Source organism: Somniosus microcephalus, chromosome 4 (genome assembly GCF_052327205.1).
Source record: "Somniosus microcephalus isolate GS21.2 chromosome 4, FLI_Smic_1.0, whole genome shotgun sequence".
Taxonomy (NCBI): Eukaryota; Metazoa; Chordata; class Chondrichthyes; order Squaliformes; family Somniosidae; genus Somniosus; species Somniosus microcephalus.
This window is the reverse complement of record NC_140990.1, coordinates 4,770,695-4,914,083: the sequence shown is the minus strand read 5'-3', so window position 1 is coordinate 4,914,083 and position 143,389 is coordinate 4,770,695. Positions and strand designations below refer to the sequence as shown.

The 143,389-nt window shown below is 55.0% G+C and overlaps 1 protein-coding gene and 1 gene segment (V, D, J or C); one reads left to right on the top strand and one right to left on the bottom strand.

The window, feature by feature from the left end:
- The first annotated feature begins 55,856 nt into the window (after positions 1-55,856).
- On the top strand, positions 55,857-108,263 carry LOC147118204 (Ig gamma-2A chain C region-like). The segment is given in 8 exon segments: positions 55,857-56,148; positions 63,679-64,059; positions 74,752-75,069; positions 76,025-76,345; positions 78,602-78,919; positions 84,980-85,117; positions 89,119-89,200; positions 107,777-108,263. Coding segments are annotated over 8 exon segments (1,647 nt in total).
- Positions 108,264-139,517: 31,254 nt separating this feature from the next.
- The window catches only part of mettl3 (methyltransferase like 3), a 17,168-nt gene continuing 13,296 nt past the window's right edge, over positions 139,518-143,389 (bottom strand). Inside the window, exons 3-7 of the mRNA XM_085984298.1 lie at positions 141,218-141,256; positions 141,019-141,127; positions 140,726-140,791; positions 140,311-140,423; positions 139,518-139,838 (exon numbers count right to left, since the gene is read on the bottom strand). Coding sequence (XP_085840424.1) covers positions 139,727-139,838; positions 140,311-140,423; positions 140,726-140,791; positions 141,019-141,127; positions 141,218-141,256 — 439 coding nt within the window. The 3' untranslated portion in view covers positions 139,518-139,726. The remainder of the gene's footprint in view (positions 139,839-140,310; positions 140,424-140,725; positions 140,792-141,018; positions 141,128-141,217; positions 141,257-143,389) is intronic.

Here is a 143,389-nt window from a genome sequence, read left to right as displayed (position 1 = left end):
CAAGCGCGGGAAAAGCCGCCAAGCGCGGGAAGCCGCCATTTTGAAAAAAATTAAAATAAAATAAAATAAAATAATCATCATATATCCGAAGGGAAGGAAACTCAACAAGAATGCCAAAAACGGGTAACATCACTGCTTTTGATAGCGATGTGGAAGGTTGGGCCACTTATGTGGAACGCATCGAAGTTTACTGTACAACGAATGAGGTACCGGAGGATAAGAAAGCACTAACCCTATTAAACTCAATGGGTGCGAAGACATACGGGTTATTAAGGAACCTTGTAACACCAGATAAACCGGTAGGGAAGAGTTTCGCGGATATTGTTACTGTCCTGCAAGAGCATTTAAACCCACGCCGCTGCTGATAGCGGAACGATTTAAATTCTACAAAAGAATTCAACTTAAAGAAGAAAGCAACGCTGAATTCTTAACCGAACTGCGCAAGTTATCAAAGTACTGTCAGTTCGGTACAGGACTAGCAGACGCACTGAGAGATAAGTTTGTGTGTGGGCTCCTAAGGGAAGGTATCCAGAAGCGACTGCTAGAGGAAAAGGATCTTACGCTGGACAAAGCTTTCAGCATTGCAGCATCGCACGAGGCAGCAGCATGGGGCGCTGCAGAGATACAGCAAAGACCATTGGAATTCAGTACCAATGAAATGGCATTGGGCGCAGTAAAGTGCTATCGTTGCGGAAGGACAACGCATGACCAGAACCAGTGCTGGTTCAACGATAAAGAATGCAGGCAATGTGGCAAACTTGGTCACATAGCGAGAGTATGCCGGTCAGGAAAGAAGACCAGCAGCAAAAAGTCACCGCAGGAGAAGTACAAAAAAGTACACAAGGTGACAGAGAACAGTTTGGATGAACAGAAGATGGATTCAGACTCCAGCAATAAGGAACTGGGTTGTCTAAAAATACATAATGTGGGTAACGCAGCAGACCACCAAACTATCTGGGTCATGCTTCGGATAGCAGGAGTCCAAGTGAAGATGGAATTGGACACTGGATCGGCATGGACGGTCATGAATAAGCAAGATTACAAAAGGTTATTCTCGCACATTCCCCTGAGGGATACGGAGATTGTATTGAAAACATACACGGGGCAAATAGTATACCCCAAAGGAAAGATAAAAGTAAATGTGGTCTACAATGGTAAAGAAAGTCAGGGAATGGACTTGTATGTGTTACCTGAGGGAGGTCCACCACTACTGGGACGGGAATGGATCCGGAGAATAAATGTGGACTGGCATTCCATACAAGCACTGACTGTAGATGCCTGTAAAGAGGACGACGTCAAACCTAAACGACTGTCCAAAATATTGGACGATGCTAAGGAGGTGTTCCAACAGGGACTGGGAACACTGAAAGGAATTACGGCAAACATCAAGGTTGAAGAACATGCAAACCCAAAATTTTTCAAAGCCAGACCGGTACCTTATGCGATACGACCTGCTGTGGAAGCAGAGCTGGAAGGGCTAGAACGTTCAGGAGTGCTGTCCAAGGTGGACTGGAGCAAATGGGCCACACCCATTGTTCCTGTCATGAAGCGTTCGTTGAGCAACAAGCTGGGGGAACCTGGGAAGGTTCGCATCTGTGGCGATTTCAAGATCACTGTTAATCCGGTTCTTCACACAGGGCAATATCCGCTTCCGCGGATTGAAGATATCTTCGCTTCGCTGTCTGGCGGGAAACACTTCACCAAGATAGACCTGGTGCAGGCGCACCTACAGATGGAAGTTGATGAAGCGTCACGCCAGTGTCTCACGATCGACACACATAAGGGCTTATATCGGTATAATAGACTGGTTTTTGGAGTGGCATCGGCTCCAGCGATTTGGCAAAGGGCCATGGAGCAGGTATTGCAGGGAATTCCAGGCACACAATGCTACCTGGATGACATCCTGATTACAGGAGATGATGATAAGGATCACCTCGCGAATTTGGAGCAGGTGCTCACCAGATTGAAAGAATATGGGCTCAGAGTTAATCGCCAGAAATGTGAGTTCTTTCAAAAGCGAATCTCGTACTGCGGCCAAGTCATTGACCAGGAGGGGCTCCATAAGTCATCTGACAAGATCGAAGCTGTTGTGAAAGCTCCCGCTCCGGAAAATGTATCCCAGTTGAGGTCGTTCCTTGGGTTGGTTAACTATTACCACAAGTTTCTTCCAAATTTATCCACAGTGTTACACCCGCTGAACACTCTTTTGCAAATGGGAATACCATGGAAGTGGAGCAATGATTGTAAGCGGGCTTTTCAAAAGACCAAGGCATTGATCACCTCTAAGGAAGTGTTGGCTCACTTTAACCCAACACTGCCTATTCGTTTAGCTTGTGATGCTTCTCCATATGGTATCGGGGCAGTGCTCTCACATAAGTTTCCAAATGGCTTGGAAAGGCCAGTCGCTTTCACTTCCAGATCATTGACCTCCGCAGAGCGCAACTATGCTCAGATAGATAGGGAGGCTTTCAGCCTCGTGTGGGGAGTTAAGAAATTTAACCATTACCTGCAAGGCCAAAAGTTTACGCTGCTGACAGATCACCAGCCGTTGGTTTCCATTTTTAACCCTAAGAAGGGTGTTCCGGTAATGACGGCGCAGAGGCTTCAGAGATGGTCCCTTTTCCTAGGGGCACATCAGTATGATATCGAATTCAAAGGTACAAAGCAACATGGCAATGCTGATGGGCTGTCGCGCCTGCCACTACCTACAGCGGAAGAGGCACCGGCAGTTGACCCTGTCGAGATATTTCACTCAACCATCATCGAATGCTTACCAGTCACCAATGCAGGTATTGAGAGAGAGACCCGAAACGACCCGACACTGTCTCGGGTCTACGGCTTGACAGTGAAGGGATGGCCAGCACATGGCGAACCACTGTTACCAGCATTCTCAGCCAGACGAGAACAGCTATCCGTATGTCAAGGAACATTGATGTATGGAACAAGGGTGATTATTCCTCCTAAATTAAGGGAGAGAGTTCTGAAGGAATTGCACGAAGGTCATCTGGGGGGAGTCAAGATGAAAAGCCTTGCTAGGGCTTATGTGTGGTGGCCAGGTATCGACAGACAAATAGAGGATCTGACTAAAAGCTGCTCAGGGTGCCAAAAAGTTCAAAACGCACCTCCAATTGCACCGCTGCATCTGTGGGAATGGCCTTCAACCCCATGGCAACGTGTGCATATCGACTTTGCAGGTCCATTCAAGGATTCCATGTTTTTGATAGCAGTAGACGCACATTCTAAATGGCCAGGAGTGATTAAGATGTCGACCACTACCTCGGAGAAGACGATCGCAGTTCTAAGAACCATATTTGCAAGGAATGGGTTGCCGGAACAAATATGTTCAGACAACGGACCACAGTTCGTGTCAGAAGAATTCCAGAAATTCATGAAAAAGAATGGGGTGAAACACTATACATCTGCCCCATGTCATCTGGCTACAAATGGGTTGGCCGAGAGATTTGTACAAACGTTCAAAAAGGCGATAAAGGCCATGAGCGAAGACCATATTCCACTACAACACAAGGTGGACAATTTCCTGATAACATATCGAAACGCCACGCATTCAGTGACAAATCAAAGCCCTGCCATAATGTTCTATAACAGGAGGTTGCGGTCCCGGTTGGATTTGTTTAAACCCAATGTGCATAGGGAAGTCGAAAACAAGCAATTCCAGCACGTAAATAACAAGGCCACTCGGAGTTTCGAAATAGGACAACCAGTGTTGGCCAGGGACTATAGGAATGATAAATGGCAATCCGGAACAATTCGTGCCGGACAAGGACCCTTGATGTACACGGTAGACGTTGGAGAGAACGTAATACGACGTCATGCTGACCAACTTGTGGAATCGAGAACAAGGGTCGACCCCATGTCTACGACAGAGACACCAGTTGAAGAAGTTATTGAGCCTCTAGCATCTACCTCAGACTCGAACGTACATGATGATGTTCAATCCATAGGAGATCAAATGGATGAGTCACCCCAGCAACGAGAACCAGAGACCCCTGAAAGGCGTTATCCGGCCCGGATCAGGAGGCCTCCTCAGAGACTGAATCTTTGAACAGTTTTATGTGAAAGTTGTATATATGTTATCCATGTAATGTTTAATTTGGGGTGTACACTGTTAAGCTAAAAGGGGAGGAATTGTAGTGTATGTAACCTGTACCACCTTAAGAGGATACCTTAAGGTGATGGACTACTTTTTGATGGCTCCTGTACATTGTAGTACCGGTGGTGACCACACCGGTATATAAACCCTGTGGAGCAAAGTGTATCCCAGTTCAGCCCTGACCCTCAATCACTAAAGACCTGTTTAATTATTTCTGTAGTCTGTGTCCAGTTATTCAGCATAACTACATTTGAAAACACAGACTCAACAACTCCGTGGACCCCCTGTAAATACTGACACACTCCCGTGGACCCCCTGTAAATTCTGATACACTCCTGGGGAACCCCTGTAAATACTGACACACTCCCGGGGACTCCCTGTAAATACTGACACACTCCCGGGGATCCCCTTTAAATACTGACACACTCCCAGGGACCCCCTGTAAATCCTGTTACACTCCCGGGGACCCCCTATAAATACTGACACACACCCGGGGACTTCCTGTAAATACTGACACACTCCCGGAGATCCCCTGTAAATACTGACACACTCCCGGGGACCCCCTGTAAATACTGACACACCCCTGTGGACCCCCTGTAAATACTGACACACTCCCGTGGACCCCCTGTAAATACTGACACACTCCCGTGGACCCCCTGCAGATACTGACACACTCCCGGGGACTCCCTGTAAATACTGACACACTCCCGGGGACACCTGTAAATACTGACACACTCCCGGGGACCCCCTGTAAATACTGACACACTCCCGGGGACTCCCTGTAAAAACTGACACACTCCTGGGCACCCCCTGTAAATACTGACACACTCCCAGGGAACGCCCTGTATATATTGACACACTCCCGGGGACCCCCTGTAAATACTGACACACTCCCGGGGAACGCCCTGTATATATTGACACACTCTCGGGGACCCCTGTAAATACTGACACATTCCAGCGCACAACCTGTAAATATTGACACACTCCCGGGGACCCCCTGTAAATACTGACACACACCCAGGGACCCCCTGTAATTACTGACACACTCCCGGTGACTCCCTGTAAATACTGACACACTCCCAGGGACCCCCCGTAAATACTGACACACACCCAGGGACCCCCTGTAAATACTGACACACTCCCCGGGGACAATATGTAAATACTGACACACTCCCCGGGGAACCCTTGTAAATATTGACACCCTCCCCGAGGAGCCCCTGTAAATACAGACACACTCCCGTGGACCCCCTGTAAATACTGACACACTCCCGGGCACTCACTGAAAATACTGACACACTCCCGGGGACACCATGTAAACAGTGACACACTCCCGGGGACCCCCTGTATATACTGACACACTCCTGGGGACCCCCTGTAAATACTGACACACTCCCGGGGACCCCCTGTAAATACTGACACACTCCCGGGGACCCCCTGTATATACTGACACACTCCTGGGGACCCCCTGTAAATACTGACACAATCCCGGGGACCCCTGTAAATACAGACAAACTCCCGGGGACCTCCTGTAAATACTGACACACTCCCGTGGACCCCCTGTAAATACTGACACACTCCCGGGGACCCCGTGTAAATACTGACACAATCCCGTGGACCCCTGTAAATACTGACACACTCCCGGGGACCCCCTGTAAATACTGACACACTCCCGGGGACCCCCTGTAAATACTGACACACTCCCGGGGACCCCCTGTAAATACTGACACACTCCCGGGGACCCCTGTAAATACTGACACACTCCCGGGGACCCCCTGTAAATACTGACACACTCCCGGGGACACCCTGTAAATATTGACACACTCCCGTGACCTCCTGTAAATACTGACACACTCCCGTGACCCCCTGTAAATACTGACACACTCCTGGGGACCCCCTGTAAATACTGACACACTCCCGGGGACCCCCTGTAAATACTGACACACTCCCGTGACCTCCTGTAAATACTGACACACTCCTGTGGGCCCCCTGTAAATACTGACACACTCACGGGGACCCCCTGTAAATACTGACACACTCCCGGGGAGCCCCTGTATATACTGACACACTCCCGGGGACCCCCTGTAAATACTGACACACTCCCGGGGACCCCCTGTAAATACTGACACACTCCCGGGGTCCCCTTGTAAATACTGACACACTCCCGGGGACCCCCTGTAAATACTGACACACTCCCGGGGACCCCCTGTAAATACTGACACACTCCCGGGGTCCCCTTGTAAATACTGACACACTCCCCAGGACCCCTGTAAATACTGACACACTCCCGGGGACCCCTGTAAATACTGACACACTCCCGGGGACACCCTGTAAATATTGAAACACGCCCGGGGACCCCCTGTAAATACTGACACACTCCCGGGGACCCCTGTAAATACTGACACACTCCCGTGACCCCCTGTAAATACTGACACACTCCTGGGGACAACCTGTAAATACTGACACACTCCCGGGGACCCCCTGTAAATACTGACACACTCCCGTGACCTCCTGTAAATACTGACACACTCCTGTGGGCCCCCTGTAAATACTGACACACTCACGGGGACCCCCTGTAAATACTGACACACTCCCGGGGAGCCCCTGTATATACTGACACACTCCCGGGGACCCCCTGTAAATACTGACACACTCCCGGGGACCCCCTGTAAATACTGACACACTCCCGGGGTCCCCTTGTAAATACTGACACACTCCCGGGGACCCCCTGTAAATACTGACACACTCCCGGGGACCCCCTGTAAATACTGACACACTCCCGGGGTCCCCTTGTAAATACTGACACACTCCCCAGGACCCCTGTAAATACTGACACACTCCCGGGGACCCCTGTAAATACTGACACACTCCCGGGGACACCCTGTAAATATTGAAACACGCCCGGGGACCCCCTGTAAATACTGACACACTCCCGGGGACCCCTGTAAATACTAACACACTCCCGGGGACTCCCTGTAAATACTGACTCTCTCATGGACCCCTTGTAAATACTGACAACTAATTTTTAAGTACGTCTCGTGCTGTTCCCGAAAGGCGCTTTTACATTCCTCATACATCTTCTTTCATGTGGTCGTGACAAAGCAAATCGAATGTCAATATCTAAGTCAGATATCCAGGCAAAAGCTTCTGGTGTAACAGCTTGGATATCTTGTAGGCTGCCTGTTAATTTCCTCTGTGGGCAGTATTATGTCCGTGTATAATTGAGGCACGGACGGCAGGAGTTGATTATAACAAGTCTTTACTGAATGGAGACAACCTGGGACTGAAACTACAGAAGGCTGCTAGTGCCTTTTATACAGGGGTGGTCACTGCCGGTACTGCAGTCTGAGACCAGTTATTCCCTTAAAGGTACATACACAACAATTCCTCCCCTTTTAGATAAACAGTACATAACATTCATTTAACAACTAAATAATAACTAATTATAATTACAATTACGGTTGCTAGATACATTGGTTGAGGTTAAGCAATTATAAGTTCAGTCTTTGAGGAGGCTTCCTGATTCTGTCTGGATAACGCCTCTTTGGGGTATCAGGTTCTTCTGGTAAGGTTGAGTCTGGATCAAAGTTGTTGTTTGGTTCGTCTGCTTCCAACATCACCGATTCTGCAGTAGATGCAATTGGTACTTCAGTTTCATCGCCAGGTGTATCAGATCGTGGTGTGGAGTTGACGTTTTCCAGTGACTCTAGAATCTGGTCAGCATGGCGTCTTACAATGCTCTCTCCAACGTCCACGGTATACATTAGAGGTCCTTGCTGTGTACAGATCGTTCCTGGCTGCCATTTCTCTGTGCGGTAGTCCCGGGCCAAAACTGGTTGACCTATCTTAAAACTCCTGGTCGGCCTTTCATTCATATTCTGAAACTGCCTGTTCTCCACATCTCTTCGGACGTTTGGCTTAATCAAATCCAAGCGGCATCGTAGTCTTCGATTGAAGAGCATCGTGGCTGGAGTTTGGTTGGTAACCGCATGTGTCGCATTCCAGTAGGCAAACAAGAAGTTATCCACCTTGTGTTGTAGGGGTATATCTTCATTAGACATTGCCTTGATAGCCTTCTTGAATGTTTGAACAAACCTCTCGGCCAATCCATTAGTGGCTGGATGATATGGGGTAGATGTGTAATGCTTAACACCGTTGTTCTTTAAGAACCTCCGGAACTCTTCAGACACAAACTGTGGTCCATTGTCAGAGCAAATCTGTTCAGGCAGCCCATTCCTGGCGAATATGGTTCGTAAGACTGTGATAGTTTTTTCTGTGGTGGTTGAGGACATTTTTATTACCTCTGGCCACTTTGAATGTGCATCCACCGCAATTAAAAACATCGAGTCCATAAAGGGACCAGCAAAATCAATGTGCACCCTTTGCCATGGAGATGAGGGCCACTCCCATGGGTGTAGAGGAGCTTGTGGTGGGGCGTTTTGGACCTTCTGGCATCCTGTACAGCTCTTGGTCATCTCTTCGATTTCTCTATCGATTCCCAGCCACCACACAAATGCTCTGGCTAAGTTCTTCATTTTTACCCCACCCAGATGACCCTCATGAAGCTCATTGAGCACTCTATCCGTCAATTTGGGTGGAATTACTACTCTGGATCCACACATCAAGGTCCCTCTGCACACTGACAGCTGTTCTCTTCTCGGCGAGAATGCTGGCAGCAGTGGTTCGCCATGTGCTGGCCATCCCTTCACCGTTAAATCATAGACCCAGGAGAGTGTCGGGTCATTTCGTGTTTCCTTTTCTATGTTTGCATTCGTCACAGGGAGACATTCGACTATAGTCGAGTGGAATAACTCCACTGGATCCACTGCCAGTTCTTCTTCCACCGTCGGCAATGGTAGGCGCGACAATCCATCAGCATTCCCATGCTGTTTAGTTCCCTTGTACTCGATGTCATATTGGTGTGCCCCTAGGAAAAGGGACCACCTCTGCAGCCGCTGTGCCGTCATTATCGGTACGCCCTTCTGAGGGTTGAAAATGGAGACGAGAGATTGATGATCAGTTAGTAGAGTAAATTTCTGACCGTGCAGGTAGTGATTGAACTTCTTCACCCCGCACACCAGGCTGAGGGCCTCTCTGTCAATCTGGGCGTAGTTACGCTCGGCTGAAGTTAACGAGCGTGACGCAAAAGCTATCGGCCTCTCTGAACCATCAAGGAATTTATGTGACAGTACCGCCCCAATGCCGTAGGGAGACGCATCACACGCCAGTCTTATCGGTAGTGATGGGTTGCAGTGAGCCAATACTTCTCTTGAAGTGATTAGGTCCTTACTCTTCTGAAAGGCCCGCTTACATTCATTGCTCCATTTCCATGCTACTCCCGTTCGTAGTAGGGTGTTCAGTGGATGCAGAATTGTGGACAATTTCGGCAAAAACTTATGGTAGTAATTCACCAATCCGAGGAATGACCTCAGTTGCGACACATTTTCAGGCGCCGGAGCCATAATTACCGCTTCAATTTTGTCAGGGGACTTATGTAACCCCTCTTCATCAATCACGTGGCCACAATACGATATCTGTTTCTTTAAAAACTCGCACTTGGGGCGGTTGGCTCGTAGCCCATGTTCACGTAGTCTAGTGAGCACCTGCTCTAGGTTGGCAAGGTGTTCACTGTCATCTTCACCTGTCACTAGGATGTCGTCTAAGTAACACTGAGTCCCTGGAATCCCTTGCAGGACTTGTTCCATCGCTCTTTGCCATATCGCCAGAGCTGATGCTGCTCCGAATACCAGTCGATTATACTGGTAAAGACCTTTGTGAGTGTTTATCGTGAAATACTTCCTAGAGGATTCTTCAACCTCCATCTGCAAATATGCTTGTGCTAGGTCAATTTTTGTAAAACGCTTCCCTCCAGATAGTGAGGCGAAAATATCTTCTATCCTTGGAAGAGGATATTGTACTGTGTGAAGGACTGGGTTCACCGTCACCTTGAAGTCCCCACAGATGCGAACCTTTCTTGGCTCCTCAGACTTATTGTTTAACATTTTCTTCATGACAGGAACGATGGGTGTCGCCCACTCGCTCCAGTCTACCTTAGATAACACGCCTGCATTCTCCAGCTCTGCCTCGACGGCTGGGCGAATTGCATATGGTACCGGTCTTGCTTTGAAAAACTTGTGAATTGCATTCTCCTCTATTTTTATCGAGGGGGTTACGCCTTTAAGAGTTCCCAGTTCTTGTTGAAATACCTCTTTGGCGTCAACTAAGATTGTTGACAATCGTCCAGGAGTGACGTCGTCATCCTTTTTACCAGCCATAGTCAGTGCCTGAATGGAGTGGCAGTCTAAACTTATCTTTCTGATCCATTCACGTCCCAATAACGGTGGTCCACCATCTTGTAGAATGTAGAGATACAATTTCCGTATTTTCTTGCCGTTGTATTCGACAGGCACCCTTATTTTTCCTCTGGAGTATACTTTTTGCCCCGTATACGTCCTCAAGACAATGGATGTCTCTCTCAAGGGTATGTGCGAGAATAGCCGCTCGTAGTCTCGTCGATTCATGACGGTTAGAGCTGATCCTGTATCCAATTCCATTTTGACTTGGGACCCTGCTATCGTGAGGGTGACCCAAATGGTTCGGTGATCCTCTTTTGCGATTACGTTGTGAAGTTTGAGACAGCTTAGTCTCTTGCTCCCGGATTCACTATCGCTCATCTGGTCTTCGGAACTACTGTCCGTCATCTTTTGTACTTTCCTGTACGGTTCCTTAGTAGCCTTTTTGTTGTCGTTGGTCTTCTTCCCAGACCTGCAAACTCGTGCAATGTGTCCCATCTTTCCGCATTGCCTGCATATTTTGTCCTTGGACCAGCAGTCCTTCTGGTCATGGTTTGTTCTGCCGCAGCGATAACATTTTGCAAATCCCCGTGTCATTTCATGGGTGCCGTATTCCTGTGGCTTTTGTTGTATTTCCGCAGCTCCCCTTGCTGCTGCTTCGTACGATACTGCCACGCTGAAAGCCTTACCTAGCGTCAGCTCTTTCTCTGAGAGTAACCTCTTCTGGGTTCCTTCACTCAGGAGTCCACAGACAAATTTGTCCCGTAAGGTATCTGCCAGTCCTGCTCCGAACTGGCAGTGCTTTGATAGCTTGCGTAGTTCCGTAAGGTAATCAGCATTGCTCTCATTTTTATGCTGATTTCTCCTGTGGAATTTAAATCTTTCTGCTATCAGCAGCGGTGCAGGGTTTAGGTGTTCCTGTAGGATAGCAAAAATTTCGTTAAAACTCTTCGCCTTCGGTTTGGCTGGAGTAATCAGGTCCCGCAATAGGCTGTACGTTCTTGCGCCCATTAAATTTAGCAATACCGATGCCTTTTTCTCATCGGCTATTTCGTTTGCCTCGCAATATACCTCGACTCTTTCCACATACGTGGTCCAGTCTTCTATTGCATTATCAAACGCAGTGATACAGCCAGTCTTCGGCATCTTGGAAATCTAAAATGGCACCTCCCGCGCTTTGCCTTCTTCCCCGCTGGATTAAGATGGCGCCTCCCGCGCTTTGCCTTCTTCCCCGCTGTTGCTAGCGCTGCTTTCCATGGTTACCGTTGTAACTGCAGCTCCTCGCGGCTTTCTGCGCGTTTAATTTTTTTATTTTATTATTTTCCCGTCGTCGGAACAACCCTGCGGGACTCTTGCCTCCCTCTTCTCGGGTCTGTACGCTGCCCGGCTTCGTAGCACCGGCCGCGCCCTGTGTGCTCCACCCTCTCTCTCTCTTCCCGACAACGCTGCTCGGCCCCGTTGCAAGCCACCCGCTCGAGTTCTAGACCGCCGCAGCCCAGGAAGGATCAGTGTACGACCTGCCACCAGCCCGATTAGCTGAAGCACCGTCGACAGGAACCAAGCCCCACTCTCGACAGCCTCTCCTGCAAATCTTCAACTCCGCTGACTCAGGGGCGGATGCCCACGGCCGACGCCCGTTTCTACTGTTTCTTTCTTCTTTCTGGCCTCGACCTCTGCTCACTTCGCTTCAGGGATGGATCCCATGAGGCGGTGCAGACTGCAGGTAAGTTCGTATCTGCTCGTCACCAATATTATGTCCGTGTGTAATTGAGACACGGACGGCAGGAGTTGATTATAACAAGTCTTTACTGAATGGAGACAACCTGGAACTGAAACTACAGAAGGCTGCTAGTGCCTTTTATACAGGGGTGGTCACTGCCGGTACTGCAGTCTGAGACCAGTTATTCCCTTAAAGGTACATACACAACAGGCAGTGCTCAATGATCTGCTCCAGGGTCTGATCAGGAGCAGGGAGAGGCTACTTCAATCGACCATCTATGGAGATGGTGGCAGTCAGGCCCGGTCCCCTGGCTTGATGGTAATGGCAGAGTGAGGGATACGCAGGCCCACGCACACACAGATTGTGGTGGAATACAATTCTGCTGCTGCTGATGGTCCACAGCGTCTGTCAGAGGGGCACTACCGAGGGGGCGCTGCACGGTCCGAGGGGCAGTGCTGAGGGAGCGCCGCACTGTCGGAGGGGCAGTACTGAGGGAGTGCTGCACTGTCCGAGGGGCAGTACCGAGGGGGCGCTGCACTGTCGGAGGGGCACTACTGAGGGAGCACCGCATTGCCGAGAGGCAGTTCTGAGGGAGTGCTGCACTGTCGGAGGGGCAGTACTGAGGGAGCGCCGCACTGTCGGAGGGGCAGTACTGAGGGAGAGCTGCACTGTCGGAGGGGCAGTACTGGGGGAGCACCGCACTGTCGGAGGGGCAGTACTGAGGGAGCGCTGCACTGTCGGAGGGGCAGTACTGAGGGAGCGCCGCACTGTCCGAGAGGCAGTGCTGAGGGAGCACTGCACTGTCGGAGGGGCAGTACTGAGGGAGCGCTGCACTGTCCGAGTGGCAGTACTGAGGCAGCGCTGCACTGTCAGAGGGGCAGTACTGAGGGAGCGCCGCACTGTCGGAGGGGCAGTACTGAGGGAGGGCCGCACTGTCGGAGGGGCAGTACTGAGGGAGCGCCGCACTGTCGGAGGGGCAGTACTGAGGGAGCGCCGCACTGTCGGAGGGGCAGTACTGAGGGGGCGCCGCACTGTCCGAGGGCCACTACTGAGGGAGCACCGCATTGTCCGTGAGGCAGTTCTGAGGGAGTGCTGCACTGTCGGAGGGGCAGTACTGAGGGAGAGCTGCACTGTCGGAGGGGCAGTACTGGGGGAGCACCGCACTGTCGGAGGGGCAGTACTGAGGGAGCGCCGCACTGTCGGAGGGGCAGTACTGAGGTAGAGCTGCACTGTCCGAGGGGCAATACTGAGGGAGTGCTGCACTGTCGGAGGGGCAGTACTGAGGTAGAGCTGCACTGTCCGAGTGGCAGTACTGAGGCAGCGCTGCACTGTCAGAGGGGCAGTACTGAGGGAGGGCCGCACTGTCGGAGGGGCAGCACTGAGGGAGTGCCGCACTGTCGGAGGGGCAGTACTGAGGGGGCGCCGCACTGTCGGAGGGGCAGTACTTTGGGAGCGCCGCACTGTCGGAGGGGCATTACTGAGGGAGCGCCGCACTGTCCGAGGGGCAGTACTGAGGGAGCGCTGCACTGTCAGAGGGGCAGTACTGAGGGAGCGCTGCACTGTCGAGCGTCAGTACTGAGGGAGCACCGCACTGTCCGAGGGGCAGTACTGAGGGAGCGCTGCACTGTCAGAGGGGCAGTACTGAGGGAGCGCTGCACTGTTGGAGGGGCAGTACTGAGGGAGCACTGCACTGTCAGCGGGGCAGTACTGAGGGAGCGCCGCACTGTCGGAGTGGCAGTACAGAGGGAGCGCTGCACTGTGGGAAGGTCAGTAATGAGCGAGCACCGCAATCTCGGAGTGGCAGTACTGAGGGAGCGCTGCACTGCCGGAGGGGCAGTACTGAGGGAGCGCTACACTGTCGAGGGTCAGTACTGAGGGGACACTGCACTGTAGGTACAACATGAGTTAGATACAGAGCAAAGCTCCCTCTACACTGTCCCATCAAGCACTCCCAGGTCAAGTACAGCACGGGTTAGATACAGAGTAAAGCTCCCTCTACATTGTCCCATCAAACACTCCCAAGGCAGGTACAGCACGGGTTAGATACAGAGTAAAGCTCCCTCTACACTGTCCCATCAAACACTCCCAGGGCAGGTACAGCACGGGTTAGATACAGAGTAAAGCTCCCTCTACACTGTCCCTTCAAACACTCCCAGGGCAGGTACAGCACGGGTTAGATACAGAGTAAAGCTCCCTCTACACTGTCCCATCAAACACTCCCAGGGCAGGTAGAGCACGGGTTAGATACAGAGTAAAGCTCCCTCTACACTGTCCCATCAAACACTCCCAGGGCAGGTACAACATGGGTTAGATACAGAGTAAAGCTCCCTCTATGCTGTCCCATCAAACACTCCCAGGGCAGGTACAGCATGGGTTAGATACAGAGTAAAGCTCCCTCTACATTGTCCCATCAAACACTCCCAGGGCAGGTACAGCACGGGTTAGATACAGAGTAAAGCTGCCTCTACACTGTCCCATCAAACACTCCCAGGGCAGGTACAGCACCGGGTTAGATACAGAGTAAAGCTCCCTCTACACTGCCCCATCAAACACTCCCAGGGCAGGTACAGCACGGGTTAGATACAGAGTAAAGCTCCCTCTACACTGTCCCATCAAACACTCCCAGGGCAGGTACAGCACGGGTTAGATACAGAGTAAAGCTCCCTCTACACTGTCCCATCAAACACTCCCAGGGCAGGTACAGCACGGGTTAGATACAGAATAAAGCTCCCTTTACACTGTCTCATCAAACACTCCCAGGGCAGGTACAGCACGGGTTAGATACAGAGTAAAGCTCCCTCTACACTGCCCCATCAAACACTCACAGGGCAGGTACAGCATGGGTTAGATACAGAGTAAAGCTCCCTCTACACTGTCCCATCAAACACTCCCAGGGCAGGTACAGCACGGGTTAGATACAGAGTAAAGCTCCCTCTACACTGTCCCATCAAACACTCCCAGGGCAGGTACAGCACGGGTTAGATACAGAGTAAAGCTCCCTCTACACTGCCCCATCAAACACTCCCAGGGCAGGTACAGCACGGGTTAGATACAGAGTAAAGCTCCCTCTACACTGTCACATCAAACACTCTCAGGGCAGGTACAGCACGGGTTAGATACAGAGTAAAGCTCCCTGTACACTGTCCCATCAAACACTCCCAGGGCAGGTGTAAAGTCTGTGTGTTCTAGTTGTAATTAATAACACACAGGCTACAAGCTTAAAGTTCAACAGGTCTTTACTGGTTGGAGGTCAGGACGATCTGCAATACATCTTACTACACAGTGCTTATATACCGGTGGTCACCACCGGTATTACGTATACAGCAGCCAGAGAAAGTAGTCCATCTCTTAAGGTGGAACAGGTTACATACACAACAATCCTCCCTTTTTAGCTTAATAGTCATATCCCCATTTAACATAACACCATAACATATATACATATATAACTTCAGGTATAAACAGTTCAAAGGTTCAGTCTCTCAGGAGGCCTTCTGATTCGGTCTGGATAACGCCTTTCAGTGGTCTCTGATTCTTGTTGCTGAGGTGACTGCTTGTTGGTTCCCTATGTATTGGACGTCATCATCAGGCACAGTCCCTGCCGAGGTAGATGCTTCAGGTTCATTAACGTCTTCCACAGTTGTCTCTGTCGCAACCATGGGTTCGACCCTTGCTCTCGATTCTACCAGTTGATCCACATGACGCCTTATCACATTGTTACCAATATCTACTTTGTACATCAGAGGTCCTTGTCTGGCCCGAATTGTTCCGGGCTGCCATTTTTCGTTTCCATAGCCCCTTGCCAACACTGGTTGTCCTACTTCGAAACTTCGCGTGGACTTGTTATTAATATGCCGGAACTGTTTGTTTTCCACTTCCCTCCGCACATTTGGTTTTAACAAGTCCAACCTGGACCGCAACCTCCTGTTATAAAACATCATGGCAGGACTTTGGTTAGTCACTGCATGAGCGGCGTTTCGATATGCCATTAGGAAATTGTCCACCTTGTGCTGTAGCGGAATCTGATCATCGTTCATGGCCTTTATTGCCTTTTTGAATGTTTGGACAAATCTCTCGGCCAACCCGTTTGTCGCCGGGTGATATGGGGCAGAGGTATAATGTTTCACCCCATTCTTCTTTAAGAACTTTTGGAATTCTTCCGACACGAACTGTGGTCCGTTGTCCGAACAGATCTGTTCTGGCAATCCGTTCCTTGCGAATATTGTTCTTAACACCGCAATTGTCTTTTCTGAAGTAGTGGTATTCATCTTGATCACTTCTGGCCATTTGGAATGTGCATCCACCGCAATTAGGAACATGGAGTCCATGAATGGACCAGCAAAGTCAATATGTACGCGTTGCCATGGGGCTGAAGGCCATTCCCATGGGTGTAGTGGTGCGATCGGAGGTGCATTTTGCACTTTTTGGCACCCAGCGCAGCTTTTCGTCAACTCCTCTATCTGTTGGTCAATACCCGGCCACCATACATAAGCCCTAGCAAGACTTTTCATCTTAACTCCCCCCAGATGACCTTCATGCAGTTCTTTTAGAACTCTTTCCCTTAACTTGGGAGGAATAATCACTCTTGTCCCGTACATCAAAGTACCATGGCAGACGGACAGCTGGTCTCGCCGTGCCGAGAATGCCGGTAACAGAGGATCACCACGTGTTGGCCATCCTTTCACTGTCACCTCGTAGACTCTGGACAGTGTCGGGTCGTTCCTGGTTTCCCTTTCAATACTTGCATTGGTGACTGGTAAACACTCGATGATGGTCGAATGAAATAACTCAACAGGGTCAACTTTCGTCGTTTCTTCTTCTTCAGGTAGTGGCAGGCGCGACAGCCCATCAGCATTGCCATGCTGCTTCGTACCTTTGAATTCTATTTGATATTGATGTGCCCCTAGGAAAAGGGACCATCTCTGGAGACGCTGTGCTGTCATCACTGAAACACCCTTCTTCGGGTTAAAAATGGATACCAACGGCTGACGGTCTGTCAGAAGTGTGAATTTTTGGCCCTGCAGGTAATGATTAAACTTCTTCACTCCCCATACAAGGCTGAGAGCCTCCCTATCGATCTGTGCATAGTTGCGCTCAGCGGAGGTCAATGATCTGGATGCAAACGCGACTGGCCTTTCCGTGCCATTTGGCAACTTGTGTGAGAGTACTGCCCCAATACCATATGGGGAAGCATCACAAGCCAACCGAATAGGCAGTGTCGGGTTGAAGTGAGCCAACACTTCCTCTGAGGTGATCAGTTCTTTGCTTTTGCGAAATGCCTTCTTACAGTTTTCGCTCCATTCCCATGGTACCCCCTTCTGTAAAAGAGCGTTTAGCGGGTGCAGTACCGTGGATAGATTTGGTGGAAATTTATGGTAATAGTTAATCAATCCTAGAAACGACCTCAATTGAGAGACATTATCCGGAGCGGGAGCCTTTACAACTGCCTCTATCTTGTCAGGAGACTTATGAAGCCCCTCCCGATCAATGACATGACCACAGTACGAGATCCGCTTCTGGAAGAACTCGCATTTCTGCCGATTAACTCTAAGTCCATACTCTTTCAGTCTGTTGAGCACCAGTTCCAAGTTTGCGAGGTGTTCTTCATCACCATCACCTGTAATCAGAATATCGTCCAGGTAACATTGTGTGCCTGGAATTCCCTGTAATACCTGCTCCATGGCCCTCTGCCAAATTGCTGGAGCCGATGCCACTCCAAAAACCAGTCTATTGTACCGGTACAAACCTCGATGCGTGTTGATCGTGAGGTATTGGCGTGACTCTTCTTCAACCTCCAGATGCAAGTACACCTGCGCCAGGTCTATCTTGGTGAAGTGTTTCCCTCCAGACAATGAAGCAAAAATATCCTCAATCCGCGGAAGCGGATACTGCACCGTGTGAAGCACCGGATTAACGGTGATTTTGAAATCTCCACAGATGCGAACCTTCCCTGGTTCTCCTGGCTTGTTGCTCGAAGGACGTTTCATAACGGGAACAATGGGCGTAGCCCACTCACTCCAATCTACCTTAGACAGTACACCTGAACGTTCTAGCGCTTCCAGTTCCGCTTCTACAGTAGGTCGTATTGCATAGGGTACCGGTCTGGCTTTAAAAAATTTTGGTTGTGCATGTTCATCAATCTTGATGTTTGCCGTAATTCCTCTCAGTGTTCCCAGTCCCTGCTGGAACACCTCTTTAGCATCATCCAATATTCTGGACAATCGTTTAGGTTTGACATCTGTTTCCCCGGAATCTACCGTTAGTGCCTTCAAGGAGTGCCAGTCCATATTCATTTTCCTAATCCACTCCCGTCCCAGTAGTGGTGGACCTCCTTCAGGTAGCACATATAAGTCCATTACTTGGCTTTCTTCGCCCTTGTGGACCACTTTTACCTCTATCTTTCCGACGGGGTACACTCTTTGCCCCGTGTAGGTTTTCAATATAATCTCCGTATCCCGTAGGGGAATATGTTGGAATCACCTTTTGTAATCTTTCTTATTCATGACCGTCAATGCCGATCCAGTGTCCAATTCCATCTTTACTTGGACTCCTGCTATCTGAAGGGTGACCCAAATTGTCTGGAGATCTGCATCCTTACCAACGTTGTGTACTCTTAAGCTACCCAGTTCATTACTGCTAGCGTCTGAATCTGACTTCTGTTCGGTCGAACTGTTCTTTGTCACCTTGTGTACCTTTATGTATTTTCCTTGCGGTGACTTTTTGTTGCTGGTCTTCTTTCCTGACCGGCATACTTTAGCTATGTGGCCAAGCCTGCCACACGTTCTGCATTCTTGGTTTTTAAACCAACACTGGTTCTGATTGTGCGTTGTCTTTCCGCAACGATAACATTTTACAGTACTCAAACCCAATTTATTTGTACTGAGTTCCGGTGACCGTAGCTGCATTACTGCCGTGCCTCTCGCTGCGGCTTCGTGTGCTGCTGCCATAGTGACCGCTTTCTCAAGCGTCAGCTCATTCTCCTCGAGCAATCGCTTTTGTGTATCTTCTTTTAATAAACCACACACAAATTTATCTCGTAGCGCCTCTGTCAATCTCGTTCCGAATTGACAGTACTTTGCTAGCTTACGCAATTCCATTAAATATTCAGCATTGCTTTCATCCTTCAGCTGCCTTCTGCTGTAAAATTTAAATCGTTCCGCTAGCATCAGCGGCGTGGGGTTTAGGTGATTTTTCAGGACAGTAACAATCTCCTCGAACGTCTTATCCGCCGGTTCATCTGGTGATACAAGGTGTTTCAATTGCCCGTATGTCTTCGCACCCATTAAGTTTAATAATGTGAGTGCTTTCTCTGCATCTGGGATTTTATTTGCTTTACAATAATTTTGTATGCGTTCTACATACATAGCCCAATCTTCAATGTCGCTATCAAAGGTATTAATGTTCCCATGTTTAGGCATCGTTGCAATTTAATTTCTTTTTATTTTTATCCAAGATGGCGGCTTCCGCGCTCTTGTCTTCGTCCTCCGCCTACAAAATGGCGGTTTTCCCGCGCTTGGCGGTCTTCACCCTTCCCCCGACGCTGTCTCCGCTTCACCACGGCTCTCGCGCCTTCAGTTGCCCCCAGACGCTGCACCTTTTTAGCCCGAATGCGGCCCGGCCCTTATCACCAGCCGCGATCAATGCCCCCGCGCTGCGCCTTTCGGCCCGAATGCGGCCCGGCCCTTATCTCCGGTCGCGATCGATCTCACCGCCCTTATTCCTCCGTCTTCCTTCCCCGTCTGTACAGCCAACGTGGCCGATTTTCTGGTCGCGTCGCTGCCCGGCTGACCCACTACCGAGGTAGAAAGAAGATAGCTGACAGCCGCTGATGGAGGCTTCGAGTTCAGGGTGTCTTCTGCACTCTGGTTTCTCGATGTCTGCCGCGCGACGTGTCTTCCAGCAGGGTGATGAGGGTGGAAACCTCTCTTCGACGTCCGTTCAGTGGACGAAGCCGCCGTGGATATAACTGCCGCAGGGTAAGAATCTGACTCGTCGCCACTGTAAAGTCTGTGTGTTCTAGTTGTAATTAATAACACACAGGCTACAAGCTTAAAGTTCAACAGGTCTTTACTGGTTGGAGGTCAGGACGATCTGCAATACATCTTACTACACAGTGCTTATATACCGGTGGTCACCACCGGTATTACGTATACAGCAGCCAGAGAAAGTAGTACATCTCTTAAGGTGGAACAGGCTTAAGTTCTCTTAAGGTGGAACAGGTTACATACACCACAGCAGGTATAGCACGGGGTTAGATACAGAGTAAAGCTCACTCTACACTGTCCCATCAAACACTCCCAGGGCAGGTACAGCACTGGTTAGATACATAGAAACATAGAAGATAGGAGCAGGAGTAGGCCATTCGGCCCCTCGAGCCTGCTCCGCCATTCAATGAGATCATGGCTGATCATCCAAACTCAGTACCCTGTCCCTGCCTTCTCCCCATATCCCAGATCCCTTTAGCCTTAAGAAATATATCTATCTCCTTCTTGAATATATTTAATGAATTAGCCTCCACTGCCTTCTGTGGTAGAGAATTCCACAGGTTCACCACTCTCTGGGTGAAGAAATTCCTCCTCATCTCTGTCCTAAATGGCTTACCCCTTATCCTTAGACTGTGACCCCTGGTTCTGGACTCCCCGACCATCGGGAACATCCTTCCTGCATCTCGTCTGTCTAGTCCTGTTAGAATTTTATAAGTTTCAATGAGATCCCCTCTCACTCTTCTAAACTCCAGTGAGTATAAGCCCAATCGACCCAATCTCTCCTCATACGTCATTCCTGCCATCCCAGGTATCAAACCCTCTCGCTATGACGGCCAACATACCATTTGCCTTCTTAACCGCCTGCTGCACCTGCATGCTTACCTTCAGCAACTGGTGCACAAGGACACCCAGGTCTCGTTGCACTTCCCCTTCGACCAATCTATTACCATTCAGGTAATAATCTGCCTTCCTGTTTTTGCCACCGAAGTGGATAATGTTGTGTATGTACCTTTAAGGGAATAACTGGTCTTAGACTGCAGTACCGGCAGTGACCACCCCTGTATAAAAGGCCCTAGCAGGTTTCTGTAGTTTCAGTTCAAGCTGCCTCTTGTTCAGTAAAGTACCTGTTAAACTGTTCTCCCAAAGTCCGTGTATTATTGAGGCGCGGACTTTACAGTGGCGACGAGTAAGTTCGAACTCACCTGCAGTGTGGCATCATCTCACGGGGATCTCGCGTGAAAGGAAGGTCCTGGAAGGTCGTAGTCTGAGCAACGGGCGTCGACCGAGGGCAACCGCCCAAAGAATCCATCGGTGTTTGGAGAATTGCGGGAGAGACTGTGGTTCCAGTGAATCGTGCTGGTAGCAGGTAGCGCGCTGACCCTTCCGGACTGCGGCGGGCTCAAGCTCGATCGAGCGGCTCTACAAATCGGGCCGCGCAGCGTCACCGGGAAAAGAAAACAAGAGAGGGTGGAGCGCACAGGGCACGGTCGGTGCTCGAGAACAGGACAGCGGAGAGAAACTAAACCGGGGGGAAGGAAAGCGAGACGCGCCGAAGCTGCGGGTCGCCGCCATTACCCCGTAGAACGCTAGGAGCAGCGTGGCAGTAAGGGGAAGAAGCAAAAGCGCGGGAGGCACCATTTTATTCCATTGGGGAAGAAGCAACAGCGCGGGAGGCGCCATTTTAAATCGCCCAAGATGCCGAAAAGTGGCAGTATCACTGCTTTCGACAACGAGGTAGAAGACTGGGCCACGTATGTGGAAAGAATTGAAGTGTACTGCAAGGCAAATGAGGTGGCTGATGGAAAGAGGGCGCCGGTATTATTAAATCTGATGGGTGCGAGTACATACGGCCTATTGCGGAATTTAATTACCCCAGCTAAACCAATGGAGAAAAGTTTTGAGGAGATTGTTCATATCTTACAGGAACATCTAAGCCCTACACCACTGCTGATAGCAGAAAGATTCAAGTTCCATAAAAGAAACCAGCATAAAGATGAGAGCAATGCTGACTATCTTACGGAACTACGCAAGTTATCGAAGCACTGCCAGTTCGGAGCAGGACTAACAGACACCTTACGGGATATACTTGAACATATTAGCATCGGGAGGGAGGAGGTACTAGCGGTTTTAGCAGGCCAAAAAGTGGATAAATCCCCAGGCCCGGACGAGATGTATCCCAGGCTGTTGTGTGAGGCAAGGGAGGAGATTGCAGGGGCTCTGACACAAATTTTCAGAACCTCTCTGGCCACAGGGGATGTACCAGAGGACTGGAGAACAGATAACGTAGTACCATTATTCAAGAAGGGTAGCAGGGATAAACCAGGGAATTACAGGCCAGTGAGCCTAACATCTGTGGTAGGGAAATTATTGGAAAAAATTCTGAGGGACAAAATTAGTCTCCACTTGGAGAGGCAAGGATTAATCGGGGATAGTCAGCATGGCTTTGTCAAGGGTAAATCATGTCTGACAAATCTGAATGAATTTTTCGAGGGGGTGACTAGGTGTGTGGATGAGGGAAATGCTGTGGATGTGGTTTACATGGACTTCAGTAAAGCTTTTGACAAAGTCCCGCATAGGAGACTGGTCAAGAAGGTAAGAGCCCATGGGATCCAGGGTGCCTTGGCGCGTTGGATCCTAAACTGGCTGAGTGGCAGGAGGCAGAGGGTGATGGTCGAAGGTTGCTTTTGTGACTGGAAGCCTGTGTCTAGTGGGGTACCTCAGGGATCGGTGCTGGGTCCCTTGCTGTTTGTGATCTACATAAATGATTTGGATGAGAATGTAAAAGGTATGATCAGTAAGTTCGCAGATGACATGAAAATTGGTGGGGTGGTAAATTGTGAGGAGGAAAGCCTCAGGCTACAGGAAGATATGAACGAGTTGGTCAGATGGGCGGAAAAGTGGCAAATGGAATTTAACCCTGAAAAGTGCGAGGTGATGCATTTTGGACGGACAAATAAGGCAAGGGAGTACACAATGAGTGGTAGGACCCTAGGAAGTACAGAGGGTCAGAGGGACCTTGGTGTGCATGTACATAGATCCCTGAAGGCAGTGGAACAGGTAGATAAGGTGGTTAAAAAGGCATATGGGATACTTGCCTTCATTAGCCGAGGCATAGAATATAAGAGCAGGGAGGTTATGATGGAGCTGTACAAAACGCTGGTGAGGCCACAGCTGGAGTACTGTGTGCAGTTCTGGTTGCCTCACTATAGGAAGGATGTGATTGCTTTAGAGAGGGTGCAGAGAAGATTCACCAGGATGTTACCTGGGATGGAGCGCCTCAGCTATGAAGAAAGACTAAACAGGCTGGGGTTGTTTTCCTTGGAGCAAAGAAGGCTGAGGGGGGACCTGATTGAGGTGTACAAAATGATGAGGGGCATAGATAGGGTAGATAAAGAGGAACTTTTCCCCTTAGTAGGGGGGTCAATAACAAGGGGGCATAGATTCAAGGTAAGGGGCAGAAGATTTAGAGGGGATTTGAGGAGGAACTTTTTCACCCAGAGGGTGGTTGGAGTCTGGAACTCTCTGCCTGAAAGGGTGGTAGAGGCAGGAACCCTCACAACATTCAAAAAGCATTTGGATGAGCACTTGAAATGCCATTGCATACAAGGCTATGGACCAAATGCTGGAAAATGGGATTAGACTGGACAGGGGTGGATGGACGGCGCGGACAGGGATTGATGGACGGCGCAGACACGATGGGCCGAAGGGCCTCTTTCTGTGCTGTAAAACTCTATGACTCTATAAGTTTGTCTGGGGGCTCCAGAGTGAAGGAACCCAGAACCGACTACTTTCAAAAAAGGACCTGACGCTAGAACAGGCTTTCAGCGTGGCAGTATCCTACGAAGCAGCAGCACGGGGAGCTGCGGAAATACAACAGAAACCACAAGAATACAGCACTAACGAAATGGCGTATGGAGCCGAAAAGTGCTATCGCTGCGGCAGAACAACCCATGAGCAGAAGGACTGCTGGTTTAAAGACAAAATATGCAGGCAATGCGGGAAAATGGGACATATAGCAAGAGTCTGCAGGTCGGGAAAGAAGACCAACACGACAAGAACTACTAAGGAACAGTACAGGAAAGTAAAGAAACTGACAGACAGTAGTTCAGAAGGTCAGGAGAGTGATAAGGACTCCGGGAGCAGGCGACTAAGTTGTTTAAAGTTACACAATGTGATCGCAAAAGAAGATCACCGAACCATTTGGGTCACCCTCATGATAGCAGGGTCCCCAGTGAAGATGGAATTGGACACAGGATCAGCCCTAACTGTCATGAATCGACGAGACTATGAGCGGCTATTCTCACACATACCCTTAAAGGACACGTCCATTGTATTGAAGACATACACGGGGCAAAAGGTCTACCCCAGAGGTAAAATAAGGGTGCCAGTTGAATATAACGGAAAGGAAACACAGAAACTATACATGTATATACTACGAGATGGAGGACCACCATTATTGGGACGTGAATGGATCCGAAGACTGCAATTGGATTGGCATTCCATTTTGGCACTAACTGTGACTGACAAAAAAGATGATGATGTCGCACCTGGACGTCTGTCACAAATTCTATCTGACGCGGAAGAGGTGTTCCAACAAGGACTTGGGACTCTAAAAGGAGTAAAGGCAACCATAAAGATTGAGGATAACGCAACCCCAAAATTTTTCAAGGCCAGACCGGTGCCATACACGATACGTCCAGCTGTGGAAGCTGAACTGGAGAGTCTGGAGCATTCGGGGGTGCTGTCTAAGGTGGACTGGAGCGAGTGGGACACACCCATCGTTCCTGTAATGGAGAAAGCAGTGAGCAGCACGCCTGGGGAGCCAAGGAAGGTTTGCATCTGTGGGGACTTCAAGGTGACTGTGAACCCAGTCCTGCTTCCGCGGATAGAAGATATTTTCGCCTCACTATCTGGAGGGAAACGTTTTACAAAGATTGACCTGGCTCAAGCGTATCTACAAATGGAGGTGGAAGAAGCATCTCGGAAATACCTCACGATAAACACTCACAAAGGCCTTTACCAGTACAATCGACTGGTATTCGGGGTAGCATCGGCCCCGGCTATGTGGCAGAGGGCAATGGAACAAGTCCTGCAAGGGATCCCGGGGACCCAGTGTTATTTGGACGACATCCTGGTTACGGGCGAAAATGACAATGAACACCTTGCTAACCTGGAACAGGTGCTCACGAGATTGCAGGAATATGGGCTACGAGCCAACCGCCCCAAATGCGAGTTCTTCAGGAGACAAATCTCGTATTGTGGCCACATGATTGATGAGGAAGGGTTGCATAAGTCGCCGGACAAGATTGAGGCTGTAGTCAAGGCTCCAGCACCAGAAAATGTGTCGCAACTGAGGTCGTTCCTCGGGTTGGTGAACTACTACCATAAGTTCTTGCCGAATTTATCGACAATTCTGCACCCACTGAACGCCCTCCTTCAAACTGGTGTAACATGGAAATGGAGTGATGAGTGTAAGCGTGCCTTTCAGGAATGTAAATGCCAAATCACTTCAAAAGAAGTATTGGCCCACTACAACCCAACACTACCGATTCGGTTGGCATGTGATGCGTCACCTTACGGCATTGGAGCGGTGCTGTCACACTGATATACCTATCAATTCATTCCATGAAAAGCGACGAGTTAAGATAGTAACTATAGGTTTTTATTGGCTAAATAACAGAGCCCACCCTCGTGGGTGATCGGTTCCAACAAGGAAGAATACTAGCCAATCAGTCACCTTTATACCTGGGCAAGCAGGCGGAGCCATGGGCGGAGTCAGCTGAGGTATGCCTAGGTATAACAGCGTGCGTGGCAAGAGGTAACCTTGTGTAGTGATAACAACAGTGTAAACAGTGGTAACAATAGTGAACGGTTGTGAACGATAACAGTGGTTTACCACATTCACCCCTTGTTTAAAATTGAGTCCGGCGGGGTGAAGTGTACTACCAGTTCGTGTATGTCAGTCTATCAGGAGGCCTCGTAAGCCTTTCTGATCGGCGCAGCAGCGGCGGCGGTGGTGCAGTATCCGATGCTAGTGCTGGTGTCTGCGTGGTCGACGAAGGCTCCTGGGGTTCCGGCATGCCGCCTACAGGAGCTGGATTTGGGGGAGTGGTGGGGGATAACGGTGGTATCTCAGGGGTGCCCGAGGGTGCGAGGTCTCGCAAGGAGACTGTGTCCTCCCGCTCGTCTGGGTATGCCACATAGGCATACTGGGGGTTGGCGTGCAGGAGGTTCACCCTCTCGACCAGGGGGTCCATTTTATGGGTCCTCACGTGCTTCCGCAGCAGGACGGGCCCCGGAGAAGTCAGCCATGTTGGTAGCGAGGTTCCCGTAGTCGACTTCCTGGGGAAAACAAACATTTGCTCATGAGGGATGGCGTTAATGGCAGTGCAAAGCAGTGACCGGATGGAGTGGAGCGCTGCCGGGAGGACTTCCTGCCAGCGAGAGGTTGGGAGGCCCTTAGACTTTAGGGCTAAGAGGACGGCCTTCCAAACTGTCGCGTTCTCTCTTTCCACCTGGCCGTTCCCCCGGGAGTTGTAGCTGGTGGTCCTGCTCGCAGCAATACCTCTCGCGAGCAGGAACTGGCGAAGTTCCTCGCTCATGAAGGATGAGCCCCGGTCGCTATGTATATAGTTCGGGAACCCGAACAAGGCGAAGAGGTCGTTCAGGCATTTGATGACCGTGGTACTGGTCATGTCTGAGCAGGGGATGGCAAAGGGGAAATGGGAGTACTCGTCAATAATGTTGAGGAAGTACACATTACGGTCAGAGGACGGGAGGGGCCCCTTAAAATCGATGCTCAAGCGCTCGAAGGGGCGGGTGGCCTTGATCAGGCTTGCTCTGTCCGGCCTATAGAAATGCGATTTGCATTCGGCACAGGCTTGGCAGTTCCTGGTCATGGTCCTGACCTCCTCGATGGAGTAGGGCAGGTTGCGGGCCTTAATGAAATGGCAGAATCTGGTGACCCCGGGGTGGCAGAGGTCGTTGTGGAGGGTCCGCAGTCTATCAACTTGCACGTTGGCGCATGTACCTCGTGATAGAGCATCTGGGGGCGCGTTGAGTTTACCAGGCCGGTACAAGATATCGTACTCATAGGTGGAGAGCTCGATTCTCCACCTCAAGATCTTGTCGTTCTTGATTTTGCCCCTCAGCTTGTTATTAAACATAAAAGCAACCGAACGCTGGTCGGTGAGGAGGATAAATCGTTTGCCTGCCAGGTAATGCCTCCAGCGTCGTACCGCTTCTGGTGTCAGGGGGAAGGAGGTGGACTTCATGAGGGGTCTGGCTTTGTCCGCATAATTGGGCACCCATTGGGCATAGTAGGCGAAGAGCCCCAGGGTTCTCTTCAGTGCCTTTGGACAGTGGGGAAGGGGAAGCTCCATGAGGGGGCGCATTCTTTCGGGGTCGGGGCCGATGACTCCGTTCTCTACTACGCAGCTGAGGATGGCAAGGCGCGAGGTGTTAAATATACATTTCTCCTTATTGTAAGTGAGATTCAGCCGTTGGGCCGTACGGAGGAATTTCTCCAGATTAACATCATGGTCCTGCTGGTCGTGGCCGCAGATGGTGACGTTATCTAGATAAGGAAACGTGGCCTGCAGCGCGTTCTGGTCAACCATCCGGTCCATCTCCCTTTGGAAGACCGAAACCCCGTTGGTGACGCCGAAGGGAACCCTAAGGAAGTGGTAGAGGCGGCCATTCGCCTCGAAGGCGGTATACTGGCGGTCCTCAGGGCGGATAGGGAGCTGGTGATAGGCCGACTTAAGGTCGATGGTGGAGAATACCCGGTACTGTGCAATCTGGTTGACGATATCAGATATGCGGGGAAGGGGGTATGCGTCCAGCTGGGTGTACCGGTTTATGGTTTGGCTGTAGTCGATGACCAGGCGGTGTTTATTGCCGGTCTTAACGACTACGACCTGGGCACGCCAGGGGCTGTTGCTCCCCTCGATGATGCCCTCCTTCAGGAGTCGCTGCACCTCAGAGCTAATAAAAGCTCTGTCCCCGGCGCTGTACCGCCTGCTCTTGGTAGCGACGGGTTTACAGTCGCGGGTGAGGTTAGCGAACAAGGAGGGGGGCGGAACTTTGAGAGTGGAGAGGCCGCAAGTGGTACGCGGCGGGCGGTTTAAAAACTGCTGGTTGTAGACTGTGAGTGGGGGGAGGGATCCACCGTATGCCAAAATGACACTTTGAAGGTGGCATTGGAAATCCAGCCCTAGTAGGACAGCAGCGCAGAGCTGGGGCAGGACGAGAAGTTTAAAGTTTTTATATTCCGTGCCCCTAACCGACAGGGTCACCACACAGTAGCCGCTGACGTCTGTTGAATGGGACTTCGACGCCATCGAGGTCCGATGGCGCATTGGCCGGACAGTGAGGGAGTAGCAGCGCACCGTGTCTGGGTGAATAAAACTCTCCGTGCTCCCGCTGTCGAACAGGCAGGTCGTGGCGTGGCCGTTTACTTCGATGTCCATCATGGACCTGGACAGATGATGCGGGAGAGCTTGGTCAAGCGTGACGGAGGCCAGTGTATGGCTGAGTGAGCTGCTGTAGTCGGCAGGTGAGGCGGTGGTCGGGTCTGGAGACAAAATGGCGGCCGAGTGCGGTGAACAAAATGGCGGCGCCCATGACGCGGATCCCCACGAGGTCGAAGTTGGACAAAATGGCGGAGAAGATGGCCACCCCCACGACTCACATGAGGCACTGCTGGCGTCTGTGGCCTTGATCAAAGATGGCCGCCCCCACGACTCACGAGAGGCACTGCTGGCGTCTGTGGCTTTCCCCCTGCAGGCATTTGCGAAGTGGCCTTTTTTTCCGCATCTGGAGCAGGTCGCGTTCCTTGCAGGGCAGCGCGCCCTTTGATGTCTCGCCTGGCCACAGAAATAGCAGCTGGCGGCCCGATCGCGGGGCTCCGCTGCCGCAGCAGGTCCCGAGGGTGGCGGTCCCGATTGATTCCGGGACACCGACGCCGTAGTAGGTCCCAGGGGCGGCGGTGCGAGGGGTATTGCGGCCGAAGTCGGGCCCGAGTCCCAGGGTCGCGCAGCACTGTACCCGGAGTACGCCTCGAGGTCCCGATGGGCCACTTCCAGGGAGTGAGCGAGGGCTGTAGCTGCTTTCAAGCTGAGGTCCTTTGATTCGAGCAGTCTTTGCCGTGAGTAGTCGGACCGAAGGCCTTTCACGAAGGCATCACGGATATTTCTTTCAGCATGTTGTGCAGCCGTTACAGCTTTAAAGTCACAGTCCCTGCCGAGTGTTTGTAGCGCCTGTAAAAATTCATCTACAGACTCTCCTGGCTGTTGCGAGCGGGACCTTAGGAGATGTCTGGCATACATTGAATTTACTGGGCTCCGGTACTGCTCTTTTAGCAGGTCGAGGGCCTCCTCGTATGTAGCAAGGTCCCGGATGAGTGCAAATACTTTAGGGCTCACCTGGGCGGTCAGAACTCGTAGTTTAGATTCCGAAGGCACGCCGGAGGCTCCCAGGTAGGATTCAAAGCAGCTCAGCCAGTGATCGAAGTCGAGGGCTGAATTCGCTGCCTGTGGATTTAGATCCAGGTACGGCGGTTGGAGGGCTCGCAGCCAAGTCGGCTGCTGGGGCTGTTGTAGCTGGCCGTTTGGCTGGTCGTTTGGTTGCTCCAGTCCATTCATTTCAAAATTTAGCCAATAAAATTGATATACCTATCAATTCATTCCATGAAAAGCGACGAGTTAAGATAGTAACTATAGGTTTTTATTGGCTAAATAACAGAGCCCACCCTCGTGGGTGATCGGTTCCAACAAGGAAGAATACTAGCCAAGCAGTCACCTTTATACCTGGGCAAGCAGGCGGAGCCATGGGCGGAGTCAGCTGAGGTATGCCTAGGTATAACAGCGTGCGTGGCAAGAGGTAACCTTGTGTAGTGATAACAACAGTGTAAACAGTGATAACAACAGTGTAACAATAGTGAACGGTTGTGAACGATAACAGTGGTTTACCACACACACAAATTCCGTGACGGTTCAGAGAGGCCAATAGCCTTTGCATCGCGCTCGCTAACCTCAGCCGAGCGTAACTACGCCCAGATTGACAGGGAGGCCCTCAGCCTGGTGTGGGGGGTGAAGAAGTTCAATCACTATCTGCACGGGCAGAAATTCACCCTACTGACTGATCATCAACCCCTGGTCTCAATTTTTAACTTAAAGAAGGGCGTTCCGGTGATGACGGCGCAACGGCTGCAAAGATGGTCACTTTTTCTAGGGGCACATCAGTATGACATAGAGTACAAAGGTACGAAACAACATGGAAACGCTGATGGGCTGTCGCGCCTACCGTTGCCTACGGCGGAAGAAGCACCTGCAGTGGACCCGGTGGAGATATTCCATGCGACCATAGTCGAATGTTTGCCTGTTACAAACGCAAGTATTGAGAAGGAAACCCGAAATGACCCGACACTCTCTCGGGTCTATGATTTGACGGTGAAGGGATAGCCAGCATATGGCGACTCACTGTTGCCAGCATTCTCGCCAAGGAGGGAACAGCTGTCAGTGTGCCGGGGAACCTTGATGTGTGGATCCCGAGTGGTAATTCCACCCAAGTTGAGAGATAGAGTACTCAATGAGCTTCACGAGGGTCATCTGGGAGGGGTAAAAATGAAGCGCCTAGCCAGGGCGTTTGTGTGGTGGCCGGGAATCGATAAAGAAATCGAGGATATGACCAAGAGATGCACAGGATGCCAGAAGGTCCAAAACGCTCCACCACAGGCCCCGCTACATCCATGGGAGTGGCCCTCATCTCCATGGCAATGGGTACACATTGATTTCGCTGGGCCATTTATGGACTCAATGTTTCTAATCGCTGTGGACGCCCATTCGAAATGGCCAGAGGTCATTAAAATGTCCTCCACCACCACGGAGTAAACTATTGCAGTCCTAAGGACCATCTTCGCCAGGAATGGGTTGCCAGAACAGATCTGTTCCGACAATGGCCCACAGTTTGTGTCTGAGGATTTCCGGAGGTTCCTGAAGAATAATGGGGTGAAACATTACACATCTGCCCCATATCATCCAGCCACAAATGGATTGGCTGAGAGGTTTGTTCAGACCTTTAAAAAGGCCATAAAGGCAATGTATAATGACGACATACCACTGCAACACAAGGTGGATAACTTCCTGTTTGCTTACCGGAATGCGACACATGCAGTAACCAACCAAACTCCAGCCGTACTGTTTTTCAACCGGAGACTAAGATGTCGCTTGGATTTGCTCAAACCAAACATAAGACGAGATGTTGAGGATAAGCAGTTCCAGCACATAAATGAGAAGCCAACCAGGAGCTTCAAGATAGGGCAACCAGTCTTGGCCCACGACTACCGAACAGAAAAATGGCAGCCAGGCACGATATGCACACAGCAGGGACCACTAGTGTACACAGTGGACGTTGGAGAGAGCATCGTGAGACGCCATGCTGACCAGATTCTAGAGTCACAGGAACAAGCCAAACCTGTACCACAAGCATGTGCACCTGGTAATGAGCCCGAAGTACAGATTGCGTCTACCTCAGAAGCAGGGGTATTGGAAGCTGACGAACCAACCAATGACAATGAGCCAGAATTGACTCCACCGCCAGAACAGGATACTCGAGAAAGGCGCTATCCAGTCAGGATCAGGAAGCCTCCTCAAAGACTGAACTTATAAATGACTATTTCAGTTGATGTATATATTACTGAGAAAATTGTAATTGTAATTAGTTATTATTTAGTTGTTAAATGAATGTTATGTACTGTTTATCTAAAAGGGGAGGAATTGTTGTGTATGTACCTTTAAGGGAATAACTGGTCTTAGACTGCAGTACCGGCAGTGACCACCCCTGTATAAAAGGCCCTAGCAGGCTTCTGTAGTTTCAGTTTCAAGCTGCCTCTTGTTCAGTAAAGTACCTGTTAAACTGTTCTCCCGAAGTCCGTGAATTATTGAGGCGCGGACTTTACAGATAACCTCGCATTTATCCACATTATAGTGCATTTGCCATACATCTGCCCAATCACCCAACCTGTCCAAATCATACTGGAGTTTCTCTGCATCCTCCTCACAGCACACACGCCCACCCAGCTTTGTGTCGTCTGCAAACTTGGAGATATTACATCTAGTTCCCTCGTCTGGATCATTAATATATATTGTCCTAGCACCGATCCCTGTGGTACCCCACTAGTCACTGCCTGCCACTCGGAAAAAGACCCGTCTATTCCAACTCTTTGCTTTCTGTCTACCAACCAGTTCTCTGTCCAAGACAGTACCTTACCCCCAATCCCATGTGCCTTAACTTTATACACTAATCTCTTATGCAGGACCTTATCAAAAGCCTTCTGAAAGTCCAAATACACCACATCCACTGGTTCTGCCTTATCTATTTTACCAGTTACATCCTCAAAAAATTCCAGTAGATTAGTCAAGCACGATTTACCTTTTATAAATCCATGTTGACTTTGTCCGATCCTGTCATTGTTTTCCAAGTGCTCTGCTATTACATCTTTTATACTGGATTTTCCCCACTACCGACGTCAGACTTACCGGTCTGTAATTCCCCGTTTTCTCTCTACCACCTTTTTTAAATAGTGGGGTTACATTAGCTACCCTCCAGTCCATGGGAACTGTGCCCGAGTCTATGGAACTCTGAGAGCCAGGACTGTTGGGGTTCCCTCCCTCCGACCTCTAACCTGGCTCTACTCCCTCGGACGCTGACCGACTACAGTCTATGGGCGGGTCGCCGAGTCTCTGTGTGATGCTGGGAATGAACGGCCATTGTTCTAGGACGAGGCCCCCTATAGTCTCCCCCCTCCAGTCCGATGGTTTGAACAGCGCGCCAAACTGACCGAGGGAGGGATGGCCATTCAGAGTAGACTGAGGGTCAGTGGACTGGGGGTGGGGGGCAACTGGACAGAGCAGAGGAGAGGGTCAGTGGACTGGGGGTCGGAGGGACTGGGGGTCGGCGGGACTGGGGGTCGGCGGGACTGGGGGTCGGCGGGAATGGGGGTCGGCGGGACTGGGGGTCGGCGGGACTGGGGGTCGGCGGGACTGGGGGTCGGCGGGACTGGGGGTCGGCGGGAATGGGGTTCGGCGGGAATAGGGGTCGGAGGGAATGGGGGTCGGAGGGAATGGGGGTCGGAGGGAATGGGGGTCGGCGGGAATGAGGGTCAGAGGGAGTGAGAGTCAGAGGGTCAGAGGGACTGAGGGACTGAGGGACTGAGGGTCAGAGGGTCAGAGGGTCAGAGGGTCAGAGGGTCAGTGGGACTGAGGGTCAGAGGGTCAGAGGGACTGAGGGTCAGAGGGTCAGAGGGTCAGAGGGACTGAGGGTCAGAGGGTCAGAGGGACTGAGGGTCAGAGGGTCAGAGGGACTGAGGGTCAGAGGGACTGAGGGACTGAGGGACTGAGGGTCAGTGGGACTGAGGGTCAGAGGGACTGAGGGTCAGAGGGACTGAGGGTCAGAGGGTCAGAGGGACTGAGGGTCAGAGGGTCAGAGGGACTGAGGGTCAGAGGGACTGAGGGACTGAGGGACTGAGGGACTGAGGGTCAGTGGGACTGAGGGTCAGAGGGACTGAGGGTCAGAGGGACTGAGGGTCAGAGGGTCAGAGGGTCAGAGGGTCAGAGGGACTGAGGGTCAGTGGGACTGAGGGTCAGAGGGTCAGAGGGACTGAGGGTCAGTGGGACTGAGGGACTGAGGGACTGAGGGACTGAGGGTCAGAGGGTCAGAGGGTCAGAGGGTCAGAGGGTCAGAGGGTCAGAGGGACTGAGGGACTGAGGGACTGAGGGTCAGAGGGTCAGAGGGACTGAGGGTCAGAGGGTCAGAGGGACTGAGGGACTGAGGGTCAGAGGGACTGAGGGTCAGTGGGACTGAGGGTCAGAGGGTCAGAGGGTCAGAGGGTCAGAGGGTCAGAGGGTCAGAGGGTCAGAGGGACTGAGGGACTGAGGGTCAGAGGGACTGAGGGTCAGAGGGACTGAGGGACTGAGGGACTGAGGGACTGAGGGTCAGAGGGACTGAGGGTCAGAGGGTCAGAGGGTCAGAGGGACTGAGGGTCAGAGGGACTGAGGGTCAGAGGGACTGAGGGTCAGAGGGTCAGAGGGTCAGAGGGACTGAGGGACTGAGGGACTGAGGGACTGAGGGTCAGAGGGACTGAGGGTCAGAGGGTCAGAGGGACTGAGGGACTGAGGGACTGAGGGACTGAGGGACTGAGGGACTGAGGGTCAGAGGGACTGAGGGTCAGAGGGTCAGAGGGTCAGAGGGTCAGAGGGACTGAGGGTCAGAGGGACTGAGGGTCAGAGGGACTGAGGGTCAGTGGGACTGAGGGTCAGAGGGTCAGAGGGACTGAGGGTCAGTGGGACTGAGGGACTGAGGGTCAGAGGGTCAGAGGGTCAGAGGGACTGAGGGACTGAGGGACTGAGGGACTGAGGGACTGAGGGACTGAGGGTCAGAGGGTCAGAGGGACTGAGGGTCAGAGGGTCAGAGGGACTGAGGGACTGAGGGACTGAGGGTCAGAGGGACTGAGGGTCAGTGGGACTGAGGGTCAGAGGGTCAGAGGGACTGAGGGTCAGAGGGTCAGAGGGTCAGAGGGTCAGAGGGACTGAGGGACTGAGGGACTGAGGGTCAGAGGGTCAGAGGGACTGAGGGTCAGAGGGTCAGAGGGACTGAGGGACTGAGGGACTGAGGGACTGAGGGTCAGAGGGACTGAGGGTCAGAGGGTCAGAGGGTCAGAGGGACTGAGGGACTGAGGGACTGAGGGTCAGAGGGTCAGAGGGACTGAGGGACTGAGGGACTGAGGGACTGAGGGTCAGAGGGTCAGAGGGACTGAGGGTCAGAGGGTCAGAGGGTCAGAGGGACTGAGGGACTGAGGGTCAGAGGGACTGAGGGTCAGAGGGTCAGAGGGACTGAGGGACTGAGGGACTGAGGGTCAGAGGGACTGAGGGTCAGAGGGACTGAGGGTCAGAGGGACTGAGGGACTGAGGGACTGAGGGTCAGAGGGTCAGAGGGACTGAGGGACTGAGGGTCAGAGGGACTGAGGGTCAGTGGGACTGAGGGTCAGAGGGTCAGAGGGACTGAGGGACTGAGGGACTGAGGGTCAGCAGGACTGAGTGTCAGTGGACTGGGGGTCAGAGGGACTGAGGGTCAGAGGGAATGGGGGTCAGAGGGATTGAGGGTCAGAGGGACTGAGGGTCAGAGGGAGTGAGGGTCAGAGGGAGTGAGGGTCAGAGGGAGTGAGGGTCAGAGGGAGTGAGGGTCAGTGGGACTGAGGGTCAGTGGGACTGAGGGTCAGTGGGACTGAGGGTCAGAGGGACTGAGGGTCAGAGGGACTGAGGGTCGGTGGGACTGAGGGTCAGTGGGACTGAGGGTCAGAGGGACTGAGGGTCAGTGGGACTGAGGGTCAGTGGGACTGAGGGTCAGAGGGTCTGAGGGTCAGAGGGTCAGTGGGACTGAGGGTCAGTGGGACTGAGGGTCAGAGGGAGTGAGGGTCAGAGGGAGTGAGGGTCAGAGGGTCTGAGGGTCAGAGGGACTGAGGGTCAGTGGGACTGAGGGTCAGTGGGACTGAGGGTCAGAGGGAGTGAGGGTCAGAGGGAGTGAGGGTCAGAGGGAGTGAGGGTCAGAGGGAGGTAGGGTCAGTGGGACTGAGGGTCAGTGGGACTAAGGGTCAGAGGGACTGAGGGTCAGAGGGAGGTAGGGTCAGTGGGACTGAGGGTCAGTGGGACTGAGGGTCAGAGGGTCAGAGGGTCTGAGGGTCAGAGGGACTGAGGGTCAGAGGGACTGAGGGTCAGTGGGACTGAGGGTCAGAGGGTCAGAGGGACTGAGGGTCAGTGGGACTGAGGGTCAGAGGGTCAGAGGGTCAGAGGGACTGAGGGTCAGAGGGTCAGAGGGACTGAGGGTCAGAGGGTCAGAGGGACTGAGGGACTGAGGGACTGAGGGTCAGAGGGACTGAGGGTCAGAGGGTCAGAGGGACTGAGGGTCAGAGGGACTGAGGGTCAGAGGGTCAGAGGGACTGAGGGACTGAGGGTCAGAGGGTCAGAGGGTCAGAGGGTCAGAGGGACTGAGGGTCAGAGGGTCAGAGGGTCAGAGGGACTGAGGGACTGAGGGACTGAGGGACTGAGGGACTGAGGGTCAGAGGGACTGAGGGTCAGAGGGACTGAGGGTCAGAGGGTCAGAGGGACTGAGGGACTGAGGGACTGAGGGTCAGAGGCACTGAGGGTCAGAGGGTCAGAGGGACTGAGGGTCAGAGGGACTGAGGGTCAGAGGGTCAGAGGGACTGAGGGACTGAGGGACTGAGGGTCAGAGGGTCAAAGGGTCAGAGGGTCAGAGGGACTGAGGGTCAGAGGGTCAGAGGGTCAGAGGGTCAGAGGGACTGAGGGACTGAGGGACTGAGGGACTGAGGGACTGAGGGACTGAGGGTCAGAGGGACTGAGGGTCAGAGGGACTGAGGGTCAGAGGGACTGAGGGTCAGAGGGACTGAGGGTCAGAGGGTCAGAGGGTCAGAGGGACTGAGGGACTGAGGGTCAGAGGGACTGAGGGTCAGAGGGACTGAGGGTCAGAGGGTCAGAGGGTCAGAGGGACTGAGGGACTGAGGGTCAGAGGGACTGAGGGTCAGAGGGTCAGAGGGACTGAGGGTCAGAGGGACTGAGGGTCAGAGGGTCAGAGGGACTGAGGGACTGAGGGACTGAGGGTCAGAGGGTCAGAGGGACTGAGGGTCAGAGGGTCAGAGGGTCAGAGGGACTGAGGGACTGAGGGACTGAGGGACTGAGGGTCAGAGGGACTGAGGGTCAGAGGGACTGAGGGTCAGAGGGTCAGAGGGTCAGAGGGACTGAGGGACTGAGGGTCAGAGGGACTGAGGGTCAGAGGGTCAGAGGGACTGAGGGACTGAGGGACTGAGGGTCAGAGGGACTGAGGGTCAGAGGGTCAGAGGGACTGAGGGACTGAGGGACTGAGGGTCAGAGGGACTGAGGGTCAGAGGGACTGAGGGACTGAGGGACTGAGGGACTGAGGGACTGAGGGACTGAGGGTCAGAGGGACTGAGGGTCAGAGGGACTGAGGGTCAGAGGGTCAGAGGGACTGAGGGACTGAGGGACTGAGGGTCAGAGGGACTGAGGGACTGAGGGTCAGTGGGACTGAGGGTCAGAGGGTCAGAGGGACTGAGGGTCAGCAGGACTGAGTGTCAGTGGACTGGGGGTCAGAGGGACTGAGGGTCAGAGGGAATGGGGGTCAGAGGGATTGAGGGTCAGAGGGACTGAGGGTCAGAGGGAGTGAGGGTCAGAGGGAGTGAGGGTCAGTGGGACTGAGGGTCAGTGGGACTGAGGGTCAGAGGGACTGAGGGTCAGAGGGACTGAGGGTCGGTGGGACTGAGGGTCAGTGGGACTGAGGGTCAGAGGGACTGAGGGTCAGTGGGACTGAGGGTCAGAGGGTCTGAGGGTCAGAGGGACTGAGGGTCAGTGGGACTGAAGGTCAGAGGGCCTGAGGGTCAGTGGGACTGAGGGTCAGAGGGTCTGACGGTCAGTGGGACTGAGGGTCAGAGGGTCTGAGGGTCAGAGGGACTGAGGGTCAGTGGGACTGAAGGTCAGAGGGCCTGAGGGTCAGTGGGAATGAGGGTCAGTGGGACTGAGGGTCAGAGGGAGTGAGGGTCAGAGGGAGTGAGGGTCAGAGGGAGTGAGGGTCAGAGGGAGTGAGGGTCAGAGGGTCTGAGGGTCAGAGGGTCAGAGGGACTGAGGGTCAGTGGGACTGAGGGTCAGTGGGACTGAGGGTCAGAGGGAGTGAGGGTCAGAGGGAGTGAGGGTCAGAGGGAGTGAGGGTCAGAGGGAGTGAGGGTCAGTGGGACTGAGGGTCAGTGGGACTGAGGGTCAGTGGGACTGAGGGTCAGTGGGACTGAGGGTCGGAGGGACTGAGGGTCAGAGGGAGGTAGGGTCAGTGGGACTGAGGGTCAGTGGGACTAAGGGTCAGAGGGACTGAGGGTCAGAGGGAGTGAGGGTCAGTGGGACTGAGGGTCAGAGGGTCTGAGGGTCAGAGGGACTGAGGGTCAGAGGGACTGAGGGTCAGAGGGACTGAGGGTCAGAGGGACTGAGGGTCAGAGGGACTGAGGGTCAGAGGGACTGAGGGTCAGTGGGACTGAGGGTCAGAGGGACTGAGGGTCAGAGGGAGTGAGGGTCAGAGGGAGTGAGGGTCAGAGGGAGTGAGGGTCAGAGGGACTGAGGGTCAGAGGGAGTGAGGGTCAGAGGGAGTGAGGGTCAGAGGGAGTGAGGGTCAGAGGGAGTGAGGGTCAGAGGGAGTGAGGGTCAGAGGGAGTGAGGGTCAGAGGGAGTGAGGGTCAGAGGGAGTGAGGGTCAGAGGGAGTGAGGGTCAGAGGGAGTGAGGGTCAGAGGGAGTGAGGGTCAGAGGGAGTGAGGGTCAGTGGGACTGAGGGTCAGTGGGACTGAGGGTCAGTGGGACTGAGGGTCAGAGGGACTGAGGGTCGGAGGGACTGAGGGTCAGAGGGAGGTAGGGTCAGTGGGACTGAGGGTCAGTGGGACTGAGGGTCAGAGGGACTGAGGGTCAGTGGGACTGAGGGTCAGAGGGTCTGAGGGTCAGAGGGTCAGAGGGTCAGAGGGTCAGAGGGTCAGAGGGACTGAGGGTCAGTGGGACTGAGGGTCAGAGGGAGGTAGGGTCAGTGGGACTGAGGGTCAGTGGGACTGAGGGTCAGAGGGAGGTAGGGTCAGTGGGACTGAGGGTCAGTGGGACTGAGGGTCAGAGGGAGGTAGGGTCAGAGGGACTGAGGGTCAGTGGGACTGAGGGTCAGAGGGACTGAGGGTCAGTGGGACTGAGGGTCAGTGGGACTGAGGGTCAGAGGGAGTGAGGGTCAGTGGGACTGAGGGTCAGTGGGACTGAGGGTCAGAGGGACTGAGGGTCGGAGGGACTGAGGGTCAGAGGGAGGTAGGGTCAGTGGGACTGAGGGTCAGTGGGACTGAGGGTCAGTGGGACTGAGGGTCAGTGGGACTGAGGGTCAGAGGGTCTGAGGGTCAGAGGGAGTGAGGGTCAGAGGGACTGAGGGTCAGTGGGACTGAGGGTCAGAGGGACTGAGGGTCAGTGGGACTGAGGGTCAGAGGGACTGAGGGTCAGAGGGACTGAGGGTCAGAGGGACTGAGGGTCAGTGGGACTGAGGGTCAGTGGGACTGAGGGTCAGAGGGACTGAGGGTCAGTGGGGCTGGGGGTCAGTGGGACTGAGGGTCAGTGGGACTGAGGGTCAGAGGGACTGAGGGTCAGTGGGACTGAGGGTCAGTGGGACTGAGGGTCAGAGGGACTGAGGGTCAGAGGGACTGAGGGTCAGAGGGACTGTGGGTCAGAGGGACTGAGGGCCAGAGGGAGGTAGGGTCAGTGGGACTGAGGGTCAGAGGGACTGAGGGTCAGTGGGACTGAGGGTCAGAGGGACTGAGGGACTGAGGGTCAGAGGGAGGTAGGGTCAGTGGGACTGAGGGTCAGTGGGACTGAGGGTCAGAGGGAGGTAGGGTCAGTGGGACTGAGGGTCAGAGGGTCTGAGGGTCAGTGGGACTGAGGGTCAGTGGGACTGAGGGTCAGTGGGACTGAGGGTCAGTGGGACTGAGGGTCAGTGGGACTGAGGGTCAGAGGGAGTGAGGGTCAGAGGGAGTGAGGGTCAGAGGGAGTGAGGGTCAGAGGGAGTGAGGGTCAGTGGGACTGAGGGTCAGTGGGACTGAGGGTCAGAGGGACTGAGCGTCGGAGGGACTGAGGGTCAGAGGGAGGTAGGGTCAGTGGGACTGAGGGTCAGTGGGACTGAGGGTCAGAGGGAGTGAGGGTCAGAGGGAGTGAGGGTCAGAGGGACTGAGGGTCAGTGGGACTGAGGGTCAGAGGGACTGAGGGTCAGAGGGACTGAGGGTCAGAGGGACTGAGGGTCAGTGGGACTGAGGGTCAGTGGGACTGAGGGTCAGAGGGACTGAGGGTCAGTGGGACTGAGGGTCAGTGGGACTGAGGGTCAGAGGGACTGAGGGTCAGAGGGACTGAGGGTCAGTGGGGCTGGGGGTCAGTGGGACTGAGGGTCAGTGGGACTGAGGGTCAGTGGGACTGAGGGTCAGAGGGACTGAGGGTCAGAGGGACTGAGGGCCAGAGGGAGGTAGGGTCAGTGGGACTGAGGGTCAGAGGGACTGAGGGTCAGTGGGACTGAGGGTCAGAGGGACTGAGGGACTGAGGTTCAGAGGGAGGTAGGGTCAGTGGGACTGAGGGTCAGTGGGACTGAGGGTCAGAGGGAGGTAGGGTCAGTGGGACTGAGGGTCAGAGGGATTGAGGGTCAGTGGGATTGAGGGTCAGAGGGACTGAGGGTCAGTGGGACTGAGGGTCAGAGGGACTGAGGGTCAGTGGGACTGAGGGTCAGTGGGACTGAGGGTCAGAGGGAGTGAGGGTCAGAGGGAGGTAGGGTCAGAGGGACTGAGGGAGTGAGGGTCAAAGGGAGTGAGGGTCAGAGGGACTGAGGGTCAGAGGGAGTGAGGGTCAGTGGGACTGAGGGTCAGAGGGAGAGAGGGTCAGTGGGAGGTAGGGTCGGTGGGACTGAGGGTCAGAGGGAGTGAGGGTCAGAGGGACTGAGAGTCAGAGGGACTGAGAGTCAGAGGGACTGAGGGTCAGAGGAAGGTAGGGTCAGTGGGACTGAGGGTCAGAGGGACTGAGGGTCAGAGGGAGTGAGGGTCAGAGGGAGTGAGGGTCAGAGGGAGTGAGGGTCAGAGGGAGTGAGGGTCAGAGGGAGTGAGGGTCAGAGGGAGTGAGGGTCAGAGGGAGAGAGGGTCAGAGGGAGAGAGGGTCAGAGGGAGTGATGGTCAGAGGGACTGAGGGTCAGAAGGAGGTAGGGTCAGTGGGACTGAGGGTCAGAGGGAGTGAGGGTCAGAGGGACTGAGGGTCAGAGGGAGGTAGGGTCAGTGGGACTGAGGGTCAGAGGGAGGTAGGGTCAGTGGGACTGAGGGTCAGAGTGACTGAGGGTCAGAGGGAGGTAGGGTCAGTGGGACTGAGGGTCAGAGGGAGGTAGGGTCAGTGGGACTGAGGGTCAGAGGGAGTGAGGGTCAGAGGGACTGAGGGTCAGAGGGAGGTAGGGTCAGAGGGAGGTAGTGTCAGTGGGACTGAGGGTCAGAGGGAGGTAGGGTCAGTGGGACTGAGGGTCTGTGGTCTGAGGGGCGGGCAGGGTCCGCTCCCCTTGCCCAGTGCCCTCCGATGTGCCCAGCCTCATTCTCCAGCCTCAGGACCTCTGGCTAATGAGGGAAGTCCCTCAGTCTGTCAATCACACACAGGACACGGTGTCAGGGACTGGTGACCAATAAATGAAGAGGAATGCTTTGCTTTGAACAGCATTATCTCACTCAGCCAATAAAAACTCTCGTGCCCTTTCGATTTATTTTGGTCTCCGTCGTTTGTGAATCACTTCCCTCTTTGAGCAACAGTGAAACTTCTGGTGATTTCCGGAATCTTCCCTCTCACGGGACAGCTGATGTAAACAGAGCGAGAGGGAGACGGACTGACAGTGATCGGAGGAGCCCCTCCATCACCTCGATTACCCCTGCGGCCGCTCTCAGCGAGCTGGTCAGTGACTGACCGTGGGCACTGGCTTCACAGGAGATCCTGGGGACTGAATTGAGGCCCTCCCTCGGCCATGGAGCGGGCGAGGGCTCTGAGAGCCAGGACTGATGGGGGGTCCCTCCCTCCGACCTCTAACCTGACTCTCCTCCCTCAGACGCTGACCGACTGCAGTCCATGGGCAGCTCGCCGAGTCTCTGTGCAATGCTGGGGATGAACGGCCAATGTTCTAGGACGAGGTTCCCCCTCATAGTCTCCCCCGTCCGGTCCGATGGTTTGAACAGCGCGCCAAACTGACCGAGGGATGGATGGTCATTCAGAGTGGACTGAGGGTCAGCGGACTGGGGTTGGAGGGCAACTGGACAGAGCAGAGGAGAGGGTTAGCGGACTGGGGTTGGAGGGCAACTGGACAGAGCAGAGGAGAGGGTTAGCGGACTGGGGTTGGAGGGCAACTGGACAGAGCAGAGGAGAGGGTCAGCGGACTGGGTGGCAACAGGACTGAAGGGCAACCGGACCAAGGGGCAACTGGACTGAGGGTCAACAGAATCGGTGGCAACTGGACTGAGGAGAGGAGAACGTTATTGGGACTGAGGGTCAGTGGGACTGAGGGTCAGAGGGTCAGAGGGACTGAGGGACTGAGGGACTACTGAGGGACTGAGGGACTACTGAGGGACTGAGGGACTACTGAGGGACTGAGGGTCAGTGCAACTGAGGGTCAGAGGGACTGAGGGTCAGAGGGACTGAGGGTCAGAGGGAGTGAGGGTCAGAGGGACTGAGGGTCAGAGGGACTGAGGGTAAGTGGGACTGAGGGTCAGAGGGACTGAGGGTCAGAGGGTCAGAGGGTCAGAGGGACTGAGGGACTGAGGGACTGAGGGTCAGAGGGTCAGAGGGTCAGAGGGACTGAGGGTCAGAGGGTCAAAGGGACTGAGGGTCAGAGGGTCAGAGGGTCAGAGGGTCAGAGGGACTGAGGGTCAGAGGGTCAGAGGGTCAGAGGGACTGAGGGTCAGAGGGTCAAAGGGACTGAGGGTCAGAGGGTCAGAGGGTCAGAGGGACTGAGGGTCAGAGGGTCAGAGGGTCAGAGGGTCAGAGGGACTGAGGGTCAGAGGGTCAGAGGGTCTGAGGGACTGAGGGTCTGTGGGGCTGAGGGTCTGTGGGGCTGAGGGTCAGTGGGGCTGAGGGTCAGAGGGACTGAGGGTCAGAGTGACTGAGGGTCAGTGGGAGGTAGGGTCAGCGGGACTGAGGGTCGGAGGGAGTGTGGGTCAGTAGGAGGTAGGGTCAGTGGGACTGAGGGTCAGTGGGACTGAGGGTCGGAGGGAGTGTGGGTCAGTGGGAGGTAGGGTCAGTGGGACTGAGGGTCAGTGGGAGGTAGGGTCAGTGGGACTGAGGGTCAGTGGGACTGAGGGTCAGTGGGAGTGAGGGTCAGTGGGACTGAGGGTCAGTGGGACTGAGGGTCAGAGGGACTGAGGGTCAGAGGGACTGAGGGTCAGTGGGACTGAGAGTCAGTGGGACTGAGGGTCGGAGGGAGTGTGGGTCAGTGGGAGGTAGGGTCAGTGGGACTGAGGGTCAGAGGGACTGAGGGTCAGAGGGACTGAGGGTCAGTGGGACTGAGGGTCAGTGGGACTGAGGGTCAGAGGGACTGAGGGTCAGAGGGACTGAGGGTCAGAGGGTCAGAGGGACTGTGGGTCAGAGGGACTGAGGGCCAGAGGGAGGTAGGGTCAGTGGGACTGAGGGTCAGAGGGACTGAGGGTCAGTGGGACTGAGGGTCAGTGGGACTGAGGGTCAGAGGGACTGAGGGACTGAGGGACTGAGGGACTGAGGGACTGAGGGTCAGAGGGAGGTAGGGTCAGTGGGACTGAGGGTCAGAGGGTCTGAGGGTCAGAGGGACTGAGGGTCAGTGGGACTGAGGGTCAGTGGGACTGAGGGTCAGTGGGACTGAGGGTCAGTGGGACTGAGGGTCAGTGGGACTGAGGGTCAGAGGGAGTGAGGGTCAGAGGGAGTGAGGGTCAGAGGGAGTGAGGGTCAGAGGGAGTGAGGGTCAGTGGGACTGAGGGTCAGTGGGACTGAGGGTCAGAGGGACTGAGCGTCGGAGGGACTGAGGGTCAGAGGGAGGTAGGGTCAGTGGGACTGAGGGTCAGTGGGACTGAGGGTCAGAGGGAGTGAGGGTCAGAGGGAGTGAGGGTCAGAGGGAGTGAGGGTCAGAGGGACTGAGGGTCAGTGGGACTGAGGGTCAGAGGGACTGAGGGTCAGAGGGACTGAGGGTCAGTGGGACTGAGGGTCAGTGGGACTGAGGGTCAGAGGGACTGAGGGTCAGTGGGACTGAGGGTCAGTGGGACTGAGGGTCAGAGGGACTGAGGGTCAGAGGGACTGAGGGTCAGAGGGACTGAGGGTCAGAGGGACTGAGGGTCAGTGGGACTGAGGGTCAGTGGGACTGAGGGTCAGAGGGACTGAGGGTCAGTGGGGCTGGGGGTCAGTGGGACTGAGGGTCAGTGGGACTGAGGGTCAGAGGGACTGAGGGTCAGTGGGACTGAGGGTCAGTGGGACTGAGGGTCAGAGGGACTGAGGGTCAGAGGGACTGAGGGTCAGAGGGACTGTGGGTCAGAGGGACTGAGGGCCAGAGGGAGGTAGGGTCAGTGGGACTGAGGGTCAGAGGGACTGAGGGACTGAGGGTCAGAGGGAGGTAGGGTCAGTGGGACTGAGGGTCAGTGGGACTGAGGGTCAGAGGGAGGTAGGGTCAGTGGGACTGAGGGTCAGAGGGTCTGAGGGTCAGTGGGACTGAGGGTCAGTGGGACTGAGGGTCAGTGGGACTGAGGGTCAGTGGGACTGAGGGTCAGAGGGAGTGAGGGTCAGAGGGAGTGAGGGTCAGAGGGAGTGAGGGTCAGAGGGAGTGAGGGTCAGTGGGACTGAGGGTCAGTGGGACTGAGGGTCAGAGGGACTGAGCGTCGGAGGGACTGAGGGTCAGAGGGAGGTAGGGTCAGTGGGACTGAGGGTCAGTGGGACTGAGGGTCAGAGGGAGTGAGGGTCAGAGGGAGTGAGGGTCAGAGGGACTGAGGGTCAGTGGGACTGAGGGTCAGAGGGACTGAGGGTCAGAGGGACTGAGGGTCAGAGGGACTGAGGGTCAGTGGGACTGAGGGTCAGTGGGACTGAGGGTCAGAGGGACTGAGGGTCAGTGGGACTGAGGGTCAGTGGGACTGAGGGTCAGAGGGACTGAGGGTCAGAGGGACTGAGGGTCAGTGGGGCTGGGGGTCAGTGGGACTGAGGGTCAGTGGGACTGAGGGTCAGTGGGACTGAGGGTCAGAGGGACTGAGGGTCAGAGGGACTGAGGGCCAGAGGGAGGTAGGGTCAGTGGGACTGAGGGTCAGAGGGACTGAGGGTCAGTGGGACTGAGGGTCAGAGGGACTGAGGGACTGAGGTTCAGAGGGAGGTAGGGTCAGTGGGACAGAGGGTCAGTGGGACTGAGGGTCAGAGGGAGGTAGGGTCAGTGGGACTGAGGGTCAGAGGGATTGAGGGTCAGTGGGATTGAGGGTCAGAGGGACTGAGGGTCAGTGGGACTGAGGGTCAGTGGGACTGAGGGTCAGAGGGACTGAGGGTCAGTGGGACTGAGGGTCAGTGGGACTGAGGGTCAGAGGGAGTGAGGGTCAGAGGGAGGTAGGGTCAGAGGGACTGAGGGTCAGAGGGAGTGAGGGTCAGAGGGAGTGAGGGTCAAAGGGAGTGAGGGTCAGAGGGACTGAGGGTCAGAGGGAGTGAGGGTCAGTGGGACTGAGGGTCAGAGGGAGAGAGGGTCAGTGGGAGGTAGGGTCGGTGGGACTGAGGGTCAGAGGGAGTGAGGGTCAGAGGGACTGAGAGTCAGAGGGACTGAGAGTCAGAGGGACTGAGGGTCAGAGGAAGGTAGGGTCAGTGGGACTGAGGGTCAGAGGGACTGAGGGTCAGAGGGAGTGAGGGTCAGAGGGAGTGAGGGTCAGAGGGAGTGAGGGTCAGAGGGAGTGAGGGTCAGAGGGAGTGAGGGTCAGAGGGAGTGAGGGTCAGAGGGAGTGAGGGTCAGAGGGAGAGAGGGTCAGAGGGAGAGAGGGTCAGAGGGAGAGAGGGTCAGAGGGAGTGATGGTCAGAGGGACTGAGGGTCAGAAGGAGGTAGGGTCAGTGGGACTGAGGGTCAGAGGGAGTGAGGGTCAGAGGGACTGAGGGTCAGAGGGAGGTAGGGTCAGTGGGACTGAGGGTCAGAGGGAGGTAGGGTCAGTGGGACTGAGGGTCAGAGTGACTGAGGGTCAGAGGGAGGTAGGGTCAGTGGGACTGAGGGTCAGAGGGAGGTAGGGTCAGTGGGACTGAGGGTCAGAGGGAGTGAGGGTCAGAGGGACTGAGGGTCAGAGGGAGGTAGGGTCAGAGGGAGGTAGTGTCAGTGGGACTGAGGGTCAGAGGGAGGTAGGGTCAGTGGGACTGAGGGTCTGTGGTCTGAGGGGCGGGCAGGGTCCGCTCCCCTTGCCCAGTGCCCTCCGATGTGCCCAGCCTCATTCTCCAGCCTCAGGACCTCTGGCTAATGAGGGAAGTCCCTCAGTCTGTCAATCACACACAGGACACGGTGTCAGGGACTGGTGACCAATAAATGAAGAGGAATGCTTTGCTTTGAACAGCATTATCTCACTCAGCCAATAAAAACTCTCGTGCCCTTTCGATTTATTTTGGTCTCCGTCGTTTGTGAATCACTTCCCTCTTTGAGCAACAGTGAAACTTCTGGTGATTTCCGGAATCTTCCCTCTCACGGGACAGCTGATGTAAACAGAGCGAGAGGGAGACGGACTGACAGTGATCGGAGGAGCCCCTCCATCACCTCGATTACCCCTGCGGCCGCTCTCAGCGAGCTGGTCAGTGACTGACCGTGGGCACTGGCTTCACAGGAGATCCTGGGGACTGAATTGAGGCCCTCCCTCGGACATGGAGCGGGCGAGGGCTCTGAGAGCCAGGACTGATGGGGGGTCCCTCCCTCCGACCTCTAACCTGACTCTCCTCCCTCAGACGCTGACCGACTGCAGTCCATGGGCAGCTCGCCGAGTCTCTGTGCAATGCTGGGGATGAACGGCCAATGTTCTAGGACGAGGTTCCCCCTCATAGTCTCCCCCGTCCGGTCCGATGGTTTGAACAGCGCGCCAAACTGACCGAGGGATGGATGGTCATTCAGAGTGGACTGAGGGTCAGCGGACTGGGGTTGGAGGGCAACTGGACAGAGCAGAGGAGAGGGTTAGCGGACTGGGGTTGGAGGGCAACTGGACAGAGCAGAGGAGAGGGTTAGCGGACTGGGGTTGGAGGGCAACTGGACAGAGCAGAGGAGAGGGTCAGCGGACTGGGTGGCAACAGGACTGAAGGGCAACCGGACCAAGGGGCAACTGGACTGAGGGTCAACAGAATCGGTGGCAACTGGACTGAGGAGAGGAGAACGTTATTGGGACTGAGGGTCAGTGGGACTGAGGGTCAGAGGGTCAGAGGGACTGAGGGACTGAGGGACTGAGGGACTGAGGGACTACTGAGGGACTACTGAGGGACTACTGAGGGACTACTGAGGGACTACTGAGGGACTACTGAGGGACTGAGGGACTACTGAGGGACTGAGGGACTACTGAGGGACTGAGGGTCAGTGCAACTGAGGGTCAGAGGGACTGAGGGTCAGAGGGACTGAGGGTCAGAGGGACTGAGGGTCAGAGGGAGTGAGGGTCAGAGGGACTGAGGGTCAGAGGGACTGAGGGTAAGTGGGACTGAGGGTCAGAGGGACTGAGGGTCAGAGGGTCAGAGGGACTGAGGGACTGAGGGTCAGAGGGTCAGAGGGTCAGAGGGTCAGAGGGACTGAGGGTCAGAGGGTCAAAGGGACTGAGGGTCAGAGGGTCAGAGGGTCAGAGGGTCAGAGGGACTGAGGGTCAGAGGGTCAGAGGGTCAGAGGGTCAGAGGGACTGAGGGTCAGAGGGTCAGAGGGTCTGAGGGACTGAGGGACTGAGGGTCTGTGGGGCTGAGGGTCTGTGGGGCTGAGGGTCAGTGGGGCTGAGGGTCAGAGGGACTGAGGGTCAGAGTGACTGAGGGTCAGTGGGAGGTAGGGTCAGCGGGACTGAGGGTCGGAGGGAGTGTGGGTCAGTAGGAGGTAGGGTCAGTGGGACTGAGGGTCAGTGGGACTGAGGGTCGGAGGGAGTGTGGGTCAGTGGGAGGTAGGGTCAGTGGGACTGAGGGTCAGTGGGAGGTAGGGTCAGTGGGACTGAGGGTCAGTGGGACTGAGGGTCAGTGGGAGTGAGGGTCAGTGGGACTGAGGGTCAGTGGGACTGAGGGTCAGAGGGACTGAGGGTCAGAGGGACTGAGGGTCAGTGGGACTGAGAGTCAGTGGGACTGAGGGTCGGAGGGAGTGTGGGTCAGTGGGAGGTAGGGTCAGTGGGACTGAGGGTCAGAGGGACTGAGGGTCAGAGGGACTGAGGGTCAGTGGGACTGAGGGTCAGTGGGACTGAGGGTCAGAGGGACTGAGGGTCAGAGGGACTGAGGGTCAGAGGGACTGAGGGTCAGAGGGACTGTGGGTCAGAGGGACTGAGGGCCAGAGGGAGGTAGGGTCAGTGGCACTGAGGGTCAGAGGGACTGAGGGTCAGTGGGACTGAGGGTCAGTGGGACTGAGGGTCAGAGGGACTGAGGGACTGAGGGACTGAGGGACTGAGGGTCAGAGGGAGGTAGGGTCAGTGGGACTGAGGGTCAGAGGGTCTGAGGGTCAGAGGGACTGAGGGTCAGTGGGACTGAGGGTCAGTGGGACTGAGGGTCAGTGGGACTGAGGGTCAGTGGGACTGAGGGTCAGAGGGAGTGAGGGTCAGAGGGAGTGAGGGTCAGAGGGAGTGAGGGTCAGAGGGAGTGAGGGTCAGAGGGAGTGAGGGTCAGTGGGACTGAGGGTCAGTGGGACTGAGGGTCAGAGGGACTGAGCGTCGGAGGGACTGAGGGTCAGAGGGAGGTAGGGTCAGTGGGACTGAGGGTCAGTGGGACTGAGGGTCAGAGGGAGTGAGGGTCAGAGGGAGTGAGGGTCAGAGGGAGTGAGGGTCAGAGGGACTGAGGGTCAGTGGGACTGAGGGTCAGAGGGACTGAGGGTCAGAGGGACTGAGGGTCACTGGGACTGAGGGTCAGTGGGACTGAGGGTCAGAGGGACTGAGGGTCAGTGGGACTGAGGGTCAGTGGGACTGAGGGTCAGTGGGACTGAGGGTCAGAGGGACTGAGGGTCAGAGGGACTGAGGGTCAGAGGGACTGAGGGTCAGTGGGGCTGGGGGTCAGTGGGACTGAGGGTCAGTGGGACTGAGGGTCAGAGGGACTGAGGGTCAGAGGGACTGAGGGCCAGAGGGAGGTAGGGTCAGTGGGACTGAGGGTCAGAGGGACTGAGGGTCAGTGGGACTGAGGGTCAGAGGGACTGAGGGACTGAGGTTCAGAGGGAGGTAGGGTCAGTGGGACTGAGGGTCAGTGGGACTGAGGGTCAGAGGGAGGTAGGGTCAGTGGGACTGAGGGTCAGAGGGATTGAGGGTCAGTGGGATTGAGGGTCAGAGGGACTGAGGGTCAGTGGGACTGAGGGTCAGAGGGACTGAGGGTCAGAGGGACTGAGGGTCAGTGGGACTGAGGGTCAGAGGGAGTGAGGGTCAGAGGGAGGTAGGGTCAGAGGGACTGAGGGTCAGAGGGAGTGAGGGTCAGAGGGAGTGAGGGTCAAAGGGAGTGAGGGTCAGAGGGACTGAGGGTCAGAGGGAGTGAGGGTCAGTGGGACTGAGGGTCAGAGGGAGAGAGGGTCAGTGGGAGGTAGGGTCGGTGGGACTGAGGGTCAGAGGGAGTGAGGGTCAGAGGGACTGAGAGTCAGAGGGACTGAGAGTCAGAGGGACTGAGGGTCAGAGGAAGGTAGGGTCAGTGGGACTGAGGGTCAGAGGGACTGAGGGTCAGAGGGAGTGAGGGTCAGAGGGAGTGAGGGTCAGAGGGAGTGAGGGTCAGAGGGAGTGAGGGTCAGAGGGAGTGAGGGTCAGAGGGAGAGAGGGTCAGAGGGAGTGATGGTCAGAGGGACTGAGGGTCAGAAGGAGGTAGGGTCAGTGGGACTGAGGGTCAGAGGGAGTGAGGGTCAGAGGGACTGAGGGTCAGAGGGAGGTAGGGTCAGTGGGACTGAGGGTCAGAGGGAGGTAGGGTCAGTGGGACTGAGGGTCAGAGTGACTGAGGGTCAGAGGGAGGTAGGGTCAGTGGGACTGAGGGTCAGAGGGAGGTAGGGTCAGTGGGACTGAGGGTCAGAGGGAGTGAGGGTCAGAGGGACTGAGGGTCAGAGGGAGGTAGGGTCAGAGGGAGGTAGTGTCAGTGGGACTGAGGGTCAGAGGGAGGTAGGGTCAGTGGGACTGAGGGTCTGTGGTCTGAGGGGCGGTCAGGGTCCGCTCCCCTTGCCCAGTGCCCTCCGCTGTGCCCAGCCTCATTCTCCAGCCTCAGGACCTCTGGCTAATGAGGGAAGTCCCTCAGTCTGTCAATCACACACAGGACACGGTGTCAGGGACTGGTGACCAATGAATGAAGAGGAATGCTTTGCTTTGAACAGCATTATCTCACTCAGCCAATAAAAACTCTCGTGCCCTTTCGATTTATTTTGGTCTCCGTCGTTTGTGAATCACTTCCCTCTTTGAGCAACAGTGAAACTTCTGGTGATTTCCGGAATCTTCCCTCTCACGGGACAGCTGATGTAAACAGAGCGAGAGGGAGACGGACTGACAGTGATCGGAGGAGCCCCTCCATCACCTCGATTACCCCTGCGGCCGCTCTCAGCGAGCTGGTCAGTGACTGACCGTGGGCACTGGCTTCACAGGAGATCCTGGGGACTGAATTGAGGCCCTCCCTCGGCCATGGAGCGGGCGAGGGCTCTGAGAGCCAGGACTGATGGGGGGTCCCTCCCTCCGACCTCTAACCTGACTCTCCTCCCTCAGACGCTGACCGACTGCAGTCCATGGGCAGCTCGCCGAGTCTCTGTGCAATGCTGGGGATGAACGGCCAATGTTCTAGGACGAGGTTCCCCCTCATAGTCTCCCCCGTCCGGTCCGATGGTTTGAACAGCGCGCCAAACTGACCGAGGGATGGATGGTCATTCAGAGTGGACTGAGGGTCAGCGGACTGGGGTTGGAGGGCAACTGGACAGAGCAGAGGAGAGGGTTAGCGGACTGGGGTTGGAGGGCAACTGGACAGAGCAGAGGAGAGGGTTAGCGGACTGGGGTTGGAGGGCAACTGGACAGAGCAGAGGAGAGGGTCAGCGGACTGGGTGGCAACAGGACTGAAGGGCAACCGGACCAAGGGGCAACTGGACTGAGGGTCAACAGAATCGGTGGCAACTGGACTGAGGAGAGGAGAACGTTATTGGGACTGAGGGTCAGTGGGACTGAGGGTCAGAGGGTCAGAGGGTCAGAGGGACTGAGGGACTGAGGGACTGAGGGACTACTGAGGGACTACTGAGGGACTACTGAGGGACTACTGAGGGACTACTGAGGGACTACTGAGGGACTGAGGGACTACTGAGGGACTGAGGGACTACTGAGGGACTGAGGGTCAGTGCAACTGAGGGTCAGAGGGACTGAGGGTCAGAGGGACTGAGGGTCAGAGGGAGTGAGGGTCAGAGGGAGTGAGGGTCAGAGGGACTGAGGGTCAGAGGGACTGAGGGTAAGTGGGACTGAGGGTCAGAGGGACTGAGGGTCAGAGGGTCAGAGGGACTGAGGGACTGAGGGTCAGAGGGTCAGAGGGTCAGAGGGTCAGAGGGACTGAGGGTCAGAGGGTCAGAGGGTCAGAGGGTCAAAGGGTCAGAGGGTCAGAGGGTCAGAGGGACTGAGGGTCAGAGGGTCAGAGGGTCAGAGGGACTGAGGGTCAGAGGGTCAGAGGGTCAGAGGGTCAGAGGGTCAGAGGGTCTGAGGGACTGAGGGACTGAGGGTCTGTGGGGCTGAGGGTCTGTGGGGCTGAGGGTCAGTGGGGCTGAGGGTCAGAGGGACTGAGGGTCAGAGTGACTGAGGGTCAGTGGGAGGTAGGGTCAGCGGGACTGAGGGTCGGAGGGAGTGTGGGTCAGTAGGAGGTAGGGTCAGTGGGACTGAGGGTCAGTGGGACTGAGGGTCGGAGGGAGTGTGGGTCAGTGGGAGGTAGGGTCAGTGGGACTGAGGGTCAGTGGGAGGTAGGGTCAGTGGGACTGAGGGTCAGTGGGACTGAGGGTCAGTGGGAGTGAGGGTCAGTGGGACTGAGGGTCAGTGGGACTGAGGGTCAGAGGGACTGAGGGTCAGAGGGACTGAGGGTCAGTGGGACTGAGAGTCAGTGGGACTGAGGGTCGGAGGGAGTGTGGGTCAGTGGGAGGTAGGGTCAGTGGGACTGAGGGTCAGAGGGACTGAGGGTCAGAGGGACTGAGGGTCAGTGGGACTGAGGGTCAGTGGGACTGAGGGTCAGAGGGACTGAGGGTCAGAGGGACTGAGGGTCAGAGGGACTGTGGGTCAGAGGGACTGAGGGCCAGAGGGAGGTAGGGTCAGTGGGACTGAGGGTCAGAGGGACTGAGGGTCAGTGGGACTGAGGGTCAGTGGGACTGAGGGTCAGAGGGACTGAGGGCCAGAGGGAGGTAGGGTCAGTGGGACTGAGGGTCAGAGGGACTGAGGGTCAGTGGGACTGAGGGTCAGTGGGACTGAGGGTCAGAGGGACTGAGGGACTGAGGGTCAGAGGGAGGTAGGGTCAGTGGGACTGAGGGTCAGAGGGTCTGAGGGTCAGAGGGACTGAGGGTCAGTGGGACTGAGGGTCAGTGGGACTGAGGGTCAGTGGGACTGAGGGTCAGTGGGACTGAGGGTCAGAGGGAGTGAGGGTCAGAGGGAGTGAGGGTCAGAGGGAGTGAGGGTCAGAGGGAGTGAGGGTCAGTGGGACTGAGGGTCAGAGGGACTGAGGGTCAGTGGGACTGAGGGTCAGTGGGACTGAGGGTCAGTGGGACTGAGGGTCAGAGGGAGTGAGGGTCAGAGGGAGTGAGGGTCAGAGGGAGTGAGGGTCAGAGGGAGTGAGGGTCAGTGGGACTGAGGGTCAGTGGGACTGAGGGTCAGAGGGACTGAGCGTCGGAGGGACTGAGGGTCAGAGGGAGGTAGGGTCAGTGGGACTGAGGGTCAGTGGGACTGAGGGTCAGAGGGAGTGAGGGTCAGAGGGAGTGAGGGTCAGAGGGAGTGAGGGTCAGAGGGACTGAGGGTCAGTGGGACTGAGGGTCAGAGGGACTGAGGGTCAGAGGGACTGAGGGTCAGTGGGACTGAGGGTCAGTGGGACTGAGGGTCAGAGGGACTGAGGGTCAGTGGGACTGAGGGTCAGTGGGACTGAGGGTCAGAGGGACTGAGGGTCAGAGGGACTGAGGGTCAGAGGGACTGAGGGTCAGTGGGGCTGGGGGTCAGTGGGACTGAGGGTCAGTGGGACTGAGGGTCAGTGGGACTGAGGGTCAGAGGGACTGAGGGTCAGAGGGACTGAGGGCCAGAGGGAGGTAGGGTCAGTGGGACTGAGGGTCAGAGGGACTGAGGGTCAGTGGGACTGAGGGTCAGAGGGACTGAGGGACTGAGGTTCAGAGGGAGGTAGGGTCAGTGGGACTGAGGGTCAGTGGGACTGAGGGTCAGAGGGAGGTAGGGTCAGTGGGACTGAGGGTCAGAGGGATTGAGGGTCAGTGGGATTGAGGGTCAGAGGGACTGAGGGTCAGTGGGACTGAGGGTCAGAGGGACTGAGGGTCAGAGGGACTGAGGGTCAGTGGGACTGAGGGTCAGTGGGACTGAGGGTCAGTGGGACTGAGGGTCAGAGGGAGTGAGGGTCAGAGGGAGGTAGGGTCAGAGGGACTGAGGGTCAGAGGGAGTGAGGGTCAGAGGGAGTGAGGGTCAAAGGGAGTGAGGGTCAGAGGGACTGAGGGTCAGAGGGAGTGAGGGTCAGTGGGACTGAGGGTCAGAGGGAGAGAGGGTCAGTGGGAGGTAGGGTCGGTGGGACTGAGGGTCAGAGGGAGTGAGGGTCAGAGGGACTGAGAGTCAGAGGGACTGAGAGTCAGAGGGACTGAGGGTCAGAGGAAGGTAGGGTCAGTGGGACTGAGGGTCAGAGGGACTGAGGGTCAGAGGGAGTGAGGGTCAGAGGGAGTGAGGGTCAGAGGGAGTGAGGGTCAGAGGGAGTGAGGGTCAGAGGGAGTGAGGGTCAGAGGGAGAGAGGGTCAGAGGGAGTGATGGTCAGAGGGACTGAGGGTCAGAAGGAGGTAGGGTCAGTGGGACTGAGGGTCAGAGGGAGTGAGGGTCAGAGGGACTGAGGGTCAGAGGGAGGTAGGGTCAGTGGGACTGAGGGTCAGAGGGAGGTAGGGTCAGAGGGACTGAGGGTCAGAGGGAGGTAGGGTCAGAGGGAGGTAGTGTCAGTGGGACTGAGGGTCAGAGGGAGGTAGGGTCAGTGGGACTGAGGGTCTGTGGTCTGAGGGGCGGGCAGGGTCCGCTCCCCTTGCCCAGTGCCCTCCGATGTGCCCAGCCTCATTCTCCAGCCTCAGGACCTCTGGCTAATGAGGGAAGTCCCTCAGTCTGTCAATCACACACAGGACACGGTGTCAGGGACTGGTGACCAATGAATGAAGAGGAATGCTTTGCTTTGAACAGCATTATCTCACTCAGCCAATAAAAACTCTCGTGCCCTTTCGATTTATTTTGGTCTCCGTCGTTTGTGAATCACTTCCCTCTTTGAGCAACAGTGAAACTTCTGGTGATTTCCGGAATCTTCCCTCTCACGGGACAGCTGATGTAAACAGAGCGAGAGGGAGACGGACTGACAGTGATCGGAGGAGCCCCTCCATCACCTCGATTACCCCTGCGGCCGCTCTCAGGGAGCTGGTCAGTGACTGACCGTGGGCCCTGGCTTCACAGGAGATCCTGGGGACTGAATTGAGGCCCTCCCTCGGCCATGGAGCGGGCGAGGGCTCTGAGAGCCAGGACTGATGGGGGGTCCCTCCCTCCGACCTCTAACCTGACTCTCCTCCCTCAGACGCTGACCGACTGCAGTCCATGGGCAGCTCGCCGAGTCTCTGTGCAATGCTGGGGATGAACGGCCAATGTTCTAGGACGAGGTTCCCCCTCATAGTCTCCCCCCTCCGGTCCGATGGTTTGAACAGCGCGCCAAACTGACCGAGGGATGGATGGTCATTCAGAGTGGACTGAGGGTCAGCGGACTGGGGTTGGAGGGCAACTGGACAGAGCAGAGGAGAGGGTTAGCAGACTGGGGTTGGAGGGCAACTGGACGGAGCAGAGGAGAGGGTTAGCGGACTGGGGTTGGAGGGCAACTGGACAGAGCAGAGGAGAGGGTCAGCGGACTGGGTGGCAACAGGACTGAAGGGCAACCGGACCAAGGGGCAACTGGACTGAGGGTCAACAGAATCGGTGGCAACTGGACTGAGGAGAGGAGAACGTTATTGGGACTGAGGGTCAGTGGGACTGAGGGTCAGAGGGACTGAGGGTCAGAGGGTCAGAGGGTCAGAGGGTCAGAGGGACTGAGGGACTGAGGGACTGAGGGACTGAGGGACTACTGAGGGACTACTGAGGGACTACTGAGGGACTACTGAGGGACTGAGGGACTACTGAGGGACTGAGGGTCAGTGCAACTGAGGGTCAGAGGGACTGAGGGTCAGAGGGAGTGAGGGTCAGAGGGACTGAGGGTCAGAGGGACTGAGGGTAAGTGGGACTGAGGGTCAGAGGGACTGAGGGTCAGAGGGTCAGAGGGTCAGAGGGTCAGAGGGTCAGAGGGACTGAGGGTCAGTGGGACTGAGGGAGTGTGGGTCAGTGGGAGGTAGGGTCAGTGGGACTGAGGGTCAGTGGGAGGTAGGGTCAGTGGGACTGAGGGTCAGTGGGACTGAGGGTCAGTGGGAGTGAGGGTCAGTGGGACTGAGGGTCAGTGGGACTGAGGGTCAGAGGGACTGAGGGTCAGAGGGACTGAGGGTCAGAGGGACTGAGAGTCAGTGGGACTGAGGGTCGGAGGGAGTGTGGGTCAGTGGGAGGTAGGGTCAGTGGGACTGAGGGTCAGAGGGACTGAGGGTCAGAGGGACTGAGGGTCAGTGGGACTGAGGGTCAGTGGGACTGAGAGTCAGAGGGTCTGAGTTTCAGAGGGACTGAGGGTCAGTGGGACTGAGAGTCAGAGGGTCTGAGTTTCAGAGGGACTGAGGGTCAGTGGGACTGAGGGTCAGTGGGACTGAGGGTCCACGGGTCTGAGGGGAGGGCAGGGTCCTCTCTTGATGCCCAGTGCCCTACACTTTGCCCAGCCTCAGTCTCCAGCCTCAGCACCTCTGGCTAATGAGGGAAGTCCCTCAGCCTGTCAATCACACACAGGAAACGGTGTCAGGGACTGGTGACCAATGAATGAAGAGGAAGGACAGACGCTGACTTGCTCTGAAAGGGGGTGTGGACGAGGACCAGAAGATCGGACTCCAGCCGTGGATAAGGATGTGTCGCATGAGGTCTCCTCCCAACATGAACTCGGTGATTTCACTTTCTGTCCACATCTTCCTCCTGGCTGGTAAGCTTTACATCGAGAATTACATTGAGTTTACAGAGCAAGAAATGGCCATTCAGCCCAACTGGTCCATGCCGCCTTCTCCCTCCCCTCTTCATCTCACCCTACCAGAATAAGCTTCTATTCCTTTCTTCCTCTTGTCTTTATCTAGCCTCCCCTTAAAGGCCTTTATGATATTCGCCTCAACCACTCCCTGTGGTGACGAGTTCCACATTCTCAGCACCATCAGAGTAAAGAAATTTCTCCTGAATTCCTTCTTCGATTTATTAGAATCACAGACAAGTACAGCACAGACGGAGGCCATTCGGCCCATTGAGTCTGCCCTATCGAACCATTACATAATTTGAAAGACGTCTATCAGGTCACCGCTCAGCCTTTCCTATTCTAGAGTGAACAGCCCCAGCCTGTTCAGTCTTGCCTGATAGTTATATCATCTCAGATCTGGCATAATCCTTGTAATTCTTTATTGCACCACAGTACTCCACTTGTGGTCTAACCAAGGTACACGGAAACCAGAACTGTGCACAGTGCCCCAAATGTGGTCTAACCTGTATCGATTTCTTTGTGGGTTCAATGACGAGACATTTATGAAAGAGAATGGGCTAGAAATTCAGTTGGGCGCGCCAGCCGTTAGCGCCTTAGGAGGAGTAGATGTCGAGCGCTAGGCGCTTAGCGCCCGGGCGCAGCGCGATCTGCGCCTTGCCCCAACTTCAGTAGACATTTAGCGCCGGCGCAAAGTCTTTGCGCGCGCTCAGCTGCGCGCGCAGATCATGACGTCATTTCCTCATGCAACGCCCTTTGTGCGCCCCCAACCAGAACTTCAGTCGCGCCGGCCCATTGTGCGCCTGGCGGCCCTCGCGACTGTTGAGTGGAACGGTGCTCAGCCGATGCAGGCCACGGGGAGCGCAAATTAAAGGGCACTTCACCTGCACTATAAAAGGCTGCCATTTTGCAGCACTCATTCTTGTGAGACGGATCTTTGGAGAGAGACCAAGGTAGAGAGCTTACTGCTTTGGCCCAACACTAGGACAGGTACTTCTGGCTTCAGGCCACAGCTTTGCAATTGTCTTTGCCTTCATTCATATCTCATTGTTTGCCAGCATATTATGGGGGCTGCAATGGGTGTCAACGCTGGCTTTCACAATTACATCCAAAGGGCTCACAGACGCCGTGAGAGAGTGCGAGCCCTGGCTAGACGGAGAGGGGGCAACAGGCGTCGCCAAGGGAGGCCTTACCCACCCAGGGTCTACCGCCAGCAGTTCTCCTATCTCAACATGTCTGACGACCAGTGTGTTAGGAGGCTGCGATTCCGAAGGGAGGTTGTCACAGAGATCTGCCAGCTGCTTCGGAGAGATCTGCAGCCACAGCTGAGGTGCAGGACGTCTCTGTCGGTGGCAGTGAAGGTGACGGTGGCTCTCAACTTCTATGCCACCGGCTCCTTCCAATCCGCTGCTGGGGACATTGCTAACATCTCCCAGTTCGCCATGCATTGCTGCATCCGCCAGGTGACCAATGCCCTTTTCAGAAGGAGACGTCAGTTCATCTCCTTCCCCATGACCCTGGACAAGCAGCAACAGCGTGCAATGGGATTTGGAAGAATAGTGCGCTTCCCCATGGTGCAGGGCGCCATTGACTGCACGCATGTGGCTTTGCGGGCACCTGTGGAGAATGCCGAGGATTACCGCAACCGGAAGGGCTACCATTCCCTCAACGTACAGCTGGTGTGTGACCACAGGCAGCTCATCCTAGCTGTCAATGCCCGCTTTCCAGGCAGCAGCCACGATGCCTTCATCCTGCGACAGACTACTGTGGCTGACATGTTCCAGGCACAGCCTCAGCCACGAGGATGGCTTATCGGGGACAAAGGCTATCCTTTGTGTACCTGGCTCATGACCCCGCTCCGCGTGCCCAGGACCCCTGCTGAAGAGGCATACAACGAGAGCCATCAAGCGACCAGGAACATCATCGAACAAACAATCGGCGTCCTGAAGCAACAGTTCCGCTGCCTGGATCGTTCCGGCGGAGCCCTGCAGTATTCGCCGGAGCGAGTCTCCCATTTCGTGGTCGTTTGCTGCATGCTGCACAACCTGGCTATCCGCAGGACTCAGGCATTGCCACCACAGATTGGAGCACCACCTCAGGAGGAGGAGGAGGGCCAGCACAGGAGGGAGGCACAAGGTCCAAGGGCCGCCCGTCGGCGGCTTATTGAACGTAGGTTCTAGGCCCCCTCTCAGGGAATGGCTTGTGCCAATGAAAGAACATGAATGCAGCCGCTCCGCAAGCCCTCAGCCGGTCAAGGCAACAAAAACTTCAAAGTTCAAACATGGACAATCTGATTAAAGAAAATTGTTTATTCCACAAACTCTGTGCCGTTCCCACATGACTAACAGAAACAGAAAAACCCCCCCAAAAACAGTCAGACACATAACTCGCTCCCACAACCTGGAGAGGATTAACAGAACAGTGAAACAAAAAAGACCGTCATCCTCGGCCTTCATAAAAACAAACACAACATCCTTGGCCTTCATAAAAACAAACACAACATCCTCGGCCTTCATAAAAACAAACACAACATCCTCGGCCTTCATAAAAACAAACAGCACGGTGGCATAGTGGTTAGCACTGTTGCCTCACAGCGCCAGGGACCCGGGTTCGAATCCGGCCTCGGGTGACTGTTTGTGTGGAGTTTGCACATTCTCCCCGTGTTTGCGTGGGTTTGCTCCGGTTTCCTCCCACAGTCCAAAGATGTGCGGGTTAGGTTGATTGGCTATGATAAAAAAATTGACCCTTAGTGTTAGGGGGATTAAATACGGTGGGATATGTGTTGGTGTAGGGGTTACGGGGATCGGGTGGGATATGTGTCGGTGCAGGCTCGATGGGCCGAAATGGCCTCTATCTGCACTGTGAGGTTTCTGTGACTTCTGTGACAACATCCTCGGCCTTCATAAAAACAAACACATCCTCGGCCTTCATAAAAACAACACATTTGCCCACACCACCTACTTTTTGGCCCGCAAGGGCGACGCCTTGCGCATACTTGTGCGGCCCCTGCCCGCCCTGCTGCTCCTCCTCAATTGGAGCCCAGTGGCTGCAGCAAGGCTGGGGAAAGGCTCCTGAGGGGCACATGGCGAGACGGCAGATGCCCTTGGGGGTCGGCCTGCACGAGCTCTGGCCCTCGAGGGGCCAGCTGGTGACTGCTGCAGCTGTGGCTGGGCGGCATCAGTGTGTCCAGCAGCTGGTGGCAGCTGCACTGGTGGAGTGGCAGTGTCGGCTGCAGGAATGGGGGCAAGCTGGCTGATGGCAGGCGCTCGCTGGTCGCCTGATACAGTGGCAGTCGCCCGGGCCAGCACTGCAGCATGCGCAGCAAACTGCTGAAGGACAGCCCGCTGGGCTGCTGCAGGGCGGCGGGTGCCCTGGCGATGCCTGGCTGATGCAGCTAGTGTGGCACCAGTTAGTGCCCGTGCTGCCCTGGTCTGTGACCGCATAAGACCAGCCAGTGACTGGACAGCACGAGTGAGCACTTGGGAACTCGCCGACTGTGCTGCCCCGAATTCCTCCACACTCCGAGCCAGTGACTGTATGGAGTCAGGCATCCGTGCCACTACCCCCATGAGCTCCGTGTGCCTGCGCTCCGAGTCGACGGCCATTTCCTCTAGGAGGCGCACCTCCTCTGCGCTGACCGTCGCAGGACTGGAGGCCGCACTCACCCTCTGGGGAGAAGGCCGCCGAGCTTCCCCACCCCTCCCGCGTTGCTGCAGGCCGCTGGGCCCAGGAACTTCACTCTCCTGCGACCCTTCCCCCAGGCTCCCCTCCAGGGAAGACGTGTCCCCCTACATCGCCATGGGCTGCCGCGGCTGAGGGTGCCACTGATGGGCCGGCTACCTCTTCCTCCTCCTCCTCCTCCTCTTCCGAGGGGCTGTCACTGGCAGCTTCAAGGCCCGCCTCCTCACCTGGCGTCTCACCATCTGAAAGCAGGAAGGCACAAGAGTAGCTTTAGAGTGAGGACAGAGCATCAGCGAGGGAGGCATGAGTGGTGCCATTCACCGCATTGGTCGGACAGTGGCAAAGGATGCTGATCTGATGCGCAAGTGGAACGAGAGAGGTCCAAAAGGTGATGCCCTTACCATTGGTGCCCAGAACAGGGTCGGCATCTCCAGTGGCAACGGGGCCAATCACACGGACTCCCATAATGCGCTCCACGCGCTGGTCTAGGTCGGTGAGCTCTTGGTGCTGAGGTCGGCCTCCACCGGTCGCAATCTGGCTACGCCTGTTGTTAGCCAGCTTGGCCTGCAAGAGAAAGGACGGCCTCTAAGTACGGTGTGTAGCCCTGATCTTGTCTGCACTGCCTCCCATGGTCGAATAGCTTGGACAGTGTGTAGCCCTGACCTTGTCTGCACTGCCTCCCATGGTCGAATAGCTTGGACAGTGTGTAAAGTGCAGAATGTGCAATTGATGTTCATGCCAGTCCCATAGCTGCTGGGTGAGGGCTGGCCATTAGGGCTTTCAGGTCCCATTGTCCATAATGTGAGGTGCACATGCAAGGATGAGGAGGACACTGGAAAGGGTACTCACCCTGACAACCCGAGTGAGGTCGTTGAACTTCTTCCGGCATTGCACAGGAGTCCTGGCAACCACACTGTTGGATGTCACCCTGTTGGAGACCTCCCTCCAGGCTTTGCGGTAGACGCTGGGCACCGGCTTCTTGCCACTGTCAAGGAACAAAACATGGCGTCTTCGCTCCACTGCGCTAACCAGCAGCCTCAGGTCACCCTCGCTGAAGCGCAGCGCTCTCTCCCGGGCCTTCTGCATCGTCCTGAGCGGTGAAGAGTTGCAGCAGCAGTGCTCAGGCCTAGGTGGAGGGCTGCAGTGTCCAGGGCGTGGCAGCCAAAAAAATCGACCCTTCCCCCTTTAAGAGCTGGCCGGCGCCAGCGTGTCTGCCGTCAATGAAGAAATCACTGCACCTGCGCTGCGCCCGGCCTCGGTGGTATAGCTCAGCACCGCCGGCTTAGCGCCTAAAGATAGTCGTGCATCGCCAGTTTTAGCGCTGCAGCAACCTCTTAGGGCGATGCTACTGAATATCGGCGAAGTGGCCTCGACTTTGCGCCGGGCACAAACTTCAGCGGCCGCCAGACTTTACCGCCCCAAAAGTGGCTATACTGAATTTCTATGCCAAAGTCTTTTAATCTAAAGTCTGTTCAACTCTTTTTAACAGCATTACAGGAGACACCATGCTAGTGATCCATCTAAAGCGAAACCAAAACTAAACTGCTTGTCTCTGTCACATGCCCTCTGCTGGTCAGGCATAAGTAATCAATACATGCAAATATGCTGGTAAGGCATCATAATCAAACAGGCAAATACCATCACTATTTGCTGATATCATTACATAACCCAGGTATACGGAGAGCAGATCTGTACACAGTGCTCCAAGTGTGGTCTAACCCAGATATATGGAGAGCAGAACTGTGCACAGTGCCCCAAATGTGGTCTAACCCAGGTATACGGAGAGCAGAACTGTGCACAGTGCCCCAAATGTGGTCTAACCCAGGTATACGGAGAGCACAACTGTGCACAGTGCTCCAACCCAGATATATGGAGAGCAGAACTGTGCACAGTGCCCCAAATGTGGTCTAACCCAGGTATACGGAGAGCACAACTGTGCACAGTGCCCCAAATGTGATCTAACCCAGGTATATGGAGACCAGGACTGTGCACAGTGCTCCAAGTGTGGTCTAACCCAGGTATATGGAGACCTGAACTGTGCTCCAAGTGTGATCTAACCAAGGCATATGGAGACTAGAACTGTACACAGTGCACCAAGTGTGGTCTAACCCAGGTATATGGAGACCAGAACTGTGCACAGTGCTCCAAGCGTGGTCTATCCAAGGTAAATGGAGATCAGAACTGTGCACTGTGCTCCAAGTGTGGTCTAACCCAGATATATGGAGACCAGAACTGTGCACAGTGCTCCAAGTGTGATCTAACCAAGGTATATTGGGACCAGAACTGTGCACAGTGCTCCAAGTGATGTCTATCGAAGATATATGGAGACTAGAAATGTACACAGTGCTCCAAGTGTGGTCTAACCTAGGTATATGGAGACCAGAGCTGTGCACAGTGCTCCAAGTGTAGTCTACCAAGCTATATGGAGACCAGAACTGTGCACAGTGCTCCAAGTGTGGTCTATCCAAAGTATATGGAGACCAGAACTGTGCACAGTGCTCCAAGTGTGGTCTAACCAAGGTATATGGAGACCAGACTGTGCGCAGTGTTCCAAGTGTGGTCTGACCAAGGTATATGGAGACCGGAACTGTGCACAATGCTCCAAGCGTGGTCTAACCAAGGTATATGGAGATTGAACTGTGCACAGTGCTCCAAGTGTGGTCTAACCCAGGTATATGGAGACCAGAACTGTGCACAGTGCTACAAGTGTGGTCTAACCAAGGTATATGGAGACCGGAACTGTGCACAGTGCTTCAAGCATGGTCTAACCCAGGTATATGGAGACCAGAACTGTGCACAGTGCTCCAAGCATGGTCTAACCCAGGTATATGGAGACCAGAACTGTGCACAGTGCTCCAAGTGTGGTCTAACCAAGGTGTATGGAGACCAGAACTGTGCACAGTGCTCCAAGTGTGATCTAACCAAGGTATATTGGGACCAGAACTGTGCACAGTGCTCCAAGTGATGTCTATCGAAGATATATGGAGACTAGAAATGTACACAGTGCTCCAAGTGTGGTCTAACCTAGGTATATGGAGACCAGAATTGTGCACAGTGCTCCAAGTGTGGTCTATCCAAGGTATATGGAGACCAGAACTGTGCACAGTGCTCCAAGTGTGGTCTAACCAAGGTATATGGAGACCAGAACTGTGCACAGTGCTCCAAGTGTGGTCTAACCAAGGTATATGGAGACCAGAACTGTGCACAGTGCTCCAAGTGTGGTCTAACCAAGGTATATGGAGGCCAGAACTGTGCGCAGTGTTCAAAGTGTGGTCTGACCAAGGTATATGGAGACCGGAACTGTGCACAATGCTCCAAGCGTGGTCTAACCCAGGTATATGGAGACCAGAACTGTGCACAGTGCTCCAAGTGTGGTCTAACCAAGGTATGTGGAGACCAGAACTGTGCACAGTGCTCCAAGTGTGGTCTAACCAAGGTATATGGAGATTGAACTGTGCACAGTGCTCCAAGTGTCGTCTAACCAAGGTATATGGAGACCAGAACTGTTCACAGTGTTTCAAGCGTGGTCTAACCCAGGTATATGGAGACCAGAACTGTGCACAGTGCTCCAAGTGTGGTCTAACCAAGGTATGTGGAGACCAGAACTGTGCACAGTGCTCCAAGTGTGGTCTAACCAAGGTATATGGAGACCAGAACTGTGCACAGTGCTCCAAGTGTGGTCTATCCAACGTTCTGTACCAAGCTTTACCTTGACCAATGTCAAAGAGCGGCCTTAGTTGCGACCTTCCTACATTTCCTGAGTTAGTTTTGGCGGGAGGATTCACGAGTTGTGACTCTCTCTATTTTCAGGGCTCACCTCCGGCGGTGGGAACTTCCGATTCTCATCCACATTAATGAGCGTCCGGGAGGGCGAGTCGGTCACGATGGAGTGCCGATTCTCCCGCAAGACAGACAACCGGTACTTGATCTGGGGTTACGTCCCCCCTGGCAGTGGGGCCCTCAAGCAGCTGGTGTACTGGAGCCCCAAGTCACAGGTCCCCACCTTCATGGCTGGGGATGCTCACCGTTACGTGGCTGAGAAGAACTTTGGGAGAAAGCAGATGTCCCTGCGGATCACTAATGCCACGCAGCAAGATTCCACCAGGTACTTCTGTCAAATGACAGACCACCAGGGAGACAAGGACGCGACAGATTGGTGCGGCTGTGGATCTACACTGAAGGTCGAGGCCGGTAGGGGAGCTCGTCCGAAAACCGTTCGGGGGCAGGGGAGGGGTGGAAGGGGAACGGGCAGTCGCTGGCCGGCAACCAAGCTTGGAGGGTGGAGGACATCAGATGAGGCAGTTCAGGGAACGGTGGTTTGGAGGTACGCTAAGGCCAGCAGATTTTAGGACAAAGGGACAACTTAGAGAGATGAGGAGTCACAGAATTTTGGGGTGAGGAGTCCAACAGTTTGCTGGGGAGGGATACCCCAGTTTGGGGGTGTGGAGTCGTACAGTTTGAGGGTGAGGAGTCCCCACAGTTTGGGGTGTGAGGAGTCCCCACAGTTTAGGGGTGAGGAGTCCCACAGTTTGGGGGCTGAGGAGTCCCTCAGTTTGGGGAGGTGAGGAGTCCCCACAGTTTGGGGTGTGAGGAGTCCCCACAGTTTAGGGGTGAGGAGTCCCACAGTTTGGGGGCTGAGGAGTACCACAGTTTCGGGAGGTGAGGAGTCCCCACAGTTTGGGGGGTGAGGAGTCCCCACAGTTTGGGGGTGAGGAGTCCCCACAGTTTGGGGGTGAGGAGTCCCCACAGTTTGGGGGTGAGGAGTCCCCACAGTTTGGGGGTGAGGAGTCCCCACAGTTTGGGGGTGAGGAGTCCCCACAGTTTGGGGGTGAGGAGTCCCCACAGTTTGGGGATGAGGAGTCCCCACAGTTTGGGGGGTGAGGAGTCCCCACAGTTTGGGGGTGAGGAGTCCCCACAGTTTGGGGGGTGAGGAGTCCCCACAGTTTGGGGTGAGGAGTCCCCACAGTTTGGGGGTGAGGAGTCCCCACAGTTTGGGGGTGAGGAGTCCCCACAGTTTGGGGGTGAGGAGTCCCCACAGTTTGGGGGTGAGGAGTCCCCACAGTTTGGGGGTGAGGAGTCCCCACAGTTTGGGGGTGAGGAGATCACAGTTTAGGGGGCGAGGAGTCACCACAGTTTGGGGGGTGGGGAGTCCCACAGTTTGGGGGTGAGGAGTCCCACAGTTAGGGGGTGAGGAGTCCCACAGTTTGGGGGGTGAGGAGTCCCACAGTTTGGGGGGTGAGGAGTCCCCACAGTTTGGGGGGTGAGGAGTCCCACAGTTTGGGGGGTGAGGAGTCCCACAGTTTGGGGGGTGAGGAGTCCCACAGTTTGGGGGGTGAGGAGTCCCCACAGTTTGGGGGTGAGGAGTCCCACAGTTTGGGGGTGAGGAGTCCCCACAGTTTGGGGGTGAGGAGTCCCACAGTTTGAGGGTGAGGAGTCCCACAGTTTGGGGGGTGAGGAGTCCCACAGTTTGGGGGGTGAGGAGTCCCACAGTTTGGGGGGTGAGGAGTCCCCACAGTTTGGGGGGTGAGGAGTCCCCACAGTTTGTGGAGTGAGGAGTCCCACAGTTTGGGGGGTGAGGAGTCCCACAGTTTGGGGGTGAGGAGTCCCCACAGTTTGGGGGGTGAGGAGTCTCCACAGTTTGTGGAGTGAGGAGTCCCACAGTTTGGGGGGTGAGGAGTCCCACAGTTTGGGGGGTGAGGAGTCCCACAGTTTGGGGTGAGGAGTCCCCACAGTTTGGGGGGTGAGGAGTCCCACAGTTTGGGGGGTGAGGAGTCCCCACAGTTTGGGGGGTGAGGAGTCCCCACAGTTTGGGGGGTGAGGAGTCCCACAGTTTGGGAGGTGAGGAGTCCCCACAGTTTGGGAGGTGAGGAGTCCCCACAGTTTGGGGGTGAGGAGTCCCACAGTTTGGGGGGTGAGGAGTCCCCACAGTTTGTGGAGTGAGGAGTCCCCACAGTTTGGGGGGTGAGGAGTCCCACAGTTTGGGGGTGAGGAGTCCCACAGTTTGGGGGTGAGGAGTCTCACAGTTTGGGGGTGAGGAGTCTCACAGTTTGGGGGGTGAGGAGTCCCACAGTTTGGGGGTGAGGAGTCCCACAGTTTGGGGGTGAGGAGTCTCACAGTTTGGGGGTGAGGAGTCTCACAGTTTGGGGGGTGAGGAGTCCCACAGTTTGGGGGTGAGGAGTCCCACAGTTTGGGGGTGAGGAGTCCCACAGTTTGGGGGGTGAGGAGTCCCCACAGTTTGGGGGTGAGGAGTCCCACAGTTTGGGGGGTGAGGAGTCCCCACAGTCTGGGGGTGAGGAGTCCCACAGTTTGGGGTGAGGAGTCCCACAGTTTGGGGTGAGGAGTCCCACAGTTTGGGGTGAGGAGTCCCACAGTTTGGGGTGAGGAGTCCCACAGTTTGGGGTGAGGAGTCCCACAGTTTGGGGTGAGGAGTCCCACAGTTTGGGGTGAGGAGTCCCACAGTTTGGGGTGAGGAGTCCCACAGTTTGGGGTGAGGAGTCCCACAGTTTCGGGGGTGAGGAGTCCCACAGTTTGGGGTGAGGAGTCCCACAGTTTGGGGTGAGGAGTCCCACAGTTTGGGGTGAGGAGTCCCACAGTTTGGGGTGAGGAGTCCCACAGTTTGGGGTGAGGAGTCCCACAGTTTGGGGTGAGGAGTCCCACAGTTTGGGGAGTGAGGAGTCCCACAGTTTGGGGTGAGGAGTCCCACAGTTTGGGGTGAGGAGTCCCACAGTTTGGGGTGAGGAGTCCCACAGTTTGGGGTGAGGAGTCCCACAGTTTGGGGAGTGAGGAGTCCCACAGTTTGGGGGGTGAGGAGTCCCACAGTTTGGGGTGAGGAGTCCCACAGTTTGAGGGGTGAGGAGTCCCCACAGTTTGGGGTGAGGAGTCCCACAGTTTGGGGGGTGAGGAGTCCCACAGTTTGGGGTGAGGAGTCCCACAGTTTGGGGTGAGGAGTCCCACAGTTTGTGGGTGAGGAGTCCCACAGTTTCGGGGGTGAAGAATCAAACAGTTTTGGGAGTGATGAGTCCCACAGTTTGGGGGTGAGGAGTCCCCACAGTTTGTGGAGTGAGGAGTCCCCACAGTTTGGGGGGTGAGGAGTCCCACAGTTTGGGGGTGAGGAGTCCCACAGTTTGGGGGTGAGGTGTCCCACAGTTTGGGGGTGAGGAGTCTCACAGTTTGGGGGTGAGGAGTCTCACAGTTTGGGGGGTGAGGAGTCCCCACAGTTTGGTGGTGAGGAGTCCCACAGTTTGGGGGGTGAGGAGTGCCCACAGTTTGGGGGTGAGGAGTCCCACAGTTTGGGGGGTGAGGAGTCCCCACAGTCTGGGGGTGAGGAGTCCCACAGTTTGGGGTGAGGAGTCCCACAGTTTGGGGTGAGGAGTCCCACAGTTTGGGGTGAGGAGTCCCACAGTTTGGGGTGAGGAGTCCCACAGTTTGGGGTGAGGAGTCCCACAGTTTGGGGTGAGGAGTCCCACAGTTTGGGGTGAGGAGTCCCACAGTTTGGGGTGAGGAGTCCCACAGTTTGGGGTGAGGAGTCCCACAGTTTGGGGTGAGGAGTCCCACAGTTTGGGGTGAGGAGTCCCACAGTTTGGGGTGAGGAGTCCCACAGTTTGGGGGGTGAGGAGTCCCACAGTTTGGGGTGAGGAGTCCCACAGTTTGGGGTGAGGAGTCCCACAGTTTGGGGTGAGGAGTCCCACAGTTTGGGGTGAGGAGTCCCACAGTTTGGGGTGAGGAGTCCCACAGTTTGGGGTGAGGAGTCCCACAGTTTGGGGGTGAGGAGTCCCACAGTTTGGGGGGTGAGGAGTCCCACAGTTTGGGGGGTGAGGAGTCCCACAGTTTGGGGTGAGGAGTCCCACAGTTTGGGGGGTGAGGAGTCCCACAGTTTGGGGTGAGGAGTCCCACAGTTTGGGGTGAGGAGTCCCACAGTTTGGGGTGAGGAGTCCCACAGTTTGGGGTGAGGAGTCCCACAGTTTGGGGGTGAGGAGTCCCACAGTTTGGGGTGAGGAGTCCCACAGTTTGGGGTGAGGAGTCCCACAGTTTGGGGTGAGGAGTCCCACAGTTTGGGGTGAGGAGTCCCACAGTTTGGGGTGAGGAGTCCCACAGTTTGGGGGGTGAGGAGTCCCACAGTTTGGGGTGAGGAGTCCCACAGTTTGGGGTGAGGAGTCCCACAGTTTGTGGGTGAGGAGTCCCACAGTTTCGGGGGTGAAGAATCAAACAGTTTTGGGAGTGATGAGTCCCACAATTTGGAGGGTGAGGAGTCCCACAGTTTCGTGGTAGAATAATTCCACAGTTTGGGGGTGAAGAGTCGCACAGTTTGGGGGTGAGGGGTCCCACAGTTTGGGAGTGAGGAGTCCCACAGTTTGGGAGTGAGGGGTCCCACAGTTTGGGAGTGAGGGTTCCCACAGTTTGGGAGTGAGGGTTCCCACAGTTTGGGAGTGAGGGGTCCCACAGTTTGGGAGTGAGGGGTCCCACAGTTTGGGAGTGAGGGGTCCCACAGTTTGGGAGTGAGGGGTCCCACAGTTTGGGAGTGAGGGGTCCCACAGTTTGGGAGTGAGGGGTCCCACAGTTTGGGAGTGAGGGGTCCCACAGTTTGGGAGTGAGGGGTCCCACAGTTTGGGAGTGAGGGGTCCCACAGTTTGGGAGTGAGGGGTCCCACAGTTTGGGAGTGAGGGGTCCCACAGTTTGGGAGTGAGGGGTCCCACAGTTTGGGAGTGAGGGGTCCCACAGTTTGGGAGTGAGGGGTCCCACAGTTTGGGAGTGAGGGGTCCCACAGTTTGGGAGTGAGGGGTCCCACAGTTTGGGAGTGAGGGTTCCCACAGTTTGGGAGTGAGGGATCCCACAGTTTGGGAGTGAGGGGTCCCACAGTTTGGGAGTGAGGGGTCCCACAGTTTGGGAGTGAGGGGTCCCACAGTTTGGGAGTGAGGGGTCCCACAGTTTGGGAGTGAGGGGTCCCACAGTTTGGGAGTGAGGGGTCCCACAGTTTGGGAGTGAGGGGTCCCACAGTTTGGGAGTGAGGGGTCCCACAGTTTGGGAGTGAGGGGTCCCACAGTTTGGGAGTGAGGGGTCCCACAGTTTGGGAGTGAGGGGTCCCACAGTTTGGGAGTGAGGGGTCCCACAGTTTGGGAGTGAGGGGTCCCACAGTTTGGGAGTGAGGGGCCCCACAGTTTGGGAGTGAGGGGCCCCACAGTTTGGGAGTGAGGGGTCCCACAGTTTGGGAGTGAGGGGTCCCACAGTTTGGGTTGAAGAGTTGCACAGTTTGGGGGTGAAGAGTCGCACAGTTTTGGGAGTGAGGAGTCCCACAATTTTGGGAGTGAGTAGTCCCACAGTTTGGGGGTGAGGATTCCCGCAGGGGAAGAACCTGAAGTGGGAATTCCAAGCATCCTAGAGTTTGTTGTTTATATCTGTGTCTCAAGGATCATAAAGTGAGAGAATTTTACAGCACACGAGGAAATTCAGCCCATCGCCCCCGTGTCCTCTCTCGGACCGAGCTCCCTCCTTAGTCCCATTGCCCTGTGTCAGAGAATTAGAATCTGATGCCAAATATGGTTTCAACTTAAACCTTTTAATGTGCTGAACCAAGCCGCGAAGTAAACACAATTAACCCCGTCTACCTAATCATCGTCGAACCTTTCGTCCTTGTCCCTCTCTGCTAAAAGAAAATCTCAAGGTCTTTATAGACCTCTAGTCACGCACACTGCCCTTGTTGTGATAAGTGTGATTGTGAAGAAGACCGGCAGAAATGAGATGCTAACGTGTTTAACATTAATGTTTCTATTAGGACTGAATAGAAACATAGAAACATAGAAGATAGGAGCAGGAGTAGGCCATTCGGCCCCTCGAGCCTGCTCCGCCATTCAATGCGATCATGGCTGATCATCCAAATTCAGTACCCTGTCCCTGCCTTCTCCCCATATCCCTTGATCCCTTTAGCCTTAAGAAATATATCTAACTCCTTCTTGAATATATTTAATGAATTGGCCTCTACTGCCTTCTGTGGTAGAGAATTCCACAGGTTCACCACTCTCTGGGTGAAGAAATTCCTCCTCATCTCAGTCCTAAATGGCCCTGTACAACTGCAGCAAGACATCCTTGTTCCTGTACTCGGACCCTCTCGCTACGAAGGCCAACATACCATTTCCCTTCTTAACCACCTGCTGCACCTGCATGTTTACCTTCAGCGACTGATGCACAAGGACACCCAGGTCTCGTTGCACTTCCCCTTCTCCCAATCTATTGCCGTTCAGATAATAATCTGCCTTCCTGTTTTTGCCACCAAAGTGGATAACCTCGCATTTATCCACATTATACTGCATCTGCCATGCTTCTGCCCAATCACCCAACCTGTCCAAATCATACTGGAGTTTCTCGGCATCCTCCTCACAGCACACACGCCCACCCAGCTTTGTGTCGTCTGCAAACTTGGAGATATTACATTTAGTTCCACCGTCTGGATCATTAATATATATTGTGAATAGCTGGGGTCCTAGGACCGATCCCTGCGGTACCCCACTAGTCACTGCCTGCCACTTGGAAAAAGACCCATTTATTCCAACTCTTTGCTTCCTGTCTGCCAACCAGTTCTCTATCCAAGTCAGTACCTTGCCCCCAATCCCATGTGCCTTAACTTTACACGCTAATCTCTTATGCGGGACCTTATCGAAAGCCTTCTGAAAGTCCAAATACACCACATCTACTGGTTCTCCCTTATCTATGTTTCTAGTAGGACTGAGATGAGAAATTTCTTCACTCAGAGAGTGGTGAACCTGTGGAATTCTCTACCACAGAGGGCTGTGGAGGCCAAGGGGGTGATTTTCCCACTGGAGGCGGGTTTATGGCTTGGGTGTGTCTGAAACCCGCCTCCACTGCTAGTTTTCAAATAATTGAGATTTTCCCCTGATTGGCCAGTTGATTTCAGAGGTGTGGGATGCCCTTGCTCAATTAGTGTATTGGGACGGAAACTCGCCTCTGTTGACAGCACTTTTCCAGTCTGATTTTATGGCTTCTTGCTCCCTTGGCTCACTCCACAGCATTTCTGCGTCTCCTGCACCGCCTCCAACATCTTTTGAGAAACCACTATGTCCAATTCCAAGGCAAGGGCCTCCCCGAGGCTCTCGGATGAGGCGCTGCAAATGTTGCTTGAGGGTGTGAGAACTAGCATGGAGGTGCTCTTCCACTCATCTCAGAGGAAGAGGCCTGCCAAAGAAACCAAGGCTGTGTGGGTACAGCTGGCAAGAGATATAAGCTCCAGATCTGTGTGCAGATTGGGAGACTGTTTCTGTGTATTGATGAAATGCCATCCCTGTTGGAAAGCATTAACATGATTTGATGCTAAAATGTTGGCGTTATGGCATCTGTTCTTTCGCCTAAGGCAGCTCCACATTGCGGGCAACGCCACACTTGCATTGTCAGGTTGGTGGCCTGACTGAAAGGAGGCCAGAGAGTCATGTCCATTGTCAATGAAGCCCTAACATGGAGCCAAGGACATGTGCCAACTTGGCCAACCTATACAAATCTGGCCATGATAAGTTCATCCCTTGCATCCCTGGCAGCCATGGGCTCGCGTGCTGCCACTGCCGCAGGTCGAAACACCGGCGCTCTGACCTCCTCCTGCTCTGACCTCCTCCTCCAGATCCTCCTCCTCCTCCTCATCTGAGGTCCAAGATGAAAGGTAATGAATGATTCCCATTCTGCTTGCAGATGCCTCCTCTGGGGAAGCGCTCATTGCCAGCGGGGCGAGGGTCTTCCCAGGAGGTCCCACAGTTGATGGAGTCAAGCTGCAGTATCTCCAACTTCGGAAGGCCTTCTGAAAGGGCTCAGAGACCTTGTAAAGCCACGGTCTGGCACCTGCAAGTAAGCCTTGCTGCAGTGAACGATGTCTTGTTAGACCTGCAGCAGTGAGGAGACCACCCACGAGCCAACCCGCCAGGTTTACCTGGCGTGGTTCAGGAGTTGCATGAAGCACGCCGAAATGATTGGAAATTCACGAGGGCCTCTCAAAATAGGCTTAGAGAGGCCCCTTAACAAGCATTTGCAGATGTTAATTAAAGCAATGGCCAGCTGGAGGCGGGAGCGTGTCCCGACCTCCAAAACCGGCACCGGCAAAATCCCGCGGAGGCGGGTTGGAGTCGGGTTTCGAACCCGACCTCATTGATTCTAATTTTCCCACCGTTCCTGACTCCAAACCCGCCTCCTCCGGCGTCAGAAAACCGCCCCCCCAAGCCCAGAAATTCGCGTCAGGGGCTTCCCGCGGGTGCAAGCCCCCGACCTGGACTTACCTAGCGCGCCGGCCGTTGAGCTGTGGGCCCGCGTGGGATTCCGATCCTGGGCCTGCTCCAGTGCTCGAGTATCCCAGGGGCGCAGTTAGTTCGAAGCGTCCCCTGGGATCATGTAGGCCATGGAGAGCCAATTGGAGCAGGGAATGCTTCATTCATAAGTTTGACCTATAAATACTATAAGCCCCAAAACATCACTAAAACTTCAAATAAATTTTAAAAAACATCACATTTTTAAAATAACTATAAATTATGTAAAATAACTATTTTAAACAATAATTTACATTTTTGAAAAAATAAATTACATTTTCTAATGGGGCTAAAAGTAAACTTACCTTTCTTAAAAGTATTTAAAAATAATAAACCTGTGGAAAAAATGTTTTATTTTAATTAATTCACCACTTACCTTCTTAAAAGCAGGCCTTGCGCCTGCTTTTTACATGTGTAACTGCTGGAGACTTACCCTCCCGGAGAAAGCTGGAAAAAAAAACGTAAGTTCGATGCGCACGCGCTGCCTCTCCCGCGCAGGTGTTCGACCTGTGAACCCTTTCCTTCAAGTGAACGGAAGCTCCGGTTTCCCGCGCATGCGCAGTGCATGCACGAAACCGGCACTTCCATTGGGCTTACGGATGAATGTCCAGCGCGGACTCACCCGTGGAGCCCCGAATTTCTGGGCCGTTATTTAAGAAGGAAGGAGATAGATTTCTAGACACAAAAGGCATCAAAGGGTAAGGGGAGAGAGCGGGAATATGGTATCGAGGTAGAGGATCAGCCATGATCATATTGAAACATAGAAACATAGAAGATAGGAGCAGGAGTAGGCCATTCGGCCCGTCGAGCCTGCTCCGCCATTCAATGCGATCATGGCTGATCATCCAAATTCAGTACCCGGTCCCAGTTTTCTCCCCATATCCCTTGATCCCTTTAGCCTTAAGAAATATATCCAACTCCTTCTTGAATATATTTAATGAATACGGTGGCATAGTGGTTAGCACTGTTGCCTCACAGCGCCAGGGACCCGGGTTCGAATCCGGCCTCGGGCGACTGTCTGTGTGGAGTTTGTACATTCTCCCCGTGTTTGCGTGGGTTTCCTCCGGGTGCTCCGGTTTCCTCCCACAGTCCAAAGATGTGCGGGTTAGGATGATTGGCTATGATAAATTGACCCTCAGTGTTAGGGGGATTAAATACGTGGGGTTACGGGGATAGGGTGGGATATGTGTTGGTGTAGGGGTTACGGGGATCGGGTGGGATATGTGTCGGTGCAGGCTCGATGGGCCGAAATGGCCTCTATCTGCACTGTGGGGTTTCTGTGATTCTGTGACCTCCACTGCCTTCTGTGGTAGAGAATTCCACAGGTTCACCACTCTCTGGGTGAAACTGAATGGCGGAGCAGGCTCGAAGGGCCGAATGGCCGACTCCTGCTCCTAATTTTCTATGTTTCTAAGTTTCTCATCGTGTAACTCATGACGTTGAGCCCATCGTTCCTTTTCCGAACTCGAGACTTCCTCAGCTATCTCGTTTCACACTGTATGCTAAACGTTGAGTCACGGACCACACATCCTGCAGTTGAACAAGAAACAAACCGCGCAGTCAGCTCAACTGAGAAATGATACATTGAGCCCTGAACCATCCTCGGGACTGAACAGCTTAACCATTATTTCCAGCCTCAGTACAAATCCACAAGCCATCCACAGGTTAAAAGAAAGCAAAATCCTTAATCATATCTAACGCAGCGAGTTGTTGTGATCTGGAATGCGCTGCCTGAAAGGGCCGTGGAAGCAGATTCAATAGTAACTTTCAAAAGGGGATAAATACTTGAAGGAGAAAAATTTGCAGGGTTATACGGGAAAGAACAGGGGGAATGGGGATTAATTGGACAGCTTGTTCAACAGAGCCGGCACAGGCAGGATGGGCCGAATGGCCTCCTTCGGTGCTGTATCATTCTAGGGTTCTATGATATGAGATTAAACAAAATCCTAATCTTATATGTGAACACGAGTAGGGTGTCTTACACCTGCCCTTTACCCATTCGGCCCATCGATTCTGGGCCAGACACATTGAGGTCAGTGATTGGCCTCTCGATTCTGGGCCAGAGACACTGAGGTCAGTGATTCACCTCTCGATTCTGGGCCAGACACACTGTGGTCAGTGATTGACCTCTCGATTCTGGGCCAGACACTGAGGTCAGTGATTGACCCCTCGATTCTGGGCCAGACACTAAGGTCAGTGGTTGACCCCTCGATTCTGGGCCAGACACACCAAGGTCAGGGACTGACCTCTCGATTCTGGGTCAGACACACTGAGGTCAGTGATTGACCTCTCGATTCTGGGCCAGAGACACTGAGGTCAGTGATTGACCCCTCGATTCTGGGCCAGAGACACTGAGGTCAGTGACTGACCCCTCGATTCTGGGCCAGAGACACTGAGGTCAGTGATTGACCCTCGATTCTGGGCCAGAGACACTGAGGTCAGTGATTGACCCTCGATTCTGGGCCAGAGACACTGAGGTCAGTGATTGACCTCTCGATTCTGGGCCAGACACACTGAGGTCAGTGATTGACCCCTGATTCTGGTCCAGAGACACTCCGGCCAGTGACTGACCCTTTGATTCTTGTTACAGTGCCACCGTCCTCTCCTCCCTCTGTCCAGCTTCATTACCCGCCCCCGGGGGAGATCTCGGAGAACGGTTTCACCCCCCTGCTCTGCCTAGTCAGTGGATTCTACCCGCCCAGTGTCCGGATCTCCTGGTTCTCGGACGGAAGACGAGTGACGTCAGGAATCACCGAGCAGCCTCTATCCCGAGACCCCGTGGATCGGTACACCACCGTCAGTCAGCTGGAGGTCGGGGGCCGGGACTGGGTGAATGTGGACAAGTACCAGTGTGTGGTCTCACACCAGACGCTGACCCACCCGATCGTCAAGGAGATCCGGACCAGAGGTGAGTGTGTGGACTGCTGGGGTTTGTTGTGGGGGGTGGGGGGAGGGGAGTTGGACGGGCAGCGAGGGGGTCGGGGGTTAGGGAGGGCAGTTGGGCTGGGGGTTTGTGGTGGAGATTGGTGGTGGGGATTTGAGAGTTGGGGGTTGGAGGTTTACTGGGATAAACCCTGGGCTTGGCTCCCAGTCGCCGGGGGGAGGTTTGTGACCTGGGAAACGGATTGCGAGGGGCGTTCCTCCCCGAGCCCACCCCCCCGGGCCCACCCCCCCCCACTCCCCTTCCATTTCAATCCAGCGGGTTCCCGCGATTGTCATTAATGAGTCCTCGCGGAATCACATCCCTGATGTCGGAAAAACTCCAACGTTGCTCCCCCCAATCTGGGGGGCCGGTTAACTGGGGGGCTCCGAGTGAGGGGCTGATCTCGCTCTTCCCCCCCCAGTCTGGGGGTCCGGTAAACTGGGGGGCTCCGAGTGAGGGGCTGATCTCGCTCTTCCCCCCAGTCTGGGGGGCCGGTTAACTGGGGGGCTCCGAGTGAGGGGCTGATCTCACTCTTCCCCCCAGTCTGGGGGTCCGGTTAACTGGGGGGCTCCGAGTGAGGGGCTGATCTCACTCTTCCCCCCAGTCTGGGGGTCTGTTAACTGGGGGGCTCCGAGTGAGGGGCTGATCTCACTCTTCCTCCCCAGTCCGGGGGTCTGTTAACTGGGGGGCTCCGAGTGAGGGGCTGATCTCGCTCTTCCCCCCAGTCTGGGGGTCTGTTAACTGGGGGGCTCCGAGTGAGGGGCTGATCTCACTCTTCCCCCCAGTCTGGGGGTCTGTTAACTGGGGGGCTCCGAGTGAGGGGCTGATCTCACTCTTCCCCCCAGTCTGGGGGTCTGTTAACTGGGGGATTCCAAGGTGGTCCTGATCTCTCGCCGCCCACTAATATCTTCATTCCGCCCTCTCTCCGGTGGATCTCCAGCCCGATACCCTACGGTTCCCAGCGTCTACGTCCTACCCCCCACCTACGATGAAATGGACACTTACGGGACCGCCACGTTGGGGTGTCGGGCAGTCGGATTTCACCCCAGGAACATCTCCTTCACCTGGCTCATCAATAACCACCAGACATCCTTCTCCTCGGAGCCAGGAAACACAACCCAACACGAGAATGGGACCCACAGCTCCGGCAGCACGCTAAAGGTCCCTGTCCGGGAATGGGATTCGGGCTCGATCTTCACCTGTCTGGTCAAACACCTTTCCTCAACAGCTCCGCTGACACAGACCCTCAGCAAACAAGACGGTAAGATACACCTCATCCCTTAGATAGAGTACAGCTCCCTCTACACTGTCCCATCAAACACTCCCAGGGCAGGTACAGCACGGGTTAGATACAGAGTAAAGCTCCCTCTACACTGCCCCATCAAACAATCCCGGGGCAGGTACAGCACGGGTTAGATACAGAGTAAAGCTCCCTCTACACTGTCCCATTTAAAACTCCCAAGGCAGGTACAGCACGGGTTAGATACAGAGTAAATCACCCTCTACACTGTCCCATCAAACACTCCCGGGGCAGGTACACCATGGGTTAGATACAGAGTAAAGCTCCCTCTACACTGTCCCATCAAACACTCCCAGGGCAGGTACCGCATGGGTTAACAGAGGAACATAAGAAACCGGAGCAGGATTAGGCCATTTGGCTCCTCGAACCTGCTCCTCCATTCAATAAGATCATGGCTGATCTTCTACCTCAACTCCACTTCCCCCCACTATCCCCATATCCCTTGATTCCTTTAATATTCAAAAATCTATTGATCTCTGTGTTGAATATACTCAACGACGGAGCCTCCACAGCCCTCTGGGTAGAGAATTCCAAAGATTCACCGCCCTCTGAGTGAAGAAATTTCTCATCTCAGTCCTAAATAGCCGACCCCTAATTCTGAGACTGTGACCACTGGTTCTAGACTCCCCAGCCCGGTGAAACATCCTCCCTGCATCTACCCTGTCAAGCCCTGTAAGAATTTTGTATGTTTCAATGAGATCACCTCTCTTTCTTCTGAACTCCAGAGAATATAGGTCTAGTCTGAGGAATAAACGGGTCTTTTTCCGAGTGGCAGGCAGTGACTAGTGGGGTACCGCAGGGATCGGTCCTTGGACCCCAGCTATTCACAATATATATTAATGATCAAGACGAGGGAACTAGATGTAATATCTCCAAGTTTGCAGACGACACAAAGCTGGGTGGGTGTGTGTGCTGTGAGGAGGATGCCGAGAAACTCCAGTATGATTTGAACAGGTTGGGTGATTGGGCAGAAGCATGGCAGATGCAATATAATGTGGATAAATGCGAGGTTATCCACTTTGGTGGCAAAAACAGGAAGGCAAATTATTATCTGAACAGTGGGAGAAGGGGAAGTGCAATGAGACCTGGGTGTCATTGTGCACCAGTCGCTGAAGGTAAGCATGCAGGTGCAGCAGGCGGTTAAGAAGGCAAATGGTATGTTGGCCTTTGTAGCGAGAGGGTTCGAGTACAGGAACAAGGATGTCTTGCTGCAGTTGTACAGGGCCTTGGTGAGACCACACCTTGAGTATTGTGTGCAGTTTTCGTCGCCTTATCTGAGGAAGGATGTTCTTGCCATGGAGGGAGTGCAGCGAAGATTCACCAGACTGATACCTGGGATGGCAGGAATGACGTATGAGGAGAGATTGGGTCGATTGGGCTTATATTCGCTGGAGTTTAGAAGAATGAGAGGGGATCTCATTGAAACTTATAAAATTCTAACAGGACTAGACAGACTAGATGCAGGAAGGATGTTCCCGATGGTCGGGGAGTCCAGAACCAGGGATCACAGTCTGAGGATAAGGACAGAGATGAGGAGGAATTTCTTCACCCAGAGAGTGGTGAACATGTGGAATTCTCTACCACAGAAGGCAGTAGAGGCCAATTCATTAAATATATTCAAGTTGGATATATTTCTTAAGGCTGAAGGGATCAAGGGATATGGGGAGAAGGCAGGGACAGGGTACTGAATTTGGATGATCAGCCATGATCTCATTAAATGGCGGAGCAGGCTCGAGGGGCCGAATGGCCTACTCCTGCTCCTATCTTCTATATTTCTATGTTTAGTCTGCTCAATCTGTCCTCATAGACATAATCCCCCCATCCCAGGAACCAGTCTGGTGAACCTTCGTTGCACTCCGTCTATGGCAAGTATATCCTTCCTTAGCTAAGGAGACCAAAACTGTCCACAATACTCCAGGTGTGGTCTCCCCAGGGCACTATATAATTAAGACGTCTTTATTCTTATATCCAAATCCTCTTGTAATAAAGGCTAACATACTATTTGCTTTCCTAACTGCTTGCTGTACGTGTATGTTAACTTTCGGTGATTCGTGTACAAGGACACCCAGGCTCGGTGTCAAGTGTTGTTTGATAATCGCTCCTGTGAAGCACCTTGGGATGTTTCGCTACGATAAAGGCGCTATATAAATGGGAGTTTGTTCAAAGTGATATTACCCGGAGAATGATCTTCACAATGTTTAACCCTCTCCTTTGCAGTGCGCTCTCCGCAGCCTCCCTCCACCTTCCTCCACCACCCTCCTCCGGAGGAGATCACGGCCGGGAGCGACATCAAGCTCATCTGTGGAGCCACCGGTTTCTACCCGCGGAACATCTCGCTCTCCTGGGAGGTGGACGGTCAGCCGGTCAGTTCAGGCCTCGCGGACACCGGCCCCTCCATTCAACCGGATGGGAGTTATACCCTGATCAGCAGACTGGCCGCCTCCAGCTCACAGTGGACATCAGGATCACTCTACGCCTGCCTGGTGTCTCACCGGACACTGACTGAGCCGATCAGGACACAGGTCAACAGCGAAGGTCAGTGACGTGCGATTGATACACAACCGAGGGTCTCCAGGCTAGATCACACATTCAGACCACACTTGGAGCACTGTGCACAGTGCTAGTCTGTATATACCTTGGTTAGACCTCACTTGGAGCACTGTGCACAGTTCTGGTCTCCACATACCTTGGTTAGACCACACTTGGAGCACTGTGCACAGTTCTAGTCTCCATATACCTTGGATAGACCACACTTGGAGCACTGTGCACAGTTCTAGTCTCCACATACCTTGGTTAGACCACACTTGGAGCACTGTGCACAGTTCTAGTCGCCATATACCTTGGTTAGACCACACTTGGAGCACTGTGCACAGTTCTAGTCGCCATATACCTTGGATAGACCCCACTTGGAGCACTGTGCACAGTTCTGGGGCTGAAAATTCAGTAGGCTTAGCGCCCCATTTGGGGCGCTGGAGGGCCTAGCGCCGCAGTTATGGCCAGTTTGAAAATTCAGTGGGGCCCTTCCGTCGGCGTTACACCGGTTGCACTGCGCCGGCACCGATGACGTCATCGGTGTGCGCAGCGTCCCGGTTGCCGTGGTGACGGGCCCCAGCGCCGAAATTGAGTTGCGGCCGCTTCGCCCGTGGCAGCCGCAACTAAGATTTTTTCAACCGAGTCTTCCCCGAGTTAGCGCCGGCGCATTAAGGTCGCGCGGCGGCCGGCCGCTTTCCCGCCGGCCGCCTGCCCGCACCTCCCTCCCCGGACTCCTCCCCCCCCCCCCGCGGAACAGATGCGTCTGGCCTGCAAGCCCGGCACTTGTCCGAGGTGCCGGGCTCATTTTTTTCAATATTTGAACGGACAGCGGGCGAGTGCAGGCAGCTCCTCCTTAACTGAAGGAGGAGGCCTGCACTTCCCCAGCCTGCCGCACCGCATCGGGTCCCGCAGCGCCGGATTAGCGCCGCAATGCGGCAGTCAGCGCCCATTGGGAGGCGCTCACGCCCGCCAGTAGCGCCAGCAGCCATCTGGGCGCCGCGCTACTGAATTTTTGGCGCGCGCAGGGGGACTTAGCGCCGGCGCTAAATTTCCGGCGCGAAAGCCCTGGCGCGGCGCCAACTCAATTTCTAGGCCCTGGTCTCCACATACCCTGGTTAGACCACACTTGGAGCACTGTGCACAGTTCTGGTCTCCACATACCTTGGTTAGACCACACTTGGAGCACTGTGCACAGTTCTGGTCTCCACATACCTTGGTTAGACCACACTTGGAGCACTGTGCACAGTTCTGGTCTCCGTATACCTTGGATAGACCTCACTTGGAGCACTGTGCACAGTTCTGGTCTCCATATACCTTGGTTAGACCACACTTGGAGCACTGTGCACAGTTCTGGTCTCCACATACCTTGGTTAGATCACACTTGGAGCACTGTGCACAGTTCTGGTCTCCATATAGCTTGGTTAGACCACACTTGGAGCACTGTGCAAAGTGCTGGTCTCCATATACCTTGATTAGACCACACTTGGAACACTGTGCACAGTTCTGGTCTCCATATACCCTGGTTAGACCACACTTGGAGCACTGTGCACAGTTCTGGTCTTCATATAGCTTGGTTAGACCACACTTGGAGCACTGTGCACAGTTCTGGTCTCCACATACCTTGGATAGACCGCACTTGGAGCACTGTGCACAGTTCTAGTCTCCATATACCTTGGTTAGGCCTCACTTGCAGTAATGTGCACAGTTCTGGTCTCCATATAGCTTGGTTAGACCACACTTGGAGCACTGTGCACAGTTCTGGTCTCCATATACCTTGGATAGACCACACTTGGAGCACTGTGCACAGTTCTGCTCTCCACGTACTTGGTTAGACCACACTTGGAGCACTGTGCACAGTTCTGGTCTCCATATACCTTGGTTAGACCACACTTGGAGCACTGTGCACAGTTCTGGTCTCCACATACCTTGGTTAGACCACACTTGGAGCACTGTGCACAGTTCTGGTCTCCATATTATAAAAACGATATCGAGGCACTGGAGAAGGTGCAAAAAAGATTTACAAGGATGATATCAGAACTGAGAGGTTATAACCATCAGGAAAGATTGAACAGCCTGGGGCACATTTCTCTGGAAAAGAGAAGAGTGAGGGGGGACCTGATAGAGGTCTTCAAGATTATGAAAGGGTTTGATAGTGTAGCCGTGGAGAAGATGTTTCCGCTTGTGGCTGAGACCAGCACTGGGGGCCGTAAATATAAGATCGTCGCTGATACACCCAATCGGGAATTCAGGAGAAACTTCTTTACCCAGAGAGTGGTGAGAATGTGGAACTTGCTACCACAGGGAGTGATGGAGATGAAAAGCATAGATGCATTGAAGTGGAAACAGGTAAGTAAAGAAGTCTTACTCCAATCATATAGGGCCCTGGTGAGTCCACAGCCTGTTCAATCTTTCCTGATATGTATAACCTCTCAGTTCTGGTATTAACCTTGTAAATCATTTTTGCACCTTCTCCAGTGCCTCTATATCCTTTTTGTAATATGGAGATCAGAACTGTGCACAGTGCTCCAAGTGTGGTCTAACCAAGGTATATGGAGACCAGAACTGTGCACAGTGCTCCAAGTGTGGTCTAACCAAGGTATGTGGAGACCAGAACTGTGCACAGTGCTCCAAGTGTGGTCTAACCAAGGTATGTGGAGACCAGAATTGTGCACAGTGCTCCAAGTGTGGTCTAACCAAGGTATGTGGAGACCAGAACGGTACACAGTGCTCCAAGTGTGGTCTAACCAAGGTATGTGGAGACCAGAATTGTGCACAGTGCTCCAAGTGTGGTCTAACCAAGGTATGTGGAGACCAGAACTGTACACAGTGCTCCAAGTGTGGTCTAACCAAGGTATATGGAGACCAGGACTGTGCACAGTGCTCCAAGTGTGGTCTAACCAAGGTATACGGGGACCAGAACTGTGCACAGTGCTCCAAGTGTGGTCTAACCAAGGTATATGGACACCAGGACTGTGCACAGTGCTCCAAGTGTGGTCTAACCAAGGTATATGGAGAGCAGAACTGTGCACAGTGCTCCAAGTGTGGTCTAACCAAGGTATGTGGAGACCAGGACTGTGCACAGTGCTCCAAGTGTGGTCTAACCAAGGTATATGGAGACCAGAACTGTGCACAGTGCTCCAAGTGTGGTCTAACCAAGGTATATGGAGACCAGGACTGTGCACAGTGCTCCAAGTGTGGTCTAACCAAGGTATATGGAGACCAGAACTGTGCACAGTGCTCCAAGTGTGGTCTAACCAAGGTAGATGGAGACCAGAACTGTGCACAGTGCTCCAAGTGTGGTCTAACCAAGGTATATGGAGACCTGAACTGTGCACAGTGCTCCAAGTGTGGTCTAACCAAGGTATATGGAGACCAGAACTGTGCACAGTGCTCCAAGTGTGGTCTAACCAAGGTATGTGGAGACCAGGACTGTGCACAGTGCTCCAAGTGTGATCTAACCAAGGGGTATTGTGTATAATTTTGGTCTCCTTATCTAAGGAATGATTTCCCTGCCATAGAGGGAGTGCAACGAAGGTTCACGAGATTGATTCCTGGGATGGCGGGACTGTCGTATGAGAAGACAATGAGTAAACTAGGCCTGTATTCTCTTGAATTCAGAAGAATGAGAGGGGATCTCATTGAAGCATACAAAATTATTACAGGGCTTAACAGGGTGGATGCTGGGAGAATGTTTCCCTTGGCTGGGGAGTCGAGAACCAGGGGCCACAGCCTCAGGATAAAGGGTCGGCCATTCAGGACTGAGATGAGGAGAAATTTCTTCACACAGAGGGTGGTGAATCTTTGGAATTCTCTACCCCAGAGGGCTGTGGAGGCTCAGTCATTGGGTATATTCAAAACAGAAGTCGATAGATTTCTGACTAGTAAGGGCATCAAGGGATATGGCGATAGGGCCGGTGAATGGAGTTGGGGCAGAAGATCAGCCATGATCTCATTGAATGGCGGAGCAGGCTCGAAGGGCCGAATGGGCTACTCCTGCTCCTATTTCTTATGTTCTTACAAGCGGGAGAAAGGAATAGAAGGATATGCTGATGGGGTTCGATGAAAAGGGTGGGAGAGGCTTGAGTGGAGCATAAACACCGGCATGGACCAGTTGGGCTGAATGGCCTGTTTCTGTGCAGTAACTACTGAAAACTGTTTCTCCTTATTTACTCTATCTAAACCCTCCATGATTCTGAACCCCTCTATCAAATCTCCTCTTAACCTTCTCTGCTCCAAGGAGAACAACCCCAGCTTCTCCAGTCTCTCCACATCACTGAAGTCCCTCATCCCTGGTACCATTCTGGTCAATCTCCCCTTAACCTTCTCTGCTCTAAGGAGAACAACCCCAGCTTCTCCAGTCTCTCCACATAACTGAAGTCCCTCATCCCTGGTACCATTCTGGTCAATCTCCCCTTAACCTTCTCTGCTCTAAGGAGAACAACCCCAGCTTCTCCAGTCTCTCCGCATCACTGAAGTCCCTCATCCCTGGTACCATTCTGGTCAATCTCCCCTTAACCTTCTCTGCTCTAAGGAGAACAATCCCAGCTTCTCCAGTCTCTCCACATAACTGAAGTCCCTCATCCCTGGTACCATTCTGGTCAATCCCTTCTGCACCCTCTCCAAGGCCTTGACATCTTTCCTAAAGTGTGGTGCCCAGAATTGAACACAATACTCCAGCTGAGGCCTAACCAGTGTTTTATAAAGGTTTAATATAATTTCTTTGCTTTTGTACTCTATGGGCTGGATTTTCATTGAGGAGTCGGGTTGGAGGCGGGACTACAACTTTCGGGGTTGTAGTCCCGCCTCCATCAAGATGTGGCCAATCCACGTGATTTTAACTTGATTGACCTTGTTGAGCCCGCCCAGCGGGGCTCAGCAGGCCAATTAAGGGCCACCCGGCAACAGGTGACATCACAGATTGACATTTCATCTGTCAAGAGGTTTTGACAGATGAAATATCAGCGTTTCGCAGCTGTTTGAAGCTGTCAAACACTGACAGTCTTACTTCGAACCGGAGTCCTTCTACCCAGACTCAGTTAGAAATCTCGCCGGCACAGAAAGCTGAAGGCTGTCACTTCTGACAGTTCGCAGCCATTCTGCTTTCTGTGCTGATGAGATGAGGGACTCCCGAGACCTAAAGGAAGGAAGGCTGAAAAGGTAAGAAAAGGTCATTTAAACTTCTTTACACACTTTAGACACACCAAACACACTTACCTTTGCACTCATGCACACATCACTCAACTGAACACCGACATCTCGACCCCTCCAAGTCCTTCAACCCGACGGCCCGCCTCGCTAACTTGGCGTGGTTTGGAGCCGTCGAGAATCCCACACTTCAACATTAAAAATAGGGATTAGGCTAAAAACTGCCTGTTAACTACCTGTTAACAGGCAGTTAATTGGCACTAATCCCTTCCCGCCTCGGGTAGGCAGGTCCCAGTGCGGGGCGGGTACCCACTTTCTTTGAAACTGGCACGGAGGCAGGTTGGGTGCGGAATGGGGTCGGGACCCCTGATTTCGGGATTTTTACTCACCACCACCTTCTCAAGGGGCAACTAGGGATGGGCAATAAATGCTGGTCTTTCCGCACCGACCCAGGCCCCCGAGCCACGTCTCTCCCAGTGTGTCGGCCACGGGCAGACGAGGTGAAAGTTCCTCCCACCCACTCCTCTGAAAAGATGGGGGGTGGGAGGGGGGCCAACCATCTCCGCTCTCCCATGGTTGAATAACTCCCCACTCTGCGCTCCAGATAACCCTGAGCAGATTGCTGGATGTTAAGGGGGTTTCCAAGATGAGGGGCGAGGTAAGAAAACTACTCGGCCCTCGGTCTAAGCGTTAAACAAAGCTTTAATCAACTGTTTTACAACATGGAGGTCTAGTTGTGTCCTTCACTAGTTCCTGTTAAGAATGTCCTGCGCAAGCTGGGCCCGTGCCCGAGTATTTATACTCTCCCTGGACAGCGCCACCTGCAGGCCACTCAGTATTATTTCATAAGTCTTTCTTTCCTGAATGACTGATTCATGTCAAGGAGCACGCTCAACTCTCAACCTCTGCTCCCCACAGGGCCCTCGGTATTGAGCGGAGAGCTCGGGGACTGGGCCTGGCTGTGGATTCTCATCGCAGTCTGCGGGCTGATCGTCTACACAGTCATCATCCTGAGCGTTTCCCACGGCATCAGGACGTGCAGGCAAAAGAGAAAGGGTAGGTTCGGAGTGTGTGAGGGGGTTTAACGGGAATGAACCGGAGTAAATCACTGCGCAATTAGTGACCGATTACATTCCGGTAATTACAGCGAGCGGTCCTACCTCACAAAGAACACACAGACAGACAGGTAGATCAGACCCCAGGTACACAGACAGGTAGATCAGACCCCAGGTACACGGACAGGTAGATCAGACCCCAGGTACACAGACAGGTAGATCAGACCCCAGGTACACGGACAGGTAGATCATACCCCAGGTACACAGACAGGTAGATCAGACCCCAGGTACACAGACAGGTAGATCAGACCCCAGGTACACAGACAGGTGGATCAGACCCCAGGTACAGAGACAGGTGGATCAGACCCAGATACAGAGACAGGTAGATCAGACCCCAGGTAGACAGACAGGTAGATCAGACCCCAGGTACACAGACAGGTAGATCAGACCCCAGGTACACAAACAGGTAGATCAGACCCCAGGTACACAGACAGGTAGATCAGACCCCAGGTACACAGACAGGTAGATCAGACCCCAGGTACACAGACAGGTAGATCAGACCCCAGGTACACAGACAGGTGGATCAGACCCCAGGTACACAGACAGGTAGATCAGACCCCAGGTACACAGACAGGTAGATCAGACCCCAGGTACACAGACAGGTAGATCAGACCCCAGGTACACAGACAGGTAGATCAGACCCCAGGTACACAGACAGGTGGATCAGACCCCAGGTACACAGACAGGTAGATCAGACCCCAGGTACACAGACAGGTAGATCAGACCCCAGGTACAGAGACAGGTAGATCAGACCCCAGGTACACAGACAGGTGGATCAGACCCCAGGTACACAGACAGGTAGATCATACCCCAGGTACACAGACAGGTAGATCAGACTCCAGGTACACAGACAGGTAGATCAGACCCCAGGTACACAGACAGGTGGATCAGACCCCAGGTACACAGACAGGTAGATCAGACCCCAGGTACACAGACAGGTGGATCAGACCCCAGGTACACAGACAGGTAGATCAGACCCCAGGTACACAGACAGGTAGATCAGACCCCAGGTACACAGACAGGTAGATCAGACCCCAGGTACACAGACAGGTAGATCAGACCCCAGGTACACAGACAGGTAGATCAGACCCCAGGTACACAGACAGGTAGATCAGACCCCAGGTACACAGACAGGTAGATCAGACCCCAGGTACACAGACAGGTGGATCAGACCCCAGGTACACAGACAGGTAGATCAGACCCCAGGTACACAGACAGGTAGATCAGACCCCAGGTACACAGACAGGTAGATCAGACCCCAGGTACACAGACATGTGGATCAGACCCCAGGTACACGGACAGGTAGATCAGACCCCAGGTACACAGACAGTTAGATCAGACCCCAGGTACACAGACAGTTAGATCAGACCCCAGGTACACAGACAGGTAGATCAGACCCCAGGTGCACAGACAGGTAGATCAGACCCCAGGTACACAGACAGGTAGATCAGACCCCAGGTACACAGACAGGTAGATCAGACCCCAGGTACACAGACAGTTAGATCAGACCCCAGGTACACAGACAGGTAGATCAGACTCCAGGTACACAGACAGGTAGATCAGACCCCAGGTGCACAGACAGGTAGATCAGACCCCAGGTACACAGACTGGTAGATCAGACCCCAGGTACACAGACAGGTAGATCAGACCCCAGGTACACAGACAGGTAGATCAGACCCCAGGTACACAGACAGGTAGATCAGACCCCAGGTACACAGACAGGTAGATCAGATCCCAGGTACACAGACAGGTAGATCAGACCCCAGGTACACAGACAGGTGGATCAGACCCCAGGTACACAGACAGGTAGATCAGACCCCAGGTACAGAGACAGGTAGATCAGATCCCAGGTACACAGACAGGTAGATCAGACCCCAGGTACACAGACAGGTGGATCAGATCCCAGGTACACAGACAGGTAGATCAGACCCCAGGTACACAGACAGGTAGATCAGATCCCAGGTACACAGACAGGTAGATCAGACCCCAGGTACACAGACAGGTGGATCAGATCCCAGGTACACAGACAGGTAGATCAGACCCCAGGTACACAGACAGGTAGATCAGACCCCAATTACAGAGACAGGTAGATCAGACCCCAGGTACACAGACTGGTAGATCAGACCCCAGGTACACAGACAGGTTGATCAGACCCCAGGTACACAGACAGGTGGATCAGACCCCAATTACACAGACAGGTAGATCAGATCCCAGGTACACAGAGAGGTAGATCAGACCCCAGGTACACAGACAGGTAGATCAGACCCCAGGTACACAGACAGGTAGATCAGACCCCAGGTACACAGACTGGTAGATCAGACCCCAGGAACACAGACAGGTAGATCATACCCCAGGTACAGAGACAGGTAGATCAGACCCCAGGTACACAGACAGGTAGATCAGACCCCAATTACACAGACAGGTAGATCAGATCCCAGGTACACAGACAGGTAGATCAGACCCCAGGTACACAGACAGGTAGATCAGACCCCAATTACAGAGACAGGTAGATCAGACCCCAGGTACACAGACTGGTAGATCAGACCCCAGGTACACAGACAGGTAGATCAGACCCCAGGTACACAGACAGGTAGATCAGACCCCAGGTACACAGACAGGTAGATCAGACCCCAGGTACACAGACAGGTAGATCAGACCCCAGGTACACAGACAGGTGGATCAGACCCCAGGTACACAGACAGGTAGATCAGACCCCAGGAACACAGACAGGTAGATCAGACCCCAGGTGCACAGACAGGTAGATCAGACCCCAGGTACACAGACAGGTAGATCAGACCCCAGGAACACAGACAGGTAGATCAGACCCCAGGTACACAGGCAGGTAGATCAGACCCCAGGTACACAGACAGGTAGATCAGACCCCAGGTACACAGACAGGTAGATCAGACCCCAGGTACACAGACAGGTAGATCAGACCCCAGGTACACAGACAGGTAGATCAGAGCCCAGGTACACAGACAGGTAGATCAGACCCCAGGTACACAGACAGGTAGATCAGAGCCCAGGTACACAGACAGGTAGATCAGACCCCAGGTACACAGACAGGTAGATCAGACCCCAGGTACACAGACAGGTGGATCAGACCCCAGGTACACAGACAGGTAGATCAGACCCCAGGTACACAGACAGGTAGATCAAGGCCCCAGGTACACAGACAGGTAGATCAGACCCCAGGTACACAGACAGGTAGATCAAGGCCCCAGGTACAGAGACAGGTGGATCAGACCCCAGGTACACAGACAGGTAGATCAGACCCCAGGTACACAGACAGGTAGATCAGACCCCAGGTACACAGACAGGTAGATCAGACCCCAGGTACACAGACAGGTAGATCAGACCCCAGGTGCACAGACAGGTAGATCAGACCCCAGGTACACAGACAGGTAGATCAGACCCCAGGTACACAGACAGGTAGATCAGACCCCAGGTACACAGACAGGTAGATCAGACCCCAGGTACACAGACAGGTAGATCAGAGCCCAGGTACACAGACAGGTAGATCAGAGCCCAGGTACACAGACAGGTAGATCAGACCCCAGGTACACAGACAGGTAGATCAGACCCCAGGTACACAGACAGGTAGATCAGACCCCAGGTACACAGACAGGTAGATCAGACCTCAGGTACACAGACAGGTAGATCAGACCCCAGGTACACAGACAGGTAGATCAGACCCCAGGTACACAGACAGGTAGATCAGACCCCAGGAACACAGACAGGTAGATCAGACCCCAGGTACACAGACAGGTAGATCAGACCCCAGGTACACAGACAGGTAGATCAGACCCCAGGTACACAGACAGGTAGATCAGACCCCAGGTACACAGACAGGTAGATCAAGGCCATTTGGACTGATCGCAGTGTGAGGTTCCTGATAAACTGAAGCTGATGTTTTTCCCTCTTCTCATCCCTCACCTGCAGGCAGTTACCGAGAACAGGGAAACAATCTCTGGCCACAGGGCGCAATTGAAATGGCTGTGATCCCATCGCTGGATCAGAACAGGTCGGTTCGGAATTCAATGTCCAGCTCAGACCAGCAGAAAGGGAGGGCCCGAGTCTCACTGACCAGCAGAAAGGGAGGGCCCGAGTCTCACTGACCATCAGAAAGGGAGGGTCCGAGTCTCACTGACCATCAGAAAGGGAGGGTCCGAGTCTCACTGACCATCAGAAAGGGAGGGTCCGAGTCTCACTGACCATCAGAAAGGGAGGGCCCAAGTCTCACTGACCATCAGAAAGGGAGGGCCCGAGTCTCACTGACCAGCAGAAAGGGAGGGCCCGAGTCTCACTGACCATCAGAAAGGGAGGGTCCGAGTCTCACTGACCATCAGAAAGGGAGGGCCCGAGTGTCACTGACCAGCAGAAAGGGAGGGGTCGAATCCCCCACCATCAATATCCTGGGGGTCACCATTGACCAGAAACTTAACTGGACCAGTCACATAAATACTGTGGCAACAAGAGCAGGTCAGAGGCTGGGAATTCTGCGGCGAGTGTCTCACCTCCTGACTCCCCAAAGCCTTTCCACCATCTACAAGGCACAAGTCAGGAGTGTGATGGAATACTCTCCACTTGCCTGGATGAGTGCAGCTCCAACAACACTCGAGAAGCTCGACACCACCCAGGACAAAGCAGCCCGTTTGATTGGCACCCCATCCACCACCTTAAACATTCACTCCCTCCACCACCGGCGTACCGTGGCTGCAGTGTGGACCATCTACAAGATGCACTGCAGCAACTCGCCAAGGCTTCTTCGGCAGCACCTCCCAAGCCCGCCACCTCTTCCACCTAGAAGGACAAGGGCAGCAGGCGCATGGGAACACCACCACCTCCAAGTTCCCCTCCAAGTCACACACCATCCTGACTTAGAAATATATCGGCCGTTCCTTCATCGTCGCTGGGTCAAAATCCTGGAACTCCCTAACCAACAGCACTGTGGGAGCACGCATGCCTGGTGTGAGCTGGTTGTGTTGTGAGGTTCGTGTATCTACACACACATGTTCGTGCCGGGTGTGAGTACGTGCCCGATGTGAGCACGTGCCCGATGTGAGCACGTGCCCGATGTGAGCACGGTGTGTAACACACACCTGTACGTGCCTGGTGTGAGCACGGTGTGTAACACACACCTGTACGTGCCCGGTGTGAGCACGGTGTGTCTACACACACCTGTACGTGCCCGGTGTGAGCACGGTGTGTCTACACACACCTGTATGTGCCCGGTGTGAGCACGGTGTGTAACACACACCTGTACGTGCCTGGCGTGAGCACGGTGTGTCCACGCACACCTGTACGTGCCCGGTGTGAGCACGGTGTGTAACACACACCTGTACGTGCCTGGTGTGAGCACGGTGTGTCTACACACACCTGTACGTGCCCGGTGTGAGCACGGTGTGTCTACACACACCTGTACGTGCCTGGTGTGAGCACGGTGTGTCTACACACACCTGTACGTGCCCGGTGTGAGCACGGTGTGTCTACACACACCTGTACGTGCCCGGTGTGAGCACGGTGTGTAACACACACCTGTACGTGCCTGGTGTGAGCACGGTGTACACACACCTGTATGTGCCTGGTGTGAGCACGGTGTGTCTACACACACCTGTACGTGCCCGGTGTGAGCACGGTGTGTAACACACACCTGTACGTGCCTGGTGTGAGCACGGTGTGTCTACACACACCTGTACGTGCCCGGTGTGAGCATGGTGTGTCTACACACACCTGTACGTGCCTGGTGTGAGCACAGTACACACACCTGTACGTGCCCGGTGTGAGCACGCCACACCTGTAGGTGCCTGGTGTGAGCATGGTGTGTCTACACACACCTGTACATGCCCGGTGTGAGCACAGTCACACACCTGTACGTGCCTGGTGTGAGCACGGTGCTGTACGTGCCCGGTGTGAGCACGGTGTGTCTACACACACACATGTACGTGCCTGGTGTGAGCACGGTGTGTCTACACACACATGTACGTGCCTGGTGTGAGCACGGTGTGTCTACACACACCTGTACGTGCCTGGTGTGAGCACGGTATGTCTACACACACCTGTACGTGCCTGGTGTGAGCACGGTGTGTCTACACACACCTGTACGTGCCTGGTGTGAGCACGGTATGTCTACACACACCTGTACGTGCCTGGTGTGAGCACGGTGTGTCTACACACACCTGTACGTGCCCGGTGTGTGACACACACCTGTACGTGCCCGGTGTGAGCACGGTGTGTCTACACACACCTGTACGTGCCCGGTGTGAGCACGGTGTGTAACACACACCTGCACGTGCCTGGTGTGAGCACAGTGTGTCTACACACACCTGTACGTGCCTGGTGTGAGCACGGTGTGTCTACACACACCTGTACGTGCCCGGTGTGTGACACACACCTGTACGTGCCCGGTGTGAGCACGGTGTGTACGTGCCCGGTGTGAGCACGGTGTGTCTACACACACCTGTACGTGCCCGGTGTGAGCACGGTGTGTAACACACACCTGCACGTGCCTGGTGTGAGCACAGTGTGTCTACACACACCTGTACGTGCCTGGTGTGAGCACGGACACACCTGTATGTGCCTGGTGTGAGCACGGTGTGTCTACACACACCTGTACGTGCCTGGTGTGAGCACGGTGTGTCTACACACACCTGTACGTGCCTGGTGTGAGCACGGTGACATACCTGTACGTGCCCGGTGTGAGCATGGTGTGTCTACACACACCTGTACGTGCCTGGTGTGAGCACGGTACACACACCTGTACGTGCCCGGTGTGAGCACGGTGTGTAACACACACCTGTACGTGCCTGGTGTGAGCATGGTGTGTAACACACACCTGTACATGCCCGGTGTGAGCACGATGTGTCTACACACACCTGTACGTGCCTGGTGTGAGCGCGGTGTGTCTACACACACCTGTACGTGCCTGGTGTGAGCACGGTGTACACACCTGTACGTGCCTGGTGTGAGCACAGTGTTTCTACACACCCCTGTACGTGCCTGGTGTGAGCACGGACACACCTGTACATGCTCGGTGTGAGCACGGCACACCTGTACGTGCCTGGTGTGAGCATGGTGTGTCTACACACACCTGTACATAGATACATAGATACATAGAAGATAGGAGCAGGAGTAGGCCATTCGGCCCTTCGTGCCTGCTCCGCCATTCGATGAGATCATGGCTGATCCTTTAATTCAGTATCCCGTCCCCGCCTTCTCTCCGTAACCCTTAACCCCTTTTGCCCGTAGAAATATATCTAATTCCCTCTTAAATATATTTAATGAGCTGGCGTACACTGCCCTCTGTGGCAATGAGTTCCACAGGTTCACCACTCTCTGAGTGAAGAAATTCCCCCTCATCTCTGTCCTAAATGGTTTAGCCCTTATCCTTAAATTATGTCCTCTAGTTCTGTTCTCACCCGCCAAGGGAAACATTCCTTCTGCATCCAGTCTGTCTAGACCTGTCAGAATTTTATACACTTCTATGAGGTCCCCTCTCAATCTTCTAAACTCCAGTGTGTACATCCCTAAACTACATAGTCTCTCCTCATAGGTCATTCCCGCCATTCCTGGTATCAGCCTGGTGAATCGCCGCTGCACCCCCTCCATGGCAAGAACATCCTTCCTCAGATGAGGCGACCAAAACTGTACACAGTACTCGAGGTGTGGTCTCACCAGTGCCCTGTACAGCTGCAGCAAGGTATCCCTGTTCCTGTATTCTAACCCTTTTGCTATGAAGGCCAGCATACCGTTTGCCTTCTTGACCGCCTGTTGCACCTGCATGCTCGCCTTCAGTGACTGGTGTACAAGAACACCCAGGTCTCTCTGTACTTCCCCCTCTCCCAATCTATTGCCATTTAAATAATAATTTGCCCTCCCGTTCCTGCACCCAAGGTGGATAACTTCGCACTTGTCCACATTATAGTGCATCTGCCATTTATCCGCCCAATCGCCCAGTCTGTCCAAATCGCTCTGGAGCTTCCTGGTCTCTTCCTCTGAGCCCACCCCCCCTCCTAGTTTAGTGTCGTCTGCAAATTTGGAAATGCTGCATCCGACTCCCTGATCCAGGTCATTAATGTAAATTGTGAACAGCTGGGGGCCCAGGACAGATCCCTGTGGTACCCCACTTGTTACTGCCTGCCATTCAGAAAATGAGCCGTTTATTCCAACTCTCTGTTTTCTATCTGACAGCCAGTTCCCTATCCACGCCAAAACTTTCCCCTTTATCCCATGAGCCTCAATTTTCCATGCTAATCTTTTATGTGGGACCTTATCGAAGGCCTTTTGGAAGTCCAGGTACACCACATCTACTGGCTCTCCCCCATCTATTCTACCAGTTACTCCCTCAAAAAATTCCAATAGATTAGTCAAGCACGATTTACCCTTTGTAAATCCATGTTGACTCTGTCCTATCCTGTCCCCATTTGCTAAGTGCTCTGCTATTTCATCCTTAATGATGGACTCCAGCATTTTGCCCACAACTGATGTAAGGCTTACAGGTCTGTAATTACCTGCTTTTTCCCTACCCCCCTTTTTGAATAGTGGGGTAACGTTAGCTACCCTCCAATCCATCGGCACTGTTCCCGAGTCTAATGAATTCTGAAAAATCATCCTTAGTGCATCCGCTATCTCTAGGGCCACCTCCTTCAGTACCCTAGGATGCATGTTATCAGGCCCTGGGGATTTGTCCACCTTCAATCCCTTTAGCTTCCTTAACACCATATCCTTAGAGATATTGATTTGCGTCAGTTCCTCCTTTGCCAATGTCCCTATTTTTCCCGATATCCCAGGGAGGTTTTTTGTGTCTTCCTTCGTAAAGACTGACCCAAAGTATGCATTTAGTTGATCTGCCATTTCCTTATTTCCCATTATATATTCCCCCGTATCTGACTGCAATGGACCAACTTTGGTTTTCACCAGTCTTTTCCTTTTGATATATTTATAAAAGCTTTTGGAGTTAGTTTTTATATTTTCCGCCAGCTTGTTTTCGTAAGCTATTTTGCCCCTCTTGATCATGCCCTTTGCCCTCCTTTGCTCTATCTTAAACTGTTCCCAATCTTCCGCTCTGGCGCTTTTTTTGGCTATTTTATACGCCCTATCTTTGGATTTTATGCTGTCTCTAATTTCCCCTGTTATCCACGGTTGAGTCACCTTTTTAGATTTCCTTTTATGCCAGATTGGTATAAACAATTTTTGCAATTTTGTCATTCTATCTTTAAATGTTTGCCATTGTTTATCTACCTCCAGTCCTCCCAGGAACGTTGTCCAATCAGACCTACTCAGTTCCCGTCTCATGGCATCCCCTTGTTTAAATTCAGGACCTTAGTCTCTGAGTCAATTTCTTCGCTCTCCATTTCGAGTGAGAAATCGATCATGTTATGATCGCTCTGACCCAAGGGTCCCCGTGCCTGGTGTGAGCACGGTACACACACCTGTACGTGCCCGGTGTGAGCACGGTGTGTAACACACACCTGTACATGCCTGGTGTGAGCACGGTGTGTAACACACACCTGTACATGCCCGGTGTGAGCACGGACACACACCTGTACGTGCCTGGTGTGAGCACGGTGTGTCTACACACACCTGTACGTGCCTGGTGTGAGCACAGTGTGTCTACACACCCCTGTACGTGCCTGGTGTGAGCACGGTGTGTCTACACACACCTGTACGTGCCTGGTGTACCTGTACGTGCCCAGTGTGAGCACGGTGTGTCTACACACACCTGTACGTGCCTGGTGTGAGCACAGTGTGTAACACACACCTGTACGTGCCTGGTGTGAGCACGGTGCACACACCTGTACGTGCCTGGTGTGAGCACGGTGTGTCTACACACACCTGTACGTGCCTGGTGTCAGCACGGTGTGTCTACACACACCTGTACGTGCCTGGTGTGAGCACAGTGTGTCTACACACCCCTGTACGTGCCTGGTGTGAGCACGGTGTGTCTACACACACCTGTACGTGCCTGGTGTACCTGTACGTGCCCGGTGTGAGCACGGTGTGTCTACACACACCTGTACGTGCCTGGTGTGAGCACGGTGTGTAACACACACCTGTACGTGCCTGGTGTGAGCACGGTGCACACACCTGTACCTGCTCGGTGTGAGCACGGTGTGTCTACACACACCTGTACGTGCCTGGTGTGAGCACGGTGTGTAACACACACCTGTATGTGCCTGGTGTGAGCACGGTGTGTCTACACACACCTGTACGTGCCTGGTGTGAGCACGGTGTGTCTCCACACACCTGTACGTGCCTGGTGTGAGCACGGTGTGTCTACACACACCTGCACGTGCCTGGTGTGAGCACGGTGCACACACCTGTACGTGCCTGGTGTGAGCACGGTGTGTCTACACACACCTGTACGTGCCTGGTGTGAGCACGGCACACACCTGTACGTGCCTGGTGTGAGCACAGTGTGTCTACACACCCCTGTACGTGCCTGGTGTGAGCACGGTGTGTCTACACACACCTGTACGTGCCTGGTGTACCTGTACGTGCCCGGTGTGAGCACGGTGTGTCTACACACACCTGTACGTGCCTGGTGTGAGCACGGTGTGTAACACACACCTGTACGTGCCTGGTGTGAGCACGGTGTGTAACACACACCTGTACGTGCCTGGTGTGAGCACGGTGCACACACCTGTACCTGCTCGGTGTGAGCACGGTGTGTCTACACACACCTGTACGTGCCTGGTGTGAGCACGGTGTGTAACACACACCTGTATGTGCCTGGTGTGAGCACGGACCTGTACGTGCCTGGTGTGAGCACGGTGTGTCTACACACACCTGTACGTGCCTGGTGTGAGCACGGTGACATACCTGTACGTGCCCGGTGTGAGCATGGTGTGTCTACACACACCTGTACGTGCCTGGTGTGAGCACGGTACACACACCTGTACGTGCCCGGTGTGAGCACGGTGTGTCTACACACACCTGTACGTGCCTGGTGTGAGCACGGTGTGTAACACACACCTGTACGTGCCCGGTGTGAGCATGGTGTGTAACACACACCTGTACGTGCCTGGTGTGAGCACGGTGTGTCTACACACACCTGTACATGCGCGGTGTGAGCACGGAGTGTCTACACACACCTGTACGTGCCTGGTGTGAGCACGGTGTGTAACACACACCTGTACGTGCCTGGTGTGAGCACGGTGTGTCTACACACACCTGTACATGCGCGGTGTGAGCACGGAGTGTCGACACACACCTGTACGTGCCTGGTGTGAGCACGGTGTGTAACACACACCTGTACGTGCCCGGTGTGAGCACGGTGTGTCTACACACACCTGTACGTGCCTGGTGTGAGCACGGTGTGTCTACACACACCTGTACGTGCCTGGTGTGAGCACGGTGTTTACATCTGTTCGTGCCCGGTGTGAGCACGGTGTGTCTACACACACCTGTACGTGCCTGGTGTGAGCACGGTGTGTCTACACACACCTGTACGTGCCTGGTGTGAGTACGGTTGTACGTGCCTGGTGTGAGCACGGTGTGTCTACACACACCTGTACGTGCCTGGTGTGAGCACGCTGTGTCTACACACACCTGCACGTGCCCGGTGTGAGCACGGTGTGTCTACACACACCTGTACGTGCCTGGTGTGAGCACGGTGTGTCTACACACACCTGTACATGCCTGGTGTGAGCACGGTGTGTCTACACACACCTGTACGTGCCTGGTGTGAGCATGGTGTGTCTACACACACCTGTACGTGCCCGGTGTGAGCACGGTGTGTAACACACACCTGTACGTGCCCGGTGTGAGCACGGTGTGCCTACACACACCTGTACGTGCCCGGTGTGAGCACGGTTACCTGTATGTGCCTGGTGTGAGCACGGTGTGTCTACACACACCTGTACGTGCCTGGTGTGAGCACAGTGTGTAACACACACCTGTACATGCCGGTGTGAGCACGGTGTGTCTACACACACCTCTACGTGCCTGGTGTGAGCACGGCTACACACACCTGTACGTGCCCGGTGTGAGCACGGTGTGTCTACACACACCTGTACGTGCCTGGTGTGAGCACGGTTGTACGTGCCCGGTGTGAGCACGGTGTGTCTACACACACCTGTACGTGCCTGGTGTGAACACGGTGTGTCTACACACACCTGTACGTGCCCGGTGTGAGCACGGTGTGTCTACACACACCTGTACGTGCCTGGTGTGACCGCGGTGTGTCCACACCTGTACGTGCCAGGTGTGAGCAAGGTGTGTCTACACACACCTGTACGTGCCTGGTGTGAGCACGGTGTGTCTACACACACTTGTACGTGCCTGGTGTGAGCACGGTGTGTAACACACACCTGTACGTGCCCGGTGTGTCTACACACACCTGTATGTGCTGGGTGTTAGCAAGGTGTGTCTACACACACCTGTACGTGCCCGGTGTGAGCACGGTGTGTCTACACACACCTGTATGTGCCGGGTGTGAGCAAGGTGTGTCTACACACCTGTACATGCCTGGTATGAGCACGGTGTGTCTACAGACACCTGTACATGCCCGGTGCGAGCACGGTACACCTGTTCGTGCCCAGTGTGAGCACGGTGTCTCTACACACACCTGTCCGTGCCTGGTGTGAGCACAGTGTGTCTACACACACCTGTACGTGCCTGGTGTGAGCACGGTGTGTCTACACACACCTGTACGTGCCTGGTGTGAGCACGGTGTGTAACACACACCTGTACGTGCCTGGTATGAGCATGGTGTGTCTACAGACACCTGTACATGCCCGGTGCGAGCACGGTACACCTGTTCATGCCCAGTGTGAGCACGGTGTCTCTACACACACCTGTACGTGCCTGGTGTGAGCACGGTGTGTCTACACACACCTGTACGTGCCTGGTGTGAGCACGGTGTCTACACACACCTGTACTTGCCTCGTGTGAGCACGGTGTGTCTACACACACCTGTACGTGCCTGGTGTGACCACGGACACACCTGTACGTGACTGGTGTGAGCACGGTGTTCCTACACACACCTGTACATGCCCGGTGTGAGCACGGTGTGTAACACACACCTGTACGTGCCTGGTGTGAGCACAGTGTATCTACACACACCTGTACGTGCCTGGTGTGAGCACGGTGTGTCTACACACACCTGTATGTGCCTGGTGTGAGCACCTGTATGTGCCTGGTGTGAGCACGGTGTCACCTGTACGTGCCTGGTGTGAGCACGGTGTGTCTACACACACCTGTACGTGCCTGGTGTGAGTACGGTTGTACGTGCCTGGTGTGAGCATGGTGTGTCTACACACACCTGTGCATGCCCGGTGTGAGCACGGTGTGCACACACCTGTACGTGCCCGGTGTGAGCACGGTGTGTAACACACACCTGTACGTGCCTGGTGTGAGCACGGTGTGTAACACACACCTGTACGTGCCCGGTGTGAGCACGGTGTGTCTACACACACCTGTATGTGCCGGGTGTGAGCAAGGTGTGTCTACACACACCTGTACGTGCCCGGTGTGAGCACGGTATGTCTACACACACCTGTATGTGCCGGGTGTGAGCAAGGTGTGTCTACACACACACCTGTACGTGCCCGGTGTGAGCACGGTGTGTCTACACACACCTGTACGTGCCTGGTGTGAGCATGGTGTGTCTACACACACCTGTACGTGCCTGGTGTGAGCACGGTGTTTACATCTGTTCGTGCCCGGTGTGAGCACGGTGTGTCTACACACACCTGTACGTGCCTGGTGTGGGCACGGTGTGTCTACACACACCTGTACGTGCCTGGTGTGAGCACGGTGTGTCTACACACACCTGTACGTGCCTGGTGTGAGTACGGTTGTACGTGCCTGGTGTGAGCATCGTGTGTCTACACACACCTGTACGTGCCCGGTGTGAGCACGGTGTGTCTACACACACCTGTACGTGCCTGGTGTGAGCACGCTGTGTCTACACACACCTGCACGTGCCCGGTGTGAGCACGGTGTGTCTACACACACCTGTACGTGCCTGGTGTGAGCACGGTGTGTCTACACACACCTGTACGTGCCTGGTGTGAGCACGGTGTTTACATCTGTTCGTGCCCGGTGTGAGCACGGTGTGTCTACACACACCTGTACGTGCCTGGTGTGGGCACGGTGTGTCTACACACACCTGTACGTGCCTGGTGTGAGCACGGTGTGTCTACACACACCTGTACGTGCCTGGTGTGAGTACGGTTGTACGTGCCTGGTGTGAGCATGGTGTGTCTACACACACCTGTACGTGCCCGGTGTGAGCACGGTGTGTCTACACACACCTGTACGTGCCTGGTGTGAGCACGCTGTGTCTACACACACCTGCACGTGCCCGGTGTGAGCACGGTGTGTCTACACACACCTGCACGTGCCCGGTGTGAGCACGGTGTGTCTACACACACCTGTACGTGCCTGGTGTGAGCACGGTGTGTAACACACACCTGTACGTGCCCGGTGTGAGCACGGTGTGTCTACACACACCTGTACGTGCCCGGTGTGAGCACGGTGTGTCTACACACACCTGTACGTGCCTGGTGTGAGCACGGTTGTACGTGCCCGGTGTGAGCACGGTGTGTCTACACGCACCTGTACGTGCCTGGTGTGAACACGGTGTGTCTACACACACCTGTACGTGCCCGGTGTGAGCACGGTGTGTCTACACACACCTGTACGTGCCTGGTGTGACCGCGGTGTGTCCACACCTGTACGTGCCAGGTGTGAGCAAGGTGTGTCTACACACACCTGTACGTGCCTGGTGTGAGCACGGTGTGTCTACACACACTTGTACGTGCCTGGTGTGAGCACGGTGTGTAACACACACCTGTACGTGCCCGGTGTGTCTACACACACCTGTATGTGCTGGGTGTTAGCAAGGTGTGTCTACACACACCTGTACGTGCCCGGTGTGAGCACGGTGTGTCTACACACACCTGTATGTGCCGGGTGTGAGCAAGGTGTGTCTACACACCTGTACATGCCTGGTATGAGCACGGTGTGTCTACAGACACCTGTACATGCCCGGTGCGAGCACGGTACACCTGTTCGTGCCCAGTGTGAGCACGGTGTCTCTACACACACCTGTCCGTGCCTGGTGTGAGCACAGTGTGTCTACACACACCTGTACGTGCCTGGTGTGAGCACGGTGTGTCTACACACACCTGTACGTGCCTGGTGTGAGCACGGTGTGTAACACACACCTGTACGTGCCTGGTATGAGCATGGTGTGTCTACAGACACCTGTACATGCCCGGTGCGAGCACGGTACACCTGTTCATGCCCAGTGTGAGCACGGTGTCTCTACACACACCTGTACGTGCCTGGTGTGAGCACGGTGTGTCTACACACACCTGTACGTGCCTGGTGTGAGCACGGTGTCTACACACACCTGTACTTGCCTCGTGTGAGCACGGTGTGTCTACACACACCTGTACGTGCCTGGTGTGACCACGGACACACCTGTACGTGACTGGTGTGAGCACGGTGTTCCTACACACACCTGTACATGCCCGGTGTGAGCACGGTGTGTAACACACACCTGTACGTGCCTGGTGTGAGCACAGTGTGTCTACACACACCTGTACGTGCCTGGTGTGAGCACGGTGTGTCTACACACACCTGTATGTGCCTGGTGTGAGCACCTGTATGTGCCTGGTGTGAGCACGGTGTCACCTGTACGTGCCTGGTGTGAGCACGGTGTGTCTACACACACCTGTACGTGCCTGGTGTGAGTACGGTTGTACGTGCCTGGTGTGAGCATGGTGTGTCTACACACACCTGTGCATGCCCGGTGTGAGCACGGTGTGTAACACACACCTGTACGTGCCTGGTGTGAGCACGGTGTGTCACACACCTGTACGTGCCCGGTGTGAGCACGGTGTGTCTACACACACCTGTATGTGCCGGGTGTGAGCAAGGTGTGTCTACACACACCTGTACGTGCCCGGTGTGAGCACGGTATGTCTACACACACCTGTATGTGCCGGGTGTGAGCAAGGTGTGTCTACACACACACCTGTACATGCCCGGTGTGAGCACGGTACACCTGTTCGTGCCCAGTGTGAGCACGGTGTCTCTACACACACCTGTACGTGCCTGGTGTGAGCACGGTGTGTCTACACACACCTGTACGTGCCTGGTGTGAGCACGGTGTTTACATCTGTTCGTGCCCGGTGTGAGCACGGTGTGTCTACACACACCTGTACGTGCCTGGTGTGGGCACGGTGTGTCTACACACACCTGTACGTGCCTGGTGTGAGCACGGTGTGTCTACACACACCTGTACGTGCCTGGTGTGAGTACGGTTGTACGTGCCTGGTGTGAGCATGGTGTGTCTACACACACCTGTACGTGCCCGGTGTGAGCACGGTGTGTAACACACACCTGTACGTGCCCGGTGTGAGCACGGTGTGTCTACACACACCTGTACGTGCCTGGTGTGAGCACGGTGTGTCTACACACACCTGTACGTGCCCGGTGTGAGCACGGTGTGTCTACACACACCTGTACGTGCCCGGTGTGAGCACGGTGTGTAACACACACCTGTACGTGCCTGGTGTGAGCACGGTGTGTCTACACACACCTGTACGTGCCTGGTGTGAGCACGGTGTGTCTACACACACCTGTACGTGCCCGGTGTGAGCACGGTGTGTAACACACACCTGTACGTGCCTGGTGTGAGCACGGTGTGTCTACACACACATGTACGTGCCCGGTGTGAGCACGGTGTGTAACACACACCTGTACGTGCCTGGTGTGAGCACGGTGTGTCTACACACACATGTACGTGCCCGGTGTGAGCACGGTGTGCCTACACACACCTGTACGTGCCTGGTGTGAGCACGGTGTGTCTACACACACCTGTACGTGCCCGGTGTGAGCACGGTGTGTCTACACACACCTGTACGTGCCTGGTGTGGGCACGGTGTGTCTACACACACCTGTACGTGCCTGGTGTGAGCACGGTGTGTCTACACACACCTGTACGTGCCTGGTGTGAGTACGGTTGTACGTGCCTGGTGTGAGCATGGTGTGTCTACAGACACCTGTACATGCCCGGTGCGAGCACGGTACACCTGTTCATGCCCAGTGTGAGCACGGTGTCTCTACACACACCTGTACGTGCCTGGTGTGAGCACGGTGTGTCTACACACACCTGTACGTGCCTGGTGTGAGCACGGTGTCTACACACACCTGTACTTGCCTCGTGTGAGCACGGTGTGTCTACACACACCTGTACGTGCCTGGTGTGACCACGGACACACCTGTACGTGACTGGTGTGAGCACGGTGTTCCTACACACACCTGTACATGCCCGGTGTGAGCACGGTGTGTAACACACACCTGTACGTGCCTGGTGTGAGCACAGTGTGTCTACACACACCTGTACGTGCCTGGTGTGAGCACGGTGTGTCTACACACACCTGTATGTGCCTGGTGTGAGCACCTGTATGTGCCTGGTGTGAGCACGGTGTCACCTGTACGTGCCTGGTGTGAGCACGGTGTGTCTACACACACCTGTACGTGCCTGGTGTGAGTACGGTTGTACGTGCCTGGTGTGAGCATGGTGTGTCTACACACACCTGTGCATGCCCGGTGTGAGCACGGTGTGTAACACACACCTGTACGTGCCTGGTGTGAGCACGGTGTGTCACACACCTGTACGTGCCCGGTGTGAGCACGGTGTGTCTACACACACCTGTATGTGCCGGGTGTGAGCAAGGTGTGTCTACACACACCTGTACGTGCCCGGTGTGAGCACGGTATGTCTACACACACCTGTATGTGCCGGGTGTGAGCAAGGTGTGTCTACACACACACCTGTACATGCCCGGTGTGAGCACGGTACACCTGTTCGTGCCCAGTGTGAGCACGGTGTCTCTACACACACCTGTACGTGCCTGGTGTGAGCACGGTGTGTCTACACACACCTGTACGTGCCTGGTGTGAGCACGGTGTTTACATCTGTTCGTGCCCGGTGTGAGCACGGTGTGTCTACACACACCTGTACGTGCCTGGTGTGGGCACGGTGTGTCTACACACACCTGTACGTGCCTGGTGTGAGCACGGTGTGTCTACACACACCTGTACGTGCCTGGTGTGAGTACGGTTGTACGTGCCTGGTGTGAGCATGGTGTGTCTACACACACCTGTACGTGCCCGGTGTGAGCACGGTGTGTAACACACACCTGTACGTGCCCGGTGTGAGCACGGTGTGTCTACACACACCTGTACGTGCCTGGTGTGAGCACGGTGTGTCTACACACACCTGTACGTGCCCGGTGTGAGCACGGTGTGTCTACACACACCTGTACGTGCCCGGTGTGAGCACGGTGTGTAACACACACCTGTACGTGCCTGGTGTGAGCACGGTGTGTCTACACACACCTGTACGTGCCTGGTGTGAGCACGGTGTGTCTACACACACCTGTACGTGCCCGGTGTGAGCACGGTGTGTAACACACACCTGTACGTGCCTGGTGTGAGCACGGTGTGTCTACACACACATGTACGTGCCCGGTGTGAGCACGGTGTGTAACACACACCTGTACGTGCCTGGTGTGAGCACGGTGTGTCTACACACACATGTACGTGCCCGGTGTGAGCACGGTGTGTCTACACACACCTGTACGTGCCTGGTGTGAGCACGGTGTGTCTACACACACCTGTACGTGCCCGGTGTGAGCACGGTGTGTCTACACACACCTGTACGTGCCTGGTGTGGGCACGGTGTGTCTACACACACCTGTACGTGCCTGGTGTGAGCACGGTGTGTCTACACACACCTGTACGTGCCTGGTGTGAGTACGGTTGTACGTGCCTGGTGTGAGCATGGTGTGTCTACACACACCTGTACGTGCCCGGTGTGAGCACGGTGTGTCTACACACACCTGTACGTGCCCGGTGTGAGCACGGTGTGTCTACACACACCTGTACGTGCCCGGTGTGAGCACGGTGTGTCTACACACACCTGTACGTGCCTGGTGTGAGCACGGTGTGTCTACACACACCTGTACGTGCCCGGTGTGAGCACGGTGTGTAACACACACCTGTACGTGCCTGGTGTGAGCACGGTGTGTCTACACACACATGTACGTGCCCGGTGTGAGCACGGTGTGTAACACACACCTGTACGTGCCTGGTGTGAGCACGGTGTGTCTACACACACATGTACGTGCCCGGTGTGAGCACGGTGTGTCTACACACACCTGTACGTGCCTGGTGTGAGCACGGTGTGTCTACACACACCTGTACGTGCCCGGTGTGAGCACGGTGTGTCTACACACACCTGTACGTGCCTGGTGTGGGCACGGTGTGTCTACACACACCTGTACGTGCCTGGTGTGAGCACGGTGTGTCTACACACACCTGTACGTGCCTGGTGTGAGTACGGTTGTACGTGCCTGGTGTGAGCATGGTGTGTCTACACACACCTGTACGTGCCCGGTGTGAGCACGGTGTGTCTACACACACCTGTACGTGCCCGGTGTGAGCACGGTGTGTCTACACACACCTGTACGTGCCCGGTGTGAGCACGGTGTGTCTACACACACCTGTACGTGCCCGGTGTGAGCACGGTGTGTCTACACACACCTGTACGTGCCCGGTGTGAGCACGGTGTGTCTACACACACCTGTACGTGCCTGGTGTGAGCACGGTGTGTCTACACACACCTGTACGTGCCTGGTGTGAGCACGGTGTGTCTACACACACCTGTACGTGCCCGGTGTGAGCACGGTGTGTCTACACACACCTGTACGTGCCTGGTGTGAGCACGGTGTGTCTACACACACCTGTACGTGCCTGGTGTGAGCACGCTGTGTCTACACACACCTGCACGTGCCTGGTGTGAGCACGGTGTTTACATCTGTTCGTGCCCGGTGTGAGCACGGTGTGTCTACACACACCTGTACGTGCCTGGTGTGGGCACGGTGTGTCTACACACACCTGTACGTGCCTGGTGTGAGCACGGTGTGTCTACACACACCTGTACGTGCCTGGTGTGAGTACGGTTGTACGTGCCTGGTGTGAGCATGGTGTGTCTACACACACCTGTACGTGCCCGGTGTGAGCACGGTGTGTAACACACACCTGTACGTGCCCGGTGTGAGCACGGTGTGTCTACACACACCTGTACGTGCCTGGTGTGAGCACGGTGTGTCTACACACACCTGTACGTGCCCGGTGTGAGCACGGTGTGTCTACACACACCTGTACGTGCCCGGTGTGAGCACGGTGTGTAACACACACCTGTACGTGCCTGGTGTGAGCACGGTGTGTCTACACACACCTGTACGTGCCTGGTGTGAGCACGGTGTGTCTACACACACCTGTACGTGCCCGGTGTGAGCACGGTGTGTAACACACACCTGTACGTGCCTGGTGTGAGCACGGTGTGTCTACACACACATGTACGTGCCCGGTGTGAGCACGGTGTGTAACACACACCTGTACGTGCCTGGTGTGAGCACGGTGTGTCTACACACACATGTACGTGCCCGGTGTGAGCACGGTGTGTCTACACACACCTGTACGTGCCTGGTGTGAGCACGGTGTGTCTACACACACCTGTACGTGCCCGGTGTGAGCACGGTGTGTCTACACACACCTGTACGTGCCTGGTGTGGGCACGGTGTGTCTACACACACCTGTACGTGCCTGGTGTGAGCACGGTGTGTCTACACACACCTGTACGTGCCTGGTGTGAGTACGGTTGTACGTGCCTGGTGTGAGCATGGTGTGTCTACACACACCTGTACGTGCCCGGTGTGAGCACGGTGTGTCTACACACACCTGTACGTGCCCGGTGTGAGCACGGTGTGTCTACACACACCTGTACGTGCCCGGTGTGAGCACGGTGTGTCTACACACACCTGTACGTGCCTGGTGTGAGCACGGTGTGTCTACACACACCTGTACGTGCCCGGTGTGAGCACGGTGTGTAACACACACCTGTACGTGCCTGGTGTGAGCACGGTGTGTCTACACACACATGTACGTGCCCGGTGTGAGCACGGTGTGTAACACACACCTGTACGTGCCTGGTGTGAGCACGGTGTGTCTACACACACATGTACGTGCCCGGTGTGAGCACGGTGTGTCTACACACACCTGTACGTGCCTGGTGTGAGCACGGTGTGTCTACACACACCTGTACGTGCCCGGTGTGAGCACGGTGTGTCTACACACACCTGTACGTGCCTGGTGTGGGCACGGTGTGTCTACACACACCTGTACGTGCCTGGTGTGAGCACGGTGTGTCTACACACACCTGTACGTGCCTGGTGTGAGTACGGTTGTACGTGCCTGGTGTGAGCATGGTGTGTCTACACACACCTGTACGTGCCCGGTGTGAGCACGGTGTGTCTACACACACCTGTACGTGCCCGGTGTGAGCATGGTGTGTCTACACACACCTGTACGTGCCCGGTGTGAGCACGGTGTGTCTACACACACCTGTACGTGCCCGGTGTGAGCACGGTGTGTCTACACACACCTGTACGTGCCCGGTGTGAGCACGGTGTGTCTACACACACCTGTACGTGCCCGGTGTGAGCACGGTGTGTCTACACACACCTGTACGTGCCTGGTGTGAGCACGGTGTGTCTACACACACCTGTACGTGCCCGGTGTGAGCACGGTGTGTCTACACACACCTGTATGTGCCTGGTGTGAGCACGGTGTGTCTACACACACCTGTACGTGCCTGGTGTGAGCACGCTGTGTCTACACACACCTGCACGTGCCCGGTGTGAGCACGGTGTGTCTACACACACCTGTACGTGCCTGGTGTGAGCACGGTGTGTCTACACACACCTGTACGTGCCCGGTGTGAGCACGGTGTGTCTACACACACCTGTACGTGCCTGGTGTGAGCACGGTGTGTCTACACACCTGTACGTGCCTGGTGTGAGCACGGTGTGTCTACACACACCTGTACGTGCCTGGTGTGAGCATGGTGTGTCTACACACACCTGTACGTGCCCGGTGTGAGCACGGTGTGTCTACACACACCTGTACGTGCCCGGTGTGAGCACGGTGTGTCTACACACACCTGTACGTGCCTGGTGTGAGCACGGTGTGTCTACACACACCTGTACGTGCCTGGTGTGAGCACGGTGTGTCTACACACCTGTACGTGCCCGGTGTGAGCACGGTGTGTAACACACACCTGTACGTGCCTGGTGTGAGCACGGTGTGTCTACACACACCTGTACGTGCCTGGTGTGAGCACGGTGTGTCTACACACCTGTACGTGCCCGGTGTGAGCACAGTGTGTCTACACACACCTGTACGTGCCCAGTGTGAGCACGGTGTGTAACACACACCTGTACGTGCCTGGTGTGAGCTCGGTGTGTCTACACACACCTGTACATGCCCGGTGTGAGCACGGTGTGTCTACACACACCTGTACGTGCCTGGTGTGAGCACGGTGTGTCTACACACGCCTGTACTTGGCCGGTGTGAGCACGGTGTGTAACACACACCTGTACGTGCCTGGTGTGAGCACGGTGTGTCTACGCACTGCTTGAATTGCAATCAGTAGGAAGATCGCTGGTGATTTTAGCGACACTTTTACCTGTTCAGGTCTCCAGCTCATTTTTAAACTCATTTCTTTTAATTTCAGTAAACAAGCCACGTGACGTATTAAGGACGAGATTTCAGCAGATCCCGGATACACCTCGCTTAAACATTCTCGACAGCTCCAGCACCGCCACTGCACATTACTGCCTGTGAGATCAATGGAGTGGGAAACCGCTTGAACAATAGACTGTTCGGATCATTAAACCTATCCTTGTAACGTAACTCAACCACCCACCATCTCACCCAACTGGCATCTCACCCACCAACCCGGCATCTCACCCACCCACCATCTCACTCACCCACCGGGCATCGGACTCACCCACCGGGCATCGGACTCACCCACCCACCATCTCACCCACCCACCCACCATCTCACCCACCCACCCACCATCTCACTCACCCAATCCCACACCGAACCCAGTGCCAATCCCAGATATTATCCCATTAAACTCCCTCCTAAGACCAGTTCCCGACATTAATAATCTGTGCGCTATTCCTGCAACTGGTAATCCATTAAACTCCTTCCTACTGCCCGTGTTCCTGTGATCCTTTATTTATACCCAATTCTCCCCACCAAAACCTTATGCACAAAATTAGGACTCATGGGATTGGGGGTATTATATTACCATGGATAGAGAATTGTTTAACTGACAGAAAACAGAGAGTAGGAATAAACGGGGCTTTTCTGGGTTGGCAGGCTGTAACTAGTGGGGGTGCCGCAAGGATCAGTGTTGGGGCCTCAGCTATTTACAATCTATATTAATGACTTAGATGAAGGGACTGAGTGTAACTTATCCAAGTTTGCTGATGATACAAAGTTAGGTGGGAAAGTAATCTGTGAGGAGGACACAAAGAGGCAGCAGAGAGATCTAGACAGATTGGGCAAGAACGTGGCAAATGGAATACAATCTGGGGAAGTGTGAAGTTATCCACTTTGGTAGGAAAAACAAAAAGAATATTTTTTGAATGGTGAGGGACTGGGAAATGTTGGTGTTCAGAGGGACCTGGGTGTCCTTGTACATGAATCACAGAAAGTTAACATGCAGGTACAGCAAGCAATTGGGAAATTGGTATTGGTATTGGTGAGGCCACACCTGGAATACTGCGTGCAGTTTTGGTTTCCATATTTAAGAAAAGATATACTTGCTCTCGAGGCGGTTCAGAGAAGGTTCGCTCGGTTGATTCCGGAGATGAGGGGGTTGACGTATGAGGAAAGGTTGAGTAGGTTGGGACTCGACTCATTGGAGTTCAGAAGAATGAGAGGCGATCTTATCGAAACATATAAGATTGTGAGGGGGCTTGATCGGGGAGGATATTTCCACTGATGGGTGAGACTAGAACTAGGGGGCATAATCTTAGAATAAGGGGCTGCCCTTTCAAAACTGAGATGAGGAGAAACTTCTTCACTCAGAGGGTAGTAAATCTATGGAATTTGCTACCCCAGAGAGCTGTGGAAGCTGCGACATTAAATAAATTTAAAATGGAGAGAGACAGTTTCCTAGCAGATAAGAGAATTAGGGGTTACGGAGAGAGGGCAGGGAAGTGGACGTGAGTCTAGGTTCAGATCAGCCATGATCCTATTGAATGGCGGAGCAGGCCCGAGGGGCCGTATGGCCTACTCCTGCTCCTACTTCTTATGTTCTTATGTTCTTATGGTATGTTAGCTTTTGTTACAAAGGGGTTAGAGTCTAAGAGTAAAGATGTCTTACTGCAATTATATAGGGCCCTGGGGAGACCACACCTGGAGTAGTGTGTACAGTTTTGGTCTCCTTACCTAAGGAAGGATATACTTGCCATAGAGGGAGTGCAACGAAGGTTCACCAGACTGGTTCCTGGGATGAGAGATTGCGTAGACTAGGCTTATATTCCCATGAGTTTAGAAGAATGAGAGGTGATCGAATTGAAACATATAAAATTCTTAAGGGGCTTGACAGGTTCAATGCTGAGGAAATGTTTCCCCTGGCTGGAGAGTCTAGAACCAGGAATCACAATCTCCGAATAAGGGGTCGGCCATTCAGGACTGAGATGAGGAGAAATTTCTTCACTCAGAGGGTGGTGAATCTTTGGAATTCTCTACCCCAGAGGGCTGTGGAGGCTCAGTCATTGAGTATATTCAAGACAGAGATCGATAGATTTTTGGGAATTAAGGGATATGGGGATAGTTCGGGAAGGTGGAGATGAGGTAGAAGATCAGCCATGATCTCATTGAATGGCGGAGCAGGCTCGAAGGGCCAAATCGCCTACTCCTGCTCCTGTTTCTTATGTTCTAACTTTCTGATTAAAGGGACAGTGGATATCAGAATTGGATAAGAGACAGAAAGCAGAGAGTAGTGGTGAACGGTTGTTTTTCAGAATGGAGGGAAGTGTGCAGTCGTGTCCCCCATGGGTCAGTATTAGGATCACTGCTGTTGTTGATGTATATTAATGACCCGGACTTGGGTATACAGGGCATCCTTTCCAAGTTTGTAGATGACACCAAACTCAGAAATGTCGTAAAGAGTGAGGAGGATAGTAACAGACTTCAGGAGGATGTAGACAGGCTGGTGGAATGGGCAGACATGCGGCAGATGAAGTTTAACTCCGAGAAGGGCGAAGTGATACATTTTGGTAGGAAGAATTGAGAGGCAATATAAACTAAATGATACAATTTCAAAGAGTGTGCAGGAGCAGAGAGACCTGGGGGTGTACGTACACTAGTCTTTGAAGATGGTAGGACAATTTGAGAAGGTTGTTAAAAAAAGGCACACAGGATCTTTGGGTTTATTAATAGATGCGTAGAGTATAAAAGCAAGGAGGTTATGCTAAACCTTTATAAATCATTGGTTAGGACCCAAACTAATGTGTCCAATTCTAGGTAGAGAGGGTGCAGTGGAAATTTACTAGAATCGTACCAGGGAAGAAAGATTTCAGAGATGTGGAGAGACTGGAGAAGCTGGGGTTGTTCTCCTTAGAGCAGGGAAGGTTAAGGGGAGATTGACCAGAATGGTACCAGGAATGAGGGACTTCAGTGACGTGGAGAGACTGGAGAAGCTGGGGTTGTTCTCCTTAGAGCAGAGAAGGTTAAGGGGAGATTGACCAGAATGGTACCAGGGATGAGGGACTTCAGTGATGTGGAGAGACTGGAGAAGCTGGGGTTGTTCTCCTTAGAGCAGAGAAGGTTGAGGGGAGATTGACCAGAATGGTACCAGGGATGAGGGACTTCAGTGATGTGGAGAGACTGGAGAAGCTGGGGTTGTTCTCCTTAGAGCAGAGAAGGTTAAGGGGGAGATTGACCAGAATGGTACCAGGGATGAGGGACTTCAGTGATGTGGAGAGACTGGAGAAGCTGGGGTTGTTCTCCTTCGAGCAGAGAAGGTTAAGGGGAGATTGACCAGAATGGTACCAGGGATGAGGGACTTCAGTGATGTGGAGAGACTGGAGAAGCTGGGATTGTTCTCCTTAGAGCAGAGAAGGTTAAGAGGAGATTGACCAGAATGGTACCAGGGATGAGGGACTTCAGTGATGTGGAGAGACTGGAGAAGCTGGGATTGTTCTCCTTAGAGCAGAGAAGGTTAAGGGGAGATTGACCAGGATGGTACCAGGGATGAGGGACTTCAGTTATGTGGAGAGACTGGAGAAGCTGGGGTTGTTCTCCTTAGAGCAGAGAAGGTTAAGGGGAGATTGACCAGAATGGTACCAGGGGATGAGGGACTTCAGTGATGTGGAGAGACTGGAGAAGCTGGGGTTGTTCTCCTTAGAGCAGAGAAGGTTAAGGGGGAGATTGACCAGAATGGTACCAGGGATGAGGGACTTCAGTGATGTGGAGAGACTGGAGAAGCTGGGGTTGTTCTCCTTCGAGCAGAGAAGGTTAAGGGGAGATTGACCAGAATGGTACCAGGGATGAGGGGCTTCAGTTACGTGGAGAGACTGGAGAAGCTGGGGTTGTTCTCCTTGGAGCAGAGAAGGTTAAGGGGAGATTGACCAGAATGGTACCAGGGATGAGGGTCTTCAGTTATGTGGAGAGACTGGAGAAGCTGGGGTTGTTCTCCTTGGAGCAGAGAAGGTTAAGGGGAGATTGACCAGAATGGTACCAGGGATGAGGGACTTCAGTTATGTGGAGAGACTGGAGAAGCTGGGGTTGTTCTCCTTAGAGCAGAGAAGGTTAAGGGGAGATTGACCAGAATGGGACCAGGGATGAGGGACTTCAGTGATGTGGAGAGACTGGAGAAGCTGGGGTTGTTCTCCTTCGAGCAGAGAAGGTTAAGGGGAGATTGACCAGAATGGTACCAGGGATGAGGGGCTTCAGTTACGTGGAGAGACTGGAGAAGCTGGGGTTGTTCTCCTTGGAGCAGAGAAGGTTAAGGGGAGATTGACCAGAATGGTACCAGGGATGAGGGTCTTCAGTTATGTGGAGAGACTGGAGAAGCTGGGGTTGTTCTCCTTGGAGCAGAGAAGGTTAAGGGGAGATTGACCAGAATGGTACCAGGGATGAGGGACTTCAGTTATGTGGAGAGACTGGAGAAGCTGGGGTTGTTCTCCTTAGAGCAGAGAAGGTTAAGGGGAGATTGACCAGAATGGGACCAGGGATGAGGGACTTCAGTGATGTGGAGAGACTGGAGAAGCTGGGGTTGTTCTCCTTAGAGCAGAGAAGGTTAAGGGAGAGATTGACCAGAATGGTACCAGGGATGAGGGACTTCAGTGATGTGGAGAGACTGGAGAAGCTGGGGTTGTTCTCCTTGGAGCAGAGAAGATTAAGGGGAGATTGACCAGAATGGTACCAGGGATGAGGGACTTCAGTGATGTGGAGAGACTGGAGAAGCTGGGATTGTTCTCCTTGGAGCAGAGAAGGTCAAGAGGAGATTTGATAGAGTTGTTCAAAATCAACAAGGGTTTTGATAGAGTAAATAAGGGAAACTGATTCCAGTGGCAGGAGGGTCGGACACCAGAGGACACAGATTTAAGGTATTTGGCAAAAGAACCCGAGCGGACAGGTAAGGTTATTCACTTTGGTAGGAAGAATAGAAAATCAGTAGTTTTTTAAATGGTGAGAAAGTATTAAATATTGGTGTTCAGCGAGATTTAGGTGTCCTCGTACTGGAAACACAGAGAGCTAGCATGGAGGTACAGCAAGCTATTAGGAAGGCAAATGGCCTGTTGGCCTTTATTGCAAGGGGGTTGGAGTGTAAGAGTGAGGAAGTCTTGCTCCAATTGTACAGGGCCTTGGTGAGACCACACCTGGAGTACTGGGCACAGTTTTGGTCTCCTTATCCGTGGAAGGACATATTTGCCTTGGAGGCGGTGCAACGAAGGTTCACTAGATTGATTCCTGGGATGGGGGGATTGTCCTATGATGAGAGATTGTGTAGACTGGGCCGATACTCTCTGGAGTTTAGAAGAATGAGAGGCGAACTCAAAGAAACATACAAGGTTCTGAAGGGAATTGACAGGGTAGATGCGGAGAGGTTGTTTCCCCCTGGCTGGAGAGTCTAGAACTAGGGGGCATAGTCTCAGGATAAGGGGTCGGCCATTTAAGATTGAGATGTGCAGGAATTTCTTCACTCAGAGGGTTGAGAATCGCCGGAATTCTCTGCCCCAGAGGGCTGTGGAAACGGTTGGCGGGACTGAGGGGCGGAGAGGGTCAGAGGGAATGAGGGTCAGTTCCGAGGGAGCGCCGCACTGTCGGAGGGGCAGTACCGGAGGAGTGCCGCACTGTCGGAGGGACAGTACTGAGGGAGTGCCACACTGTCGGAGGGGCAGTACCGGAGGAGTGACGCACTGTCGGAGGGACAGTACTGAGGGAGCGCCGCATTGTCGGAGGGGCAGCTCTGAGGGAGCGCCGCACTGTCGGAGGGGCAGTACTGAGGGAGCGCCGCACTGTCGGAGGGACAGTACTGAGGGAGCGCCGCACTGTCGGAGGGGCTGTACTGAGGGAGTGCCGCACTGTCGGAGGGGCAGTACTGAGGGAGCGCCGCACTGTCGGAGGGGCAGTACTGAGGGAGCGCCGGACTGTCGGAGGGGCAGTACTGAGGTAGCGCCGGACTGTCAGAGGGGCAGTACTGAGGGAGCGCTGCAGTGTCGGAGGGGCAGTACTGAGGGAGCGCCATACTGTCGGAGGGACAGTACTGAGGGAGCGCCACACTGTCGGAGGGACAGTACAGAGGGAGCGCCGCACTGTCCGGGGGCAGTACTGAGGGAGCGCCGGATTATCGGAGGGGCAGTACTGAGGGAGCGCCGCACTGTCGGAGGGGCAGTACTGAGGGAGCGCCGCACTGTCAGAGGGACAGCACTGAGGGAGCGCCGCATTGTCGGAGGGGCAGCACTGAGGGAGCACTGCACTGTCGGAGGGGCAGTACTGAGGGAGTACTGCACTGTCGGAGGGTCAGTACTGAGGGAGCGCTGCACTATCGGAGGGGCAGTATTGAGGGAGCGCAGCAATGTCGGAGGGGCAGTACTGAGGGAGCGCCACACTATCGGAGGGGCAGTACTGAGGGAGCGCCGCACTGTCGGAGGGGCAGTATTGAGGGAGCGCAGCAATGTCGGAGGGGCAGTACTGAGGGAGCGCCACACTATCGGAGGGGCAGTACTGAGGGAGCGCCGCACTGTCAGAGGGGCAGTACTGAGGCAGCGCTGCACTGTCGGAGGGGGCAGTACTGAGGGAGCGTCGCACTGTCGGAGGGGCAGTACTGAGGCAGCGCTGCACTGTGGGAGGGGCAGTACTGAGGGAGCGCCGCACTGTCAGAGGGGCAGTACTGAGGGAGCGCCGCACTGTCGGAGGGGCAGTACTGAGGGAGCGCCGCAATATCGGAGGGGCAGTACTGAGGGAGCGCCGCACTGTCGGAGGGGGCAGTACTGATGGAGCGCCGCACATTCGGAGGGGCAGTACTGAGGCAGCGCCGCACTTTCGGAGGGACAGCACTGAGGGAGCGCCGCCCTGTCGGAGGGGGCAGTACTGAGGCAGCGCTGCACTGTCGGAGGGGGCAGTACTGAGGGAACGTCGCGCTGTCGGAGGGGGCAGTACTGAGGGAGTGCTGCACTGTCGGAGGGGCAGTACTGAGGGAGCGCCGCACTGTTGGAGGGGCAGTACTGAGGGAGCGCCGCACTGTCGGATTGACAGTACTGAGGGAGCGCCGGACTGTCGTAGGGGCAGTACTGAGGGAGCGCTGCACTGTCGGAGGGGCAGTACTGAGGGAGCGCCGGACTGTCAGTGGGGCAGTACTGAGGGAGCACTGCACTGTCGGAGGGGCAGTACTGAGGGAGCGCTGCACTGTCGGAGGGGCAGTACTGAGGGAGTGCTGCATTGTGGGGGGGCAGTACCGCGGGAGCTCTGCACTGTGGGAGGGGCAGTACTGAGGGAGCGCCGCACTGTCGGAGGGGCAATACTAAGTGGGTGCCGCACTGTCGAAGGGTCAGCACTGAGGGAGCGCCGCTATATTGGAGGGACAGCACTGAGGGAGCGCTGCACTGTCGGAGGGGCAGTACAGAGGGAGCGCTGCACTGTTGGAGGGGCAGTCCTGAGGGAGCGCCGCACTGTCGGAGGGGTAGTACTGAGGGAGCGCTGCACTGTCGGAGGGGCAGTACTGAGGGAGCGCTGCACTGTCGGAGAGGCAGTACTGAGAGAGCGCCGCACTGTCGGAGAGGCAATACTGAGGGAGCGCCGCACTGTCGGAGGGGCAGTACTGAGGGAGCACTGCACTGTTGGAGGGTCAGTACTGAGGGAGCGCCACACTGTCGGAGGGGCAGTACTGAGGGAGTGCAGCACTGTCGGAGGGGCAGTACTGAGGGAGTGCCACACTGTCAGAGGGGCAGTACAGAGGGAGCGGCGCACTGTGGGAGGGGCAGTACTGAGGGAGCGCCGCACTGTGGGAGGGGCAGTACTGAGGGAGCGCCGCACTGTGGGAGGGGCAGTACTGAGGGAGCGCCGCACTGTGGGAGGGGCAGTACTGAGGGAGCTCTGCACTGTCGGAGGGGCAGTACTGAGGGAGCGCTACACCGTGGGCGGGGCAGTACTGAGGGAGCGCTGCACTGTCGGAGGGGCAGTACTGAGGGAGCGCCGCACTGTCGGAGGGACAGTACTGATGGAGCGCCGTACTGTCGAAGGGGCAGTACTGAGGGAGCGCCGCACTGTCGGAGGGTCAGTGCTGAGGGAGCGCTGCACTGTGAGAGGGGCAGTACTGAGGGAGCGCTGCACTGTCGGAGGGGCAGTACTGAGGGACGATACTGAGGGGGCACTGCACTGTCGGAGGGGCAGTACTGAGGGAGCGCCGCACTGTTGGAGGGGCAGTACTGAGGTAGCTCTGCACTATCGGAGGGGCAGTACTGAGGTAGAGCTGCACTGTGAGAGGGGCAGTACTGAGGGAGTGCCGCAGTGTCGGAGGGGCAGTACTGAGGGAGTGCTGCACTGTGGGAGGGGCAGTACTGAGGGACTGCTGCATTGTGGGAGGGGCAGTACTGAGGGAGCGCCGCACTATTGGAGGGACAGTACTGAGGGAGCGCCGCAGTGTCGGAGAGGCAGTACTGAGGGAGCGGCGCACTGTCGGCGGGTCAGTACTGAGGGAGCACCGCACTGTCGGAGAGGCAGTACTGGGGGAGCGCCGCACTGTCGGAGAGGCAGTACTGAGGGAGCTCTGCACTATCGGAGGGGCAGTACTGAGGGAGAGCTGCACTGTGGGAGGGGTAGAACTGAGGGAGCGCTGCGCTGTCGGAGGGGCAGTACTGAGAGAGCACTGCACTGTGGGTGGGGCAGTACTGAGGGAGCGCTGCACTGTCGGAGGGGCAGCACTGAGGGAGTGCCGCACTGTCGGAGGGGCAGTACAGAGGGAGTGCTGCACTGTGGGAGGGGCAGTACTGAGGGAGTGCTGCACTGTCGGAGGGGCGGTACTGAAGAAGCGCCACACTATTGGAGGGACAGTACTGAGGGAGCGCCGCACTGTCGGACAGGCAGTACTGAGGGAGCGCCGTACTGTCGGAGGGGCAGTACAGTGGGAGCGCCGCCCTGTGGGAGGGGCAGTACTGAGGGAGTGCTGCACTGTCGGAGGGGCAGTGCTGAGGGAGTGCTGCACTGTCGGAGGGGCAGTATTGAGAGAGCGCCGCACTGTCAGAGGGCAGTACTGAGGGAGCGCCTCACTGTCAGAGGGGCAGTACTGAGGGAGTGCCGAACTGTCAGAGGGGCAGTACTGAGGGAGCACACCCAGGGCAGGTACAGCAGGGTTTAGACACAGAGTGAAGCTCCCTCTGCACTGTCCCATCAAACACTCCCAGGGCAGGTACAGCACGGGTTAGATACAGAGTAAAGCTTCCGCTACACTGTCCCATCAAACATTCCCAGGGCAGATATAGCACGGGATAGATACAGAGTAAAGCTCCCTCTATACTGTCTGATCAAACACTCCCAGGGCAGGTGCAGCACAGGTTAGATACAGAGTAAAGCTCCCTCTGCACTGTCCCATGAAACACTCCCGGGGCAGGTGCAGCACTGGTTAGGTACAGAGGAAAGCTTCGGTCTGTGGCGTTGCCACATTGGGGAAACACTGTGTGTATGTAGATAAACCTGTATAATCCCCTTTTAACTGCTGTATTCCCCTCCCCCCGCAAGACAGTTGCAAGCTGAGAGGAATAAGGCATGTTCAGACTTGCCTGCTGCTGAGAGAAGGAAAACCAATCAGGTTCCAGCAGGTGACCAATCCGTGAGTCATCACAGGTTCGCGGGCTGTACGAATTCAGTACTGTATTGTGAGAGTTGGAGTAAAGAGCTATTTCTTATAGCTCGCTGTGTTGCCTATTTCTTTACGCAGGAGACTGTCGTCTCCCACATTGGTGACCCCGAATGTCGGCGGCCGAAGCCCCCGACTCACGTAGCCCTGCAGAGGCCAGCAACGACCCGACGGCAACCAGCAGCAGCCCGAAGTCGGCCGGCGCCATGTCCTTGAAGCTCCCCACCTTCTGGGAACACCAAGCACCGGCATGGTTCGCGCACACGGAGGCCCAATTCACCCTTCGCAGGGTTCGAGACGATGAAGAAAGGTACCTCCACGTAGTCTCAGCACTAGCAAGCTCCACCGCCGCCGAAGTTCTCGACCTGCTGGGGAACCCACCACAGACCGGCAAGTACTCAACCATTAAGGGCCGCTTGCTGCAGGCTTACGGCCTGTCCGGGGAGGAGAGGGCCCGCAGGCTTCTTTCACTACCAGGCCTCAGCGACTCTACCCCGACCCAGTTGATGAGCCGGATGCTTGCGCTCCTGGGCTCTGAACCGCCGTGCTTCTTGTTTCGGGCCCTTTTCCTCAGCCTGCTTCCTCAGCAAGTACAGACTGCCCTCGCGGGGTCCCCGATCACGGACTGCGTACAACTGGCAGCCGCCGCGGACAAAGTCTTCGCCGTTGCCCAACTCGGCTGTGCAGCCGCGAGGCTCCCCGACACCACCGAGCGCGCGCCGCCGCGCCAGGCCACAGAACTATGCTACTACCACGCGCGTTTCGGCCACAAGGCCCAATGCTGCAGAGCACCCTGCTTTCGATCAAACCAAGATGGCCGCCCGGCCCAACACGCCAGCCCAGCGCCGCCGTCCAGGCCCGCTCGACCGCACCCCCGCCGCCACGATGGCCATCGGCACCGCAGGTAAACTGCTGTACATAACCGACTCCCTTTCAGGGCGCAGATTCCTTTGCGACACCGGAGCCCAATGCAGCATAATTCCTGCCTCCCAGCTCGACATCCAGGCAGGCTGCAGCGGCCCACCCCTCGTGGCGGCAAATGGCGCAGTCATCGTTACTTTTGGAAAGCGACGGGCCGAGGTTTGTTTCAATGGCCAGCGATTTACGTGGGATTTCGTGACGGCCTCGGTGGCACATCCCTTGCTGGGCGCTGATTTTCTTTGCGCCCACAGACTCCTGGTCGACGTCCGCGACAGGCGCCTGATCGACGCAGCAACTTTCGCTTCACTGGCCTGCCAGCAGAGCAACAGCCCGGCCCTTGTCGGGTCCTGCTCTGCCCCGGCGGATGACGACTACGCCCGCCTACTCGCAGATTTCCCGAGGCTCACACAACCGACCTTCTCAGCCGCGGCAGCCAAGCATGGTGTCGAGCACCACATCGCCACTACGGGACCACCAGTGTTCGCCCAAGCCAGACACCTGGACCCAGCCAAGATGGCCGTGGCCAAGGAAGAATTCGCCACGATGGAGAAACTGGGCATCATCCGCCGCTCGAACAGCCCCTGGTCGTCCCCCCTCCACATTGTGCCCAAGCCGGGCGGTGGCTGGCGCCCCTGCAGCGACTACAGACGGCTCAACGACGCCACCACGCCCGATAGATACCCCATTCCGCACATCCAAGACTTCTCGGCGCACCTAGCAGGAAAGTCTGTCTTTTCCAAGGTCGACCTGATTTGCGGCTACCATCAGGTCCCCGTCCACCACGCAGACGTCCAGAAGATGGCGGTCATCACCCCCTTCGGACTGTTCGAGTTCCTGCGCATGCCCTTCGGGCTCAAGAACGCTGCACAGGCCTTCCAACGGCTCATGGATTCCGTCCTACGGGACCCGAGCTTCCTGTTCGTCTATCTGGATGATATCCTCGTGGCCAGCACCAGCAAGGCCGAGCACATCGCGCATTTGCGCTCGCTTTTCCAGCGCCTCAGCCAACACAGGCTAATCGTCAACCCGGCCAAATGCCAGTTTGGAGCAGCCCAAATTGACTTTCTCGGCCACAGAATCTCGCCAAGGGGAGCCATTCCCCTACCTTCCAAGGTGCAGGCGGTGGCGGACTTTCCCCAGCCCACCTCGGTCAAGGCGCTGCAGGAATTTTTGGGGACGGTCAATTTCTATCACCGTTTCGTGCCCAAGGCCGCCTCACTCATGCGCCCCCTCTCCGAAGCCACCAGGGGCAAAACAGGCAAAGAGCAACTCACCTGGTCCAGCGAGATGGCGACAGCCTTCCACCAGACCAAAAGCGCCTTGGCCAACGCCACATTACTGGCCCACCCCATCCCGGGCGCCAAGACCGCCCTCACCACAGACGCCTCGGATTACGCCGTCGGCGCTGTCCAGCAACAGTGGGTCGAAGGCGCGTGGCAGTCACTGGCATTTTTCAGCCGACAGCTGCGCAAGAACGAGCAGGCCTACAGCACGTTCGACAGAGAGCTCCTGGCCCTGTTCCTGGCAATCCGGCACTTCCGTTTCCTCCTGGAAGGCCGGCCATTCACTGCATTCGTGGACCACAAGCCGCTCACTTTCGCCATGGCCAAAGTAACCGAACCCTGGTCCGCGCGCCAACAGCGCCAACTCAACTTTATCTCGGAGTTCACCACGGACATCCGCCACGTCGCCGGCAAGGACAATTTGGTGGCCGACAGCCTCTCAAGACCCTTGCTCCATGCAGTGCACCTGGGCGTCGACTACGCCAGCATGGCGAGAGACCAGGCCGCCGACGCGGAGATCCAGGCCCTCAGGACGTCAACCACCAGCCTCACTCTGGCCGACATCCACTTCCACACAGCCGGCACAACCCTCCTGTGCGACGTCTCAGTCCCCTCGCCTAGGCCGGTCGTCCCATCCGCCTGGCGCAAGCGAGTTTTCGACATCATCCACGGCCTCTCACATCCAGGGATGCGTGCGTCTCAGAAACTCATGTCCGCCAAGTTCGTCTGGCCTGGACTCCACAAGGATGTGAGAGACTGGACCAACACATGCGTGCCGTGTCAGCGAGCTAAGGTCCAGCAGCACACCAAGGCACCATTGGAGTGTTTCCCGGTGCCCGAGAGGCGTTTCGGCCACGTCCACATCGATCTGGTAGGCCCCTTGCCGCCGTCGCACGGTTTCACACACCTGCTCACGATCGTCGACCGCACCACCAGATGGCCCGAGGCGGTTCCCCTCGCCTCCACCACCACGACCTATGTCGCGCGAGCATTCGTCGCGACATGGGGGGCCGGTTCGGCGTGCCGACCGACATATCCTCGGACAGAGGCCCCCAGTTCACCTCCCACTTGTGGAATGCCATCACCGCCGGCCTCGGCACCAAGTTGCATAGGACAACAGCCTACCACCCGCAGGCCAACGGGCTCTGCGAGCGCTTTCATCGTTCCTTGAAAGCCTCCCTCCGCGCCAGCCTGGCCGACACCAGCTGGATCGACAAACTACCCTGGGTCCTCCTGGGATTGCGCACCGCGCCCAAAGAGGACCTCCGCGCCTCCGCGGCCGAGATGGTCTACGGCCAACCGCTCAGAGTACCAGGCAACTTCCTCCCCCTGACAACGGAGCCGTGGTCGGCCGCCAGACAGTTTTCCCTGCACCAGGACGCGGCCCAGTAATTCCGTCCAGTGCCCACTTCGCAACACGGCCCGCAGCCGTCCTACGTGCCTCGAGACTTACGACATGCGGAGTTCGTCTTCGTGCGCCGGGACGCGCACAGAGGCCCGCTGCAGGCACCATACACCGGCCCCTTCTCAGTATTGGAGACGGGGGACAAAGCTTTTCTTATCGACATCGGCGGGAAGCCAGACCTTATTTCAGTAGACCGCCTCAAACCGGCGCACCTGGACCTCAGCTTCCCGTTTCGTCCGGCTCTCCCCCCATGGCGGGGCAGACCTCCCGCGTTGGCAGCGGCCCCACAAGAGGACCAAGACACGCCAGAACCTTACTTCCCGGCCGCCGCCCCACCTTCGCCGGCAGCCCGTCCAGCCAGCCCACCGGCAGACCAGCCGACGAACCAACCGGCCGACCTCCCAGACAGCCCTCCTCACACGCCAGATGGCTACTACAGCCGCTACGGCTGTTTGGTCAAACCTCCGCAGAGACTGACTTTTACAGTTAACGAGGATTCTGGGGGGGCGTATGTGGCGTTGCCACATTGGGGAAACACTGTGTGTATGTAGATAAACCTGTATAATCCCCTTTTAACTGCTGTATTCCCCTCCCCCCGCAAGACAGTTGCAAGCTGAGAGGAATAAGGCATGTTCAGACTTGCCTGCTGCTGAGAGAAGGAAAACCAATCAGGTTCCAGCAGGTGACCAATCCGTGAGTCATCACAGGTTCGCGGGCTGTACGAATTCAGTACTGTATTATGAGAGTTGGAGTAAAGACCTATTTCTTGTAGCTCGCTGTGTTGCCTATTTCTTTACGCGGGAGACTGTAGTCTCTCACAGGTCTGACACAGCTGTCGGTTTGGATCGCGTGCTGCTCATTTTGACCAGTTCCTGTGTCATGGAGGCTGGATTCCGTCTCTCGGTCGCGTTTTCTTGCCAGTGTTGGGGTTCCTCGATGGTGACTCACCAGCCGCACCCCCCTCCCCCGATCTCTCCCAGCTCCTTGCCCAGACACCCCTCCCCCGCTTCGCTGAGCCACAGATGCGTCGAGCACCTGTGAATCCGTCGTTCTCCAGACTGGTTGTAGTGGCAGCGATCGGTTACTGTGAAAGAAATGGGAGAGGACCGCACTGCTCATGAAAATCCCTGCCAGCCTCAACAGTGGTTTCTTTCGGTTGCTCCTTTCAGCACCTTTCCGAGAACTCAATCAGCTGAATCATCGGCACCCGCAAGCTAAGCTCACCTTAGTGCTGCAGGCTCGTGAGGCACACCTGTATTTCCCCACCCACCCACCATGCCCCCCTAGTTCCTGGATACCGAGAGACCCTCTTGTCCCCGCCCCCCACAGCGACGCCCCCGTCACTAGCTCCGTCACACCGACAGTTCCTGCTTCTGTTTATCACCGTGCCTCCTGCCTGCTTTCCCGCTCAGCCTCTCGCTGTGTGTTAAGCAACAAATTGCGAGCTCAGCCTCGCCCAGCCCACTGATAATCCGGTTAACCACATCCAACTGGCTCTTCCGCCACACACACCGCCACACACGTAACAGAAACACCTGTACATTCTCCACACCCATATACGTGCGCACGCACACACACACACACACACCCTACACCCATACAGAGGCACAAACACCCATATACACACACAGACACATGCGCACCCGCACCCCCCCGCCCCACACTCACACACAGACATACATAGAAACATAGAAGATAGGAGCAGGAATAGGCCATTCAGCCCCTCGAGCCGGCTCCGCCATTTAATGAGATCATGGCTGATCATCCAAATTCAGTACCCTGTCCCTGCCTTCTCCTCCTATCCCTTTAGCTTTAAGAAATATAACCAACTCCTTCTTGAATATATTTAATGAATTGGCCTCCACTGCCTTCTGTGGTAGAGAATTCCACAGGTTCACCACTCTCTGGGTGAAGAAATTCCTCCTCATCTCTGTCCTAAATGGCTTACCCCTTATCCTTAGACCCCTGGTTCTGGACTCCCCCGCCATCGGGAACATCCTTCCTGCATCTAGTTTGTCTAGTCCTGTTAGAATTTTATAAGTTTCAATGAGATCCCCTCTCATTCTTCTAAACTCCAGCGAGTACAAGTCCAATCGACCCAATCTCTCCTCGTATGTCATTCCTGCCATCCCAGGTATCAGCCTGGTGAATCTTCGCTGCACTCCCTCCATGGCAAGAACATCCTTCCTCAGATAAGGCGACCAAAACTGCACACAATACTCAAGGTGTGGTCTCACCAAGGCCCCGTACAATTGCAGCAAGACATCCCTACTCCTGCACTCGAATCCTCTCGCTATGAAGGCCAACATACCATTTGCCTTCTTAACCGCCTGCTACACCTGCATGCTTACCTTCAGCAACTGGTGCACAAGGACACCCAGGTCTCGTTGCACTTCCCCTTCTCCCAATCTATTGCCATTCAGATAATCTGGCTTCCTGTTTTTGCCACCAAAGTGGATAACCTTGCATTTATCCGCATTATACTGCATCTGCCACACACACAGAGACACCACACAGACTGGCAGATACATACACACCCACATATGCACAGACACACGCACACACCCACATATGCACAGAGTCACGCACACACCCACATATGCACAGACACACGCACACACCCACATATGCACAGACACATGCACACACCCACATATGCACAGACACACATGCACACATCCACATATGCACAGACACACACGCACAGAGACACAGATATACGTACAGACTCACACAGATAAATGCACGGACACACACTTTGGGAAAATGTTCGGGAGATAAAAAGGTATTTTGTAAAAATGTTCTGAAAGGCACCAAAACCATTGTCGGGATTTCTCTCTCTCTCGGTCTGTCTTGTTCAGGGTACGAAAGGTCAAGGATCAGGTGAGGCACAGTCATTGTCAAAATAATTTTATTTGTGCTCCAGACAGGACAGTTTATACCAGAGAGCCGCAGCCCCTCAAACACCCAGCCCCACATTGGAAGGAGTGATCAGGTCCTTGGTCTCGGGAGATCCACAGGTTCCCTCTCCGAATCTTGTTCCGACCTCGCTCGCGATTCCCGGCTGGGATGTTTTTGATCCGTTGTGTTGCTTCAAGGCCGCTCCTGGCCTCTTGCCATAGTTGGGCACATTGTACGATCCAACAGTCCAACATTTTGTTGGTCGCGCTCTACCAGTCTCGTCTCTTACCCCTCTCGCAGTCGGCATGTTCAGCCTTGTCCTGGCCTTAGATCCTGCTCAGGGCTCCCATCAGTCTTGTTGACTGTTTCTTCTTTTTTACTCTAATCAAAACCCCTCGTAATTGTGAGCAATTCTGGTCAATCTCCCCTTAACCTTCTCTGCTCCAAGGAGAACAATCCCAGCTTCTCCAGTCTCTCCACGTAACTGAAGTCCCTCATCCCCGGTACCATTCTGGTCAATCTCCCCTTAACCTTCTCTGCTCCAAGGAGAACAATCCCAGTTTCTCCAGTCTCTCCACATCACTGAAGTCCCTCATCCCTGGTACCATTCTGGTCAATCTCCCCTTAACCTTCTCTGCTCTAAGGAGAACAATCCCAGCTTCTCCAGTCTCTCCACATCACTGAAGTCCCTCATCCCTGGTACCATTCTGGTCAATCTCCCCTTAACCTTCTCTGCTCTAAGGAGAACAATCCCAGCTTCTCCAGTCTCTCCACATCACTGAAGTCCCTCATCCCTGGTACCATTCTGGTCAATCTCCCCTTAACCTTCTCTGCTCTAAGGAGAACAATCCCAGCTTCTCCAGTCTCTCCACATCACTGAAGTCCCTCATCCCTGATACCATTCTGGTCAATCTCCCCTTAACCTTCTCTGCTCTAAGGAGAACAACCCCAGCTTCTCCAGTCTCTCCACATAACTGAGGTTCCTCATCCCTGGTACCATTCTGGCCAATCTCCCCTTAACCTTCTCTGCTCTAAGGTGAACAACCCCAGCTTCTCCAGTCTCTCCACATAACTGAGGTTCCTCATCCCTGGTACCATTCTGGTCAATCTCCCCTTAACCTTCTCTGCTCTAAGGTGAACAACCACAGCTTCTCCAGTCTCTCCACGTAACTGAAGTCCCTCATCCCTGGTACCATTCTGGTCAATCTCCCCTTAACCTTCGCTGCTCTAAGGAGAACAACCCCAGCTTCTCCAGTCTCTCCACATAACTGAGGTCCCTCATCCCTGGTACCATTCTGGTCAATCTCCCCTTAACCTTCTCTGCTCTAAGGAGAACAACCCCAGCTTCTCCAGTCTCTCCACATCACTGAAGTCCCTCATCCCCTGGTGCCATTCTGGTCAATCTCCTCTGCACCCTCTCCAAGGCCTTGACATCCTTCCTAAAGTCCGATGCCCAGAAATAGACACAATATTCCAGCTGGGGCTGAACCAGTGTTTTATATAAAGGTTTAACAATAACAATTAGTCTACAGAGAGGGGGAAATTTTTATACAGCGAGTTGTGGTGATCTGGAACGCGCTGCCTGAAAGGGCGGTGGAAGCAGATTCAATAATAACTTTCAAAAGGGGAATTGGATCAATATTTGAAAAGGAAGAATTAGCAGGACTGTGGGGAAAGTGCAGGGGAGTGGGATTAATGGGATACTTTTATTTATTTATTCAGTCACGGGATATGGGATTAATGAGACAGCTCTTTCAAACAGCTGGCACAGGCACGATGGGCCGAATGGTCTCCTTCCGTGCTGTATCATTCGGTGATTCTAAGCGCCGGGGTTCAATTTTTAAGAGGTGTAGAATTGAAAAGCAAAGAAGTGATGTTAAACTTGTGTCGAACCTTGGATAGACCTCACCTGGAGTACTGTGCACAGTTTTGGTCTCCTTATCTAAGGAAGGATATCCTTGCCTTGGAGGCGGTGCAACGAAGGTTCACTGGATTGATTCCTGGGAGGAGAGGGCTGTCCTATGATGAGAGATTGTGTAGATTGGGCCGATACTCTCCGGAGTTTAGAAGAATGAGAGGTGATCTCATTGAAACATACAAGATTCTGAGGGGGATTGACAGGGTAGAGGCTGAGAGGCTGTTTCCCCCTGGCTGGAGAGTCTAGAACTAGGGGGCAGAGTCTCAGGATAAGGGGTCGGCCATTTAAGACTGAGATGAGGAGGAATTTCTTCACTCAGAGGGTTGTGAATCTTTGGAATTCTCTGCCCCAGTGGATGCTCAGTCGTTGAGTATATTCAAGGCTGAGATCGATAGATTTTTGGACTCTCGGGGAATCGAGGGATATGGGGATCGGGCGGGATAGTGGAGTTGAGGTCAAAGATCAGCCATGATCTTATTGAATGGCGGAGCAGGCTCGAGGGGCCGTATGGCCGACTCCTGCTCTTAATTCTTATGTTCTTAGTAAACCACACTTGGAGCACTGTGCACAGTTCTGGTCTCCATATAACTTGGTTAGACCACACTTGGAGCACTGTGCACAGTGCTGGTCTCCATCTATCTTGGTTAGACCACACTTGGGGCACTGTGCACAGTTCAGGTCTCCATATACCTTGGATAGACCACACTTGGAGCACTGTGCACAGTTCTGGTCTCCATATATCTTGGTTAGACCACACTTGGGGCACTGTGCACAGTTCAGGTCTCCATATACCTTGGACAGACCACACTTGGAGCACTGTGCACAGTGCTGGTCTCCATATACCTTGGTTAGACCACACTTGGAGCACTGTTCACAGTTCTGGTCTCCATATACCTTGGTTAGACCACACTTGGAGCACTGTGCACAGTGCTGGTCTCCATATACCTTGGTTAGACCACACTTGGAGCACTGTGCACAGTTCTGGTCTCCACATACCTTGGTTAGACCACACTTGGAGCACTGTGCACAGTTCTGGTCTCCATATATCTTGGTTAGACCATACTTGGGGCACTGTGCACAGTTCTGGTCTCCATATACCTTGGTTAGACCACACTTGGAGCACTGTGCACAGTGCTGGTCTCCATCTATCTTGGTTAGACCACACTTGGAGCACGGTGCACAGTTCTGGTCTCCATAGACCTTGGTTAGGCCACACTTGGGGCACTGTGCACAGTTCTGGTCTCCATAGACCTTGGTTAGACCACACTTGGAGCACTGTGCACAGTTCTGGTCTCCATATACCTTGGTTAGACCACACTTGGGGCACTGTGCACAGTTCTGGTCTCCATGTACCTTGGTTAGACCACACTTGGAGCACTGTGCAGAGTTCTGGTCTCCATATACCTTGGTTAGACCACACTTGGAGCACTGTGCACAGTTCTGATCTCCATATACCTTGGATAGACCAGATTTGGAGCACTGTGCACAGTTCTGGTCTCCATATACCTTGGTTAGACCACACTTGGGGCACTGTGCACAGCGCTGGTCTCCATATACCTTGGTTAGACCACACTTGGGGCACTGTGCACAGTTCTGGTCTCCATATACCTTGGTTAGACCACACTTGGAGCACTGTGCACAGTTCTGGTCTCCATATACCTTGGTTAGACCACACTTGGAGCACTGTGCACAGTTCTGGTCTCCATATACATTGGTTAGACCACATTAGGAGCAATGTGCACAGTTCTGGTCTCCATATACCTTGGTTAGACCACACTTGGGGCACTGTGCACAGTTCTGGTCTCCATATACCTTGGATAGACCACACTTGGGGCACTGTGCACAGTTCTGGTCTCCATATACATTGGTTAGACCACATTAGGAGCACTGTGCACAGTTCTGGTCTCCATATACCTTGGTTAGACCACACTTGGAGCCCAGTGCAGAGTTCTGGTCTCCATATACATTGGTTTGACCACATTAGGAGCACTGTGCACAGTTCTGGTCTCCATATACCTTGGTTAGACCACATTAGGAGCACTGTGCACAGTTCTGGTCTCCATATACCTTGGTTAGACCACACTTGGAGCACTGTGCACAGTTCTGGTCTCCATATACCTTGGTTAGACCACACTTGGAGCACTGTGCACAGTTCTGGTCTCCATATACCTTGGTTAGACCACACTTGGAGCACTGTGCACAGTTCTGGTCTCCATATACCTTGGTTAGCCCACACTTGGAGCACTGTGCACAGTTCTGGTCCCCATATTAAAAAAGGGATATAGAGGCACTGGAGAACTTAGAGGTTATGATTATCAGGACACATTGAACAGCCTGGGGCTGTTGTCCCTGGAAAAGAGAAGGCTGAGGGGAGACCTGATCGAGGTCTTTAGGATTATGAAAGGGTTCGAAAGGGTAGATGTAGAGAAGATGTTTCCACTTGTAGAGGAGCCCAGAACTAGGGGCCATCAATATAAGAGAGTCTCCGATAAATCCATTAGGGAAATCAGGAGAAACTTCTTTACCCAGAGAGGGGTGAGAATGTGGAACTGGCCACCACGGGTAGTGGTCGAGGGGAATAGCAGAGATGCATTTAATGGGGAAGCTGGATAAACACATGAGGGACAAAGGAATAGGAGGATGTGTTGATGGGGTGAGATGATAAGGGGTGGGAGGAGGCTGGTGTTGATGGGGTGAGATGAAGAGGGGTGGGAGGAGGCTGGTGTTGATGGGGTGAGATGAAGAGGGGTGGGAGGAGGCTGGTGTTGATGGGGTGAGATGAAGAGGGGGTGGGAGGAGGCTGGTGTTGACAGGGTGAGATGAAGAGGGATGGGAGGAGGCTGGTGTTGATGGGGTGAGATGAAGAGGGGTGGGAGGAGGCTGGTGTTGATGGGGTGAGATGAAGAGGGGTGGGAGGAGGCTGGTGTTGATGGGGTAAGATGAAGAGGGGTGGGAGGAGGCTGGTGTTGATGCGGTGAGATGAAGAGGGGTGGGAGGAGGCTGGTGTTGATGGGGTGAGATGAAGAGGGGTGGGAGGAGGCTGGTGTTGATGGGGTGAGATGAAGAGGGGTGGGAGGAGGCTGGTGTTGATGGGGTGAGATGAAGAGGGGTGGGAGGAGGCTGGTGTTGATGGGGTGAGATGAAGAGGGGTGGGAGGAGGCTGGTGTTGATGGATGAGATGAAGAAGGGTGGGAGGAGGCTGGTGTTGATGGGGTGAGATGAAGAGGGGTGGGAGGAGGCTGGTGTTGATGGGGTGATGAAGAGGGGTGGGAGGAGGCTGGTGTTGATGGGGTGAGATGAAGAGGGGTGGGAGGAGGCTGGTGTTGATGGGGTGAGATGAAGAGGGGTGGGAGGAGGCTGGTGTTGATGGGGTGAGATGAGGAGGGGTGGGAGGAGGCTAGTGTTGATGGGGTGGGATGAAGAGGGGTGAGATGAAGAGGGGTGGGAGGAGGCTGGTGTTGATGGGGTGAGATGAAGAGGGGTGGGAAGAGGCTGGTGTTGATGGGGTGAGATGAAGAGGGGTGAGATGAAGAGGGGTGGGAGGAGGCTGGTGTTGATGGGGTGAGATGAAGAGGGGTGGGAGGAGGCTGGTGTGGATGGGGTGAGATGAGGGGTGGGAGGAGGCTGGTGTTGATGGGGCGAGATGAAGAGGGGTGGGAGGAGGCTGGTGTTGATGGGGTGAGATGAAGAGGGGTGGGAGGAGGCTGGTGTTGATGGGGTGAGATGAAGAGGGGTGGGAGGAGGCTGGTGTTGATGGGGTGAGATGAAGAGGGGTGGGAGGAGGCTGGTGTTGAAGGGGTGAGATGAAGAGGGGTGGGAGGAGGCTGGTGTTGATGGGGTGAGATGAAGAGGGGTGGGAGGAGGCTGGTGTTGATGGGGTGAGATGAAGAGGAGTGGGAGGAGGCTGGTGTTGATGGGGTGAGATGAAGAGCGGTGGGAGGAGGCTGGTGTTGATGGGGTGATGAAGAGGGGTGGGAGGAGGCTGGTGTTGATGGGGTGATGAAGAGGGGTGGGAGGAGGCTGGTGTTGATGGGGTGAGATGAAGAGGGGTGGGAGGAGGCTGGTGTTGATGGGGTGAGATGAAGAGGGGTGGGAGGAGGCTGGTGTTGATGGGGTGAGATGAAGAGGGGTGGGAGGAGGCTGGTGTTGATGGGGTGAGATGAAGAGGGGTGGGAGGAGGCTGGTGTTGATGGGGTGAGATGAAGAGGGGTGGGAGGAGGCTGGTGTGGATGGGGTGATGAAGAGGGGTGGGAGGAGGCTGGTGTTGATGGGGTGAGATGAAGAGGGGTGGGAGGAGGCTGGTGTTGATTGGGTGATGAAGAGGGGTGGGAGGAGGCTGGTGTTGATGGGGTGAGATGAAGAGGGGTGGGAGGAGGCTGGTGTTGATGGGGTGAGATGAAGAGGGGTGGGAGGAGGCTGGTGTGGATGGGGTGAGATGAAGAGGGGTGGGAGGAGGCTGGTGTTGATGGGGTGAGATGAAGAGGGGTGGGAGGAGGCTGGTGTGGATGGGGTGATGAAGAGGGGTGGGAGGAGGCTGGTGTGGATGGGGTGAGATGAGGGGTGGGAGGAGGGGCTGGTGTTGATGGGGTGAGATGAAGAGGGGTGGGAGGAGGCTGGTGCTGATGGGGTGAGATGAAGAGGGGTGGGAGGAGGCTGGTGTTGATGGGGTGAGATGAAGAGGGGTGGGAGGAGGCTGGTGTTGATGGGGTGAGATGAAGAGGGGTGGGAGGAGGCTGGTGTGGATGGGGTGATGAAGAGGGGTGGGAGGAGGCTGGTGTGGATGGGGTGAGATGAAGAGGGGTGGGAGGAGGCTGGTGTTGATGGGGTGAGATGAAGAGGGGTGGGAGGAGGCTGGTGTTGATGGGGTGAGATGAAGAGGGGTGGGAGGAGGCTGGTGTTGATGGGGTGATGAAGAGGGGTGGGAGGAGGATGGTGTTGATGGGGTGAAGAAGAGGGGTGGGAGGAGGCTGGTGTGGATGGGGTGAGATGAAGAGGGGTGGGAGGAGGCTGGTGTTGATGGGGTGAAGAAGAGGGGTGGGAGGAGGCTGGTGCGGATGGGGTGAGATGAAGAGGGGTGGGAGGAGGCTGGTGTTGATGGGGTGAGATGAAGAGGGGTGGGAGGAGGCTGGTGTTGATGGGGTGAGATGAAGAGGGGTGGGAGGAGGCTGGTGTTGATGGGGTGAGATGAAGAGGGGTGGGGGGAGGCTGGTGTTGATGGGGTGAGATGAAGAGGGGTGGGAGGAGGCTGGTGTTGATGGGGTGAAGAAGAGGGGTGGGAGGAGGCTGGTGTGGATGGGGTGAGATGAAGAGGGGTGGGAGGAGGCTGGTGTTGATGGGGTGAGATGAAGAGGGGTGGGAGGAGGCTGGTGTTGATGGGGTGAGATGAAGAGGGGTGGGAGGAGGTTGATGTTGATGGGGTGAGATGAAGAGGGGTGGGAGGAGGCTGGTGTTGATGGGGTGAGATGAGGAGGGGTGGGAGGAGGCTGGTGTTGATGGGGTGATGAAGAGGGGTGGGAGGAGGCTGGTGTTGATGGGGTGAGATGAAGAGGGGTGGGAGGAGGATGTGTTGATGGGGTGAGATGAAGAGGGGTGGGAGGAGGCTGGTGTGGATGGGGTGAGATGAAGAGGGGTGGGAGGAGGCTTGTGTTGATGGGGTGAGATGAAGAGGGGTGGGAGGAGGCTGGTGTGGATGGGGTGAGATGAAGAGGGGTGGGAGGAGGCTGGTGTGGATGGGGTGAGATGAAGAGGGGTGGGAGGAGGCTGGTGTTGATGGGGTGAGATGAAGAGGGGTGGGAGGAGGCTTGTGTTGATGGGGTGAGATGAAGAGGGGTGGGAGGAGGCTGGTGTTGATGGGGTGAGATGAAGAGGGGTGGGAGGAGGATGTGTTGATGGGGTGAGATGAAGAGGGGTGGGAGGAGGCTGGTGTGGATGGGGTGAGATGAAGAGGGGTGGGAGGAGGCTTGTGTTGATGGGGTGAGATGAAGAGGGGTGGGAGGAGGCTGGTGTGGATGGGGTGAGATGAAGAGGGGTGGGAGGAGGCTGGTGTTGATGGGGTGAGATGAAGAGGGGTGGGAGGAGGCTGGTGTGGATGGGGTGATGAAGAGGGGTGGGAGGAGGCTGGTGTTGATGGGGTGAGATGAAGAGGGGTGGGAGGAGGCTGGTGTTGATTGGGTGATGAAGAGGGGTGGGAGGAGGCTGGTGTTGATGGGGTGAGATGAAGAGGGGTGGGAGGAGGCTGGTGTTGATGGGGTGAGATGAAGAGGGGTGGGAGGAGGCTGGTGTGGATGGGGTGAGATGAAGAGGGGTGGGAGGAGGCTGGTGTTGATGGGGTGAGATGAAGAGGGGTGGGAGGAGGCTGGTGTGGATGGGGTGATGAAGAGGGGTGGGAGGAGGCTGGTGTGGATGGGGTGAGATGAGGGGTGGGAGGAGGGGCTGGTGTTGATGGGGTGAGATGAAGAGGGGTGGGAGGAGGCTGGTGCTGATGGGGTGAGATGAAGAGGGGTGGGAGGAGGCTGGTGTTGATGGGGTGAGATGAAGAGGGGTGGGAGGAGGCTGGTGTTGATGGGGTGAGATGAAGAGGGGTGGGAGGAGGCTGGTGTGGATGGGGTGATGAAGAGGGGTGGGAGGAGGCTGGTGTGGATGGGGTGAGATGAAGAGGGGTGGGAGGAGGCTGGTGTTGATGGGGTGAGATGAAGAGGGGTGGGAGGAGGCTGGTGTTGATGGGGTGAGATGAAGAGGGGTGGGAGGAGGCTGGTGTTGATGGGGTGATGAAGAGGGGTGGGAGGAGGATGGTGTTGATGGGGTGAAGAAGAGGGGTGGGAGGAGGCTGGTGTGGATGGGGTGAGATGAAGAGGGGTGGGAGGAGGCTGGTGTTGATGGGGTGAAGAAGAGGGGTGGGAGGAGGCTGGTGCGGATGGGGTGAGATGAAGAGGGGTGGGAGGAGGCTGGTGTTGATGGGGTGAGATGAAGAGGGGTGGGAGGAGGCTGGTGTTGATGGGGTGAGATGAAGAGGGGTGGGAGGAGGCTGGTGTTGATGGGGTGAGATGAAGAGGGGTGGGGGGAGGCTGGTGTTGATGGGGTGAGATGAAGAGGGGTGGGAGGAGGCTGGTGTTGATGGGGTGAAGAAGAGGGGTGGGAGGAGGCTGGTGTGGATGGGGTGAGATGAAGAGGGGTGGGAGGAGGCTGGTGTTGATGGGGTGAGATGAAGAGGGGTGGGAGGAGGCTGGTGTTGATGGGGTGAGATGAAGAGGGGTGGGAGGAGGTTGGTGTTGATGGGGTGAGATGAAGAGGGGTGGGAGGAGGCTGGTGTTGATGGGGTGAGATGAGGAGGGGTGGGAGGAGGCTGGTGTTGATGGGGTGATGAAGAGGGGTGGGAGGAGGCTGGTGTTGATGGGGTGAGATGAAGAGGGGTGGGAGGAGGATGTGTTGATGGGGTGAGATGAAGAGGGGTGGGAGGAGGCTGGTGTGGATGGGGTGAGATGAAGAGGGGTGGGAGGAGGCTTGTGTTGATGGGGTGAGATGAAGAGGGGTGGGAGGAGGCTGGTGTGGATGGGGTGAGATGAAGAGGGGTGGGAGGAGGCTGGTGTTGATGGGGTGAGATGAAGAGGGGTGGGAGGAGGCTTGTGTTGATGGGGTGAGATGAAGAGGGGTGGGAGGAGGCTGGTGTTGATGGGGTGAGATGAAGAGGGGTGGGAGGAGGATGTGTTGATGGGGTGAGATGAAGAGGGGTGGGAGGAGGCTGGTGTGGATGGGGTGAGATGAAGAGGGGTGGGAGGAGGCTTGTGTTGATGGGGTGAGATGAAGAGGGGTGGGAGGAGGCTGGTGTGGATGGGGTGAGATGAAGAGGGGTGGGAGGAGGCTGGTGTGGATGGGGTGAGATGAAGAGGGGTGGGAGGAGGCTGGTGTTGATGGGGTGAGATGAAGAGGGGTGGGAGGAGGCTGGTGTTGATGGGGTGAAGAAGAGGGGTGGGAGGAGGCTGGTGTTGATGGGGTGAGATGAAGAGGGGTGGGAGGAGGCTGGTGTTGATGGGGTGAAGAAGAGGGGGTGGGAGGAGGCTGGTGTTGATGGGGTGAGATGAAGAGGGGGTGGGAGGAGGCTGGTGTTGATGGGGTGAGATGAAGAGGGGTGGGAGGAGGCTGGTGTTGATGGGGTGAGATGAAGAGGGGTGGGAGGAGGCTGGTGTTGATGGGGTGAGATGAAGAGGGGTGGGAGGAGGCTGGTGTTGATGGGGTGAGATGAAGAGGGGGTGGGAGGAGGCTGGTGTTGATGGGGTGAGATGAAGAGGGGTGGGAGGAGGCTGGTGTTGATGGGGTGAGATGAAGAGAGGGTGGGAGGAGGCTGGTGTTGATGGGGTGAGATGAAGAGGGGGTGGGAGGAGGCTGGTGTTGATGGGGTGATGAAGAGGGGTGGGAGGAGGCTGGTGTTGATGGGGTGAGATGAAGAGGGGTGGGAGGAGGCTGGTGTTGATGGGGTGAGATGAAGAGGGGGTGGGAGGAGGCTGGTGTTGATGGGGTGAGATGAAGAGGGGTGGGAGGAGGCTGGTGTTGATGGGGTGAGATGAAGAGGGGTGGGAGGAGGCTGGTGTTGATGGGGTGAGATGAAGAGGGGGTGGGAGGAGGCTGGTGTTGATGGGGTGAGATGAAGAGGGGTGGGAGGAGGCTGGTGTTGATGGGGTGAGATGAAGAGGGGTGGGAGGAGGCTGGTGTTGATGGGGTGAGATGAAGAGGGGGTGGGAGGAGGTTGGTGTTGATGGGGTGAGATGAAGAGGGGTGGGAGGAGGCTGGTGTGGATGGGGTGAGATGAAGAGGGGTGGGAGGAGGCTGGTGTTGATGGGGTGAGATGAAGAGGGGTGGGAGGAGGCTGGTGTTGATGGGGTGAGATGAAGAGGGGTGGGAGGAGGCTGGTGTTGATGGGGTGAGATGAAGAGGGGTGGGAGGAGGCTGGTGTTGATGGGGTGAGATGAAGAGGGGTGGGAGGAGGCTGGTGTTGATGGGGTGAGATGAAGAGGGGTGGGAGGAGGCTGGTGTTGATGGGGTGAGATGAAGAGGGGGTGGGAGGAGGCTGGTGTTGATGGGGTGAGATGAAGAGGGGTGGGAGGAGGCTGGTGTTGATGGGGTGAGATGAAGAGGGGTGGGAGGAGGCTGGTGTTGATGGGGTGAGATGAAGAGGGGTGGGAGGAGGCTGGTGTTGATGGGGTGAGATGAAGAGGGGTGGGAGGAGGCTGGTGTTGATGGGGTGATGAAGAGGGGTGGGAGGAGGCTGGTGTTGATGGGGTGAGATGAAGAGGGGGTGGGAGGAGGCTGGTGTTGATGGGGTGAGATGAAGAGGGGTGGGAGGAGGCTGGTGTTGATGGGGTGAGATGAAGAGGGGTGGGAGGAGGCTGGTGTTGATGGGGTGAGATGAAGAGGGGTGGGAGGAGGCTGGTGTGGATGGGGTGAGATGAAGAGGGGTGGGAGGAGGCTGGTGTTGATGGGGTGAGATGAAGAGGGGTGGGAGGAGGCTGGTGTGGATGGGGTGAGATGAAGAGGGGTGGGAGGAGGCTGGTGTTGATGGGGTGAGATGAGGAGGGGTGGGAGGAGGCTCGTGTGGACCATGAACACCCGCACGGACCAGTGGGGCCGAATGGCCTGTTTCTCTGATGTAACCTCGATGTCAGGAGGCAATTTTAAGCTAACCTGTCATCGGAGAGTAAAACCAGGCAAGGTGCAAGACAGGGAGCAGTGGGGCAGGGAAGTAAGGCTTAGGTTAAATTACCCACCCCCTGGCAACCAAATAAACCCCAAAGAGCTGTTGAGGCTGGGGGCAACTGAAAAGTTCAACACAGAGATTGATCTATTTTCGTTGGGTAAGGGTATTAAGGGATACAGAACCAAGGCGGGTCGATGGAGTTGAGGTACAGATCAGCCCATGATCTGATTGAATGGTGGAAGAGGCTCGAGGGGGCTGAACGGCCTCCTCCTGTTACTGTGTAACGGGCTCGAGGGGCTGAATGGTCTCCTCCTGTTGCTGTGTAACAGGCTCAAGGGGCTGAATGGCCTACTCCTGTTCCTGTGTAACAGGCTCGAGGGGCTGAATGGGCTCCTCCTGTTCCTGTGTAACGGGGTCGAGGGGCTGAATGGGCCTCCTCCTGTTCCTGTGTAACAGGCTCGAGGGGCTGAATGGGCCTCCTCCTGTTCCTGTGTAACAGACTCGAGGGGGCTGAATGGCCTCCTCCTGTTCCTGTGTAACAGGCTCGAGGGGGCTGAATGGCCTCCTCCTGTTCCTGTGTAACAGGCTCGAGGGGGCTGAATGGGCTCCTCCTGTTCCTGTGTAACAGACTCGAGGGGGCTGAATGGCCTCCTCCTGTTCCTGTGTAACAGGCTCGAGGGGGCTGAATGGGCTCCTCCTGTTCCTGTGTAACAGGCTCGAGGGGGCTGAATGGGCTCCTCCTGTTCCTGTCTAACAGGCTCGAGGGGCTGAAGGGCCTCCTCCTGTTCCTGTGTAACAGGGTCGAGGGGCTGAAGGGCCTCCTCCTGTTCCTGTGTAACAGGGTCGAGGGGCTGAATGGCCTCCTCCTGTTCCTGTGTAACAGGCTCAAGGAGCTGAAGGGCCTCCTCCTGTTCCTGTGTAACAGGCTCAAGGAGCTGAAGGGCCTCCTCCTGTTGCTGTGTAACAGGCTCGAGGGGCTGAAGGGCCTCCTCCTGTTGCTATGTTCCTAAATGTGACAACACGGAAGTGCCTGTTAATCGGAACATTTGCAGTGTGTTGTTGCACGATATAAATAGATAAGGAGCAGGTTGACAGTGAGCCAGTTGTTCAGCTCTTAAGGTGAATGTGCTGACCATCTCTTTCACTTTCTATCTCTGCAGTAACAAGTAACCATTTGATAAAAGGTTTCGCGTAAATCTTTACGGTCAATATGAAAGCTTTTACTGTAATATTGCAAGCTTGTTTTCAAATTATTTGGAAAAGAGAAACGAGAAAAATTACAGGTGAAAGTTTTCTGAAAGAAATATCTGAGCAAACAAGCTGCCGCGGTTTCCGCTGTTTATTGGTGGATTCTGTTCACTGATCAGCTGTGACTTGTTGCTAATTACACACCATCAGTAACTGGCTCACATGGATGTACTCTCATCTACCAGTCCACAGTCGGGGGTTCGAGTCCTGCTCCAGAGACTCGAGCCCCATAATCCACACCAAAACTCCAGTGCCCAGTACGGAGAGAGCGCCGCAGTGTCGGAGGGGCAGTACTGAGGGAGAGCCGCACTGTCGGAGGGGCAGTACTGAGGGAGAGCCGCACTGTCGGAGGGGCAGTACTGAGGGAGAGCCGCACTGTCGGAGGGGCAGTACTGAGGGAGCGCCGCACTGTCGGAGGGGCAGTACTGAGGGAGCGCCGCACTGTCGGAGGGTCAGTACTGAGGGAGCACCGCACTGTCGGAGGGGCAGTACTGAGGGAGCGCCGCACTGTCGGAGGGTCAGTACTGAGGGAGAGCCGCACTGTCGGAGGGGCAGTACTGAGGGAGCGCCGCACTGTCGGAGGGGCAGTACTGAGGGAGCGCCGCACTGTCGGAGGGGCAGTACTGAGGGAGCGCCGCACTGTCGGAGGGGCAGTACTGAGGGAGCGCTGCACTGTCGGAGGGGCAGTACTGAGGGAGTGACGCACTGTCGGAGGGGCAGTACTGAGGGAGCGCCGCACTGTCGGAGGGGCAGTACTGAGGGAGCGCCGCACTGTCGGAGGGGCAGTACTGAGGGAGCGCCGCACTGTCGGAGGGGCAGTACTGAGGGAGTGCCGCACTGAGGGAGTGCCGCACTGTCGGAGGGGCAGTACTGAAGGAGCGCCGCACTGTCGGAGGGGCAGTACTGAGGGAGCGCCGCACTGTCGGAGGGTCAGTACTGAGGGAGCGCTGCACTGTCGGAGGGTCAGTACTGAGGGAGTGACGCACTGTCGGAGGGGCGGTGCTGAGGGAGTGCCCCACTGTTGGAGGGGCAGTACTGAGGGAGCGCTGCACTGTCGGTGGGTCAGTACTGAGGGAGCACCGCACTGTCGGAAGGGCAGTACTCAGGGAGCGCCGCACTGTCGGAGGGGCAGTACTGAGGGAGCGCCGCACTGTCAGAGGGGCAGTACTGAGGGAGCGCTGCACTGTCGGTGGGTCAGTACTGAGGGAGCGCCGCACTGTCGGAAGGGCAGTACTCAGGGAGCGCCGCACTGTCGGAGGGGCAGTACTGAGGGAGCGCCGCACTGTCGGAGGGGCAGTACTGAGGGAGCGCCGCACTGTCGGAGGGGCAGTACTGAGGGAGCGCCGCACTGTCGGAGGGGCTGTACTGAGGGAGCGCCGCACTGTCGGAGGGGCAGTACTGAGGGAGCGCCGCACTGTCGGAGGGGCAGTACTGAGGGAGCGCCGCACTGTCGGAGGGGCAGTACTGAGGGAGCGCCGCACTGTCGGAGGGGCAGTACTGAGGGAGCGCCGCACTGTCGGAGGGGCAGTACTGAGGGAGCGCCTCACTGTCGGAGGGGCAGTACTGAGGGAGCGCCGCACTGTCGGAGGGTCAGTACTGAGGGAGCGCCGCACTGTCAGGGGGGCAGTACTGAGGGAGCGCCGCACTGTCAGGGGGGCAGTACTGAGGGAGCGCCGCACTGTCAGGGGGGCTGTACTGAGGGAGCGCCACACTGTCGGAGGGGCAGTACTGAGGGAGCGCCGCACTGTCGGAGGGGCAGTACTGAGGGAGCGCCGCACTGTCGGAGGGGCAGTACTGAGGGAGCGCCGCACTGTCGGAGGGGCAGTACTGAGGGAGCGCCGCACTGTCGGAGGGGCAGTACTGAGGGAGCGCCGCACTGTCGGAGGGGCAGTACTGAGGGAGCGCCGCACTGTCGGAGGGGCAGTACTGAGGGAGCGCCGCACTGTCGGAGGGGCAGTACTGAGGGAGCGCCGCACTGTCGGAGGGGCAGTACTGAGGGAGTGTCGGAGGGGCAGTACTGAGGGAGCGCCGCACTGTCGGAGGGGGCAGTACTGAGGGAGCGCCGCACTGTCGGAGGGGCAGTACTGAGGGAGCGCTGCACTGTCGGAGGGGCAGTACTGAGGGAGCGCTGCACTGTTGGAGGGGCAGTACTGAGGGAGCGCCGCACTGTCGGAGGGGGCAGTACTGAGGGAGCGCCGCACTGTCGGAGGGGCAGTACTGAGGGAGCGCTGCACTGTCGGAGGGGCAGTACTGAGGGAGCACCGCACTGTCGGAGGGGCAGTACTGAGGGAGCGCCGCACTGTCGGAGGGGCAGTACTGAGGGAGCGCCGCACTGTCGGAGGGGCAGTACTGAGGGAGCGCCGCACTGTCGGAGGGGCAGTACTGAGGGAGCGCCGCACTGTCGGAGGGGCAGTACTGAGGGAGCGCCGCACTGTCGGAGGGGCAGTACTGAGGGAGCGCCGCACTGTCAGAGGGGCAGTACTGAGGGAGCACCACACTGTCGGAGGGGCCAGGACTGAGAAAGGTTTAAACTCCGCGAGCGTTCGATCCACTCGCCTTTTAACTCCACATTTTGAAGTGGGGCTGGATCCCGGTGGGAACAGTGTGGGAGGGAATGTGCGGCTTGGGCCCGTACGTGACTCCAGTCCAGCTCTGTGTGGGTGCCTCAAAGCCCTCGGGCGAGGGGCACTCAGCATCCGAGTGGCCCAAAGAATAAACTATAAGGTGTGAAGCACGTGACTCGGTTTTTAATCTCAGACAAGCAGCCCGACTGAAGCACAACCACAGATCGAAACATCCAGCCGGAGGAATAACAGCAGAAACTATTACACAGCCACCCCGCTCCCCAACCCGCTCCCCGCGTGTATTCCCGGTCTCTCTCCACCTCAGGCCCAGAGAGAGACAGCAACCCTCCGGACCCCACTCTCCCCCGGGACACAGCTCACATATTCTTCAATTTAGTGATTACTCCATCAGGGTAACGTTTCTTAAATCGAGCAACCACATCCGGGTCCAGCAAGTGAATCCCATCCAACTGGTTCCCCAGAGTAATCCTGAGAGAGGGAGAGAGAGAGGGAGGGTCAGAATCAAGCTCAGGTTAGATACAGAGTACAGCTCCCTCTACACTGTCCCATCAAACACTCCCAGGGCAGGTACAGCACGGGTTAGATACAGAGTAAAGCTCCCTCTACACTGTCCCATCAAACACTCCCAGGGCAGATACAGCACGGGTTAGATACAGAGTAAAGCTCCCTCTACACTGTCCCATCAAACACTCCCAGGGCAGGTGCAGCACAGGTTAGATACAGAGTAAAGCTCCCTCTACACTGTCCCATCAAACACTCCCAGGGCAGGTACAGCACGGGTTAGATAGACAGTAAAGCTCCCTCTACACTGTCCCATCAAACACTCCCAGGGCAGGTACAGCACGGGTTAGATACAGAGTAAAGCTCCCTCTACACTGTCCCATCAAACACTCCCAGGGCAGGGACAGCACGTGTTAGATACAGAGTAAATCTCTCTCACCAGTTCGGCTGGACATTGTGGGGTCTCCCGAAGAGTTCGATTTTGCGAGTCCCGGGCGAGAGACGCTCGATCATTCCGTAGATCTCGTCGGGTTTGTGGCTGGTGGACCGGACCTGCAGAGAGGGGGATACTTCAGCAATCAACAGAAAGAGGAGAGACCCAGGCTGCGTCCCCGGCCTCTGCTGGGCGAGCTGATCTCAGAGCCCGTGTGGTACTGAGACACACACTCACTCACACACAGACTCACTCACAGACTCACTCACACACACACACACACACAGACTCACTCACACACACACAGACTCACACACAGAGACAGAGACAGAGACACAGAGACACACACACAGGCACAGCAGGAAAGGTGCGAGGTTGGAGTGGGGGGTGGGAGTACGGTATAATGCACGGATACACTGACCTCTGCCACAATGACGTCACAGTCCAGACCCCGGTTGAAACCCTGAGGGTTCCCTTTGACCCCTACCTGAAAAACAAGAGGAAAAAGGACAGGAGCATTAACCGGGCTTGTGAAACACAACACATCGACAGACAGGGCTGAGGGGGGGTGAAGGCAGGGAGGGAGTGAGGGAGGCAAGGAGCGAGAGAGACAGTGAGAGTGGGCTGAACCCGATGGAGAGGGAGAGGGGGATGGGGGAGAGAGACAGAGAGAGAGAGACTCACAGACAGGACAGGAGAGACAGACAGACGTACCAGACAGTGCTCCTTGCCGTGATTAAGCCAGTGCCCCGTGCGTCCAGTCCGAATGATTCGCTGCAGTTGATTGGTCTTCACCCAGATGATCTCATCCACCCGCTCGTAGCTGATTGAAGAATGAAGGAGGAGAGGTTTTAATCGATGGAGAAGTGTGAAAGTGAAAGCGAGCAGAAAATCAATCGTTTTCGGTACTCACCCCCAGAGTTCCAAACATTCCCGACCCAACTCCATCGCCCTAGAGAGAGAGAGAATGAGAGGGGGGTCATCAATAGAGAGAGAGAACGAGAGGGGTTCATCAATAGAGAGAGAGAACGTGAGAGTGTCATCAATAGAGAGAGAGAACGTGAGAGGGTCATCAATAGAGAGGACGAGATAGGGTCATCAATAGAGAGAGAGAACGAGAGAGGGTCATCAATAGAGAGAGAGAACGAGAGGGGTTCATCAATAGAGAGAGAGATCGAGACAGTGTCATCAATAGAGAGATAGAACGAGAGAGGGTCATCAATAGAGAGAGAGAACGAGAGAGGGTCATCAATAGAGAGAGAGAACGTGAGAGGGTCATCAATAGAGAGAGAGAACAAGAGAGGGTCATCAATAGAGAGAGAGAACGTGAGGGGGTCATCAATAGAGAGAGAGAACGTGAGAGGGTCATCAATAGAGAGGGAGAACGTGAGAGGGTCATCAATAGAGAGAGAGAACGTGAGAGGGTCATCAATAGAGAGAGAGAACGTGAGAGGGTCATCAATAGAGAGGGAGAACGTGAGAGGGTCATCAATAGAGAGAGAGAACGTGAGAGGGTCATCAATAGATAGAGAACGTGAGAGGGTCATCAATAGAGAGAGAGAACGTGAGAGGGTCATCAATAGAGAGAGAGAACGTGAGAGGGTCATCAATAGAGAGAGAGAACGTGAGAGTGTCATCAATAGAGAGAGAGAACGTGAGAGGGTCATCAATAGAGAGAGAGAACGTGAGAGGGTCATCAATAGAGAGAGAGAACAAGAGAGGGTCATCAATAGAGAGAGAGAACGTGAGAGGGTCATCAATAGAGAGAGAGAACGTGAGAGGGTCATCAATAGAGAGAGAGAACGAGAGAGGGTCATCAATAGAGAGAGAGAACAAGAGAGGGTCATCAATAGAGAGAGAGAACAAGAGAGGGTCATCAATAGAGAGAGAGAACGTGAGAGGGTCATCAATAGATAGAGAGAACGAGAGAGGGTCATCAATAGAGAGAGAGAACGTGAGAGGGTCATCAATAGAGAGAGAGAACGTGAGAGGGTCATCAATAGATAGAGAACGTGAGAGGGTCATCAATAGAGAGAGAGAACAAGAGAGGGTCATCAATAGAGAGAGAGAACGTGAGAGGGTCATCAATAGAGAGAGAGAACGTGAGAGGGTCATCAATAGAGAGAGAGAACGTGAGAGGGTCATCAATAGAGAGAGAGAACGTGAGAGGGTCATCAATAGAGAGAGAGAACGTGAGAGGGTCATCAATAGAGAGAACGTGAGAGGGTCATCAATAGAGAGAGAGAACGTGAGAGGGTCATCAATAGAGAGAACGAGAGAGGGTCATCAATAGAGAGAGAGAACTAGAGAGGTTCATCAATAGAGAGAGAGAGAACGTGAGAGGGTCATCAATAGAGAGAGAGAACGTGAGAGGGTCATCAATAGAGAGAGAGAACGTGAGAGGGTCATCAATAGAGAGAGAGAACGAGAGAGGGTCATCAATAGAGAGAGAGAACGAGAGAGGGTCATCAATAGAGAGAGAGAACGTGAGAGTGTCATCAATAGATAGAGAGAATGAGAGAGGGTCATCAATAGAGAGAGAGAACGTGAGAGGGTCATCAATAGATAGAGAGAACGAGAGAAGGTCATCAATAGAGAGAGAGAACGAGAGAGGGTCATCAATAGAGAGAGAGAACGAGAGAGGGTCATCAATAGAGAGAGAGAACGTGAGAGGGTCATCAATAGAGAGAGAACGTGAGAGGGTCATCAATAGAGAGAGAGAACGTGAGAGGGTCATCAATAGAGAGAGAGAGATCGTGAGAGGGTCATCAATAGAGAGAGAGAACGAGAGAGGGTCATCAATAGAGAGAGAGAACGAGAGAGGGTCATCAATAGAGAGAGAGAACGAGAGAGGGTCATCAATAGAGAGAGAGAACGAGAGAGGTTCATCAATAGAGAGAGAGAACGTGAGAGGGTCATCAATAGAGAGAACGAGAGAGGGTCATCAATAGAGAGAGAGAACGTGAGAGGGTCATCAATAGAGAGAGAGAACGTGAGAGGGTCATCAATAGAGAGTGAGAACGTGAGAGGGTCATCAATAGAGAGAGAGAACGTGAGAGGGTCATCAATAGAGAGAGAGAACGTG